The following is a 137,348-nucleotide window of genomic DNA, read 5'->3' on the forward strand; positions in this document are numbered from 1 at the left end:
GACCCCGCCTCCTCCTGCTTCACCTCACCTCACTACTTCGACTAGTGGATGGTACCACTATGACCCCGCCTCCTCCTGCTTCACCTCACCTCACTACTTCGACTAGTGGATGGTACCACTATGACCCCGCCTCCTCCTGCTTCACCTCACCTCACTACTTCGACTAGTGGATGGTACCACTATGACCCCGCCTCCTCCTGCTTCACCTCACCTCACTACTTCGACTAGTGGATGGTACCACTATGACCCCGCCTCCTCCTGCTTCACCTCACCTCACTACTTCGACTAGTGGATGGTACCACTATGACCCCGCCTCCGCCTGCTTCACCTCACCTCACTACTTCGACTAGTGGATGGTACCACTATGACCCCGCCTCCTCCTGCTTCACCTCACCTCACTACTTCGACTAGTGGATGGTACCACTATGACCCCGCCTCCTCCTGCTTCACCTCACCTCACTACTTCGACTAGTGGATGATACCACTATGACCCCGCCTCCACCTGCTTCACGTCACCTCACTACAGTATATAAGCCACGTCTACGGCCCTATGCTGTACATTCTACAAGATTGATGGACTGAACACATCGACTCCAGGTTGAGGGACTGATTACCTCATTCTCCTCCTCTCCTTACGCCTTCCTCTTTGTATTGGACTGATGAAGCCACTGTGTGGCGAAACGTTTCCTGAATAAAGATTCCCATATGCTGCATAAGTGTCTCAATCTTCAACTTGTCGGTTTTTCAAACCATTCATCACAACTGTCAGACACTGCAGCATCATGGGATCTTGTTACAAAGAATTCTTCAACACTTGTTCAACCTTTGGACGAAGACCTACTTCGACTAGTGGTTGGTACCACTATGACCCCGCCTCTACCTGCTTCACCTCACCTCACTACAGTATATAAGCCACGTCTACGGCCCTATGCTGTACATTCTACAAGATTGATGGACTGAACACATCGACTCCAGGTTGAGGGACTGATTACCTCATTCTCCTCCTCTCCTTACGCCTTCCTCTTTGTATTGGACTGATGAAGCCACTGTGTGGCGAAACGTTTCCTGAATAAAGATTCCTATATGCTGCATAAGTGTCTCAATCTTCAACAAATATTACTACTACCCACAACAATTAAACTTCGCACCTCACTCCTTACCTACACGTACCCTGAGCCCATGTATTGTTCATAACTGTTTGAAAATTCTTCTGGAGAGCGAAACGTTGCACATAATGTCGCGTTAGTTAGCTGTACTTGTGTCCTTTTATCTAACATGTAAGAATGACTGTAAGGGCAGGTGTAAGACTGGCTAAAGTCAGTTGCAAGAGTGGCTGAAGTCAGCTGTAAGAGTGGCTGAAGTCAGCTGTAAGAGTGGCTGAAGTCAGCTGTAAGAGTGGCTGAAGTCAGCTGCAAGAGTGGCTGAAGTCAGCTGTAAGAGTGGCTGAAGTCAGCTGTAAGAGTGGCTGAAGTCAGCTGTAAGAGTGGCTGAAGTCAGCTGAAAGAGTGGCTGAAGTCAGCTGCAAGAGTGGCTGAAGTCAGCTGTAAGAGTGGCTGAAGTCAGCTGTAAGAGTGGCTGAAGTCAGCTGTAAGAGTGGCTGAAGTCAGCTGAAAGAGTGGCTGAAGTCAGCTGCAAGAGTGGCTGAAGTCAGCTATAAGAGTCACTGTGAGGACCGCTGTGAAGACAGGTGTAAGAGTCGATGGAAATAAATGGTATAAAATACCGACACAATGGAAATATAAACACATATGCAGTATAATGTGACCCTTTATTGACTACGTTTCGCCCACACAGTGGGCTTTTTCAAATCACAAACAGATCTACCTGGGGTGGAAGGGACGCGAGTATTTATAGTCAGGTTCAGAATGTTGAGGTCAGGTGGAGGATGCTGCATCTGATAATCTACCGATGTACTCTATAACCCCACCCGGTAGATCATCAGATGCAGCATTCTCCACCTGACCTCAACATTCTGAACCTGACTATAAATACTCCCGTACCTTCCACTCCAGGTAGATCTGTGTGTGACTTGAAAAACCCCACTGTGTGGGCGAAACGTTGTCAATAAAGGATCACATTATACTGCATATGTGTTTATATTTCCAGGTGTAAGAGTCACTGTAAAGACTACTGTGAAGACAGGTGTAAGAGTCACTGTGAAGACTGCTGTGAAGACAGGTGTAAGAGTCACTGTGAAGACTGCTGTGAAGGCAGGTGTAAGAGCCACTGTGAAGACTACTGTGAAGGCAGGTGTAAGAGTGTGAGAACTACTGTGAAGGCAGGTGTAAGAGTGTGAGGACTACTGTGAAGGCAGGTGTAAGAGCCACTGCGAAGACTGCTGTGAAGGCAGGTGTAAGAGTGTGAGGACTACTGTGAAGGCAGGTGTAAGAGCCACTGCGAAGACTGCTGTGAAGGCAGGTGAAAGTGTGAGGACTACTGTGAAGGCAGGTGTAAGAGTGTGAGGACTACTGTGAAGGCAGGTGTAAGAGCCACTGCGAAGACTGCTGTGAAGGCAGGTGTAAGAGCCACTGTGAAGACTACTGTGAAGGCAGGTGTAAGTGTGAGGACTACTGTGAAGGCAGGTGTAAGAGTGTGAGGACTACTGTGAAGGCAGGTGTAAGAGTGACTGTGAGGACTACTGTGAAGGCAGGTGTAAGAGTGAGTGTGAGGACTACTGTGAAGGCAGGTGTAAGAGTGACTGTGAGGACTGCTGTGAAGGCAGGTGTAAGAGTGAGTGTGAGGACTACTGTGAAGGCAGGTGTAAGAGTGACTGTGAGGACTACTGTGAAGGCAGGTGTAAGAGTGACTGTGAGGACTACTATGAAGGCAGGTTTAAGAGTGAGTGTAAGGACTACTGTGAAGGCAGATGTAAGAGTGAGTGTGAGGACTGCTGTGAAGGCAGGTGTAAGAGTGAGTGTGAGGACTACTGTGAAGGCAGGTGTAAGAGTGACTGTGAGGACTACTGTGAAGGCAGGTGTAAGAGTGAGTGTGAGGACTACTGTGAAGGCAGGTGTAAGAGTGACTGTGAGAACTGCTGTGAAGGCAGGTGTAAGAGTGAGTGTGAGGACTACTGTGAAGGCAGGTGTAAGAGTGACTGTGATGACTGCTGTGAAGGCAGGTGTAAGAGTGACTGTGAGGACTACTGTGATGGCAGGTGTACGAGTGAGTGTGAGGACTACTGTGAAGGCAGGTGTAAGAGTGACTGTGAGGACTACTGTGAAGGCAGGTGTAAGAGTGAGTGTGAGGACTACTGTGAAGGCAGGTGTAAGAGTGACTGTGAGGACTACTGTGAAGGCAGGTGTAAGAGTGACTGTGAGGACTACTGTGAAGGCAGGTTTAAAAGTGAGTGTGAGCACTACTGTGAAGGCAGGTGTAAGAGTGACTGTGAGGACTACTGTGAAGGCAGGTGTAAGAGTGAGTGTGAGGACTACTGTGAAGGCAGGTGTAAGAGTGACTGTGAGGACTACTGTGAAGGCAGGTGTAAGAGTGTGAGGACTACTGTGAAGGCAGGTGTAAGAGTGAGTGTGAGGACTACTGTGAAGGCAGGTGTAAGAGTGACTGTGAGGACTACTGTGAAGGCAGGTGTAAGAGTGACTGTGAGGACTACTGTGAAGGCAGGTGTAAGAGTGACTGTGAGGACTGCTGTGAAGGCAGGTGTAAGAGTGAGTGTGAGGACTACTGTGAAGGCAGGTGTAAGAGTGACTGTGAGGACTACTGTGAAGGCAGGTGTAAGAGTGAGTGTGAGGACTACTGTGAAGGCAGGTGTAAGAGTGACTGTGAGGACTACTGTGAAGGCAGGTGTAAGAGTGAGTGTGAGGACTACTGTGAAGGCAGGTGTAAGAGTGACTGTGAGGACTACTGTGAAGGCAGGTGTAAGAGTGTGAGGACTACTGTGAAGGCAGGTGTAAGAGTGAGTGTGAGGACTACTGTGAAGGCAGGTGTAAGAGTGTGAGGACTACTGTGAAGGCAGGTGTAAGAGTGAGTGTGAGGACTACTGTGAAGGCAGGTGTAAGAGTGACTGTGAGGACTACTGTGAAGGCAGGTGTAAGAGTGACTGTGAGGACTACTGTGAAGGCAGGTGTAAGAGTGAGTGTGAGGACTACTGTGAAGGCAGGTGTAAGAGTGACTGAGGACTACTGTGAAGGCAGGTGTAAGAGTGACTGTGAGGACTACTGTGAAGGCAGGTGTAAGAGTGACTGTGAGGACTACTGTGAAGGCAGGTGTAAGAGTGTGAGGACTACTGTGAAGGCAGGTGTAAGAGTGACTGTGAGGACTACTGTGAAGGCAGGTGTAAGAGTGTGAGGACTACTGTGAAGGCAGGTGTAAGAGTGACTGTGAGGACTACTGTGAAGGCAGGTGTAAGAGTGAGTATGAGGACTACTGTGAAGGCAGGTGTAAGAGTGACTGTGAGGACTACTGTGAAGGCAGGTGTAAGAGTGACTGTGAGGACTACTGTGAAGGCAGGTGTAAGAGTGAGTGTGAGGACTACTGTGAAGGCAGGTGTAAGAGTGACTGTGAGGACTACTGTGAAGGCAGGTGTAAGAGTGACTGTGAGGACTACTGTGAAGGCAGGTGTAAGAGTGTGAGGACTACTGTGAAGGCAGGTGTAAGAGTGACTGTGAGGACTACTGTGAAGGCAGGTGTAAGAGTGTGAGGACTACTGTGAAGGCAGGTGTAAGAGTGAGTGTGAGGACTACTGTGAAGGCAGGTGTAAGAGTGACTGTGAGGACTACTGTGAAGGCAGGTGTAAGAGTGAGTGTGAGGACTACTGTGAAGGCAGGTGTAAGAGTGACTGTGAGGACTACTGTGAAGGCAGGTGTAAGAGTGAGTGTGAGGACTACTGTGAAGGCAGGTGTAAGAGTGACTGTGAGGACTACTGTGAAGGCAGGTGTAAGAGTGACTGTGAGGACTACTGTGAAGGTAGGTGTAAGAGTGTGAGGACTACTGTGAAGGCAGGTGTAAGAGTGAGTGTGAGGACTACTGTGAAGGCAGGTGTAAGAGTGACTGTGAGGACTACTGTGAAGGCAGGTGTAAGAGTGACTGTGAGGACTCCTGTGAAGGCAGGTGTAAGAGTGACTGTGAGGACTGCTGTGAAGGCAGGTGTAAGAGTGTGAGGACTACTGTGAAGGCAGTTGTAAGAGTGACTGTGAGGACTACTGTGAAGGCAGGTGTAAGAGTGACTGTGAGGACTACTGTGAAGGCAGGTGTAAGAGTGACTGCGAGGACTGCTGTGAAGGCAGGTGTAAGAGTGTGAGGACTACTGTGAAGGCAGGTGTAAGAGTGACTGTGAGGACTACTGTGAAGGCAGGTGTAAGAGTGTGAGGACTACTGTGAAGGCAGGTGTAAGAGTGACTGTGAGGACTACTGTGAAGGCAGGTGTAAGAGTGACTGTGAGGACTCCTGTGAAGGCAGGTGTAAGAGTGACTGTGAGGACTGCTGTGAAGGCAGGTGTAAGAGTGACTGTGAGGACTACTGTGAAGGCAGGTGTAAGAGTGACTGTGAGGACTACTGTGAAGGCAGGTGTAAGAGTGTGAGGACTACTGTGAAGGCAGGTGTAAGAGCCACTGTGAAGACTACTGTGAAGGCAGGTGTAAGAGTGTGAGGACTACTGTGAAGGCAGGTGTAAGAGTGAGTGTGAGGACTACTGTGAAGGCAATTGTAAGAGTGACTGTGAGGACTACTGTGAAGGCAGGTGTAAGAGTGACTGTGAGGACTACTGTGAAGGCAGGTGTAAGAGTGACTGTGAGGACTCCTGTGAAGGCAGGTGTAAGAGTGACTGTGAGGACTGCTGTGAAGGCAGGTGTAAGAGTGACTGTGAGGACTACTGTGAAGGCAGGTGTAAGAGTGACTGTGAGGACTACTGTGAAGGCAGGTGTAAGAGTGTGAGGACTACTGTGAAGGCAGGTGTAAGAGCCACTGTGAAGACTACTGTGAAGGCAGGTGTAAGAGTGTGAGGACTACTGTGAAGGCAGGTGTAAGAGTGAGTGTGAGGACTACTGTGAAGGCAATTGTAAGAGTGACTGTGAGGACTACTGTGAAGGCAGGTGTAAGAGTGACTGTGAGGACTACTGTGAAGGCAGGTGTAAGAGTGACTGTGAAGACTACTGTGAAGGCAGGTGTAAGAGTGACTGTGAGGACTCCTGTGAAGGCAGGTGTAAGAGTGACTGTGAGGACTACTGTGAAGGCAGGTGTAAGAGTGTGAGGACTGCTGTGAAGGCAGTTGTAAGAGTGACTGTGAGGACTACTGTGAAGGCAGGTGTAAGAGTGACTGTGAAGACTACTGTGAAGGCAGGTGTAAGAGTGACTGTGAGGACTCCTGTGAAGGCAGGTGTAAGAGTGACTGTGAGGACTACTGTGAAGGTAGGTGTAAGAGTGTGAGGACTACTGTGAAGGCAGGTGTAAGAGTGAGTGTGAGGACTGCTGTGAAGGCAGGTGTAAGAGTGTGAGGACTACTGTGAAGGCAGGTGTAAGAGTGTGAGGACTGCTGTGAAGGCAGTTGTAAGAGTGACTGTGAGGACTGCTGTGAAGGCAGGTGTAAGAGTGTGAGGACTACTGTGAAGGCAGGTGTAAGAGTGAGTGTGAGGACTCCTGTGAAGGCAGGTGTAAGAGTGACTGTGAGGACTACTGTGAAGGCAGGTGTAAGAGTGACTGTGAGGACTACTGTGAAGGCAGGTGTAAGAGCCATTGCGAAGACTGCTGTGAAGGCAGGTGTAAGAGCCACTGTGAAGACTACTGTGAAGGCAGGTGTAAGTGTGAGGACTACTGTGAAGGCAGGTGTAAGAGTGTGAGGACTACTGTGAAGGCAATTGTAAGAGTGACTGTGAGGACTGCTGTGAAGGCAGGTGTAAGACAGGTGATCGTAGGAACCGGAAATTACAGTCAGTGTGGTGTATAATACCGTGAGAACAGGCTAGAAATATACCCTCTGAATGTAGGTTAAAACTGTCGAAACCTGACTAAGGCCATTTTGTGTAAATTGTCGGTATTTTGAGCCGAAATGTTAATATATAATTCTTAACACATGATGAATATTATACTTACCAAATAATTACTCAATTATCTTTTTAGCTAATAAAGCATTAGAGGTTCAATTTTATTACAATTATCGTTATTACTGCACAAATAACCCGCACATGGGTGAAGATAGCTTACCACGACGTTTCGGTCCGACTTGGACCATTTACAAAGTCACACTGTGACTGCAAATGGTCCAAGTCGGACCGAAATGTCGTGGTAAGTTTCTCTCTTTTATGTGCGGGTTAGTTGTGTATTGCTCCAGTCACGGTATTGTTCCAGTCACGGTGTTGTTCCAGTCACGGTATTGTTCCAGTCACGGTATTGTTCCAGTCACGGTATTGTTCCAGTCACGGTATTGTTCCAGTCACGGTATTGTTCCAGTCACGGTATTGTTCCAGTCACGGTATTGTTCCAGTCACGGTATTGTTCCAGTCACGGTATTGTTCCAGTCACAGTATTGTTCCAGTCACGGTATTGTTCCAGTCACGGTATTGTTCCAGTCACGGTATTGTTCCAGTCACGGTATTGTTCCAGTCACGGTATTGTTCCAGTCACGGTATTGTTCCAGTCACGGTATTGTTCCAGTCACGGTATTGTTCCAGTCACGGTATTGTTCCAGTCACGGTATTGTTCCAGTCACGGTATTGTTCCAGTCACGGTATTGTTCCAGTCACGGTATTGTTCCAGTCACGGTATTGTTCCAGTCACGGTATTGTTCCAGTCACGGTATTGTTCCAGTCACGGTATTGTTCCAGTCACGGTATTGTTCCAGTCACGGCATTGTTCCAGTCACGGTATTGTTCCAGTCACGGTATTGTTCCAGTCACGGTATTGTTCCAGTCACGGTATTGTTCCAGTCACGGTATTGTTCCAGTCACGGTATTGTTCCAGTCACGGTGTTGTTCCAGTCACGGTATTGTTCCAGTCACGGTATTGTTCCAGTCACGGTATTGTTCCAGTCACGGTATTGTTCCAGTCACGGTATTGTTCCAGTCACGGTATTGTTCCAGTCACGGTGTTGTTCCAGTCACGGTATTGTTCCAGTCACGGTATTGTTCCAATCACGATATTGTTTCAGTCACGGTATTGTTCCAGTCACGGTATTGTTCCAGTCACGGTATTGTTCCAGTCACGGTATTGTTCCAGTCACGGTATTGTTCCAGTCACGGTATTGTTCCAGTCACGGTATTGTTCCAGTCACGGTATTGTTCCAGTCACGGTATTGTTCCAGTCACGGTATTGTTCCAGTCACAGTATTGTTCCAGTCACGGTATTGTTCCAGTCACGGTATTGTTCCAGTCACGGTATTGTTCCAGTCACGGTATTGTTCCAGTCACGGTATTGTTCCAGTCACGGTATTGTTCCAGTCACGGTATTGTTCCAGTCACGGTATTGTTCCAGTCACGGTATTGTTCCAGTCACGGTATTGTTCCAGTCACGGTATTGTTCCAGTCACGGTATTGTTCCAGTCACGGTATTGTTCCAGTCACGGTATTGTTCCAGTCACGGTATTGTTCCAGTCACGGTATTGTTCCAGTCACGGTATTGTTCCAGTCACGGTATTGTTCCAGTCACGGTATTGTTCCAGTCACGGTATTGTTCCAGTCACGGTATTGTTCCAGTCACGGTATTGTTCCAGTCACGGTATTGTTCCAGTCACGGTATTGTTCCAGTCACGGTATTGTTCCAGTCACGGTATTGTTCCAGTCACGGTATTGTTCCAGTCACGGCATTGTTCCAGTCACGGTATTGTTCCAGTCACGGTATTGTTCCAGTCACGGTATTGTTCCAGTCACGGTATTGTTCCAGTCACGGTATTGTTCCAGTCACGGTGTTGTTCCAGTCACGGTATTGTTCCAGTCACGGTATTGTTCCAGTCACGGTATTGTTCCAGTCACGGTATTGTTCCAGTCACGGTATTGTTCCAGTCATGGTATTGTTCCAGTCACGGTATTGTTCCAGTCACGGTATTGTTCCAGTCACGGTATTGTTCCAGTCACGGTATTGTTCCAGTCACGGTATTGTTCCAGTCACGGTATTGTTCCAGTCACGGTATTGTTCCAGTCACGGTATTGTTCCAGTCAGGGAACGGGTGGGGTTTGAGCTCATGGCAGTGAATCCCAAATCTCCAGGCCACGGGTTCAAACCCCACCAGTTCCGTGGTTTGTTGGCAGCCGTGAGACAGGTGAGGCGAAGACATTGCAGGTCTCCACCTACGGAAAAATCACCAAGTATATGGTTACGTATATGTTTAATTCCCTGCATCAGGATCCCAGGAAATTGCTGTGTCTGACATATTGTATAAATAACTTAGGAAACCGACAACCAGATTTTTCTTCAATTAGGTATGATTGGCTGTTAGCTAACCCCGATAAATTTGACTGACTGTACCTATACTGAGATAAAAGCCCCTCCATGTGAGGGTGAAAAAATCACAATACCATGACTGGACCAGTACGCGAATAATTCGCACGTAGGAGAAACTTCGACGTTTCGGTCGATTAAGTAGTCACACTAACACGAAGGTAAGGGAGCCACTGTATATATATATACGTGAGTATAAAATCTACTGTTTTGTGCATGCACACATCCAGAGAGGAATATACTCCGCGGGATATATACAGTGAATATTGGTTGCGTCCGGTGATTTAAACTCTTGACGTCACGACCAAAACAAACTCTTCCAGAGAGTCACTATTCTGTTTTGTACTTGTACATTAAAGTTAATACCTCGAAATTGACATTTCGCCCACCAGTGGCGACGTTTCGCCACTAGTGGGCGGAATGTCTTCTTTGTTCTTGTACTTTTGGCCTTATACTTTGGGGGAATTCACCCCTAACACGCAGACATTATTCTGATAATTAACATGGCTAAGCCGTCTACATGATGATTGGTAATGTTATGTGGAAGATCGTATCAAATACCTGTAAGTTGATGAATAAGACACATGTACGACAGTTGCGTAACTTCATTGTTGAAGAGTTTCGTCTACACTGGAGCTTTCTTCAGTCAGATACAGAGGCAGCAAGTGTAGTAGTGAAACGAAGTTGATGTAAACAGTCCATCAACCTTGGAGAAATATTTCTCAGTGACCTTCACCTCAAGGACCTTTACCTCAAGGACCTTCACCTCAGGGACCTTCACCTCAAGGACATTAACTTCAAGGACCTTCACCTCAGGGACCTTAACCTCAAGGACCTTCACCTCAAGGACCTCCTCAAGGACCTCCTCAAGGACCTCCTCAAGGACCTTCACCTCAGGGACCTTCACCTCAAGGACCTTCACCTCAAGGACCTCCTCAAGGACCTCCTCAAGGACCTCCACCTCAAGGACCTCCTCAAGGACCTTCACCTCAGGGACCTTCACCTCAAGGACCTTCACCTCAAGGACCTTCACCTCAAGGACCTTCACCTCAAGGACCTTCACCTCAGGGACCTTCACCTCAAGGACCTCCTCAGGGACCTTCACCTCAAGGACCTCCTCAAGGACCTTCACCTCAAGGACCTCCTCATGGACCTTCACCTCAAGGACCTTCTCCTCAAGGACTTTCACCTCAAGGACCTCCTCAAGGATCTTCACCTCAAGGACCTTCACCTCAAGGACCTTCACCTCAAGGACCTTCTCAGGGACCTTCACCTCAAGGACCTCCTCAAGGACCTTCACCTCAAGGACCTCCTCAAGGACCTCCTCAAGGACCTTCACCTCAAGGACCTCCTCAAGGACCTTCACCTCAAGGACCTCCTCAAGAACCTTCACCTCAAGGACCTTCACCTCAAGGACTTTCACCTCAAGGACCTCCTCAAGGATCTTCACCTCAAGGACCTTTACCTCAGGGACCTTCACCTCAAGGACCTTCACCTCAAGGACCTTCACCTCAGGGACCTTCACCTCAAGGACCTTCACCTCAGGGACCTTCACCTCAAGGACCTTCACCTCAGGGACCTTCATCTCAAGGACCTTCACCTCAGGGACCTTCACCTCAAGGACTTTCACCTCAAGGACCTCCTCAAGGACCTTCACCTCAAGGACCTCCTCAAGGACCTTCACCTCAAGGACCTCCTCAAGGACCTTCACCTCAAGGACCTCCTCAAGGACCTTCACCTCAAGGACCTCCTCAAGGACCTTCACCTCAAGGACCTTCACCTCAAGGACCTCCTCAAGGACCTTCACCTCAAGGACCTCCACCTCAGGGACCTTCACCTCAAGGACCTCCTCAAGGACCTTCACCTCAAGGACCTCCTCAAGGACCTTCACCTCAAGGACCTCCTCAAGGACCTTCACCTCAAGGACCTCCTCAAGGACCTTCACCTCAAGGACCTGCACCTCAAGGACCTTCACCTCAAGGACCTCCTCAAGGACCTTCACCTCAAGGACCTCCTCAAGGACCTTCACCTCAGGGACCTTCACCTCAAGGACCTCCTCAAGGACCTTCACCTCAAGGACCTCCACCTCAAGGACCTCCTCAAGGACCTTCACCTCAAGGACCTCCTCAAGGACCTTCACCTCAAGGACCTTCACCTCAAGGACCTCCTCAAGGACCTTCACCTCAGGGACCTTCACCTCAAGGACCTCCACCTCAAGGACCTCCTCAAGGACCTTCACATCAAGAACCTCCTCAGGGACCTTCACCTCAAGGACCTCCTCAAGGACCTTCACCTCAAGGACCTTCACCTCAAGGACCTCCTCAAGGACCTTCACCTCAAGGACCTTCACCTCAAGGACCTCCTCAAGGACCTTCACCTCAAGGACCTCCTCAAGGACCTTCACCTCAAGGACCTTCACCTCAAGGACCTCCTCAAGGACCTTCACCTCAAGGACCTCCTCAAGGACCTTCACCTCAGGGACCTTCACCTCAAGGACCTCCACCTCAAGGACCTCCTCAAGGACCTTCACCTCAAGGACCTCCTCAAGGACCTTCACCTCAAGGACCTCCTCAAGGACCTTCACCTCAAGGACCTTCACCTCAAGGACCTCCTCAAGGACCTTCACCTCAAGGACCTCCACCTCAAGGACCTCCTCAAGGACCTTCACCTCAAGGACCTCCTCAAGGACCTTCACCTCAAGGACCTTCACCTCAAGGACCTCCTCAAGGACCTTCACCTCAAGGACCTTCACCTCAAGGACCTTCACCTCAGGGACCTTCACCTCAAGGACCTCCACCTCAAGGACCTCCTCAAGGACCTTCACCTCAAGAACCTCCTCAGGGACCTTCACCTCAAGGACCTCCTCAAGGACCTTCACCTCAAGGACCTTCACCTCAAGGACCTCCTCAAGGACCTTCACCTCAAGGACCTTCACCTCAAGGACCTCCTCAAGGACCTTCACCTCAAGGACCTCCTCAAGGACCTTCACCTCAAGAAGAATGAAACTTGCAACATTTAGGAACGTTTCCACAATGATTCCCAGATGTTCCATTTTTAACCTGTTTTCCAAGCCAATTACATCACATATATTCTCCCTTGTCTGTGAAAAATTATACTTAATGGTATACTACACAACGTGATAAAAGATACGTGTGACGTAACACTTTGATATCTTTTCTGACGAAGTGTGTTTCGTCTCCATGACTCACGAAATCGTAATGACACGATTGCAAACAAACCATACCACGGACGGGACTTGAACCCGCGGTCAGAGAGTCATAAAACTCCAGACCGACGCCTTAGCCACTGGACCAGCTGGTTACAATAAGATTCATCCAACTAGGTATATTTCTACACCATAGGAAGGTTAGCCTGTGCTAACCTGGAGTTTCGTGACGAATCGCGGGTTCTAACCCCACCCGTGGTATGGTTAAGTGTGTGTTGTGTAGGTGAAACGTTTCGGAAATAAAGATTGCATGTCTGTACAAATTGATGGGCTAGAGTGGGCGAAACGCCTTCAAATAAAATGCCATAAATCCCGCTTTGTGGGTTATTTGCCAACATTTCGACAACGTTTCAAACAGCTACCAAGTCATTATCAAGTATCACTTGTCAGTATTGTTAAAAACAGTATTAAATAACGACAAGTTGAAGGTTTAATACCATTGTCATCACTTCGTTTTCCCATACCACCATATATGTCGTGCGGAATAGGTAAAACTTGCAATTTTTGCTTAAATATCACCGCTCGTCTTACTGAATAAGGCAACCGAAAATTAATTTGTGTATGCAATAATTTCCCTAAAATGATATATATATATATATATATATATATATATATATATATATATATATATATATATATATATATATATATATATATATATATATATATATATATATTTATTTAATATATATTATATATTTACGAAAACTGTTGTCCAGAGGGCTGAGGAAGGGTTGTTGAGGTGGTTTGGACATGTAGAGAGAATGGAGCGAAACAGAATGACTTCAAGAGTGTATCAGTCTGTAGTGGAAGGAAGGCGGGGTAGGGGTCGGCCTAGGAAAGGTTGGAGGGAGGGGGTAAAGGAGGTTTTGTGTGCGAGGGGCTTGGACTTCCAGCAGGCATGCGTGAGCGTGTTTGATAGGAGTGAATGGAGACAAATGGTTTTTAATACTTGACGTGCTGTTGGAGTGTGAGCAAAGTAACATTTATGAAGGGGTTCAGGGAAACCGGCAGGCCGGACTTGAGTCCTGGAGATGGGAAGTACAGTGCCTGCACTCTGAAGGAGGGGTGTTAATGTTCCAGTTTAAAAACTGTAGTGTAAAGCACCCTTCTGGCAAGACAGTGATGGAGTGAATGATGGTGAAAGTTTTTCTTTTTCGGGCCACCCTGCCATGGTGGACCACCCTGCCTTGGTGGGCCACCCTGCCTTGGTGGACCACCCTGCCTTGGTGGGTCACCCTGCCTTGGTGGGCCACCCTGCCTTGGTGGACTACCCTGCCTTGGTGGGTCACCCTGCCTTGGTGGGCCACCCTGCCTTGGTGGACCACCCTGCCTTGGTGGGCCACCCTGCCATGGTGGGCCACCCTGCCTTGGTGGGAATCGGCCAGTGTGATAAAAAAATTATATATATATATATATATATATATATATATATATATATATATATATATATATATATATATATATATATATATATATATATATATATATATATATATATATATATATATATATATATATATATATATATATATATATATATATATATATATATATATATATATATATATATATATATATATAAATAACGTAGGGAGATACTCCTCAGAATATATACAAAGCGCCCTGAGATATTTTTTTAGATTAAACTCTGCGTTTCCTTCGGGCACTTGCAAACTACCTCACTTATTCGACGTGTATGACCTACCCTCTGGTTACGACTGTTTACTAAGGCACTTTCCCTCTCCTCTATCCACGTCTTTTTTTTTTTTCATTCTTGTGATGGCACCCAGTCCAGTCTGTTATGTATTTTATGTAGTCTCTCGTTGTGATGACTGGGATTCTGATATAGTCTTGGGAGGTAAAGATTCTGATATAGTCTTGGGAGGTAAAGATTCTGACATAGTCTTGGGAGGTAAAGATTCTGACATAGTCTTGGGAGGTAAAGATTCTGACATAGTCTTGGGAGGTAAAGATTCTGACATAGTCTTGGGAGGTAAAGATTCTGACATAGTCTTGGGAGGTAAAGATTCTGACATAGTCTTGGGAGGTAAAGATTCTGACATAGTCTTGGGAGGTAAAGATTCTGACCTAGTCTTAGAGACTCGAAGATAGGAAGGGGGGGGGGAGTATTGCAGCAGGCCAACTGGCCCATGCTAGGCAGGTCTTTCTTAAATCCAAGCATTCCCATCCACGTATTTGTCCAGTCTAAACCCAAAACTAATTTTCCAAGAACTTCAGTTGATACCTCAGGTCCTAATCTGAGGAGGTGAAGATTCTGATCTTGTCTTAGGAAGTAAAGATTCCGCAATCGTCTTATTACGATTTGGCGAGTCACTGACCTAGTCTTACGAGGTAAAGATTCTGACTTATTACCGTAAATTATTATTGATGGGATACATTACCAACAAATGGAAGAATTTCGTATTAGGGTTGAAGGAAATTCTTTTGGTAACTTTAAGAGGAAGTTCGACAAATGTCTGGTTAAGAATGGTTGGATTTGAAAACGTGTGCAGGTATACAATACCGACAAGATGAAAGTTAAGACACTTGTGCAACGTCTTTATTGTAATAGTGTGTCTTAATCTTCTTTTGAAGACTTGCCAAGCATGGACCAGTAAGTCTGTTTCCGCGTTTCTCCATTCTTTTGTTCCTATAATGCTAGATACCTGGGTATCTTCATTGACTGACGTATCACTGGTACTGTTGGCTTATTCAGTCGAATACAGAATAACACACGTGAAGTAGCAGTGGATTTTGTCTTGATAGTCCGTCACTCTTAGTATTAAGTGACGGAAAATTTGCAGTTCTGTTGCTAATCAACTTGAGCATGATCTACTTCCACTAGTGGACCACGCTCACTTATAAGGTCAACTACAGCTGCTTCACCTCACCCGTACTCTAGCATATAAGGTCTGCCTGCTTGCCCATGCTCATGCCAGGTCACCACATGGAGACGACCCGGGCCATGACGTCCTGGCGAGCCTACCTGCACCCGCCTATGCTTACATTGTTTCGATAAGCATAGCGTCAGCCTACTGGTATATTCCCCGTGCTCCTGTGACCATGACCACCAAAGGACAAGCATAAAAACTTGTCTTGGAATACATTTTGGGCCAAGAGAAATCAAGCCTGGCGGGAATGTCCGCCAAGAAGGTCAGGTAACAAAGGGAGGTTTGTACTTCGCCCGTTAAACTGGAAGTACCCGAGGGACTGACCACCTCAAATACTGTTTCTGCAACGTTGATTGACTGATTATACTTTTATTTCACTACTTCACCTACTACCGCTATATTTGACTGAAGAAACCTGTTGTGTAGGGGAAACCCAACTGTTGCACATGTGTCTTAATCATCAACTTGTCAGTATTTTATACCATTGTCAACACACCTGTGCATTAGCAGGAAGACAGTGTTGCCATTGACCAGAAGCAGGAAGACAGTGTTGCCATTAAACAAGCAGGAAGACAGTGTTGCCATTGACTAGAAGCAGGAAGACAGTGTTGCCATTGACCAGAAGCAGGAAGACAGTGTTGCCATTGAACAGAAGCAGGAAGACAGTGTTGCCATTAAGCAGAAGCAGGAAGACAGTGTTGCCATTGACCAGAAGCAGGAAGACAGTGTTGCCATTAAACAAGCAGGAAGGCAGTGTTGCCATTGACCAGAAGCAGGAAGACAGTGTTGCCATTGACCAGAAGCAGGAAGACAGTGTTGCCATTAAACAAAAGCAGGAAGACAGTGTTGCCATTTAGCAGAAGCAGGAATACAGTGTTGCCATTAAACAGAAGCAGGAAGACAGTGTTGCCATTAAACAGAAGCAGGAAGACAGTGTTGCCATTGACCAGAAGCAGGAAGACAGTGTTGCCATTGACCAGAAGCAGGAAGACAGTGTTGCCATTAAACAGAAGCAGGAAGACAGTGTTGCCATTGACCAGAAGCAGGAAGACAGTGTTGCCATTAAACAAAAGCAGGAAGACAGTGTTGCCGTTGAACAGAAGCAGGAAGACAGTGTTGCCATTTAGCAGAAGCAGGAAGACAGTGTTGCCATTAAACAGAAGCAGGAAGACAGTGTTGCCATTAAACAGAAGCAGGAAGACAGTGTTGCCATTGACCAGAAGCAGGAAGACAGTGTTGCCATTGACCAGAAGCAGGAAGACAGTGTTGCCATTGACCAGAAGCAGAAAGACAGTGTTGCCATTGACCAGAAGCAGGAAGACAGTGTTGCCATTGACCAGAAGCAGGAAGACAGTGTTGCCATTGACCAGAAGCAGGAAGACAGTGTTGCCATTGACCAGAAGCAGGAAGACAGTGTTGCCATTGACCAGAAGCAGGATGACAGTGTTGCCATTGACCAGAAGCAGGAAGACAGTGTTGCCATTGACCAGAAGCAGGAAGACAGTGTTGCCATTGACCAGAAGCAGGAAGACAGTGTTGCCATTAAACAAGCAGGAAGACAGTGTTGCCATTGAACAGAAGCAGGAAGACAGTGTTGCCATTGACCAGAAGCAGGAAGACAGTGTTGCCATTGACCAGAAGCAGGAAGACAGTGTTGCCATTAAACAAGCAGGAAGACAGTGTTGCCATTAAACAAGCAGGAAGACAGTGTTGCCATTAAACAAGCAGGAAGACAGTGTTGCCATTAAACAAGCAGGAAGACAGTGTTGCCATTAAGCAGAAGCAGGAAGACAGTGTTGCCATTAAACAGAAGCAGGAAGACAGTGTTGCCATTAAGCAGAAGCAGGAAGACAGTGTTGCCATTAAACAGAAGCAGGAAGACAGTGTTGCCATTGACCAGAAGCAGGAAGACAGTGTTGCCATTGACCAGAAGCAGGAAGGCAGTGTTGCCATTGACAAGAAGCAGGAAGACAGTGTTGCCATTGACCAGAAGCAGGAAGGCAGTGTTGCCATTGACCAGAGGCAGGAAGACAGTGTTGCCATTGACTAGAAGCAGGAAGACAGTGTTGCCATTGAACAAAAGTAGGAAGACAGTGTTGCCATTGACCAGAAGCAGGAAGGCAGTGTTGCCATTGACCAGAAGCAGGAAGGCAGTGTTGCCATTGACCAGAAGCAGGAAGACAGTGTTGCCATTGACCAGAAGCAGGAAGACGGTGTTGCCATTGAACAGAAGTAGGAAGGCAGTGTTGCCATTGACCAGAAGCAGGAAGGCAGTGTTGCCATTGACCAGAAACAGGAAGACAGTGTTGCCATTGAACAGAAGTAGGAAGACAGTGTTGCCATTGACCAGAAGCAGGAAGACAGTGTTGCCATTGAACAGAAGTAGGAAGGCAGTGTTGCCATTGACCAGAAGCAGGAAGACAGTGTTGCCATTAAACAGAAGCAGGAAGACAGTGTTGCCATTGACCAGAAGCAGGAAGGCAGTGTTGCCATTGACCAGAAACAGGAAGACAGTGTTGCCATTGACCAGAAGCAGGAAGACAGTGCTGCCATTAAACAGAAGCAGGAAGACAGTGTTGCCATTAAACAGAAGCAGGAAGGCAGTGTTGCCATTAAACAGAAGCAGGAAGACAGTGTTGCCATTGAACAGAAGCAGGAAGACAGTGTTGCCATTGACCAGAAGCAGGAAGACAGTGTTACCATTGACCAGAAGCAGGAAGACAGTGTTGCCATTAAACAGAAGCAGGAAGACAGTGTTGCCATTGACCAGAAGCAGGAAGACAGTGTTGCCATTGAACAGAAGCAGGAAGACAGTGTTGCCATTGACCAGAAGCAGGAAGACAGTGTTGCCATTAACCAGAAGCAGGAAGGCAGTGTTGCCATTGACCAGAAGCAGGAAGACAGTGTTGCCATTGACCAGAAGCAGGAAGGCAGTGTTGCCATTGACCAGAAGCAGGAAGGCAGTGTTGCCATGGAACAGAAGGACGAAGACTCTGTTGCCATGGAACAGACCATGGCATCTGCAGTTGTGACACAAAGGAGGATGGGGGCCACCAGCTCCCAGGATGGACCCTGGCTGACAGTGACCCTGGCTGACAGTGACCCTGGCTGACAGTGACCCTGGCTGACAGTGACCACCAGGACAAACCACCACAACTCCCAGGCTCCAGCTCAGGGCTCCTTCAAGTTACCCACAAAATTCTGCCAGAGTTGAAGCAGCAACCTAACATCAAGTTCAGTGCCAAGATCTTCAACAGTGGGAGAGACATTCTGGTCAAGATCTTCAACAGTGGGAGAGACATTCTGGTCAAGATCTTCAACAGTGGGAGAGACATTCTGGTCAAGATCTTCAACAGTGGGAGAGATATTCTGGTCAAGATCTTCAACAGTGGGAGAGAGATTCTGGTTAAGATCTTCGACAGTGGGAGAGATATTCTGGTCAAGATCTTCAACAGTGGGAGAGAGATTCTGGTTAAGATCTTCGACAGTGGGAGAGATATTCTGGTCAAGATCTTCAACAGTGGGAGAGATATTCTGGTCAAGATCTTCAACAGTGGGAGAGAGATTCTGGTTAAGATCTTCGACAGTGGGAGAGATATTCTGGTCAAGATCTTCAGCAGTGGGAGAGATATTCTGGTCAAGTTCTTCAACAGTGGGAGAGAGATTTTGGTTAAGATCTTCAACAGTGGGAGAGATTTTCTGGTTGAGATCTTCAACAGTGGGAGAGATATTCTGGTCAAGATTTTCAACAGTGGGAGAGATATTCTGGTCAAGATCTTCAACAGTGGGAGAGATATTCTGGTCAAGATCTTCAACAGTGGGAGAGATATTCTGGTTAAGATCTTCAACAGTGGGAGAGATATTCTGGTCAAGATCTTCATCAGTGGGAGAGATATTCTGGTCAAGATCTTCGACAGTGGGAGATATATTCTGATTAAGATCTTTGACAGTGGGAGAGATATTCTGGTTAAGATCTTCAACAGTGGGAGAGATATTCTGGTTAAGATCTTCAACAGTGGGAGAGATATTCTGGTTAAGATCTTCAACAGTGGGAGAGATATTCTGGTCAAGATCTTCGACAGTGGGAGATATATTCTGATTAAGATCTTTGACAGTGGGAGAGATATTCTGGTTAAGATCTTCAACAGTGGGAGAGATATTCTGGTTAAGATCTTCAACAGTGGGAGAGATATTCTGGTCAAGATCTTCAACAGTGGGAGAGATATTCTGGTCAAGATCTTCGACAGTGGGAGAGATATTCTGGTTAAGATCTTCGACAGTGGGAGAGATATTCTGGTCAAGATCTTCGACAGTGGGAGAGATATTCTGGTTAAGATCTTCAACAGTGGGAGAGATATTCTGGTCAAGATCTTCAACAGTGGGAGAGATATTCTGGTCAAGATCTTCGGCAGTGGGAGAGATATTCTGGTTAAGATCTTCAACAGTGGGAGAGATATTCTGGTCAAGATCTTCAACAGTGGGAGAGATATTCTGGTCAAGATCTTCGACAGTGGGAGATATATTCTGATTAAGATCTCTGACAGTGGGAGAGATATTCTGGTTAAGATCTTCAACAGTGGGAGAGATATTCTGGTTAAGATCTTCAACAGTGGGAGAGATATTCTGGTTAAGATCTTTAACAGTGGGAGAGATATTCTGGTCAAGATCTTCATCAGTGGGAGAGATATTCTGGTCAAGATCTTCGACAGTGGGAGATATATTCTGATTAAGATCTTCGACAGTGGGAGAGATATTCTGGTTAAGATCTTCAACAGTGGGAGAGATATTCTGGTTAAGATCTTCAACAGTGGGAGAGATATTCTGGTCAAGATCTTCAACAGTGGGAGAGATATTCTGGTCAAAATCTTCAACAGTGGGAGAGATATTCTGGTCAAGATCTTCAACAGTGGGAGAGATATTCTAATCTGAACCGGTATTCCTACGAGTTAAAAGTGGTGTTAGTGATGCACTGATGATTTTCAGGGTTCTTTATCGTCAAGAACTGCAAGAGGAGTCCACTAAATCATCAATTCACCACGCACTTACACCACCACTTTAAACCAAGTCATCATCTTTCCCAACAGCAAAGTTGCCTTGAATGTCTCCCAAGTACTTGCACAAACCAACGCTAGATTCGACATTGCAACCAGCACATGCATGAAAGACCTGACAAGGACCAAAGTGAAGAACTTTGAACTGGTCAACGCAGGTGTTTACACAATCCCTTGCGGAGGCTGTAACAAGGTGTACGTCGGTGAAACGTACCTTATAAACACGTCTTGGTCAAGGCATCAGTACATGCAGAACGATGAGTGAACTCATCACTGTATGCAAAAACAAGTGAACACATCAGTGCATGCAGAAACCACAAGTGAACACATCAATGCATGCAGGAACCACAAGTGAACACATCAGTGCATGCAGAAACCATAAGTGAACACAATGCATGCAGAAACCACAAGTGAACACATCAGTGCATGCAGAAACCACAAGTGAACACAATGCATGCAGAAACCAAAAGTGAACACATCAGTGCATGCAGAAACCACAAGTGAACACAATGCTTGCAGAAACCACAAGTGAACACATCAGTGCATGCAGAAAACACAAGTGAACACAATGCATGCAGAAACCACAAGTGAACACATCAGTGCATGCAGAAACCACAAGTGAACACATCAGTGCATGCAGAAACCAAAAGTGAACACATCAGTGCATGCAGAAACCAAAAGTGAACACATCAGTGCATGCAGAAACCACAAGTGAACACATCAATGCATGCAGAAACCACAAGTGAACACATCAATGCATTCAGAAACCACAAGTGAACTCATCAGTGCATGCAGAAACCACAAGTGAACACAATGCATGCAGAAACCACAAGTGAACACATCACTGCATGCAGAAACCACAAGTGAACACATCACTGCATGCAGAAAGCACAAGTGAACACATCACTGCATGCAGAAAACACAAGTGAACACAATGCATGCAGAAACCACAAGTGAACACATCAGTGCATGCAGAAACCACAAGTGAACACATCAATGCATTTAGAAACCACAAATGAACACATTGCATGCAGAAACCACAAGTGAACACATCACTGCATCCAGAAACCACAAGTGAACACAATGCATGCAGAAACCACAAGTGAACACATCACTGCATCCAGAAACCACAAATGAACACATTGCATGCAGAAACCACAAGTGAACACATTGCATGCAGAAACCACAAGTGAACACATTGCATGCAGAAACCACAAGTGAACACATTGCATGCAGAAACCACAAGTGAACACATCAGTGCATGCAGAAACCACAAATGAACACATTGCATGCAGAAACCACAAGTGAACACATTGCATGCAGAAACCACAACTTGAACATGTGTACAGAACGGGAACTCCAACAACACATTCAGTAACGTCTTCCTAGAGATCAAGGAAGCGAATTTCCTCAGACGTAAATGAATTGAATCATCATTAATCATTATTTCTGAGGTATTACAACGAATTGTAATCAAAACATTGAACCCCTCAATCATATAACCAGGAGTTACCTTATTTTAAACTACCACTACTACTGTTACTACCACTACTACTGTTACTACCACTACTACTGTTACTACCACTACTACTGTTACTACCACTACTACTGTTACTACCACTACTACTGTTACTACCGCTACTACTGTTACTACCACTACTACTGTTACTACCACTACTACTGTTACTACCGCTACTACTGTTACTACCACTACTACTGTTACTACCGCTACTACTGTTACTACCACTACTACTGTTACTACCGCTACTACTGTTACTACCACTACTACTGTTACTACCACTACTACTGTTACTACCGCTACTACTGTTACTACCACTACTACTGTTACTACCACTACTACTGTTACTACCACTACTACTGTTACTACCACTACTGCTGTTACTACCACTACTACTGTTACTACCGCTACTACTGTTACTACCACTACTACTGTTACTACCGCTACTACTGTTACTACCGCTACTACTGTTACTACCACTACTACTGTTACTACCGCTACTACTGTTACTACCACTACTGCTGTTACTACCACTACTACTGTTACTACCGCTACTACTGTTACTACCGCTACTACTGTTACTACCGCTACTACTGTTACTACCGCTACTACTGTTACTACCACTACTACTGTTACTACCGCTACTACTGTTACTACCACTACTGCTGTTACTACCACTACTACTGTTACTACCACTACTACTGTTACTACCACTACTACTGTTACTACCGCTACTACTGTTACTACCACTACTGCTGTTACTACCACTACTACTGTTACTACCGCTACTACTGTTACTACCGCTACTACTGTTACTACCACTACTACTGTTACTACCACTACTACTGTTACTACCACTACTACTGTTACTACCACTACTACTGTTACTACCACTACTACTGTTACTACCGCTACTACTGTTACTACCACTACTGCTGTTACTACCACTACTACTGTTACTACCGCTACTACTGTTACTACCGCTACTACTGTTACTACCACTACTACTGTTACTACCACTACTACTGTTACTACCACTACTGCTGTTACTACCACTTCTACTGTTACTACCACTTCTACTGTTACTACCACTACTGCTGTTACTACCACTACTACTGTTACTACCACTACTACTGTTACTACCACTACTACTGTTACTACCACTACTACTGTTACTACCACTACTACTGTTACTACCACTACTACTGTTACTACCACTACTACTGTTACTACCACTACTACTGTTACTACCGCTACTACTGTTACTACCGCTACTACTGTTACTACCGCTACTACTGTTACTACCACTACTACTGTTACTACCACTACTACTGTTACTACCGCTACTACTGTTACTACCGCTACTACTGTTACTACCGCTACTACTGTTACTACCACTACTACTGTTACTACCACTACTACTGTTACTACCACTACTACTGTTACTACCACTACTACTGTTACTACCACTACTACTACCGTACTACTGTTACTACCTGTTACTACTACTACTGTACCGCTACCGCTACTACCGCTACTACTGTTACTACCACTACTACTGTTACTACCACTACTACTGTTACTACCACTACTACTGTTACTACCACTACTACTGTTACTACCACTACTACTGTTACTACCGCTACTACTGTTACTACCGCTACTACTGTTACTACCACTACTACTGTTACTACCACTACTACTGTTACTACCACTACTACTGTTACTACCGCTACTACTGTTACTACCACTACTACTGTTACTACCGCTACTACTGTTACTACCACTACTACTGTTACTACCACTACTACCTACAACATGGGCCAGTAGACCTACTGCAGTGCTATGCTCTTTCACCTCGTGTGGTTCTCATATCTGTACTTCGGTCCTGGAGAGCGAAACGTTGCCAAAGTATAAATGTCTCGTTAGTTGAACATGTGTCCTCTTGTCTAGCATTAGTATTTTTTAAACATAAGTTTGACATTAGCTACCCTGTATATACTGCTGCCTGGAGGTTGTTCCGGGGGTCAACGCCCCCGCGGCCCGTTCCATGACCAGGCCTCGCGGTGGATCAGTTCTTAAGATAAGATAAGATAAGATTTCGTTCGGATTTTTAACCCCGGAGGGTTAGCCACCCAGGATAACCCAAGAAAGTCAGTGAGTCATCGAGGACTGTCTAACTTATTTCCATTGGGGTCCTTAATCTTGTCCCCCAGGATGCGACCCACACCAGTCGACTAACACCCAGGTGAACAGGACAACAGGTGTAAGGAAACGTGTCAAATGTTTCCACCCGCCGGGAATCGAACCCGGGCCCTCCGTGTGTGAAGCGGGAGCTTTAGCCACCAGGCCACCGGGCCACAGGATGTTACTCCCGGCCGCCACATGCAATCCAACCTCCGAGCCACAACCCAGCTCGTCAGGTTTTACAAAGGAGTCTCACAAAGCCACTTAAAATTTACAAAAACAAGATATTTTGGGTCATTTAAAGGTAAACAATGGAGTATTTCGGTTACCCAAGTAACAGCTTGGGGACGCCAATGAAAGCTTAACAAACGACGCTGCAGTGAGTTAATTATTACTGATAACATCAAGTTTAAATTAGATAATTAGGCGATTTAGTTGCTGTTCTATTATGTGAAAGGTGAATGTTAAACGCTAGAGATGAAATGTAATTGAACTGCGTCGGAGAGTTATTTTCACTGCGTTGTTCCAGATAGTGGAGGTCTTATTATTCACTGTTTGTTCCACATAGTGGAGGTCTTATTATTCACTGTTTGTTCCACATAGTGGAGGTCTTATTATTCACTGTTTGTTCCACATAGTGGAGGTCTTATTATCCACTGTTTGTTCCACATAGTGGAGGTCTTATTATCCACTGTTTGTTCCACATAGTGGAGGTCTTATTATCCACTGTTTGTTCCAGATAGTGGAGGTCTTATTATCCACTGTTTGTTCCACGTAGTGAAGGTCTTATTATCCACTGTTTGTTCCACATAGTGGAGGTCTTATTATCCACTGTTTGTTCCACATAGTGGAGGTCTTATTATCCACTGTTTGTTCCACATAGTGGAGGTCTTATTATCCACTGTTTGTTCCACATAGTGGAGGTCTTATTATTCACTGTTTGTTCCACATAGTGGAGGTCTTATTATTCACTGTTTGTTCCACATAGTGGAGGTCTTTATTCCCCACAGTGTTCCACACAGTGGAGATCTTTATTCCCCACAGTGTTCCACACAGTGGAGATCTTTATTACCCACAGTGTCCCACACAGTGGAGATCTTTATTCCCCACAGTGTTCCACACAGTGGAGATCTTTATTACCCACAGTGTTCCACACAGTGGAGATCTTTACTCCCCACAGTGTTCCACACAGTGGAGATCTTTATTACCCACAGTGTTCCACACAGTGGAGATCTTTATTACCCACAGTGTTCCACACAGTGGAGATCTTTACTCCCCACAGTGTTCCACACAGTGGAGATCTTTATTACCCACAGTGTTCCACACAGTGGAGATCTTAATTACCCACAGTGTTCCACACAGTGGAGATCTTAATTACCCACAGTGTTCCACACAGTGGAGATCTTAATTACCCACAGTGTTCCACACAGTGGAGATCTTAATTACCTACAGTGTTCCACACAGTGGAGATCTTAATTACCCACAGTGTTCCACACAGTGGAGATCTTAATTACCTACAGTGTTCCACACAGTGGAGATCTTAATTACCCACAGTGTTCCACACAGTGGAGATCTTAATTACCCACAGTGTTCCACACAGTGGAGATCTTAATTACCCACAGTGTTCCACACAGTGGAGATCTTTATTACCCACAGTGTCCCACACAGTGGAGATCTTTATTACCCACAGTGTTCCACACAGTGGAGATCTTTATTCCCCACAGTGTTCCACACAGTGGAGATCTTTATTCCCCACAGTGTTCCACACAGTGGAGATCTTAATTACCCACAGTGTTCCACACAGTGGAGATCTTTATTCCCCACAGTGTCCCACACAGTGGAGATCTTTATTACCCACAGTGTCCCACACAGTGGAGATCTTTATTACCCACAGTGTTCCACACAGTGGAGATCTTTATTCCCCACAGTGTTCCACACAGTGGAGATCTTTATTACCCACAGTGTTCCACACAGTGGAGATCTTAATTACCCACAGTGTTCCACACAGTGGAGATCTTTATTACCCACAGTGTCCCACACAGTGGAGATCTTTATTACCCACAGTGTTCCACACAGTGGAGATCTTTATTCCCCACAGTGTTCCACACAGTGGAGATCTTTATTCCCCACAGTGTCCCACACAGTGGAGATCTTTATTACCCACAGTGTTCCACACAGTGGAGATCTTAATTACCCACAGTGTTCCACACAGTGGAGATCTTTATTCCCCACAGTGTTCCACACAGTGGAGATCTTTATTCCCCACAGTGTTCCACACAGTGGAGATCTTTATTCCCCACAGTGTTCCACACAGTGGAGATCTTAATTACCCACAGTGTTCCACACAGTGGAGATCTTTATTACCCACAGTGTTCCACACAGTGGAGATCTTAATTACCCACAGTGTTCCACACAGTGGAGATCTTTATTACCCACAGTGTTCCACACAGTGGAGATCTTAATTACCCACAGTGTTCCACACAGTGGAGATCTTTATTCCCCACAGTGTTCCACACAGTGGAGATCTTTATTCCCCACAGTGTTCCACACAGTGGAGATCTTTATTCCCCACAGTGTTCCACACAGTGGAGATCTTTATTCCCCACAGTGTTCCACACAGTGGAGATCTTTATTCCCCACAGTGTTCCACACAGTGGAGATCTTAATTACCCACAGTGTTCCACACAGTGGAGATCTTTATTACCCACAGTGTTCCACACAGTGGAGATCTTAATTACCCACAGTGTTCCACACAGTGGAGATCTTTATTACCCACAGTGTTCCACACAGTGGAGATCTTTATTACCCACAGTGTTCCACACAGTGGAGATCTTTATTCCCCACAGTGTTCCACACAGTGGAGATCTTTATTCCCCACAGTGTTCCACACAGTGGAGATCTTTATTACCCACAGTGTTCCACACAGTGGAGATCTTTATTACCCACAGTGTCCCACACAGTGGAGATCTTTATTACCCACAGTGTCCCACACAGTGGAGATCTTTATTACCCACAGTGTCCCACACAGTGGAGATCTTTATTCCCCACAGTGTTCCACACAGTGGAGATCTTTATTACCCACAGTGTCCCACACAGTGGAGATCTTTATTACCCACAGTGTTCCACACAGTGGAGATCTTAATTACCCACAGTGTTCCACACAGTGGAGATCTTTATTATCCACAGTGTTCCACACAGTGGAGATCTTTATTACCCACAGTGTCCCACACAGTGGAGATCTTTATTACCCACAGTGTCCCACACAGTGGAGATCTTTATTACCCACAGTGTTCCACACAGTGGAGATCTTTATTCCCCACAGTGTTCCACACAGTGGAGATCTTTATTACCCACAGTGTTCCACACAGTGGAGATCTTAATTACCCACAGTGTCCCACACAGTGGAGATCTTTATTACCCACAGTGTCCCACACAGTGGAGATCTTTATTCCCCACAGTGTTCCACACAGTGGAGATCTTTATTACCCACAGTGTTCCACACAGTGGAGATCTTTATTACCCACAGTGTTCCACACAGTGGAGATCTTTATTACCCACAGTGTCCCACACAGTGGAGATCTTTATTACCCACAGTGTTCCACACAGTGGAGATCTTAATTACCCACAGTGTTCCACACAGTGGAGATCTTTATTACCCACAGTGTCCCACACAGTGGAGATCTTTATTACCCACAGTGTCCCACACAGTGGAGATCTTTATTCCCCACAGTGTTCCAAACAGTGGAGATCTTTATTACCCACAGTGTTCCACACAGTGGAGATCTTTATTACCCACAGTGTTCCACACAGTGGAGATCTTTATTACCCACAGTGTTCCACACAGTGGAGATCTTAATTACCCACAGTGTCCCACACAGTGGAGATCTTTATTACCCACAGTGTTCCACACAGTGGAGATCTTTATTACCCACAGTGTTCCACACAGTGGAGATCTTAATTACCCACAGTGTCCCACACAGTGGAGATCTTAATTACCCACAGTGTTCCACACAGTGGAGATCTTTATTACCCACAGTGTTCCACACAGTGGAGATCTTAATTACCCACAGTGTCCCACACAGTGGAGATCTTAATTACCCACAGTGTTCCACACAGTGGAGATCTTAATTACCCACAGTGTCCCACACAGTGGAGATCTTTATTACCCACAGTGTTCCACACAGTGGAGATCTTAATTACCCACAGTGTTCCACACAGTGGAGATCTTAATTACCCACAGTGTTCCACACAGTGGAGATCTTAATTACCCACAGTGTTCCACACAGTGGAGATCTTTATTACCCACAGTGTTCCACACAGTGGAGATCTTAATTACCCACAGTGTTCCACACAGTGGAGATCTTAATTACCCACAGTGTTCCACACAGTGGAGATCTTAATTACCCACAGTGTTCCACACAGTGGAGATCTTAATTACCCACAGTGTTCCACACAGTGGAGATCTTTATTACCCACAGTGTTCCACACAGTGGAGATCTTTATTACCCACAGTGTTCCACACAGTGGAGATCTTAATTACCCACAGTGTTCCACACAGTGGAGATCTTAATTACCCACAGTGTTCCACACAGTGGAGATCTTAATTACCCACAGTGTTCCACACAGTGGAGATCTTTATTACCCACAGTGTTCCACACAGTGGAGATCTTTATTACCCACAGTGTTCCACACAGTGGAGATCTTTATTACCCACAGTGTTCCACACAGTGGAGATCTTAATTACCCACAGTGTTCCACACAGTGGAGATCTTTATTACCCACAGTGTTCCAAACAGTGGAGATCTTAATTACCCACAGTGTTCCACACAGTGGAGATCTTAATTACCCACAGTGTCCCACACAGTGGAGATCTTAATTACCCACAGTGTTCCACACAGTGGAGATCTTAATTACCCACAGTGTTCCACACAGTGGAGATCTTAATTACCCACAGTGTTCCACACAGTGGAGATCTTAATTACCCACAGTGTTCCACACAGTGGAGATCTTTATTACCCACAGTGTTCCAAACAGTGGAGATCTTTATTCCCCACAGTGTTCCACACAGTGGAGATCTTTATTACCCACAGTGTCCCACACAGTGGAGATCTTAATTACCCACAGTGTTCCACACAGTGGAGATCTTTATTACCCACAGTGTCCCACACAGTGGAGATCTTTATTACCCACAGTGTTCCACACAGTGGAGATCTTAATTACCCACAGTGTCCCACACAGTGGAGATCTTAATTACCCACAGTGTTACACACAGTGGAGATCTTTATTACCCACAGTGTCCCACACAGTGGAGATCTTAATTACCAACAGTGTTCCACACAGTGGAGATCTTAATTACCCACAGTGTCCCACACAGTGGAGATCTTAATTACCCACAGTGTTCCACACAGTGGAGATCTTAATTACCCACAGTGTCCCACACAGTGGAGATCTTAATTACCCACAGTGTCCCACACAGTGGAGATCTTAATTACCCACAGTGTTCCACACAGTGGAGATCTTAATTACCCACAGTGTTCCACACAGTGGAGATCTTAATTACCCACAGTGTTCCACACAGTGGAGATCTTAATTACCCACAGTGTCCCACACAGTGGAGATCTTAATTACCCACAGTGTCCCACACAGTGGAGATCTTAATTACCCACAGTGTCCCACACAGTGGAGATCTTAATTACCCACAGTGTCCCACACAGTGGAGATCTTAATTACCCACAGTGTTCCACACAGTGGAGATCTTAATTACCCACAGTGTTCCACACAGTGGAGATCTTAATTACCCACAGTGTCCCACACAGTGGAGATCTTAATTACCCACAGTGTCCCACACAGTGGAGATCTTAATTACCCACAGTGTCCCACACAGTGGAGATCTTAATTACCCACAGTGTCCCACACAGTGGAGATCTTAATTACCCACAGTGTCCCACACAGTGGAGATCTTAATTACCCACAGTGTCCCACACAGTGGAGATCTTAATTACCCACATGTCCCCACACTGGCTTTACCACTAATTTGGTAAAGCGTCTGTGTGTGACCAGAGTTGTGAGTAATAACCTCAGTGGGAGAGCAACTTAGATAACAGGTGTTCCAAACAGTGGTGAATAAAACACTTGTGCAACACTTGGGTATATTGTAGAAACGTGTCTCCAACAAGCGAGTTCATCAGTCCTTTTCCAGAGAGTAAACTCTAGATGTGAAGATGTAATTTGAGGTGATCAGTCCCCTCAAGAGACATACACTCCTCCGTGTATATACACTGAGAGACATACACTCCTCCGTGTATGTACACTGAGAGACATACACTCCTCCGTGTATATACACTGAGAGACATACACTCCTCCGTGTATGTATACTGAGAGACATACACTTCTCCGTGTATATACACTGAGAGACATACACTTCTCCGTGTATATACACTGAGAGACATACACTCCTCCGTGTATGTACACTGAGAGACATACACTCCTCCGTGTATATACACTGAGAGACATACACTCCTCCGTGTATATACACTGAGAGACATACACTCCTCCGTGTATATACACTGAGAGACATACACTCCTCCGTGTATGTACACTGAGAGACATACACTCCTCCGTGTATATACACTGAGAGACATACACTCCTCCGTGTATATACACTGAGAGACATACACTCCTCCGTGTATATACACTGAGAGACATACACTTCTCCGTGTATATACACTGAGAGACATACACTCCTCCGTGTATATACACTGAGAGACATACACTCCTCCGTGTATATACACTGAGAGACATACACTTCTCCGTGTATATACACTGAGAGACATACACTCCTCCGTGTATGTACACTGAGAGACATACACTCCTCCGTGTATATACACTGAGAGACATACACTCCTCGGTGTATATACACTGAGAGACATACACTCCTCCGTGTATGTACACTGAGAGACATACACTCCTCCGTGTACATACACTGAGAGACATACACTCCTCCGTGTATGTACACTGAGAGACATACACTCCTCCGTGTATGTACACTGAGAGACATACACTCCTCCGTGTACATACACTGAGAGACATACACTCCTCCGTGTATGTACACTGAGAGACATACACTCCTCCGTGTATGTACACTGAGAGACATACACTCCTCCGTGTATATACACTGAGAGACATACACTCCTCCGTGTATGTACACTGAGAGACATACACTCCTCCGTGTATATACACTGAGAGACATACACTCCTCCGTGTATATACACTGAGAGACATACACTCCTCCGTGTATATACACTGAGAGACATACACTCCTCCGTGTATATACACTGAGAGACATACACTCCTCCGTGTATATACACTGAGAGACATACACTCCTCCGTGTATATACACTGTGAGACATACACTTCTCTGTGTATATACACTGAGAGACATACACTCCTCCGTGTATGTACACTGAGAGACATACACTCCTCCGTGTACATACACTGAGAGACATACACTCCTCCGTGTATGTACACTGAGAGACATACACTCCTCCGTGTATGTACACTGAGAGACATACACTCCTCCGTGTATATACACTGAGAGACATACACTCCTCCGTGTATGTACACTGAGAGACATACACTCCTCCGTGTATATACACTGAGAGACATACACTCCTCCGTGTATATACACTGAGAGACATACACTCCGTGTATATACACTGAGAGACATACACTCCTCCGTGTATATACACTGAGAGACATACACTCCTCCGTGTATATACACTGAGAGACATACACTTCTCTGTGTATATACACTGAGAGACATACACTCCTCCGTGTATATACACTGAGAGACATACACTCCTCCGTGTATATACACTGTGAGACATACATTTCTCTGTGTATATACACTGAGAGACATACACTCCTCCGTGTACATACACTGAGAGACATACACTCCTCCGTGTATATACACTGAGAGACATACACTCCGTGTATATACACTGAGAGACATACACTCCTCCGTGTATATACACTGTGAGACATACACTCCTCCGTGTATATACACTGAGAGACATACACTCCTCCGTGTATATACACTGAGAGACATACACTCCTCCGTGTATATACACTGAGAGACATACACTCCTCCGTGTATATACACTGAGAGACATACACTCCTCCGTGTATATACACTGAGAGACATACACTCCTCCGTGTATATACACTGAGAGACATACACTCCTCCGTGTATATACACTGAGAGACATACACTCCTCCGTGTATATACACTGAGAGACATACACTCCTCCGTGTATATACACTGAGAGACATACACTTCGTGTATATACACTGAGAGACATACACTCCTCCGTGTATATACACTGAGAGACATACACTCCTCCGTGTATATACACTGAGAGACATACACTCCTCCGTGTATATACACTGAGAGACATACACTCCTCCGTGTATATACACTGAGAGACATACACTCCTCCGTGTATATACACTGAGAGACATACACTCCGTGTATATACACTGAGAGACATACACTCCTCCGTGTATATACACTGTGAGACATACACTCCTCCGTGTATATACACTGAGAGACATACACTCCTCCGTGTATATACACTGAGAGACATACACTCCTCCGTGTATATACACTGAGAGACATACACTCCTCCGTGTATATACACTGAGAGACATACACTCCTCCGTGTATATACACTGAGAGACATACACTTCGTGTATATACACTGAGAGACATACACTCCTCCGTGTATATACACTGAGAGACATACACTCCTCCGTGTACATACACTGAGAGACATACACTCCTCCGTTTATATACACTGAGAGACATACACTCCTCCGTGTATATACACAGAGACATACACTCCTCCGTGTATATACACTGAGAGACATACACTCCTCCGTGTATATACATTGAGAGACATACACTCCTCCGTGTATATACACTGAGAGACATACACTTCTCCGTGTATATACACTGAGAGACATACACTCCTCCGTGTATATACACTGAGAGACATACACTTCTCCGTGTATATACACTGAGAGACATACACTCCTCCGTGTATATACACTGAGAGACATACACTCCTCCGTGTATATACACTGAGAGACATACACTCCTCCGTGTATATACACTGAGAGACATACACTCCTCCGTGTATATACACTGAGAGACATACACTCCTCCGTGTATATACACTGAGAGACATACACTCCTCCGTTTATATACACTGAGAGACATACACTCCGTGTATATACACTGAGAGACATTCACTCCTCCGTTTATATACACTGAGAGACATACACTCCTCCGTGTATATACACTGAGAGACATACACTCCTCCGTTTATATACACCGATAGACACTCCTCTGTGTATATGTGCACACACACACACACACACACACACACACACACACACACACACACACATATATATATATATATATATATATATATATATATATATATATATATATATATATATATATATATATATATATATATATATATATATATATATATATATATATATATATATATATATATATATATATATATATATATATATACTGGTGTTTAGTGTTAACAATTAGATACGTAAGAAGACGTTTACTCATAACTGACCTATTACATGTTGGCGAGATAATGTAAATCACTGTTGAAATTGTTTGGTAATTGGGAGAAAACGCTCGTTAATCATTATGTCAAGAATAAGGCTGTCTGGTGTTTTTTTTATCGTTTTTTTCAGTGTTTGGGTGTGTTTAGTTTTTATTATGGGTGTGGTGTAGCGGTCAGATTTTTTTTTTTATTTTTACGATGATGTTTCGCCCTATGTTGTGTTTTCTCACATCTATACTCGACGTGTTTTAAATTTTCTTCTAAATTCTTCTCCAGACTTTTTCCAAGACTTTTTTCCAGACTTTTTTCCAGACTTTTTTCCAGACTTTTTTCCAGACTTTTTTCCAGACTTTTTTCCAGACTTTTTTCCAGACTTTTTTCCAGACTTTTTTCAGACTTTTTTCCAGACTTTTTTCCAGACTTTTTTCCAGACTTTTTTCCAGACTTTTTTCCAGACTTTTTTCCAGACTTTTTTCAGACTTTTTTCCAGACTTTTTTCCAGACTTTTTTCCAGACTTTTTTCCAGACTTTTTTCCAGACTTTTTTCCAGACTTTTTTCCAGACTTTTTTCAGACTTTTTTCCAGACTTTTTTCCAGACTTTTTTCAGACTTTTTTTCCAGGTGTATTTCTCTTAGTTTTTAAGACTTATTTTCTTTATTAGACTTTTTTTTTAGACTATTTCAGGCATATTTTTTTACCCAGACTTTCCATACTTTTTCCAGACTTTTTCCACTTTTTTCAAGATTTTTTTTTCGAGATTTTTTCCCTATTTTTTTCAAATTCAGATTTTTGTTTCTTTGAAATTTTAATTTTTTTTAGACTTTTCAAAAATTTACCTAACACCCAGGTACCTACTTACTGCTAGGTGAACACTGACAGCAGGTGTAAGGTGACTAACACCCAGGTACCTACTTACTGCTAGGTGAACAGGGACAGCAGGTGTAAGGTGACTAATACCCAAGTACCTACTTACTGCTAGGTGAACACTGACAGCAGGTGTAAGGTGACTAACACCCAGGTACCTACTTACTGCTAGGTGAACACTGACAGCAGGTGTAAGGTGACTAACACTCAGGTACCTACTTACTGCTAGGTGAACAGGGACAGCAGGTGTAAGGTGACTAATACCCAAGTACCTACTTACTGCTAGGTGAACACTGACAGCAGGTGTAAGGTGACTAACACCCAGGTACCTACTTACTGCTAGGTGAACACTGACAGCAGGTGTAAGGTGACTAACACCCAGGTACCTACTTACTGCTAGGTGAACAGGGACAGTAGGTGTAAGGTGACTAATACCCAGGTACCTACTTACTGCTAGGTGAACACTGACAGCAGGTGTAAGGTGACTAACACCCAGGTACCTACTTACTGCTAGGTGAACACTGACAGCAGGTGTAAGGTGACTAACACCCAGGTACCTACTTACTGCTAGGTGAACAGGGACAGTAGGTGTAAGGTGACAAATACCCAGGTACCTACTTACTGCTAGGTGAACAGGGACAGCAGGTGTAAGGTGGCTAACACCCAGGTACCTACTTACTGCTAGGTGAACACTGACAGCAGGTGTAAGGTGACTAACACCCAGGTACCTACTTACTGCTAGGTGAACAGGGACAGTAGGTGTAAGGTGACTAACACCCAGGTACCTACTTACTGCTAGGTGAACAGGGACAGCAGGTGTAAGGTGACTAACACCCAGGTACCTACTTACTGCTAGGTGAACACTGACAGCAGGTGTAAGGTGACTAACACCCAGGTACCTACTTACTGCTAGGTGAACAGGGACAGTAGGTGTAAGGTGACTAACACCCAGGTACCTACTTACTGCTAGGTGAACAGGGACAGCAGGTGTAAGGTGACTAACACCCAGGTACCTACTTACTGCTAGGTGAACACTGACAGTAGGTGTAAGGTGACTAACACCCAGGTACCTACTTACTGCTAGGTGAACAGGGACAGTAGGTGTAAGGTGACTAACACCCAGGTACCTACTTACTGCTAGGTGAACAGTGACAGTAGGTGTAAGGTGACTAGCACCAAGTTACCTACTTACTGCTAGGTGAGCAGGGACAGCAGGTGTAAGGTGACTAATACCCAGGTACCTACTTACTGCTAGGTGAACAGGGACAGTAGGTGTAAGGTGACTAACACCCAGGTACCTACTTACTGCTAGGTGAACAGGGACAGCAGGTGTAAGGTGACTAACACCCAGGTACCTACTTACTGCTAGGTGAACAGGGACAGTAGGTGTAAGGTGACTAACACCCAGGTACCTACTTACTGCTAGGTGAACTGGGACAGTAGGTGTAAGGTGACTAATACCCAGGTACCTACTTACTGCTAGGTGAACAGGGACAGCAGGTGTAAGGTGACTAACACCCAGGTACCTACTTACTGCTAGGTGAACACTGACAGCAGGTGTAAGGTGACTAACACCCAGGTACCTACTTACTGCTAGGTGAACAGGGACAGTAGGTGTAAGGTGACTAACACCCAGGTACCTACTTACTGCTAGGTGAACAGGGACAGCAGGTGTAAGGTGACTAACACCCAGGTACCTACTTACTGCTAGGTGAACAGGGACAGTAGGTGTAAGGTGACTAACACCCAGGTACCTACTTACTGCTAGGTGAACAGGGACAGTAGGTGTAAGGTGACTAACACCCAGGTACCTACTTACTGCTAGGTGAACAGGGACAGTAGGTGTAAGGTGACTAACACCCAGGTACCTACTTACTGCTAGGTGAACAGGGACAGCAGGTGTAAGGTGACTAACACCCAGGTACCTACTTACTGCTAGGTGAACACTGACAGTAGGTGTAAGGTGACTAATACCCAAGTACCTACTTACTGCTAGGTGAATAGGGACAGCAGGTATAAGGTGACTTAATGCCCAAGTGCATACTTACTGCTAGGTGAACAGGGACAGTAGGTGTCAGGTGACTAACACCAAGGTACCTACTTACTGCTAGGTGAACAGGGACAGCAGGTGTAAGGTAACTAACACCCAGGTACCTACTTACTGCTAGGTGAACAGGGACAGTAGGTGTAAGGTGACTAACACCCAGGTACCTACTTACTGCTAGGTGAACAGGGACAGTAGGTGTAAGGTGACTAACACCCAGGTACCTGCTTACTGCTAGGTGAACACTGACAGTAGGTGAAAGGTGACTAACACCCAGGTACCTACTTACTGCTAGGTGAACAGGGACAGCAGGTGTAAGGTGACTAACACCCAGGTACCTACTTACTGCTAGGTGAACAGTGACAGTAGGTGTAAGGTGACTAGCACCAAGTTACCTACTTACTGCTAGGTGAGCAGGGACAGCAGGTGTAAGGTGACTAATACCCAGGTACCTACTTACTGCTAGGTGAACAGGGACAGTAGGTGTAAGGTGACTAACACCCAGGTACCTACTTACTGCTAGGTGAACAGGGACAGCAGGTGTAAGGTGACTAACACCCAGGTACCTACTTACTGCTAGGTGAACAGGGACAGTAGGTGTAAGGTGACTAACACCCAGGTACCTACTTACTGCTAGGTGAACAGGGACAGTAGGTGTAAGGTGACTAACACCCAGGTACCTACTTACTGCTAGGTGAACAGGGACAGCAGGTGTAAGGTGACTAACACCCAGGTACCTACTTACTGCTAGGTGAACACTGACAGTAGGTGTAAGGTGACTAACACCCAGGTACCTACTTACTGCTAGGTGAACAGGGACAGTAGGTGTAAGGTGACTAACACCCAGGTACCTACTTACTGCTAGGTGAACAGTGACAGCAGGTGTAAGGTGACTAACACCCAGGTACCTACTTACTGCTAGGTGAACAGGGACAGTAGGTGTAAGGTGACTAACACCCAGGTACCTACTTACTGCTAGGTGAACAGGGACAGTAGGTGTAAGGTGACTAACACCCAGGTACCTGCTTACTGCTAGGTGAACACTGACAGTAGGTGAAAGGTGACTAACACCCAGGTACCTACTTACTGCTAGGTGAACAGGGACAGCAGGTGTAAGGTGACTAACACCCAGGTACCTACTTACTGCTAGGTGAACAGTGACAGTAGGTGTAAGGTGACTAGCACCAAGTTACCTACTTACTGCTAGGTGAGCAGGGACAGCAGGTGTAAGGTGACTAATACCCAGGTACCTACTTACTGCTAGGTGAACAGGGACAGTAGGTGTAAGGTGACTAACACCCAGGTACCTACTTACTGCTAGGTAAACAGGAACAGCAGGTGTAAGGTAACTAACACCCAGGTACCTACTTACTGCTAGGTGAACAGGGACAGTAGGTGTAAGGTGACTAACACCCAGGTACCTACTTACTGCTAGGTGAACAGGGACAGTAGGTGTAAGGTGACTAACACCCAGGTACCTACTTACTGCTAGGTGAACAGGGACAGTAGGTGTAAGGTGACTAACACCCAGGTACCTACTTACTGCTAGGTGAACAGGGACAGTAGGTGTAAGGTGACTAACACCCAGGTACCTACTTACTGCTAGGTGAACAGGGACAGCAGGTGTAAGGTGACTAACACCCAGGTACCTACTTACTGCTAGGTGAACACTGACAGTAGGTGTAAGGTGACTAACACCCAGTTACCTACTTACTGCTAGGTGAACACTGACAGTAGGTGTAAGGTGACTAGCACCCAGGTACCTACTTACTGCTAGGTGAACAGGGACAGTAGGTGTAAGGTGACTAACACCCAGGTACCTACTTACTGCTAGGTGAACAGGGACAGTAGGTGTAAGGTGACTAACACCCAGGTACCTACTTACTGCTAGGTGAACAGGGACAGTAGGTGTAAGGTGACTAACACACCCAGTTACCTACTTACTGCTAGGTGAACACTGACAGTAGGTGTAAGGTGACAGGTACCTACTTACTGCTAGGTGAACAGGGACAGTAGGTGTAAGGTGACTAACACCCATGGCTAGACAGTAGGTGTAAGGTGACTAACACCCAGGTACCTACTTACTGCTAGGTGAACAGGGACAGCAGGTGTAAGGTGACTAACACCCAGGTACCTACTTACTGCTAGGTGAACACTGACAGTAGGTGTAAGGTGACTAACACCCAGGTACCTACTTACTGCTAGGTGAACACTGACAGTAGGTGTAAGGTGACTAATACCCAAGTACCTACTTACTGCTAGGTGAACAGGGACAGCAGGTGTAAGGTGACTAATACCCAGGTACCTACTTACTGCTAGGTGAACAGTGACAGCAGGTGTAAGGTGACTAACACCCAGGTACCTACTTACTTCTGGGTGAAAAGGGACAGCAGGTGTAAGGTGACTAACACCCAGGTACCTACTTACTGCTAGGTGAACAGGGACAGCAGGTGTAAGGTGACTAACACTCAGGTACCTACTTACTGCTAGGTGAACAGTGACAGTAGGTGTAAGGTGACTAACACCCAGGTACCTGCATACTCCTAGGTGAACAGGGACAGCAGGTGTAAGGTGACTAACACCCAAGTACCTACTTACTGCTGGGTGAACACTGACAGCAGGTGTAAGGTGACTAACACCCAAGTACCTACTTACTGCTGGGTGAACAGGGACAGCAGGTGTAAGGTGACTAATACCCAGGTACCTACTTACTGCTAGGTGAACACTGGCAGCAGGTGTTAGGTGACTAACACCCAGGTACCTACTTACTGCTGGGTGAACACTGACAGCAGGTGTAAGGTGACTAACACCCAAGTACCTACTTACTGCTAGGTGAACAGGGACAACAGGTGTAAGGTGACTAATACCCAGGTACCTACTTACTGCTAGGTGAACAGTGACAGCAGGTGTAAGGTGACTAACACCCAGGCACCTACTTACCTCTAGGTGAACAGGGACAGCAGGTGTAAGGTGACTAACACCCAGGTACCTACTTACTGCTAGGTGAACAGTGACAGCAGGTGTAAGGTGACTAACACCCAGGTACCTACTTACTGCTAGGTGAACAGTGACAGCAGGTGTAAGGTGACTAACACCTAGGTTCCTACTTACTGCTAGTTGAACACTGGCAGGAGGTGTAAGGTGACTAACACCCAGGTACCTACTTACTGCTGGGTGAACACTGACAGCAGGTGTAAGGTGACTAACACCCAGGAACCTACTTACTGCTAGGTGAACACAGACAGCAGGTGTAAGGTAACTAACACCCAGGTACCTACTTACTGCTGGGTGAACACTGACAGCAGGTGTAAGGTGACTAACACCCAGGTACCTACTTACTGCTTGGTGAACACTGGCAGCAGGTGTAAGGTGACTAACACCCAGGTACCTACTTACTGTTAGGTGAACACTGCCAGCAGATATTAGATGACTAACACCCAGGTACCTACTTACTGCTAGGTGAACACTGGCAGCAGGTGTTAGGTGACTAACACCCAGGTACCTACTTACTGCTGGGTGAACACTGACAGCAGGTGTAAGGTGACTAACACCCAAGTACCTACTTACTGCTAGATGAACACTGGCAGCAGGTGTTAGGTGACTAACACCCAGGTACCTACTTACTGCTGGGTGAACACTGACAGCAGGTGTAAGGTGACTAACACCCAAGTACCTACTTACTGCTGGGTGAACACTGGCAGCAGGTGTTAGGTGACTAACACCCAGGAACCTACTTACTGCTGGGTGAACACTGACAGCAGGTGTAAGGTGACTAACACCCAAGTACCTACTTAGTGCTGGGTGAACACTGGCAGCAGGTGTTAGGTGACTAACACCCAGGTACCTACTTACTGCTGGGTGAACACTGACAGCAGGTGTAAGGTGACTAACACCCAAGTACCTACTTACTGCTGGGTGAACACTGGCAGCAGGTGTTAGGTGACTAACACCAAGGTACCTACTTACTGCTGGGTGAACACTGACAGCAGGGGTAAGGTGACTAACACCCAAGTACCTATTTACTACTGGGTGAACACTGGCAGCAGGTGTTAGGTGACTAACACCAAGGTACCTACTTACTGCTGGGTGAACACTGACAGCAGGGGTAAGGTGACTAACACCCAAGTACCTATTTACTACTGGGTGAACACTGGCAGCAGGTGTTAGGTGACTAACACCAAGGTACCTACTTACTGCTAGGTTAGGCCAGAGTGGCTTTATTGAGTTATACTGAGTTAATACTCTTAATGAAAATCAGGACCCAGTGGAAATAAGTCACTCTGACTGACTTTTTTGGGTTATCCCAGGTTCTCTACACATATGCTGCTATGTATGATAATTCTATGTAACTGTATTTGTGTATACCTGAATAAACTTACTTATTTGTGTATACCTGAATAAACTTACTTACTTATTTGTGTATACCTGAATAAACTTACTTACTTATTTGTGTATACCTGAATAAACTTACTTATTTGTGTATACCTGAATAAACTTACTTACTTACTTGTGTATACCTGAATAAACTTACTTATTTGTGTATACCTGAATAAACTTACTTATTTGTGTATACCGGAATAAACTTACTTATTTGTGTATACCTGAATAAACTTACTTATTTGTGTATACCTGAATAAACTTACTTATTTGTGTATACCTGAATAAACTTACTTATTTGTGTATACCTGAATAAACTTACTTATTTGTGTATACCTGAATAAACTTACTTATTTGTGTATACCTGAATAAACTTACTTATTTGCGTATACCTGAATAAACTTTCTTACTTATTTGTGTATACCTGAATAAACTTACTTATTTGTGTATACCTGAATAAACTTACTTATTTGTGTATACCTGAATAAACTTTCTTACTTATTTGTGTATACCTGAATAAACTTATTTATTTGTGTATACCTGAATATACTTTCTTACTTATTTGTGTATACCTGAATAAACTTACTTATTTGTGTATACATGAATAAACTTACTTATTTGTGTATACCTGAAAAAACTTTCTTACTTATTTGTGTACAACTGAATAAACTTACTTATTTGTGTATACCTGAATAAACTTACTTATTTGTGTATACCTGAATAAACTTACTTATTTGTGTATACCTGAATAAACTTTCTTACTTATTTGTGTATACCTGAATAAACTTACTTATTTGTGTAAACCTGAATAAACTTTCTTACTTATTTGTGTATACCTGAATAAACTTACTTATTTATGTATACCTGAATAAACTTACTTATTTGTGTATACCTGAATAAACTCATTTATTTGTGTATACCTGAATAAACTTACTTATTTGTGTATACCTGAATAAACTTATTTATTTGTGTATACCTGAATAAACTTTCTTACTTATTTGTGTATACCTGAATAAACTTTCTTACTTATTTGTGTATACCTGAATAAACTAACTTATTGGTGTATACCTGAATAAACTTACTTATTTGTGTATACCTGAATAAACTCATTTATTTGTGTATACCTGAATAAACTTACTTACTTGTGTATACCTGAATAAACTTACTTACTTGTGTATACCTGAATAAACTTATTTATTTGTGTATACCTGAATAAACTTATTTATTTGTGTATACCTGAATAAATTACTTATTTGTGTATACCTGAATAAACTTACTTATTTGTGTATACCTGAATAAACTTACTTATTTATGTATACCTGAATAAACTTACTTAGCTACTGTGTTCCTGCTGCTCCTTCGTCTTCCTGTCTTCCTAGTAGCCTGGTGGCTAAAACTCTCGCTTCACGGTGAGGCGTCCGGGTTCGATTCCCGGCAAGAGTGGAAACATCGTGATTCTTTACACCGGTTGACCATGTTCACCCATCAGTTATAATGGGTATCTGGGTGTTAGTGGACTGGTGTGAGTCGCATCCTGGGTGTTAGTGGACTGGTGTGGGTCGCATCCTGGGTGTTAGTGGACTGGTGTGGGTCACATCCTGGGTGTTAGTGGACTGGTGTGGGTCGCATCCTGGGTGTTAGTGGACTGGTGTGGGTCACATCCTGGGAGTTAGTGGACTGGTGTGGGTCACATCCTGGGTGTTAGTGGACTGGTGTGGGTCACATCCTGGGTGTTAGTGGACTGGTGTGGGTCACATCCTGGGTGTTAGTGGACTGGTGTGGGTCACATCCTGGGTGTTAGTGGACTGGTGTGGGTCACATCCTGGGTGTTAGTGGACTGGTGTGGGTCGCATCCTGGGTGTTAGTGGACTGGTGTGGGTGGCATCCTGGGTGTTAGTGGACTGGTGTGGGTCGCATCCTGGGTGTTAGTGGACTGGTGTGGGTCACATCCTGGGTGTTAGTGGACTGGTGTGGGTCACATCCTGGGTGTTAGTGGACTGGTGTGGGTCGCATCCTGGGTGTTAGTGGACTGGTGTGGGTGGCATCCTGGGTGTTAGTGGACTGGTATGGGTCGCATCCTGGGTGTTAGTGGACTGGTGTGGGTCGCATCCTGGGTGTTAGTGGACTGGTGTGGGCCACATCCTGGGTGTTAGTGGACTGGTGTGGGTCGCATCCTGGGTGTTAGTGGACTGGTGTGGGTCACATCCTGGGTGTTAGTGGACTGGTGTGGGTCACATCCTGGCTGGTGCGGGTCACATCCTGGGTGTTAGTGGACTGGTGTGGGTCGCATCCTGGGTGTTAGTGGACTGGTGTGGGTGGCATCCTGGGTGTTAGTGGACTGGTGTGGGTCGCATCCTGGGTGTTAGTGGACTGGTGTGGGTCACATCCTGGGTGTTAGTGGACTGGTGTGGGTCACATCCTGGGTGTTAGTGGACTGGTGTGGGTCACATCCTGGGTGTTAGTGGACTGGTGTGGGTCGCATCCTGGGTGTTAGTGGACTGGTGTGGGTCACATCCTGGGTGTTAGTGGACTGGTGTGGGTCGCATCCTGGGTGTTAGTGGACTGGTGTGGGTCACATCCTGGGTGTTAGTGGACTGGTGTGGGCCACATCCTGGGTGTTAGTGGACTGGTGTGGGTCACATCCTGGGTGTTAGTGGACTGGTGTGGGTCACATCCTGGGTGTTAGTGGACTGGTGTGGGTCACATCCTGGGTGTTAGTGGACTGGTGTGGGTCACATCCTGGGTGTTAGTGGACTGGTGTGGGTCACATCCTGGGTGTTAGTGGACTGGTGTGGGTCACATCCTGGGTGTTAGTGGACTGGTGTGGGTCACATCCTGGGTGTTAGTGGACTGGTGTGGGTCACATCCTGGGTGTTAGTGGACTGGTGTGGGTCACATCCTGGGTGTTAGTGGACTGGTGTGGGTCACATCCTGGGTGTTAGTGGACTGGTGTGGGTCACATCCTGGGTGTTAGTGGACTGGTGTGGGTCGCATCCTGGGTGTTAGTGGACTGGTGTGGGTCGCATCCTGGGTGTTAGTGGACTGGTGTGGGTCACATCCTGGGTGTTAGTGGACTGGTGTGGGTCACATCCTGGGTGTTAGTGGACTGGTGCGGGTCACATCCTGGGTGTTAGTGGACTGGTGTGGGTCGCATCCTGGGTGTTAGTGGACTGGTGTGGGTCACATCCTGGGTGTTAGTGGACTGGTGTGGGTCACATCCTGGGTGTTAGTGGACTGGTGTGGGTCACATCCTGGGAGTTAGTGGACTGGTGTGGGTCACATCCTGGGTGTTAGTGGACTGGTGTGGGTCACATCCTGGGTGTTAGTGGACTGGTGTGGGTCACATTCTGGGTGTTAGTGGACTGGTGTGGGTCACATCCTGGGTGTTAGTGGACTGGTGTGGGTCATATCCTGGGAGTTAGTGGACTGGTGTGGGTTACATCCTGGGTGTTAGTGGACTGGTGTGGGTCACATCCTGGGAGTTAGTGGACTGGTGGGGGTCACATCCTGGGTGTTAGTGGACTGGTGTGGGTCACATCCTGGGTGTTAGTGGACTGGTGTGGGTCACATCCTGGGTGTTAGTGGACTGGTGTGGGTCACATCCTGGGTGTTAGTGGACTGGTGTGGGTCACATCCTGGGTGTTAGTGGACTGGTGTGGGTCACATCCTGGGTGTTAGTGGACTGGTGTGGGTCACATCCTGGGTGTTAGTGGACTGGTGTGGGTCACATCCTGGGTGTTAGTGGACTGGTGTGGGTCACATCCTGGGTGTTAGTGGACTGGTGTGGGTCACATCCTGGGTGTTAGTGGACTGGTGTGGGTCACATCCTGGGTGTTAGTGGACTGGTGTGGGTCACATCCTGGGTGTTAGTGGACTGGTGTGGGTCACATCCTGGGTGTTAGTGGACTGGTGTGGGTCACATCCTGGGTGTTAGTGGACTGGTGTGGGTCACATCCTGGGTGTTAGTTAGTGGACTGGTGTGGGTCACATCCTGGGTGTTAGTGGACTGGTGTGGGTCACATCCTGGGTGTTAGTGGACTGGTGTGGGTCGCATCCTGGGTGTTAGTGGACTGGTGTGGGTCGCCTCCTGGGTGTTAGTGGACTGGTGTGGGTCACATCCTGGGTGTTAGTGGACTGGTGTGGGTCGCATCCTGGGTGTTAGTGGACTGGTGTGGGTCGCATCCTGGGTGTTAGTGGACTGGTGTGGGTCACATCCTGGGTGTTAGTGGACTGGTGTGGGTCACATCCTGGGAGTTAGTGGACTGGTGTGGGTCACATCCTGGGTGTTAGTGGACTGGTGTGGGTCACATCCTGGGTGTTAGTGGACTGGTGTGGGTCACATCCTGGGTGTTAGTGGACTGGTGTGGGTCACATCCTGGGTGTTAGTGGACTGGTGTGGGTCGCATCCTGGGTGTTAGTGGACTGGTGTGGGTCACATCCTGGGTGTTAGTGGACTGGTGTGGGTCACATCCTGGCTGTTAGTGGACTGGTGTGGGTCACATCCTGGGTGTTAGTGGACTGGTGTGGGTCACATCCTGGCTGTTAGTGGACTGGTGTGGGTCACATCCTGGGTGTTAGTGGACTGGTGTGGGTCACATCCTGGGTGTTAGTGGACTGGTGTGGGTCACATCCTGGGTGTTAGTGGACTGGTGTGGGTCACATCCTGGGTGTTAGTGGACTGGTGTGGGTCACATCCTGGGTGTTAGTGGACTGGTGTGGGTCACATCCTGGGTGTTAGTGGACTGGTGTGGGTCACATCCTGGGTGTTAGTGGACTGGTGTGGGTCGGGAGTTAGTGGACATCCTGGGTGTTAGTGGACTGGTGTGGGTCACATCCTGGGTGTTAGTGGACTGGTGTGGGTCACATCCTGGGTGTTAGTGGACTGGTGTGGGTCACATCCTGGGTGTTAGTGGACTGGTGTGGGTCACATCCTGGGTGTTAGTGGACTGGTGTGGGTCACATCCTGGGTGTTAGTGGACTGGTGTGGGTCACATCCTGGGTGTTAGTGGACTGGTGTGGGTCGCCTCCTCACTACAGTCAAAACACTCCTGCCTCTCCCATGCCCTGACTCGACATGTCTCCCCCGCACATCCACGCAGGCGCAGAGCGAATCTTACAAATTATATTTCTTGACAGCCCATGTTGAGATGGTTTCGACAGCTTCTAGACCTCGTCTGCAGGGGCGGCTGTGCAGGCGATGAGTTGTTTACCTGGAGTTTACCTGGAGAGAGTTTTGTCCTTTTAAGTTAAGAATAAGTCTTTAAACTTAACTGGTAATGCCATTTCTCAACATCGAACCCGGTTGGTTCTGTTCAAAATACAATTTAGAACTACAGTAATGCATTAATCATGTATATCTACATTATAAAAATATATACAGTATAATTATGGGAATTTATTTTCCACACATGTACTTGTATACCTTGTACATGTACTTGTATACCTTGTACATGTACTTGTATACCTTGTACATGTACTTGTATACCTTGTACATGTACTTGTATACCTTGTACGTGTACTTGTATACCTTGTACATGTACTTGTATACCTTGTACATGTACTTGTATACCTTGTACATGTACTTGTATACCTTGTACATGTACTTGTATACCTTGTACATGTACTTGTATACCTTGTACATGTACTTGTATACCTTGTACATGTACTTGTATACCTTGTACATGTACTTGTATACCTTGTACATGTACTGGTATACCTTGTACATGTACTTGTATACCTTGTACGTGTACTTGTATACCTTGTACATGTACTTGTATACCTTGTACATGAACTTGTATACCTTGTACATGTACTTGTATACCTTGTACATGTACTTGTATACCTTGTACATGTACTTGTATACCTTGTACATGTACTTGTATACCTTGTACATGTACTTGTATACCTTGTACATGTACTTGAATACCTTGTACATGTACTTGTATACCTTGTACATGTACTTGTATACCTTGTACATATACTAGTATACCTTGTACATGTACTTGTATATCTTGTACATGTACTTGTATACCTTGTACATGTACTAGTATACCTTGTACATGTACTTGTATATCTTGTACATGTACTTGTATACCTTGTACATGTACTAGTACACCTTGTACATGTACTTGTATACCTTGTACATGTACTTGTATACCTTGTACATGTACTTGTATACTTTGTACATATACTAGTATACCTTGTACATGTACTTGTATATCTTGTACATGTACTTGTATACCTTGTACATGTACTTGTATACCTTGTACATGTACTTGTATATCTTGTACATGTACTTGTATACCTTGTACATGTACTTGTATACCTTGTACATGTACTTGTAGAAATAATGCTCTGCATACAAGGGGCTTTTGGCATGCACACCCAATCACTATATTTCTTTGTACACATATGTATCAAGTCCAAATAAAAAATAACCAAATGAACAAATTATTCCTGTTTTTTCTCCGTTTGTTCAGCTTATTTTCTTAAGTTAGCGTTTAACCTTTTCTCTAGTTGTTAAAGAAAACGGAGGACGTCTGTTTACGGTAACTACACTCATTAAAACTAATAATAATAGTAACACTAATAATCTACAAGTACGTCATCATGGGCCGGATTAAGAAGTCTCCGGGCCCTAGGCTATTCAGATTGGCGGGGCCCCTTTGAGTTACGGGTAAGCGAAGCGACCCCTTCCAGCTTGGGGGTGGGGGCGTCGGTGTGAGCCTGTTTAAGGTCTAATTAAATACATTCTGGCTATTTAGATTAAATTTAATAGGGAAAGTACATCAAGACAACCAAAACCATTTACCAACAGCCATTATAACTATCTTGTTAAATCATACATTTTAAAGAGAATAAACTCAAGACAGCATAGTATTACTAGATTAGGCTATTAAAGTAGTGACATCATGTACCTATTATATTCAGCATAACCACTACAGCACTATTATTCCCTTTATAAATCACTGACCATTATTGTTATCATTGCATCATGCATAAGACTATCAAATCATATAACTCAAGAAAGTAAAGAATTGTTTATATTCACAGGCACTTCTTAAATAAACTTTTTTCTGGGTTTCATATTGGCAAAATCATCAATTATATTCTGAAAATCAATATTTCTTGTTAGATCAGACTCAATGGTCAACAAGGCTAGGTTACACAACTTGTCTTGGCTCATTGTAACAGAAAATGAACGTTCTCCTTCACAGTTAGTAGCTGGAAGTGTTAGGTAAAGGCGATACACTATGTCAACATTATGGAAGGTTTCTGATACACTATGTCAACATTATGGAAGGTTTCTGATACACTATGTCAACATTATGGAAGGTTTCTGATACACTATGTCAACATTATGGAAGGTTTCTGATACACTATGTCAACATTATGGAAGGTTTCTGATACACTATGTCAACATTAGGGAAGGTTTCTGATACACTATGTCAACATTATGGAAGGTTTCTGATACACTATGTCAACATTATGGAAGGTTACTGATACACTATGTCAACATTATGGAAGGTTTCTGATACACTATGTCAACATTATGGAAGGTTTCTGATACACTATGTCAACATTATGGAAGGTTTCTGATACACTATGTCAACATTATGGAAGGTTTCTGATACACTATGTCAACATTATGGAAGGTTTCTGATACACTATGTCAACATTATGGAAGGTTTCTGATACACTATGTCAACATTAGGGAAGGTTACTGATACACTATGTCAACATTATGGAAGGTTACTGATACACTATGTCAACATTAGGGAAGGTTTCTGATACACTATGTCAACATTAAGTAAGGTTTCTGAGACACTATGTCAACATTATGGAAGGTTTCTGAGATACCTGCATTTCTTAAATGTTTCAAAGCAGCTGAGGGCGCACATTTTTCAGGTGGAGCTTTAATCTGATTCATATACCCAGAAAAATGAACTATTTCTTCAACAAATGTGTCCTGAACATCTGCTGAAAGGTGTTGTTGCAACTTTAATGCAGCTTCTCTCAATTCTGCATCTGGCACAGTAGTAATTTTGAACAGAAATCCAAACTTGTCATTGAGATTCTGCTAGATTTCTTTTCTTTTCACCAATTCTGTAATCAGTGAATCCAGAATGACGAAGTATGTAGCTGTCTTACATTTCTGCCTTGGTAGCAACACAATTTCATTGTCTGGGTCTTCAAAATTGCGTTTCCTCTTCCTTGACCGCTGATGATCAGCCCGGTAACTGTAGTCTTTCACCAGCAGTTTAGCTTTCTCTTCAAACATTTCAAAAGCTTCATCATTGCGAAGTGAGCTTACAAATTCCACTAAGCCTGCATAGAGGTTAGCACAAGTAGGCATTTCAATTTCAATTTTCTGAAGTGTCTTGTTCGTGGCATTTAACCGTTCCAGTATACAGTCCCAAAGCACACAGAGTAAGGCCAATTCTAAATCTTCCAATTTTGATGCTAAGTTGGCTGCTTCGCTTCTTGTAGTTGCTGTCTGGTCTTCATCCTCTGCTATTTGGATCAAAGCAGAACGTATTTCAGCAAAGCTGTCTTTCAAAGCATGTGTTGCATCATGCTGCGCTGACCACCTTCTTGTTGATAATTATTTGATGACATCTCCATGAATGGTTGACTTGAGTATACTCCACCGATGCGTTGAAGCAGAGAAAAAATTAAAGAGTGCTTGTAAAAGTCCAAAAAATGAAACTGCAGCGACACAACACTCCGCAGCACATGACCCAACAAGATTAAGAGAATGTGCTGAGCAGGGCACATATTCAGCAAGTGGGTTGATTTGCTTGATACGGGCTTGCAATCCATTATATTTACCCGACATGTTACTTGCATTGTCGTAGCTCTGGCCCCGGCAATCCATAATAGAGAGATCAAGTTCAAGCAGAGTATCCAGTACTACATTCATCATTGTTTCTCCATCATGGCCTGAAAGAGGAATGAATTTTATAAAGCGCTCTACAGGCTTACCACTGGAGTCGACAAAGCGAACAATGAATGTCAATTGATCTGTATGTGAAATATCTGGTGTTGAATCTACACTTATTGCAAAGTATTTAGCAGTTTTCACAGCTGCTATGATGTTATTGAGGACCTTCTTAGTCATCAGTTCAATAAATTCATTGCATATAGTAGATGACATGTAAGATACAGTGCCTCTTCCTGCATTCCCAAGGCGTGACACATGATTTGCTAAGAATGGATCGAATTGTGCTAACAGTTCTATGATCCCTAGGAAACTGCCATTGTTTTCCGAACCAAAAACCTCATTTTCTCCACGGAAAGCAAGTCCTCTTAGAGCTAAGAATTTTACAACAGCAACAACTTTCTAGAACTTTTCTCCAATAAGTGCGCTCTTTTTCCGTTTGATTTTCCAAATGAGAATCCAATAAGCCTTTTTTCTGTGCACGAAATACACTGGCTAAAATGCAGCTCCTGTGAGTGGTGCTGTTTTCATGTTCCTCGAAACGCTTGGAATTTTTCCAGTCATTAAACCCCTGTGTGAAGGTATTTTCTTTGGTAGAAAATAGCTTGCATGCTGAACAGTACACTTTTCCTGAGCTTTCAGAGTATACCATCCATGATCTTTTCACAGTTTCTGAATTTGCAAGCTTCCTATAAAACATAGATGACTTTAAACAACGACGACTTCCATCGTCATAAATCCTTGCTGATTTCCTAAAGTCAATGTTCAGAGTTTGACTGAAGTTTTCTGCAATGAAAGCATTACGTAGAGAATCTGGGATTACATTTGGCCATGAGGCAGGATCTTTTAAGACAAATCCTGTGGATGAAATGTCCGTTGAGACATAGAGAGGAGACAGAAAAGAAGTAGACGCTGGCTGAGAAATAATGGAGGGAGGGTTTCCTGTATGATCTGACGTGTTGATAAATTAGACACATGTGCAACTCTTGGGTGATAAATTAGACACATATGCAACTCTTGGGTATCTTTATTGAGGAAACGTTTCGCCACACAGTGGCTTCATCAGTCCATACAAAGGAGAATCTTGAAGAACAGGAGGAGAATGAGGTAATCAGTCCCTCAACCTTGAGTCGATGTGGTCAGTCCATCAATCTTGAATAGAATACGGCATACATGCTGAGAAGGAGCTTATAAACCGTTGGCAGGAGAGGTGCAGAAGTCATAGGTCGTGTAACATTTGTTCAATGTTGAAGTAGGTCGTGCCCAAGAATTAGGCAAGCGAAGAATTCCCAAGTATTAAGATCCCAAGAAGTTGCAGTGTCTGACAGGTTTGTAGATGAATGGTTCAGAGAACCGACATGTTGATAAATTAGACACATATGCAACTCTTGGGTATCTTTATTGAGGAAACGTAAAGATTGATGGACTGACCACATCGACTCAAGGTTGAGGGACTGATTACCTCATTCTTCTCCTGTTCTTCAAGTTTCTCCTACGTATGGACTGATGAAGCCACTGTGTGGCGAAACGTTTCCTCAATAATGATACCCAAGAGTTGCACATGTGTCTAATTTATCAACATGTCGGTTCTCTGAACCATTCATCTACAAATGATCTGACGTATCTGCAGATTCAACTGTACTGGTAACATCAGAAACTGTTTTCGTGAGCATGTCTGTGATCTTTCTGCAGCTTCCTACATCTTTCTTCTTCTGTTCTTCTTCTTAAATTTTCTTCTTTCTTTTCTGTGACCCACTCGCATAAGAACGTCCAACATCACGTTCACGAGATGCCATAATGAGGATGTACCACTGTCTGTAATCATGCAAATACAAACTTTTCAATATCGATTATCATTAATTGTTTAATTATTATTAATTTTTTAATTATTATTATTTTTTTAATTATTATTAATTTTTTAATTATTATTATTTTTTTTTGTCAATTGGGGGGATATCAGCTGTTCTGATGTAAACAAAGGCGTGAACACAGCTGTTCTGATGTAAACAAAGGCGTGAACACAGCTGTTCTGATGTAAACAAAGGCGTGAACACAGCTGTTCTGATGTAAACAAAGGCGTGAACACAGCTGTTCTGATGTAAACGAAGGCGTGAACACAGCTGTTCTGATGTAAACAAAGGCGTGAACACAGCTGTTCTGATGTAAACAAAGGCGCGAACACAGCTGTTCTGATGTAAACAAAGGCGTGAACACAGCTGTTCTGATGTAAACAAAGGCGTGAACACAGCTGTTCTGATGTAAACAAAGGCGTGAACACAGCTGTTCTGATGTAAACAAAGGCGTGAACACAGCTGTTCTGATGTAAACAAAGGCGTGAACACAGCTGTTCTGATGTAAACAAAGGCGTGAACACAGCTGTTCTGATGTAAACAAAGGCGTGAACACAGCTGTTCTGATGTAAACAAAGGCGTGAACACAGCTGTTCTGATGTAAACAAAGGCGTGAACACAGCTGTTCTGATGTAAACAAAGGCGTGAACACAGCTGTTCCGATGTAAACAAAGGCGTGAACACAGCTGTTCTGATGTAAACAAAGGCGTGAACACAGCTGTTCTGATGTAAACAAAGGCGTGAACACAGCTGTTCTGATGTAAACAAAGGCGTGAACACAGCTGTTCTGATGTAAACAAAGGCGTGAACACAGCTGTTCTGATGTAAACAAAGGCGTGAACACAGCTGTTCTGATGTAAACAAAGGCGTGAACACAGCTGTTCTGATGTAAACAAAGGCGTGAACACAGCTGTTCTGATGTAAACAAAGGCGTGAACACAGCTGTTCTGATGTAAACAAAGGCGTGAACACAGCTGTTCTGATGTAAACAAAGGCGTGAACACAGCTGTTCTGATGTAAACAAAGGCGTGAACACAGCTGTTCTGATGTAAACAAAGGCGTGAACACAGCTGTTCTGATGTAAACAAAGGCGTGAACACAGCTGTTCTGATGTAAACAAAGGCGTGAACACAGCTGTTCTGATGTAAACAAAGGCGTGAACACAGCTGTTCTGATGTAAACAAAGGCGTGAACACAGCTGTTCTGATGTAAACAAAGGCGCGAACACAGCTGTTCTGATGTAAACAAAGGCGTGAACACAGCTGTTCTGATGTAAACAAAGGCGTGAACACAGCTGTTCTGATGTAAACAAAGGCGTGAACACAGCTGTTCTGATGTAAACAAAGGCGTGAACACAGCTGTTCTGATGTAAACAAAGGCGTGAACACAGCTGTTCTGATGTAAACAAAGGCGTGAACACAGCTGTTCTGATGTAAACAAAGGCGTGAACACAGCTGTTCCGATGTAAACAAAGGCGTGAACACAGCTGTTCTGATGTAAACAAAGGCGTGAACACAGCTGTTCCGATGTAAACAAAGGCGTGAACACAGCTGTTCTGATGTAAACAAAGGCGTGAACACAGCTGTTCTGATGTAAACAAAGGCGTGAACACAGCTGTTCTGATGTAAACAAAGGCGTGAACACAGCTGTTCTGATGTAAACAAAGGCGTGAACACAGCTGTTCTGATGTAAACAAAGGCGTGAACACAGCTGTTCTGATGTAAACGAAGGCGTGAACACAGCTGTTCTGATGTAAACGAAGGCGTGAACACAGCTGTTCTGATGTAAACGAAGGCGTGAACACAGCTGTTCTGATGTAAACGAAGGCGTGAACACAGCTGTTCTGATGTAAACGAAGGCGTGAACACAGCTGTTCTGATGTAAACGAAGGCGTGAACACAGCTGTTCTGATGTAAACGAAGGCGTGAACACAGCTGTTCTGATGTAAACGAAGGCCTGAACACAGCTGTTCTGATGTAAACGAAGGCGTGAACACAGCTGTTCTGATGTAAACGAAGGCGTGAACACAGCTGTTCTGAAGTAAACGAAGGCGTGAACACAGCTGTTCTGATGTAAACAAAGGCGTGAACACAGCTGTTCTGATGTAAACGAAGGCGTGAACACAGCTGTTCTGATGTAAACAAAGGCGTGAACACAGCTGTTCTGATGTAAACAAAGGCGTGAACACAGCTGTTCTGATGTAAACAAAGGCGTGAACACAGCTGTTCTGATGTAAACAAAGACGTGAACACAGCTGTTCTGATGTAAACAAAGGCGTGAACACAGCTGTTCTGATGTAAACAAAGGCGTGAACACAGCTGTTCTGATGTAAACAAAGGCGTGAACACAGCTGTTCTGATGTAAACAAAGGCGTGAACACAGCTGTTCTGATGTAAACAAAGGCGTGAACACAGCTGTTCTGATGTAAACAAAGGCGTGAACACAGCTGTTCTGATGTAAACAAAGGCGTGAACACAGCTGTTCTGATGTAAACGAAGGCGTGAACACAGCTGTTCTGATGTAAACAAAGGCGTGAACACAGCTGTTCTGATGTAAACGAAGGCGTGAACACAGCTGTTCTGATGTAAACAAAGGCGTGAACACAGCTGTTCTGATGTAAACAAAGGCGTGAACACAGCTGTTCTGATGTAAACAAAGGCGTGAACACAGCTGTTCTGATGTAAACAAAGGCGTGAACACAGCTGTTCTGATGTAAACAAAGGCGTGAACACAGCTGTTCTGATGTAAACAAAGGCGTGAACACAGCTGTTCTGATGTAAACAAAGGCGTGAACACAGCTGTTCTGATGTAAACAAAGGCGTGAACACAGCTGTTCTGATGTAAACAAAGGCGTGAACACAGCTGTTCTGATGTAAACAAAGGCGTGAACACAGCTGTTCTGATGTAAACAAAGGCGTGAACACAGCTGTTCTGATGTAAACAAAGGCGTGAACACAGCTGTCCTGATGTAAACAAAGGCGTGAACACAGCTGTTCTGATGTAAACAAAGGCGTGAACACAGCTGTTCTGATGTAAACAAAGGCGTGAAGACAGCTGTTCTGATGTAACCAAAGGCGTGAACACAGCTGTTCTGATGTAAACAAAGGCGTGAACACAGCTGTTCTGATGTAAACAAAGGCGTGTTGAGTGTTGCCATCTATGGTTCGGTTTATTTATTTTTATTTTATTTTATTTCATTGTTTATTTTTGTTTTGATTAATTTTTAAAAATCAATTTTACTCTCCTCCATTCTTATGTTCTTATGACATTCCTCAGGTCACGTGCGTCACACCTCACTCTCCGCCTATATATAATGTCTTTCTACCTCTGTATGTTAGAAGTGATCAAGGTCCCAGGACCGAAACGTTTTCTAATAAATATGTTATAGTGTTTGCTTACGTGTCTTTCTAAACCAACTTGTCGGTATTTATTACCAAGGTTTATACCACTCTCCAAACACTTGAACTTTTTAGGTAGGGACCCCTTTGCACTTGCACCATGTGCACAGTCTTGGATGAGCCCCTGAACCCCTTGGACCGCGGGGCCCCCAAATGCGCGGGGCCCTAGGCAAATGCCTGGTTTGCCTATGCGGTAATCCGGCCCTGAGTACATATACAAGTTATATAGGCCTACCTGACATCAAGAATAAATCATAATTATGAGTATTTCCCCTCGCTTTTATCGTCTTAGAACATAAGAATGGAGGAACACTGCAGAAGGCCTACTGGCCCATACAAGGCAGGTCCTTATCATAACGACCTCTACGCAAAATTACCCAAGAAATAAGATAAATCTTCTTGTTCTCTCTAAGGAGCTGTACTGCTTACCCCTCTTAGAAGGTTCCTTGATGCTGGGGAGGGGCTCTTGATCTAGCTAATTGGATCTGCGCTCCAGTTCCCTGAATTAAGCCTGAATCCGTTCCACATCCCCCCCCACAGGCGCTGTATAATCCTACGGGTTTAGCGCTTCCCCTTGATTATGTTGCACTTAACATAAGAACATAAGAAAGGAGGAACACTGCAGCAGGCCTGTTGGCCCATACTAGGCAGGTCCTTTAGCATACTAGGCAGGTCCTTTATTGTATTCCTTTGTACTTCCCTGTATCATGTTCAAATTAATAAATTTATAAATAAGTAAATAATATACCTGGAGTTTACCTGGAGAGAGTTCCGGGGATCAACGCCCCCGCGGCCCGGTCTGTGACCAGGCCTCCTCCTGTCAACTTCACCGATATCTCATGGATTTTTACCATGATAAAGTTATAATATCTATGGTAAACAATTAGACACATGCGCAACAGGTAAGACACATATGCAACAGTTAGGTATCTTTATTATGAAACGTTTCGCCTACACAGTAGGCTTCTTCAGTCGAGTACAGACTGAGGGACTGACCACCTCAAAACTTTAAGGGTGATGGACTGATTACATCGTCTTCAAGTATCTTCTGCTTCTATCAACTTTTCTGTACTCGACTGAAGAAGCCTACTGTGTAGGCGAAACGTTTCGAAATAAAGATACCAAACTGTTGCATATGTGTCTTACCTAACAACATAGGTAATCAGTCCCCCAGTCTAGCAGAGCTGGTGTACAGTACTGATGTAACTGAAATAGCTTATGCGTAACAGCTAAGCATGAGCTTCCGCTGGTGGACCCCTCCTACCAATGACAGTACCTCCAGCTGCTGCACGTCATCTGACTCCAGTATATAAGCCCACTTCTTCCTGCCTGTGCTTCAGGTTTATCAAGACTACGGTACTAAAAACGGTGCTGTGAATATCCCAGTAGATAATCATCCCAGTAAATGAATAAACAGAGTGGACGAGGCCTTCGAACCGCGGTCCATAAATTGGCACTCCGACGTTCTACCGTTTAGGCTAATCTAGGCATCAATTTACGGACCACGGTTCGAGCCCCTCGTCCACTTTTATGTTTATTCTTCGACACTTATTTATTGCAACTTAATTTGAGCTCATCCCATTAGATAAATATCTCACAAGATAATCATCCCAGCAGATAATCATCCCAGTGGATTATCATCCCAGCAGATAATCATCCCAGTGGATTATCTCAGTAGACAATTATCCCATTAGAGTATCATCCCAGCAGATAATCATCCCAGTGGATTATCTCAGTAGATAATCATCCCATTAGAGTATCATCCCAGCAGATAATCATCCCAGTGGATTATCTCAGTAGATAATCATCCCATTAGAGTATCATCCCAGCAGATAATCATCCCAGTGGATTATCTCAGTAGATAATCATCCCATTAGAGTATCATCCCAGCAGATAATCATCCCAGTGGATTATCTCAGTAGATAATCATCCCATTAGAGTATCCCAGCAGATAATCATCCCAGTGGATTATCTCAGTAGATAATCTTCATATAGACCCTAATTACTAAGATGATATATTCATCATTCTTCACCTTAGGAGAAATAAATTCAGTAAACTGTTTAAATTTTATTTGTTAAGAACATTGAGACGCTTCAGGTATGGGTTTACGTATACATGTATCACTGGCTGGTTCGGCAAGGTCCGGTTCCTGAAGCCCGGTTCCGAAGGTCTGGTTGGTATGGGCCGGTTCTTGAGGCTCGGTTCGAAAGGTCGGTTGGGTAGTCCGGTTTTGTAAGGCCGACTTAGTTAGGCCCTATTTCATTAACCCCGGCTTCGTTAGGCCCAATTTCATTAACCCCGGCTTCGTTAGGCCCAATTTCATTAACCCCGGCTTCGTTAGGCCCGGTTTCATTAACCCTGGCTTCGTCAGACCCGGTTTCATTAACCCCGGCTTCGTTAGACCCGGTTTCATTAACCCTGGCTTCGTCAGGCCCGGTTTCATTAACCCTGGCTTCGTCAGACCCGGTTTCATTAACCCCGGCTTCGTTAGACCCGGTTTCATTAACCCTGGCTTCGTCAGACCCGGTTTCATTAACCCTGGCTTCGTCAGACCCGGTTTCATTAACCCCGGCTTCGTTAGACCCGGTTTCATTAACCCTGGCTTCGTCAGGCCCGGTTTCATTAACCCTGGCTTCGTCAGACCCGGTTTCATTAACCCCGGCTTCGTTAGACCCGGTTTCATTAACCCTGGCTTCGTCAGACCCGGTTTCATTAACCCTGGCTTCGTCAGACCCGGTTTCATTAACCCCGGCTTCGTTAGACCCGGTTTCATTAACCCTGGCTTCGTTAGACCCGGTTTCATTAACCCTGGCTTCGTCAGACCCGGTTTCATTAACCCCGGCTTCGTTAGGTCCGGACTTGCCTAGAGATCCATTAAGTTACATAGCTTCCGCTCGGTCAAGAGCATAATATATCACAAAGCAGTAAGTCTGCGATGCTGTATGGAACACTGTCCTAAGCATCATTGCCACATGTATAAAAGAATTGCGATGCGTTATTTTTATATATTATTTACATTATTTGTCTGGAAAGAAGTATGTGAATTCAAGAGGTGCTTGTCTGTTGGCTTTAAAATGAATGGGAAAACGTCGCTGGTTGACCCAAGAGGCGTCTGCTTGCTGTCATTCCCAAGAGGAGGCTCTTGGCCTGTTTGTGGATTCCTTTTATGCCAAACGGGAGCTTTTTTGGTATGTTTACAGGCTCCTCTTTACCATGTCGGGAGCAGTGACTTCTAGTGAATTACTGTTAAGCCACTGAATGTTTACCAGACGTCTTGGAGAGCAGCTGGTAGAGTATCACACCTAGCAGAATCTTCCGAGTGCACACTCGAGAGTGGTGGTGCACCCTGCACAGTACCCACACACACAGTACATGCCCTCACCACAGATGCCGTTCTCATCCCACCAGCCACCGCACGTCTCTGCAGGACCCTGAAAAGTAACGTAAATTCATTAAAACTCTTGGCAAACATAAACGCTTGTTCAACCTTTGGACAAAGACCTACTTCGACTAGTGGATGGTACCACTATGATCCCGCCTCCGTCTGCTTCAAGTCACCTCACTACAGTATATAAGCCACGTCTACGGCCCTATGCTGTACATTCTACAAGATTGATGGACTGAACACATCGACTCCAGGTTGAGGGACTGATTACCTCATACTCCTCCTCTCCTTACGCCTTCCTCTTTGTATTGGACTGATGAAGCCACTGTGTGGCGAAACGTTTCCTGAATAAAGATTCCCATATGCTGCATAAGTGTCTCAATCTTCAAACATAAATAAGTCTGGATTAGATTTGATAAAGACTTGTGTATAAGCTAGTAGAGTGCTGGAGTGTTCCTTCGATCTTATATTAAAATGAGGAATTAGATACGTGTGCAACATCTGGGTATCGTTATTTGTACACGTTTCACAAGCCACTGGTTTTATCAGTGTACAAGACAAGGACATAATGTGAAGAAATATCTCCAGAAGATGAGGTAATCAGTCCCTCAGCCTTGGAGTTGTTAGGGCTTTGAACTACTTCTTCAAGGATGGACTGATTACATCGTCTTCACATCTCTACTGCTTCTGCCAACTTTTCTGTACTCAACTGAAGAAACCTGCTGTGTAGGCGAAACGTTTCGGAGTAAAGCTGCTTAACTGTTACACATGTGTCTTACCAAATATAAGTAACAGGAGTCGAAAAGTTATTTTGCAGCTCTATGCATCACTAGTAAGGCCTCACTTTGACTCACGAAATCGTAATGACACGAATGCAAAGAAACCATACCACGGGCGGGGATAGAACCAGTTTTTTATTTCCTCGCTTCGATTATGTTGCTCGGTTTCGATCTCATTACTACAGGATGGATATAAATTCATTGGAGAAAATACAAAGAAGGATGACAGAGATGATTCACTGTATAAGAAATCTCCCATGGTGTTATTCAGGATTCATGAAACTGGCAGGATTGAAACCCACGGCCAGTAAACCTAAAAATAGCAGACTAGTTGGTATAAACCTTGGTAATAAATACCGACAAGTTGGTTTAGAAAGACACGTAAGCAAACACTATGACATATTTATTGTCTACGAATGGTATACAATACCGACAAGATGAGATTAAGACACATGTGCAACATCTGGGTATCTTTATTGTAGACGTTTTGAACATTAAAATGGTATAAAATACCGACAGGTTGTTAGGTAAGACACATATGCAACAGTTAGGTATCTTTATTATGAAACGTTTCGCCTACACAGTAGGCTTCTTCAGTCAAGTACAGAAAAGTTGAAGATACTTGAAGACGATGTAATCAGTCCATCACCCTTAAAGTTTTGAGGTGGTCAGTCCCTCAGTCTGGAGAAGAGCATTGTTCCATAGTATGAAACAATATGGAGATGAAGTGACAGAATGGAGCTTTTTATAGCGCCAAGAGGTGAGACGTAGGCCACTAGGAGAGGTAAGAACTCAGATGTTGAAAGGTCAGGTCCCTCTCAAATCCAGCCGCTCTCACTAGTGGAAGTTGTCGAAGTTGATTGCAGGTCTGTACCAAGATACCCTTGTGTAGACGTTTTGCCATCCAGTGGCTTTATCAATACAAATTCTAGGACATAACTTGAAGACAGTAGAACTATGTACAGAAGATGAGGTAATCAGTCCCTCAACCTAGAAGTAGGTGCGAACAGCACCATAGTCGTGGAGATTCTGAAGCAGAAGAAAGGATCCTGGCGCTTATATAGTAACGTCAGGTGTAGCAGACGAGGGCATAGTCACTGGTAGGCGGGATTCCCCAGTGGAAGTAGGTCCTTCCCAAAGAGATGGGTTAGTTGTAGTAGTAGTTGTCGTAGCGCCAGGATCCTTTCTTCAGCTTCAGAATCTCCACGACTATGGTGCTCTTCGCACCTACTCCTAGGTTGAGGGACTGATTACCTCATCTTCTGTACATAGTTCTACTGTCTTCAAGTTATGTCCTAGAATTTGTATTGATAAAGCCACTGGATGGCGAAACGTCTACAATAAAGATACCCAGATGTTGCACATGTGTCTTAATCTCACCGACAAGTTGGTTTGTAATAAAGTTGGTAGAATTACCGACAATATGTAAAGTAAAAGGACACAAGTGCAACTAATGTGACATTTATTGTGGCAACGTTTCGCTCTCCAGGAGCTTTATCAAGCCATTACAAACAATACATGGACACAGAGGGTATATAAAGGCTCAGAGTGAGGTGAATACTAGTGAGGTACCATTTCGATGTTCACTAGTGGTGGTAGTAGTAGTAGTAGTAGTAGTAGTAGTAGTAGTAGTAGTAGTAGTAGTAGTAGTAGTAGTAGTAGTAGTAGTAGTAGTAGTAGTAGTAGTAGTAGTGGTAGTGACAAAAGTAATACAATATGGTAGAGCAATTAATTCGTACATGAGTAAAAGGATATAAAAGCCCATTGTGTGGGCGAAACGTTGTCAATAAAGGATCACATTATATTGCATATGTTGTCAGGTAAGCCGCATATGCAACAGTTAGGTATCTTTATTTCGAAACGTTTCGCCTACACAGTAGGCTTCTTCAGTCGAGTACAGAAAAGTTGATAGAAGCAGAAGATACTTGAAGACGATGTAATCAGTCCATCACCCTTAAAGTTTTGAGGTGGTCAGTCCCTCAGTCTGGAGAAGAGCATTGTTCTATAGTCTGACTATAACTAACTGTTGCATATGTGTCTTACCTGACAACCTGTCGGTATTATATACCATTTTAATGTACATACTGCATATGTGTTTATATTTCCATTCTTATATTTACTAAATACAGTGTGAATCAAAACGACTGAGATACTTAACCAGCTTTTATTCGTACAGAGCAACATATAGAGTAGCTGCATAGTGCTGGCGTACCCATGTGAAATAAAAGGTTAGTAACAAGACGTAGGTGACATTAAAGTAAGATAAGGATTCCATGATGGAATCTTGGTTCAGAGGACATCTACAAGACCTTCTTCACGGCTGCTGCAACTAACCCATCTCTTTGGGAAGGACCTACTTCCACTGGGGAATCCCGCCTACCAGTGACTGCCCTCGTCTGCTGCCCGTCCCTATCCACTGACACCTATATAACCGCCAGTCTTCTTGCCTTTGCTCCAGATTCTCCTCCACCACGATGCTGTGAACACTAACTCCAAGGCCGAGGGACTGATTACCTCATCTTTTGTATATAGTTCTACTGTCTTCCTATTATGTCCTAGAATCTGTATTGATAAAGCCACTGGATGGCGAAACGTCTACAATAAAGATATCCAGATGTTGCACATGTGTCTTAACTTTCAAGATAAGGATGCTGGGTGCATTAGATCACTGACCTTGCCGCACACAGCATTACCGCACCATCCCAGCACGACGCCGTACTTGCACTTGTTGAGGTCTTCTTCAGTTATTTCATTGCGCTCTGGGCAGATGGGAGAGGCCACTGTGTTCCTGTTAAGAAGACAACTGTACGTGAATGGTATGGAAATAAATGGTATCAAATACCGACACAGTGGAAATATAAACACATATGCAGTATAATGTGATCCTTTATTGACAACGTTTCACCCACACAGAAGAATACACAGGAGAATACACTAGACCTCATATTCACTAACAATGATGATCTGATAAGAAATGTCACCATATCAAAAACAATATACTCAGATCACAACATAATTGAGGTTCAGACATGTATACGAGGAGCCCCAGACCGACAAAATGAGACTAGTCACGAGGGAGCATTCACCAAATTCAACTTCAATAACAAAAACATAAAGTGGGACCAAGTAAACCAAGTCCTAACCGATATAAGCTGGGAAGATATACTAAGCAACACAGACCCAAACTTATGCCTAGAACAGATTAACTCGGTGGCACTCGATGTATGCACAAGGCTTATTCCTCTAAGAAAAAGGAGGAGTAGATGTAAAATAGAAAGAGACAGGCGCTCCCTTTACAGGCGACGGAAAAGAATAAGAGAGCGGCTAAAAGAGGTCAATATATCTGAAATGCGCAGGGAGACACTGGTCAGAGAAATTGCAAGCATCGAACTTAAGCTAAAAGAATCCTTTAGGAGTCAGGAATCGCGGGAAGAACTAAAAGCCATAAATGAAATCGAAAGAAACCCAAAGTATTTCTTCTCCTATGCCAAATCAAAATCGAGAACAACGCCCAGTATTGGGCCCCTACTTAAACAAGATGGGTCCTACACAGATGACAGCAAGGAAATGAGTGAGCTACTCAAGTCCCAATATGACTCAGTTTTTAGCAAGCCGCTAACCAGACTGAGAGTCGAAGATCAAAATGAATTTTTTATGAGAGAGCCACAAAATTTGATTAACACAAGCCTATCCGATGTTATCCTGACGCCAAATGACTTCGAACAGGCGATAAATGACATGCCCATGCACTCTGCCCCAGGGCCAGACTCATGGAACTCTGTGTTCATCAAGAACTGCAAGAAGCCCCTATCACGAGCCTTTTCCATCCTATGGAGAGGGAGCATGGACACGGGGGTCGTCCCTCAGTTACTAAAAACAACAGACATAGCCCCACTCCACAAAGGGGGCAGTAAAGCAACAGCAAAGAACTACAGACCAATAGCACTAACATCCCATATCATAAAAATCTTTGAAAGGGTCCTAAGAAGCAAGATCACCACCCATCTAGAAACCCATCAGTTACACAACCCAGGGCAACATGGGTTTAGAACAGGTCGCTCCTGTCTGTCTCAACTACTGGATCACTACGACAAGGTCCTAAATGCACTAGAAGACAAAAAGAATGCAGATGTAATATATACAGACTTTGCAAAAGCCTTCGACAAGTGTGACCATGGCGTAATAGCGCACAAAATGCGCGCTAAAGGAATAACAGGAAAAGTCGGTCGATGGATCTATAATTTCCTCACTAACAGAACACAGAGAGTAGTCGTCAACAGAGTAAAGTCCGAGGCAGCTACGGTAAAAAGCTCTGTTCCACAAGGCACAGTACTAGCTCCCATCTTGTTCCTCATCCTCATATCCGACATAGACAAGGATGTCAGCCACAGCACCGTGTCTTCCTTTGCAGATGACACCCGAATCTGCATGACAGTGTCTTCCATTGCAGACACTGCAAGGCTCCAGGCGGACATCAACCAAATCTTTCAGTGGGCTGCAGAAAACAATATGAAGTTCAACGATGAGAAATTTCAATTACTCAGATATGGTAAACATGAGGAAATTAAATCTTCATCAGAGTACAAAACAAATTCTGGCCACAAAATAGAGCGAAACACCAACGTCAAAGACCTGGGAGTGATTATGTCGGAGGATCTCACCTTCAAGGACCACAACATTGTATCAATCGCATCTGCTAGAAAAATGACAGGATGGATAATGAGAACCTTCAAAACTAGGGAGGCCAAGCCCATGATGACACTCTTCAGGTCACTTGTTCTATCTAGGCTGGAATATTGCTGCACTCTAACAGCACCTTTCAAGGCAGGTGAAATTGCCGACCTAGAAAATGTACAGAGAACTTTCACGGCGCGCATAACGGAGATAAAACACCTCAATTACTGGGAGCGCTTGAGGTTTCTAAACCTGTATTCCCTGGAACGCAGGAGGGAGAGATACATGATTATATACACCTGGAAAATCCTAGAGGGACTAGTACCGAACTTGCACACGAAAATCACTCACTACGAAAGCAAAAGACTTGGCAGACGATGCACCATCCCCCCAATGAAAAGCAGGGGTGTCACTAGCACGTTAAGAGACCATACAATAAGTGTCAGGGGCCCGAGACTGTTCAACTGCCTCCCAGCACACATAAGGGGGATTACCAACAGACCCCTGGCAGTCTTCAAGCTGGCACTGGACAAGCACCTAAAGTCAGTTCCTGATCAGCCGGGCTGTGGCTCGTACGTTGGTTTGCGTGCAGCCAGCAGCAACAGCCTGGTTGATCAGGCGCTGATCCACCAGGAGGCCTGGTCACAGACCGGGCCGCGGGGGCATTGACCCCCGAAACTCTCTCCAGGTAAACTCTCCAGGTAACACAGTGGGCGAAACGTTGTCAATAAAGGATCACATTATACTGCAATAATACAAGGGTATTACCTAACAACCTGTCGGCATTTTATACCATTTTAATGTTCATATTTAAGAACATAAGAACGAAGGAACACTGCAGCAGGCCCACTGGCCCATGCGAGGCAGGTCCAAGTCTCCTACCGGCTTAAGCCAATGCACCCAACCTAGTCAGGTCGGGTCACATTGACTTAAGGGAGGAACACGGCAACCGACCTGGTAGCACAAGCTATTAGGTCCAACTCACACCCACCCACATCCACTCATGTATTTATCCAACCTATTTTTAAAGCTACACAACGTTCTGGCCTCTATAACGGTACTTGGGAGTTTGTTCCACTCATCCACAACTCTATTACCAAACCAGTACTTTCCTATATCCTTCCTGAATCTGAATTTTTCCAACTTAAAACCATTGCTGCGAGTCCTGTCCCTTTAGCCACCAGGCCACGGGGTGGCTAAAGCTCTCGCTTCACACAGCGAGGATCCAGGTTCGATTCCCGGTAGGGGTAGAAACATTGGGCGTGTTTCTTTACACCGGTTGTCTATGCTCACCAAACAGTAAAATGGGTACCTGGGTGTTAGTGGACTGGTGTGGGTCGCATCCTGGGTGTTAGTGGACTGGTGTGGGTCACATCCTGGGTGTTAGTGGACTGGTGTGGGTCGCATCCTGGGTGTTAGTGGACTGGTGTGGGTCACATCCTGGGTGTTAGTGGACTGGTGTGGGTCACATCCTGGGTGTTAGTGGACTGGTGTGGGTCGCATCCTGGGTGTTAGCGGACTGGTGTGGGTCACATTCTGGGTGTTAGTGGACTGGTGTGGGTCGCATCCTGGGTGTTAGTGGACTGGTGTGGGTCACATCCTGGGTGTTAGTGGACTGGTGTGGGTCACATCCTGGGTGTTAGTGGACTGGTGTGGGTCGCATCCTGGGTGTTAGTGGACTGGTGTGGGTCGCATCCTGGGTGTTAGTGGACTGGTGTGGGTCACATCCTGGGTGTTAGTGGACTGGTGTGGGTCACATCCTGGGTGTTAGTGGACTGGTGTGGGTCGCATCCTGGGACAAAACTGACCTAATTTGCGGGAAATGCTCAGCATAACAAGGGACTTTCTATATAGTAGTATGTCACTGATGTCAGCTATGATCTGTATACCTTGTACATGTACTTGTATACCTTGTACATGTACTTGTATACCTTGTACATGTACTTGTATACCTTGTACATGTACTTGTATACCTTGTACATGTACTTGTATACCTTGTACATGTACTTGTATACCTTGTACATGTACTTGTATACCTTGTACATGTACTAGTATACCTGGTACATGTACTTGTATACCTTGTACATGTACTTGTAGAAATATATAAATATATATATAATGTAGGTCATACAACGGATATTAATAATAACTGACTCGTATCCAGATAATATACAGTAGCACTTGAGAGAAGATAGTTTTTCCTCAGCAAATAGCCTATATGTAGACTTTCAAGCCCTGTTGTAGCTTTCTCTTGTACACCAGTGTACAAGTAGATAGCTTTTCTCAGCGGATAGCTGCTCAAAGCTATCTTCTGATAGCTTTGAAGATAGCAGAGGACTTAACAGTCTAGTGCTCTCTCTTTTTCTCTTGTTACGGTGGAGATTCGATCCTCTACCCAAAGCAACCAGAGAGACCAGACCAGAGCCAGATTACGACCAGAACATAACTAGATGCATTAGACTCGAGCCAGATGCATCTAGCTACAGCCAGATGCACAGTACCAAAGGCACATGCACCAGACTGCAGCCAGATGCACAGTACCAAAGGCACATGCACCAGACTGCAGCCAGATGCACAAGACCAAAGGCACATGCACCAGACTGCAGCCAGATACACAGTACCAAAGGCACATGCACCAGACTGCAGCCAGATACACAGTACCAAAGGCACATGCACCAGACTGCAGCCAGATACACAGTACCAAAGGCACATGCACCAGACTGCAGCCAGATACACAGTACCAAAGTCACATGCACCAGACTGCAGCCAGATACACAGTACCAAAGGCACATGCACCAGACTGCAGCCAGATACACAGTACCAAAGGCACATGCACCAGACTGCAGCCAGATACACAGTACCAAAGGCACATGCACCAGACTGCAGCCAGATACACAGTACCAAAGGCACATGCACCAGACTGCAGCCAGATACACAGTACCAAAGGCACATGCACCAGACTGCAGCCAGATGCACAGTACCAAAGGCACATGCACCAGACTGCAGCCAGATGCACAAGACCAAAGCTAAATGCACCAGACTGGGTTGACAGGACCAACTATTGTATTTATGAGTCAGCTGTGATGGTGCGGTGACGCTGGTTGAATCCGTCCGTACAGTTTCTACGATAATTTTACCCCTGCTATCTTTTTTCCTGTTTCAATGATATCAGACTTATTAAGCAGATATTCTAAATTTGTTTGCCACAGACGAGACAAATTGTAAATATAGATCCAGATGTACTTCTGTTAAATTTTAGGGGCTTAGTTACCAGGTCTTCTGTGTATCCCGTGGCGTGGCTGGCGAAGCTATCGCTTCTCACACGGAGGGTCAGAGTTCGATTCTCGGCGGGGTGAAAATATTTCAACGCGTTTCCTAACACTTGTCCTGTTCACCTAGCAGCAAGTAGGTACCTGGGTGTTAGTCGACTGGTGTGGGTCGCATCCTGGGGGACAAGATTAAGGACCCCAATGGAAATAAGTTAGACAGTCCTCGATGACGCACTGACTTTCTTGGGTTATCCTGGGTGGCTAACCCTCCGGGGTTAAAAATCCGAACGAAATCTCTTAAATCTTCTTGACTTATCCTGGGTGGCTAACCCTGCGGGGTTAAAAATCCGAACGAAATCTTATCCCTTATCTTGTGCTATCCTCCACAGGATCTATATGGGGTGCACAATTGACTAGCCACTACCATCCGCAGGATGGATATGAGGTACACAATAAACTAGCCACTACCATCCACAGGATGGATATGAGGTACACAATAAACTAGCCACTACCATCCACAGCATGGATATGAGGTACACAATAACTAGCTACTACCATCCACAGGATGAATATGAGGTACACAATAAACTAGCCACTACCATCCACAGGATGGATATGAGGTACACAATAAACTAGCCACTACCATCCACAGGATGGATATGAGGTACACAATAAACTAGCCACTACCATCCACAGGATGGATATGAGGTACACAATAAACTAGCCACTACCATCCACAGGATGGATATGAGGTACACAATAAACTAGCCACTACCATCCACAGGATGGATATGAGGTACACAATAAACTAGCCACTACCATCCACAGGATGGATATGAGGTACACAATAAACTAGCCACTACCATCCACAGGATGGATATGAGGTACACAATAAACTAGCCACTACCATCCACAGCATGGATATGAGGTACACAATAAACTAGCCACTACCATCCACAGGATGGATATGAGGTACACAATAAACTAGCCACTACCATCCACAGGATGGATATGAGGTACACAATAAACTAGCCACTACCATCCACAGGATGGATATGAGGTACACAATAAACTAACCGCTTCACCAGCAAAGTCTGAAAAAAAAATCTAATATCTTTCGTTAGTTGACAGAATTTTAAAGCAGCAGTGTCTTCGACAGCTGGAAGAATAATCAAAGTTACGTGGCTGGAACAGTTCCTAGCATAACACGCATTTCGATGCCTCCCGGATCATTATCAAGAAGAAATTTAATTGAAAATATTGATAAAAACAATGGAAAAACAGCGCTAGTATAAATAACGAGCATAAAATACTGCAGTTTATAGGAGGAACTGGTGTTGACACCTTGCCTAAATATTAAACAGTGAGGAGTATTTGATTCGATTGCTAGCGCACTCACCTCACATACTGAGGTCCGTGGTTCGATCCAGGGTATGGGTGGAAACATTAGGACGTTTTTTTATTATTTTTATTATCACACTGGCCGATTCCCACCAAGGCAGGGTGGCCCGAAAAAGAAAAACTTTCACCATCATTCACTCCATCACTGTCTTGCCAGAAGGGTGCTTTGCACTACAGTTTTTAAACTGCAACATTAGGACGTGTTTCCTTAATATTCTTGATGTCCCTATTCACCTAGCAGTAAAATGGGTACCTGGGTGCTAGTCGACTGGTGTGGGTCGCATCCTGGAGATAAAATTGACTTAATTTGCCTAAAATACTCTGAAAAACAAGGAACTTTCTATATAGTATGTCATTGATGTCACCTATGGTCTGTGTACATGTACTTTTAAAGTAATAATTATTATAAATAGAGTCACGACCTAGCTAAGCATAGATGCAGCCAGAGAGGATAACGAGGGTACAATAAGCTCTTCAGTCAGTGCTCTGGAGGTCGTCTACCGTCCAGCTAGTACCACACAGCCACAGACGTCCTTTAACGAACAACCTTGCTGGTCAGAGCTGCCGGCTCGTCACCAGTGATATAACCCATCACGCCAGATTGAAGGCGACGGCAGCTGCACCAGTGACCATCATCCTCTGCAACCAAACTTACACAGTTAGCTCTTCCCTGTGTCTCTGATGATTCATCATAACTATGCTATGATGAGCTATGGTGTGACTAGTTAATGGTCCAAGGCGGACCGAAACGTCGTCATAAGTTTTAGTCTTCTATGTTCTGGTTATATGTGCATTGCTCTCCTTACCTCCTGTGTTAGTGTGACTTGTAAATGTGTACTAATGTTGGTAGAATTACCGATAATATGTTAGGTAAAAGGACACAAATGCAACTAATGCCACATTTTATTGTGGCAACGTTTCGCTCTCCAGGAGCGAAATGTTGCCACAGTATTGAACTTGTGTCCTTTTAGCTGACATGCAGTGGAACACTGCCACAATTCTCTGCAAGACCCACGGTATTGTATATCAGTTTTCCCCCCAAAAAAATCAGCAGCGGCCAAAGGAGTACATCTGATGGAGAGTTGATGCGTGTGCGTCGCCGGAGTCTTTACCGTCAATAGGATAATGAGGAGGCTGGGCTACCCGGTGCCCGCATAGGATGCTTCTTGCCCTTACTGGTGCTTGGCGCCGTTACTTCTGTCTGGGCCTCTCCCAGCCTTCCCTGACACACTTAACATTGGCAACGCAGTGGCTTTCTTTGGGCTACTCTGCTTAGCACCTACGCGCAAAAAAAAAATAGGACACTAACCACATTATCAGTGATAACTACTCATGAGAAGAAAGTAGGGGTGAATTCTTACGCAAGACCACGGCTAAAAATACCAGACGTCCTTGACGAGGAGTATGCACTTAGATATTCTACGGACCCTAGAGATTAACTTGGGGACATTTTGTGAACGCCAGACATTCTGTGGATCCCAGAGATAGTCGGGGAAGTTCTCTGAGCCCCAGAGATGAACCTGGGGACGTTCTCTGAGCCCCAAAGATGAACTAGAGGACATTCTCTAAGCCCCAGAGATGAACTTGAGGACGTTCTCTGATCTCCAGAGATGAACTTGGGGACGTTCTCTGAGCCCCAGAGATGAACTTGAGGACGTTCTCTGAGCCCAAGAGATGAACTTGAGGACGTTCTCTGAGCCCCAGAGATGAACTTGGGGACGTTCTCTGAGCCCCAGAGATGAACCTGGGGATGTTCTCTGAGCCCCAGAGATGAACTTGGGGACGTTCTCCGATCCGTAGCCTAATCCTGGTTACTACATCACACTGCTAGAAGTAATTGTAACCAAGCCTAGGCCAGACCGCACAACATTAAGTCTGTTTACATTGCAAGTTGCTCCTTAGCCGTATTTATATACGTTCATGTTATCATAGTGGGTTATATATCTACTTAGACTTCTAACTGGTGTTCACCTTCATTATTTACTTCTCTAAATACTCCTAATGGTAGATACAGATATGCAAAACTCAACAGATGATAAGTGTTCTATTAAGCCTATTGTAATCTGCTAAGCGAATATCTGGGACTGTTAGTAAGTTATCCCTACTGTCATACTTCCATTCAATGCTAAAGGTAATTGATTTGTGATCGCTTGTGCTGAGTTCCTCTGTAATTTCTAAATTACTAACAAGGGTTTCCTTGTTTGCCAGAACCAAGTCAAGCAGGTTATTTCCCCCTTGTAGGTTCTGTCACAAACTGCTTCAAAAAACAATCCTGAACTACTTCTAAAAAGTCGTTAGATTCTAAATTCCCATTCAAATAATTCCAATCAATGACTTAAGAAATCGTAATGACACGATTGCAAATAAACCATACCCCCGGCCGGGATTGAACCCGCGGTCACAGAGTCTCAAAACTCCAGCCCGTCGCGTTAGCCACTAGACCAGCTAGCCACAATAAGATTCATCCAACTAGGTATATTTCTACACCATTTGTGGTCACAGAGGTGCCTGTGCTAACTTTCCTATGGTGTAGAAATATACCTAGTTGGATGAATCTTATTGTGGCTAGCTGGTCTAGTGGCTAACGCGACGAGCTGGAGTTTTGAGACTATGACCGCGGGTTCAATCCCGGCCGGGGGTATGGTTTAATTCCAATCAATCTAGCATTTTTCTTCAAGGTTCTTTTCTTGGCTAACAAATCAAGAGTAATTTAACGAGTGATGGAATTCATAAATACTGCGTATTAATTTATTTTCCCAGATTTTCAAGTATTTATATAAGAACATAAGAATGGAGGAACACTGCAGAAGGCCTACTGGGCCATAAGTTTTGTCGTAAGTTTAGTGCAATTAGGATGACAATTCAGTTTACAGTATAGACGCCTAGCTGTTAATTCTTATTCCTGACTCGTAGTTTCTATCGCTCTAGACTAGACATAGAAGGTGACAACAAGAGTAGACGCAGCCCTACCAGTAGACTCCTACTTAGAGCCATCTCTGTATATAACATGTGATAGCTTAGATATATATTAGGAAACGTTTCGGTCCTGGGACCTTAATCACGGTTCCAGAACCGAAACTTTTAACATAAGAACATAAGAACATAAGAAAGGAGGAACACTGCAGCAGGCCTGTTGGCCCATACTAGGCAGGTCCTTTACAGTGGGTAAGACACATATGCAACAGTTAGGCATCCCTACTTCGAAACGCCTCGCCCACACAGCAGGCCTCCTCAGTCGAGCACAGAAAAGCTGACAGAAGCAGAAGACACCCGAAGACGATGCAATCAGTCCACCACCCTCAAAGCCCTAGTGTTTCTTACGTATCTTTGTAAAGCAACTTGTTTGGGTCTATTAACAAGATTTATAACATGTAATAAATTATTACTAAATACTAGGAATAAGAATATATTAAATCTTAACCGCATGACACAAAATACATTTAAGTGTCCTTTATAAACGACTATTTTCCTTTAAACTGTGAAACACGTTTTGCAAAGTATCGAAAAAGTAAACTTTTGGGTAAATTCTTCAACAAAACAGCACACAAGGCAACGTTTCGGTCCATTTCGAACAAGAGGTTGGTTTTAGGAAGAAACGTCAACAAACACTAGGATACATTTATTAAAATATTTTTGATTCTGGGACCTTGATTCCCCTCAAGGAAGGTTCCTTGATGTTGGTGAGGGGCTCTTGATTTAGGGAATTGGATCTGTGCTCCAGTTCCCCGAATTAAGCCTGAATGCCTTCCACATATCCCCCCCCCAGGCGCTGTATAATCCTCCGGGTTTATCGCTTCCCCCTTGATTATAATAATGGGACCTTGATTACTTCTAACACAAGAAAGTTCATGTTGAGGTAGGTTCGTCAGGACGGGTCCTGGCCCGGGTCACATGGAGAAGACCTGGGTCAGGATCCGTCCTGGCTCGGGTCACATGGAGAAGACCTGGGTCAGGATCCGTCCTGGCTCGGGTCACCACATGGAGAAGACCTGAGTCAGGACCCGTCCTGGTCCAGGTCACATGGAGAAAACCTGGGTCAGGACCCGTCCTGGCCTGGGTCACATGGAGAAGACCTGGGTCAGGATCCGTCCTGGCTCGGGTCACCACATGGAGAAGACCTGAGTCAGGACCCGTCCTGGTCCAGGTCACATGGAGAAAACCTGGGTCAGGACCCGTCCTGGCCTGGGTCACATGGAGAAGACCTGAGTCAGGACCCGTCCTGGTCCAGGTCACATGGAGAAAACCTGGGTCAGGACCCGTCCTGGTCCAGGTCACATGGAGAAAACCTGGGTCAGGACCCGTCCTGGCCTGGGTCACATGGAGAAGACTTGGGTCAGGATCCGTCCTGGCCTGGGTCACATGGAGAAGACCTGAGTCAGGACCCGTCCTGGTCCAGGTCACATGGAGAAAACCTGGGTCAGGACCCGTCCTGGCCTGGGTCACATGGAGAAGACCTGAGTCAGGACCCGTCCTGGTCCAGGTCACATGGAGAAAACCTGGGTCAGGACCCGTCCTGGCCTGGGTCACATGGAGAAGACCTGAGTCAGGACCCGTCCTGGTCCAGGTCACATGGAGAAAACCTGGGTCAGGACCCGTCCTGGCCCGGGTCACATGGAGAAGACCTGGGTCAGGACAGGTCCTGGCCCGGGTCACATGGAGAAGACCTGGGTCAGGACGGGTCCTGGCTCGGGTCACATGGAGAAGACCTGGGTCAGGACCCGTCCTGGCCCAGATCACACGGAGAAGACCTGGGTCAGGATCCGTCCTGGCCCGGGTCACCACATGGAGAAGACCTGAGTCAGGACCCGTCCTGGTCCAGGTCACATGGAGAAAACCTGGGTCAGGACCCGTCCTGGCCTGGGTCACATGGAGAAGACCTGGGTCAGGATCCGTCCTGGCTCGGGTCACCACATGGAGAAGACCTGAGTCAGATCCTGGTCCAGGTCACATGGAGAAAACCTGGGTCACCCGTCCTGGCCTGGGTCACATGGATGGGTCAGGATCCGTCATGGAGAAGACCTGAGTCAGGGTCCTGGTCCAGGTCACATGGAGAAAACCTGGGTCAGGACCCGTCCTGGCCTGGGTCACATGGAGAAGACCTGAGTCAGGACCCGTCCTGGTCCAGGTCACATTGAGAAAACCTGGGTCAGGACCCGTCCTGGTCCAGGTCACATGGAGAAAACCTGGGTCAGGACCCGTCCTGGCCTGGGTCACATGGAGAAGACTTGGGTCAGGATCCGTCCTGGCTCGGGTCACCACATGGAGAAGACCTGAGTCAGGACCCGTCCTGGTCCAGGTCACATGGAGAAAACCTGGGTCAGGACCCGTCCTGGCCTGGGTCACATGGAGAAGACCTGAGTCAGGACCCGTCCTGGTCCAGGTCACATGGAGAAAACCTGGGTCAGGACCCGTCCTGGCCTGGGTCACATGGAGAAGACCTGTGTCAGGACCCGTCCTGGTCCTCACATGGACCTGGGTCAGGTCTGGCCTGGGTCACATGGAGAAGACCTGAGTCAGTCCTGGTCCAGGTCACATGGAGAAAACCTGGGTCAGGACCCGTCCTGGCCTGGGTCACATGGAGAAGACCTGAGTCAGGACCCGTCCTGGTCCAGGTCACATGGAGAAAACCTGGGTCAGGACCCGTCCTGGCCTGGGTCACATGGAGAAGACCTGGGTCAGGATCCGTCCTGGCCCAGATCACACGGAGAAGACCTGGGTCAGGATCCGTCCTGGCCCGGGTCACCAAATGGAGAAGACCTGGGCAAGGACGGGTCCTGACCCAGGTCTTCTCCATGTAACCTGGACCAGGACGGGTCCTGACCCAGGTCTTCTCCATGTAACCTGGACCAGGACGGGTCCTGACCCAGGTCTTCTCCATGTAACCTGGACCAGGACGGGTCCTGACCCAGGTCTTCTCCATGTAACCTGGACCAGGACGGGTCCTGACCCAGGTCTTCTCCATGTAACCTGGACCAGGACGGGTCCTGACCCAGGTCTTCTCCATGTAACCTGGACCAGGACGGGTCCTGACCCAGGTCTTCTCCGTGTGATCTGGGCCAGGACGGGTCCTGACCCAGGTCTTCTCCATGTGACCCAGGCCAGGACGGGTCCTGATCCAGGTCTTATCCATGTGACCCGGGCCAGGACGGGTCCTGACCCTGAACCTTCTCCATGTGGTGACCCGACAGTCGCTCCCGAAGGAGTGTCAGTTGATACCAGTGATGTAGAGTTTACAACCCTGTGACGGGGCACGGTGAGCATCCATGTCGTACAGGCAAAGAGGGGTGAGAGTGATACAGAGTGACCTGGAGAATGCTATACTGGGATGAGCACTAGTAACCAGTGAGGCCATGTGACTCCTGTGTTGTAATAAAGTTGGTAGAATTACTTGTGTTGTTTTCTAGGAGGTAACTATTACCAAACTGACTCACGAAATCGTAATGACACGATTGCAAACAAACCATACCACGGGCGGGATTTGAACCTGCGGTCAGAGAGTCTCAAAACTCCAGACCGTCGCGTTAGCCACTGGACCAGCTAGCCACAGTGGTGGCCTATGCTAACCTTCCTATGGTGTAGAAATATACCTAGTTGGATGAATCTTATTGTGGCTAGCTGGCCCAGTGGCTAACGCGACGGTCTGGAGTTTTGAGACTCTGACCGCGGGTTCAAATCCCGCCCGTGGTATGATCTATTACCAAAGTTTATATAACGAGACAGATCTCTCTTCTAAGTGCGGATTTTAGGTGAAACAGTTCCACTCACGTTATTATCAGACAAATGGCTACTAGTATTTCACTAAAATTAATTAAAAGTAATGCTATTCAGAGATATAGCAATTGTAAATTGTAAATTGATCAGAAAAGAGGCTTAGAAAAATGAGGCTTATCTTGATACAGAATAATAACAGCAAGGTTTAACTGGAAGCAATCTAACAGAAGCAAGAGAAGCAAGTAACAGCAAGAAGAAGCAAGTAACAGCAAGTAAAGCAAGTAACAGCAAGGAGAAGCAAGTAACAGGAAGGAGAAGCAAGTAACAGGAAGGAGAAGCAAGTAACAGCAAGGAGAAGCAAGTAACAGCAAGGAGAAGCAAGTAACAGGAAGGAGAAGCAAGTAACAGGAAGGAGAAGCAAGTAACAGGAAGGAGAAGCAAGTAACAGGAAGGAGAAGCAAGTAACAGGAAGGAGAAGCAAGTAACAGGAAGGAGAAGCAAGTAACAGGAAGGAGAAGCAAGTAACAGGAAGGAGAAGCAAGTAACAGGAAGGAGAAGCAAGTAACAGCAAGGTGAAGCAAGTAACAGCAAGAAGAAGCAAGTAACAGCAAGGAGAAGCAAGTAACAGCAAGGAGAAGCAAGTAACAGCAAGGTGAAGCAAGTAACAGCAAGGAGAAGCAAGTAACAGGAAGGAGAAGCAAGTAACAGGAAGGAGAAGCAAGTAACAGGAAGGAGAAGCAAGTAACAGCAAGGTGAAGCAAGTAACAGGAAGGAGAAGCAAGTAACAGCAAGGTGAAGCAAGTAACAGGAAGGAGAAGCAAGTAACAGGAAGGAGAAGCAAGTAACAGCAAGGTGAAGCAAGTAACAGCAAGGAGAAGCAAGTAACAGCAAGGAGAAGCAAGTAACAGCAAGGTGAAGCAAGTAACAGCAAGGAGAAGCAAGTAACAGCAAGGAGAAGCAAGTAACAGCAAGGAGAAGCAAGTAACAGCAAGGTGAAGCAAGTAACAGCAAGGAGAAGCAAGTAACAGCAAGGAGAAGCAAGTAACAGCAAGGAGAAGCAAGTAACAGCAAGGAGAAGCAAGTAACAGGAAGGAGAAGCAAGTAACAGGAAGGAGAAGCAAGTAACAGGAAGGAGAAGCAAGTAACAGCAAGGTGAAGCAAGTAACAGGAAGGAGAAGCAAGTAACAGCAAGGAGAAGCAAGTAACAGGAAGGAGAAGCAAGTAACAGCAAGAAGAAGCAAGTAACAGCAAGTAACAGGAAGGAGAAGCAAGGAGAAGCAAGTAACAGCAAGGAGAAGCAAGTAACAGCAAGGTGAAGCAAGTAACAGGAAGGAGAAGCAAGTAACAGCAAGGTGAAGCAAGTAACAGGAAGGAGAAGCAAGTAACAGCAAGGAGAAGCAAGTAACAGCAAGAAGAAGCAAGTAACAGCAAGGTGAAGCAAGTAACAGCAAGGAGAAGCAAGTAACAGCAAGGAGAAGCAAGTAACAGCAAGGAGAAGCAAGTAACAGGAAGGAGAAGCAAGTAACAGGAAGGAGAAGCAAGTAACAGGAAGGAGAAGCAAGTAACAGGAAGGAGAAGCAAGTAACAGGAAGGAGAAGCAAGTAACAGGAAGGAGAAGCAAGTAACAGCAAGGTGAAGCAAGTAACAGCAAGAAGAAGCAAGTAACAGCAAGGAGAAGCAAGTAACAGCAAGGAGAAGCAAGTAACAGCAAGGTGAAGCAAGTAACAGCAAGGTGAAGCAAGTAACAGCAAGGAGAAGCAAGTAACAGCAAGGAGAAGCAAGTAACAGCAAGGAGAAGCAAGTAACAGCAAGGTGAAGCAAGTAACAGTAAGGTGAAGCAAGTAACAGCAAGGAGAAGCAAGTAACAGCAAGGTGAAGCAAGTAACAGCAAGGAGAAGCAAGTAACAGGAAGGAGAAGCAAGTAACAGCAAGGAGAAGCAAGTAACAGGAAGGAGAAGCAAGTAACAGCAAGGAGAAGCAAGTAACAGGAAGGAGAAGCAAGTAACAGCAAGGAGAAGCAAGTAACAGGAAGGAGAAGCAAGTAACAGCAAGAAGAAGCAAGTAACAGCAAGGAGAAGCAAGTAACAGCAAGGAGAAGCAAGTAACAACAAGGAGAAGCAAGTAACAGGAAGGAGAAGCAAGTAACAGCAAGGAGAAGCAAGTAACAGCAAGGTGAAGCAAGTAACAGCAAGGAGAAGCAAGTAACAGGAAGGAGAAGCAAGTAACAGGAAGGAGAAGCAAGTAACAGCAAGGAGAAGCAAGTAACAGGAAGGAGAAGCAAGTAACAGCAAGGAGAAGCAAGTAACAGCAAGGAGAAGCAAGTAACAGCAAGGAGAAGCAAGTAACAACAAGGAGAAGCAAGTAACAGCAAGGAGAAGCAAGTAACAGCAAGGTGAAGCAAGTAACAGTAAGGTGAAGCAAGTAACAGCAAGGAGAAGCAAGTAACAGCAAGGAGAAGCAAGTAACAGGAAGGAGAAGCAAGTAACAGCAAGGAGAAGCAAGTAACAGCAAGGAGAAGCAAGTAACAGCAAGGAGAAGCAAGTAACAGCAAGGAGAAGCAAGTAACAGCAAGGTGAAGCAAGTAACAGCAAGGAGAAGCAAGTAACAGCAAGGTGAAGCAAGTAAAGGAACAGTATTAGAAGCGAAAGGTGATAATTCGAGTCTGAGAGAAGATCAGATATTTACAAACCTTTACATGCCATAGGACAGGTTAGGACTTGGAAAATGTGATATACCTGGAGTATACCTGGAGAGGGTTTCGGGGGTCAGCGCCCCCGCGGCCCGGTCTGTGACCAGGCCTCATGGTGGATCAGGGACTGATAGGCAAAGACTCTTCACTTCTCATTACAGTAATGGGATGCAAGACCGAGTAATTAATAAGTCACATGTGCAACACCTGGTTATGTTTATTGTGAAGACGATTGCCAACTATTGGTTATATCAACTCGTTATTTATGTGGAAATATAAACACAAATGCAGTATAATGTGATCCTTTATTGACAACGTTTCGCCCACACAGTGGGCTTTCTCAAGTCACACACAGATCTACCTGGGGTTGGAAGGTACGGGAGTATTTATAGTCAGGTTCAGAATGTTGAGGTCAGGTGGAGAATGCTGCATCTGATGATCTACCGGGTGGGGTTATAGAGTCTTGGGTTGCTTGGCAAGACTCTATAACTCCACCCGGTAGATCATCAGATGCAGCATTCTCCACCTGACCTCAACATTCTGAACCTGACTATAAATACTCTCGTACCTTCCACCCCAGGTAGATCTGTTTGTGACTTGAAAAAGCCCACTGTGTGGGCGAAACGTTGTCAATAAAGGATCACATTATACTGCATTTGTGTTTATATTTCCATTGTGTCGGTATTTTATACCATTTATTTCCATCGTTATTTATGTACTGGAGACAGTAGAAGATGAGGCTCGGGGACTGAGCACCCCTTTCCAAGATTGAGGGACTGAACACCTTTTTATCAAGACTGAGGGACTGGTTTCCTCCTCTTCCACTGTCTCCAGACTGTAATCTCTGCACTGAATTGTTAAAGTCACTGGTTAGCGTCTCCACAATAAAAGTACCCAGTTGTTGTGTGAAGGTTGGTACTCACAGCTAGCCAGAGAGCCTAGCTGAACAGGGAGCCTATATATAAGATGAGATTTCGTTCGGATTTTTAACCCCGGGGGGTTAGCCACCCAGGATAACCCAAGAAAGTCAGTGCGTCATCGAGGACTGTCTAACTTATTTCCATTGGGGTCCTTAATCTTGTTCCCCAGGATGCGACCCACACCAGTCCACTAACACCCAGGTACCTATTTGCTGCTAGGTGAACAGGACAACAGGTGTAAGGAAACGTGTCGAAATGTTTCCACCCGCCGGGAAATCGAACCCGGGCCCTCCGTGTGTGAAGCGGGAGCTTTACCCACCAGGCCACCGGGCCCTATAAGTGATACAAACTACGATAAACTACACAAGTATATTACATAAATAATTCAGTAAAATTACTGACTGTTGCATATGTATCTTAGTCATTAAGAATCATAAATACTTACTGGAGGAGCAGCAGGAGGAGGAGGGAGCAGTAGGCCAGGAAGATATATACATTGCTGCTACAGGAGATCTTCATGGTGCTGGTGGGTGGTAGGTAGTACTGGTGAGTTTTGATGGGTGGTAGTGGTTGGTGGTGGCAGTAGTAGTAGTAGTGCTACTCGGTGGTGGTAGTGGTTGGTGGTGGCAGTAGTAGTAGTGCTGATCGGTGGTGGTAGTGGGTGGTAGGTGAGCCGCTGTAAGGGAACGATCAGGGAAAAATATTTATCTTGGGAACTATCAGGGAAAAAGTGTTAATCTTGAGATTACAAACTGCCGTTACTGCTGCTGTTCTACTGCTTCTGCTTCTGCTGATTCCCCCGCTATTGCTCATGCAGCATCGGCTATATCTGGAAACATAAACACATATGCAGTTTAATGTGATCCTTTATTGACAACGTTTCGCCCACACAGTGGGCTTTTTCAAGTCACAAACAGATCTACCTGGGGTGGAAGGTACGGGAGTATTTATAGTCAGGTTCAGAATGTTGAGGTCAGGTGGAGAATGCTGCATCTGATGATCTACCGAGTGGGGTTATAGAGTGGAAATATAAACACATATGCAGTTTAATGTGATCCTTTATTGACAACGTTTCGCCCACACAATGGGCTTTTTTCAAGTCACAAACAGATCTACCTTCTATATCCTCTCAGTAACAGTCAAGATACCATGCTCCTATCTTCCTTCTATATCCTCTCAGTAAGTCAAGATACCATGCTCCTATCTTCCTTCTATATCCTCTCAGTAACAGTCAAGATACCATGCTCCTATCTTCCCTCTATATCCTCTCAGTAACAGTCAAGATACCATGCTCCTATCTTCCTTCTATATCCTCTCAGTAAGTCAAGATACCATGCTCCTATCTTCCCTCTATATCCTCTCAGTAACAGTCAAGATACCATGCTCCTATCTTCCTTCTATATCCTCTCAGTAACAGTCAAGATACCATGCTCCTATCTTCCTTCAATATCCTCTCAGTAACAGTCAAGATACCATGCTCCTATCTTCCTTCTATATCCTCTCAGTAACAGTCAAGATACCATGCTCCTATCTTCCCTCTATATCCTCTCAGTAACAGTCAAGATACCATGCTCCTATCTTCCCTCTATATCCTCTCAGTAAGTCAAGATACCATGCTCCTATCTTCTCTCTGTATCCTCTCAGTCAAGATACCATGCTCCTATCTTCCCTCTATATCCTCTCAGTAAGTCAAGATACCATGCTCCTATCTTCCCTCTATATCCTCTCAGTAACAGTCAAGATACCATGCTCCTATCTTCCCTCTATATCCTCTCAGTAACAGTCAAGATACCATGCTCCTATCTTCCCTCTATATCCTCTCAGTAAGTCAAGATACCATGCTCCTATCTTCCTTCTATATCCTCTCAGTAACAGTCAAGATACCATGCTCCTATCTTCCCTCTATATCCTCTCAGTAAGTCAAGATACCATGCTCCTATCTTCCTTCTGTATCCTCTCAGTAACAGTCAAGATACCATGCTCCTATCTTCCTTCTATATCCTCTCAGTAACAGTCAAGATACCATGCTCCTATCTTCCTTCTATATCCTCTCAGTAACAGTCAAGATACCATGCTCCTATCTTCCTTCTATATCCTCTCAGTAACAGTCAAGATACCATGCTCCTATCTTCCTTCTATATCCTCTCAGTAACAGTCAAGATACCATGCTCCTATCTTCCCTTTATATCCTCTCAGTAAGTCAAGATACCATGCTCCTATCTTCTCTCTGCATCCTCTCAGTCAAGATACCATGCTCCTATCTTCTCTCTGCATCCTCTCAGTCAAGATACCATGCTCCTATCTTCCTTCTATATCCTCAGTAACAGTCAAGATACCATGCTCCTATCTTCCCTTTATATCCTCTCAGTAAGTCAAGATACCATGCTCCTATCTTCTCTCTGCATCCTCTCAGTCAAGATACCATGCTCCTATCTTCCTTCTATATCCTCTCAGTAACAGTCAAGGTACCATGCTCCTATCTTCCCTCTATATCCCCTCAGTAACAGTCAAGATACCATGCTCCTATCTTCCCTCTATATCCTCTCAGTAACAGTCAAGATACCATGCTCCTATCTTCCCTCTATATCCTCTCAGTAAGTCAAGATACCATGCTCCTATCTTCCCTCTATATCCTCTCAGTAAGTCAAGATACCATGCTCCTATCTTCCTTCTATATCCTCTCAGTAACAGTCAAGGTACCATGCTCCTATCTTCCCTCTATATCCTCTCAGTAACAGTCAAGATACCATGCTCCTATCTTCCCTCTATATCCTCTCAGTAACAGTCAAGGTACCATGCTCCTATCTTCCCTCTATATCCTCTCAGTAACAGTCAAGATACCATGCTCCTATCTTCCCTCTATATCCTCTCAGTAACAGTCAAGATACCATGCTCCTATCTTCCCTCTATATCCTCTCAGTAACAGTCAAGGTACCATGCTCCTATCTTCCCTCTATATCCTCTCAGTAACAGTCAAGATACCATGCTCCTATCTTCCTTCTATATCCTCTCAGTAACAGTCAAGATACCATGCTCCTATCTTCCTTTTATATCCTCTCAGTAACAGTCAAGATACCATGCTCCTATCTTCCCTCTATATCCTCTCAGTAACAGTCAAGATACCATGCTCCTATCTTCCCTCTATATCCTCTCAGTAACAGTCAAGATACCATGCTCCTATCTTCCTTCTATATCCTCTCAGTAACAGTCAAGATACCATGCTCCTATCTTCCTTTTATATCCTCTCAGTAACAGTCAAGATACCATGCTCCTATCTTCCCTCTATATCCTCTCAGTAACAGTCAAGATACCATGCTCCTATCTTCCCTCTATATCCTCTCAGTAACAGTCAAGATACCATGCTCCTATCTTCCTTCTATATCCTCTCAGTAACAGTCAAGATACCATGCTCCTATCTTCCCTCTATATCCTCTCAGTAAGTCAAGATACCATGCTCCTATCTTCCCTCTATATCCCCTCAGTAACATCTAACATACCATGTATGTTTCTGTTATACAACACCACTGTTTACCAACAGTGTTAGGTGAGATGATGTGTTGAGGTTGGTGACGCCTTTTACAGTGTCTCTTGTTGAAACCTTACCCACTGTGAACATCAAAATGGTATACAACCCACTGTGTATGTGGGTTGACGAAGCCTTTTGCAGTGTGTGGATTGATAAAATCTTAACCACTGTAAGTGAGGATCAGTGAAACCTTGAACAATGAGATTCGGGATTAGTGGAACCTTAATCGGTGTCTGTTCATTAGATGTAAATAAACCAAAATGTAAACGTTTAAGCTTCTTTTTAAGCTCTAGTTCCTCTGTTTTTGTGTCCATGTGTGTTCTTGTGTTTCATTATCCATTGGATAGCTATGGTGCGCACAATTAATAGCTTCCAGCCACAGAATGGATAAGGAGGGTACTGTGTGTTGCTTCCACCTTCCGCGGGATGGATCCGGGATGCGCAATTACCTGGAGTTTACCTAGAGAGAGTTCCGGGGGTCAACGCCCCCGCGGCCCGGTCTGTGACCAGGCCTCCTGGTGGATCAGAGCCTGATCAACCAGGCTGTTGCTGCTGGCTGCACGCAAACCAACGTACGAGCCACAGCCCGGCTGGTCAGGAACTGACTTTAGGTGCTTGTCCAGTGCCAGCTTGAAGACTGCCAGGGGTCTGTTGGTAATCCCCCTTATGTGTGCTGGGAGGCAGTTGAACAGTCTCGGGCCCCTGACACTTGAAGACTGCCAGGGGTCTGTTGGTAATCCCCCTTATGTATGCTGGGAGGCAGTTGAACAGTCTCGGGTCCCTGACACTTATTGTATGGTCTCTTAACGTGCTAGTGACTGCTTTTCATTGGGGGGATGTTGCATCGTCTGCCAAGTCTTTTGCCAAGTCTTCAGCCACTACCATCCACAGGATGGACACAGGGTGTACAAAGTAGATTTTAGAATTTCGCGTTTTAGATAATTTAGAGAAATGCCGCGTTTAGTGTCAGAAATGGTGTATCAGGTAATATCTTCAGATCTGCTGGAAGGAAATTCTTGAGCTGCCATGGCTGATGAACCTAATGTCTCACGAAATCGTAATGACACGACTGGGGGGTTAGAACCCGCGATCAGAGAGTCTCAAAACTCCAGACCGTCACTGGCCCAGTGGCTAACGCGACGGTCTGGAGTTTTGAGGCTCTGATCGCGGGTTCTAACTCCACCCGTGGTATGGTTTATGAACCTAATACTTAACGATATCACAGCCCTGTTTACCAGCGTTCATACTGAGGCTGCAGTAAACATTCTGAGACAGAGACTCTCTGATAACCACGGCCTGCCATTACCTCTTATAGATTTCGTCGGTCTAGTGGATCTCTCTGTTAATTTTAGCCTCTTCAAGTATCAGGACAACTGTTAGAAACGAAGCTTTGGGATGGCAATAGGCAGCCCACTCAGTGCTTGCCAACTTCATCAGGGAGAACTTAGAGACAGAGAAATTCAGCACCTTCATTCCCAGCACCGTTACCTGGCTAAGATACGTTGATGATATATTTGTTTTCTGTCCGAAATGTTTCAGTATCCAGACCCTGAATAACATCAATGCTGCCGAGCCATCAATAAAGTTTATACTTGAACTCGAAAAAGGTGACAAAGTACATTTCCTCGACGTCATCTTGTGCAGGTCTCCCGACAGTGACAAACTTCTCTTCAAAGTGTATAGAAAACCTACCAACAAGGACGATCTTATACACTTTAGTTCGCAACAAGACACCCGCACTAAGAGAGGTGTCCTCATTGGCTTCTTCTTGAGAGCTGTTAGGTAAGACACATATGCAACAGTTAGGTATCTTTATTTCGAAACGTTTCGCCTACACAGTAGGCTTCTTCAGTCGAGTACAGAAAAGTTGATAGAAGCAGAAGATACTTGAAGACGATGTAATCAGTCCATCACCCTTAAAGTTTTGAGGTGGTCAGTCCCTCAGTCTGGAGAAGAGCATTGTTCCATAGAATGAAACAATATGGAGATGAAGTGACAGGATGGAGCTTTATATAGCGCCAACAGGTGAGACGTAGGTCACTAGAAGAGGTAAGAACTCAGATGTTGGGAGGTCAGGTCCCTCTCAAATCCAGCCGTTCTCACTAGTGGAAGTTGTCGAAGTTGATTGTAGGTCTGTACCAAGATACCCTTCTGTACTCGACTGAAGAAGCCTACTGTGTAGGCGAAACGTTTCGAAATAAAGATACCTAACTGTTGCATATGTGTCTTACCTAACAACCTGTCGGTATTTTATACCATTTTAATGTTCTTGAGAGCTCTTCGCTTCTCCAGCCCTTGTTTTCTCGAAGAAGAATGCACTTACATAACACAAGCCTTTACACGTCTTCAGTTCCCATCTTTCTTCATCCGAGATTGCAGACTCAAGACACAAACTATCTTCAATAACCCCACCTCCCCATGGAACAGCCCTCTAAACAGTTCATACTGCTCTCATGTGGTGTTGTTGCCACGAATACTCGCCGGGTACTTGGTAAGAGTGGTAGGTAAGACACATAGGCAACAGTTAGGCAACTTTATTCCGAAACGTTTCGCCTACACAGTAGGCTTCTTCAGTCGAATACAAAAAGTAGGCAGGAACAGTAGAGATGTGAAGACGATGTAATCAGTCCATCACCCTTGAAGTCGTAGATTTGAGGTTGTCAGTCCCTCAGCCTGGAGAAGTTCAGTTCCATAGTCAGAAACTATCTCAGATAGTTTCTGACTATGGAACTATCCCAGATAGTTTCTGACTATGGAACTGAACTTCTCCAGGCTGAGGGACTGACAACCTCAAATCTACGACTTCAAGGGTGATGGACTGATTACATCGTCTTCACATCTCCATAGTGGGAAAATTTATGGAATCAGTAATTGCCGAGGCAGTTCGTAGCCACCTTGAAAAGCATAAATTAATCAACGAATCTCAGCATGGTTTTACAAAGGGGCGTTCCTGCCTTACGAATTTATTAACTTTTTTCACTAAGGTATTTGAGGAGGTAGATCATGGTAATGAATATGATATTGTGTATATGGACTTCAGTAAGGCTTTTGACAGGGTCCCACATCAGAGACTATTGAGGAAAATTAAAGCACGTGGAATAGGAGGAGAGATTTTTTCCTGGATAGAGGCATGGTTGACAAATAGGCAGCAGAGAGTTTGCATAAATGGGGAGAAATCAGAGTGGGGAAGCGTCACGAGCGGTGTTCCACAGGGGTCAGTGTTGGGCCCCCTGCTGTTCACAATCTACATAAACGACATAGATGAGGGCATAAAGAGCGACATCAGCAAGTTTGCCGATGACACCAAAATAGGCCGTCGAATTCATTCTGACGAGGACATTCGAGCACTCCAGGGAGATTTGAATAGACTGATGCAGTGGTCGGAGAAGTGGCAGATGCAGTTTAATATAGACAAATGCAAAGTTCTAAATGTTGGACAGGACAATAACCATGCCACATATAAACTAAATAATGTAGATCTTAATATTACGGATTGCGAAAAAGATTTAGGAGTTCTGGTTAGCAGTAATCTGAAACCAAGACAACAGTGCATAAGTGTTCGCAATAAAGCTAATAGAATCCTTGGCTTCATATCAAGAAGCATAAATAATAGGAGTCCTCAGGTTGTTCTTCAACTCTATACATCCTTGGTTAGGCCTCATTTAGATTATGCTGCACAGTTTTGGTCACCGTATTACAGAATGGATATAAATTCTCTGGAAAATGTACAAAGGAGGATGACAAAGTTGATCCCATGTATCAGAAACCTTTCCTATGAGGATAGACTAAGGGCCCTGAAACTGCACTCTCTAGAAAGACGTAGAATTAGGGGGGATATGATTGAGGTGTATAAATGGAAGACAGGTATAAATAAAGGGGATGTAAATAGTGTGCTGAAAATATCTAGCCTAGACAGGACTCGCAGAAATGGTTTTAAGTTGGAAAAATTCAGATTCAGGAAGGATATAGGAAAGTACTGGTTTGGTAATAGAGTTGTGGATGAGTGGAACAAACTCCCGAGTACAGTTATAGAGGCCAGAACGTTGTGTAGCTTTAAAAATAGGTTGGATAAATACATGAGTAGATGTGGGTGGGTGTGAGTTAGACCTGATAGCTTGTGCTATCAGGTCGGTTGCCGTGTTCCTCCCTTAAGTCAATGTGACCTGACCTGACTAGGTTGGGTGCATTGGCTTAAGCCGGTAGGAGACTTGGACTTGCCTCGCATGGGCCAGTAGGCCTTCTGCAGTGTTCCATCGTTCTTATGTTCTTATGTTCCTGCCTACTTTTTGTATTCGACTGAAGAAGCCTACTGTGTAGGCGAAACGTTTCGGAATAATGTTGCCTAACTGTTGCCTATGTGTCTTACCTACAACCTGTCGGTATTGTGTACCATTTGATATTCACTTGGTAAGAGTAACGTGTTTCCACCATAAACACATCATCTATCAAAGCCCTCACTATGAAATGCAGCCCCACACCACTAACTTCCACAGTGGGCGTCTGCACCATCCCCTGTGGATACTGTTCCAAGAAATATGTAGGCGAGACAGGCAGAGATCTTGCGGTCTGCCTGAACGAGCATCGAAATGCTAGTAACAGACGACTTAAGGTACGTCTGTGTCCTCCACAGGGACTCCACAGGGCATTTCATGAATTGGTATGAGGCATGATTCGTCCTCACCGAACAAGACCTTAGACGAACATCAAAATGGTATACAATACCGACAGGTTGTTAGGTAAGACACATATGCACACATATTCCGCAACAGTAGGCTAGTCGAATACAGAAAGTAGGCAGGAACAGTTTGAAGACGATTCAGTCGTCGTAAATTTGAGGTTGTCGTTTCGCCTACACTAGTAGGCAGTTCTTCAGTCGAATACAGAAAGTAGGCAGGAACAGTAGAGATGTGAAGACGATGTAATCAGTCCATCACCCTTAAAGTCGTAGAATTTGAGGTTGTCAGTCCCTCGGCCTGGAGAAGTTCAGTTCCATAGTCAGGAACTATCTGAAGATCAAGCGACAGTGCGGAGACTTAAATACTGTCGGAAGGAGAGGTGCAGGGTAGTAGTAGTAGTAGTAGTGAGAGGCAACTGAGAGGTCATGTCCCTCTCAGATCCAACCCTTCTCACTTGAAAAGCTTGTCCAAGGTGTTTTCTGTACCAAGATGCCACGTGTTGCAGTGTCTGACAAGATGAACATCAAAATGGTATACAATACCGACAGGTTGTTAGGTAAGACACATATGCAACAGTTAGACAACTTTATTCCGAAACGTTTCGCCTACACAGTAGGCTTCTTCAGTCGAATACAGAAAGTAGGCAGGAACAGTAGAGATGTGAAGACGATGTAATCAGTCCATCACCCTTAAAGTCGTAGAATTTGAGGTTGTCAGTCCCTCGGCCTGGAGAAGTTCAGTTCCATAGTCAGGAACTATCTGAAGATCAAGCGACAGTGCGGAGACTTAAATACTGTCGGAAGGAGAGGTGCAGGGTAGTAGTAGTAGTAGTAGTGAGAGGCAACTGAGAGGTCATGTCCCTCTCAGATCCAACCCTTCTCACTTGAAAAGCTTGTCCAAGGTGTTTTCTGTACCAAGATGCCACGTGTTGCAGTGTCTGACAAGATGAACATCAAAATGGTATACAATACCGACAGGTTGTTAGGTAAGACACATATGCAACAGTTAGACAACTTTATTCCGAAACGTTTCGCCTACACAGTAGGCTTCTTCAGTCGAATACAGAAAGTAGGCAGGAACAGTAGAGATGTGAAGACGATGTAATCAGTCCATCACCCTTAAAGTCGTAGAATTTGAGGTTGTCAGTCCCTCGGCCTGGAGAAGTTCAGTTCCATAGTCAGGAACTATCTGAAGATCAAGCGACAGTGCGGAGACTTAAATACTGTCGGAAGGAGAGGTGCAGGGTAGTAGTAGTAGTAGTAGTGAGAGGCAACTGAGAGGTCATGTCCCTCTCAGATCCAACCCTTCTCACTTGAAAAGCTTGTCCAAGGTGTTTTCTGTACACGTGGCATCTTGGTACAGAAAACACCTTGGACAAGCTTTTCAAGTGAGAAGGGTTGGATCTGAGAGGGACATGACCTCTCAGTTGCCTCTCACTACTACTACTACTACTACCCTGCACCTCTCCTTCCGACAGTATTTAAGTCTCCGCACTGTCGCTTGATCTTCAGATAGTTCCTGACTATGGAACTGAACTTCTCCAGGCCGAGGGACTGACAACCTCAAATTCTACGACTTTAAGGGTGATGGACTGATTACATCGTCTTCACATCTCTACTGTTCCTGCCTACTTTCTGTATTCGACTGAAGAAGCCTACTGTGTAGGCGAAACGTTTCGGAATAAAGTTGTCTAACTGTTGCATATGTGTCTTACCTAACAACCTGTCGGTATTGTATACCATTTTGATGTTCATCTTGTCAGACACTGCAACACGTGGCATCTTGGTACAGAAAACACCTTGGACAAGCTTTTCAAGTGAGAAGGGTTGGATCTGAGAGGGACATGACCTCTCAGTTGCCTCTCACTACTACTACTACTACTACCCTGCACCTCTCCTTCCGACAGTATTTAAGTCTCCGCACTGTCGCTTGATCTTCAGATAGTTCCTGACTATGGAACTGAACTTCTCCAGGCCGAGGGACTGACAACCTCAAATTCTACGACTTTAAGGGTGATGGACTGATTACATCGTCTTCACATCTCTACTGTTCCTGCCTACTTTCTGTATTCGACTGAAGAAGCCTACTGTGTAGGCGAAACGTTTCGGAATAAAGTTGTCTAACTGTTGCATATGTGTCTTACCTAACAAGACCTTAGACGCCGACGATATCTGGAAGCCTCGCTAATCGCCATCACCGACACCATAGAACGTAATACTGAAAACTACAAAAATTCTAAAACATTACATACGTGATACTTAACCAGGCAAAGCACCACCTACCCAACAACACAGGAGTCACAGGATCACATTGTCTACCCGTCCTCATCCCACGATGTCATTCTTCAGGTCACTATGTGTCACCCACACCTCACTCTCCGCCTACATACACTCTCCCAGGACCCAAAAGTTTTTTAATATATCTTAATGTTTGCTTACGTGTTTTTATAAACCAACTTGTCGATATCTGTTACCAAGGTTTATGCCAGTTTTAATGTTAAACCGTCATTTCTTTTCAAACATCTTAACTTTCCTCCGACATATCTCTACAGCAGCATCTTTCCCATCCTTCCTGTCTCCATGATGAGTAAGGCTCCTGAAGAGGGTCTCATTTGTGGCCGAAATATTCAGTACTTTTCTTACCTCCTGTTCATTCTGTGTTGGTTTGTTTGTACCAGTCATCACTGTTAATTGTACCCGAGTGTTCAGTGATTCCTTCAAGGTTGTGGTAGACAGAGTGAGTGAGCCTTCAAGGTTGTGGTAGACAGAGTGAGTGAGCCTTCAGGGTTGTGGTAGACAGAGTGAGTGAGCCTTCAAGGTTGTGGTAGACAGAGTGAGTGAGCCTTCAGGGTTGTGGTAGACAGAGTGATTGAGCCTTCAGGGTTGTGGTAGACAGAGTGAGTGAGCCTTCAGGGTTGTGGTAGACAGAGTGAGTGAGCCTTCAAGGTTGTGGTAGACAGAGTGAGTGAGCCTTCAGGGTTGTGGTAGACAGAGTGATTGAGCCTTCAGGGTTGTGGTAGACAGAGTGAGTGAGCCTTCAGGGTTGTGGTAGACAGAGTGAGTGAGCCTTCAGGGTTGTGGTAGACAGAGTGAGTGAGCCTTCAGGGTTGTGGTAGACAGAGTGATTGAGCCTTCAGGGTTGTGGTAGACAGAGTGATTGAGCCTTCAGGGTTGTGGTAGACAGAGTGAGTGAGCCTTCAGGGTTGTGGTAGACAGAGTGAGTGAGCCTTCAGGGTTGTGGTAGACAGAGTGAGTGAGCCTTCAGGGTTGTGGTAGACAGAGTGATTGAGCCTTCAGGGTTGTGGTAGACAGAGTGATTGAGCCTTCAGGGTTGTGGTAGACAGAGTGAGTGAGCCTTCAGGGTTGTGGTAGACAGAGTGATTGAGCCTTCAGGGTTGTGGTAGACAGCGTAATTGAGCCTTCAGGGTTGTGGTAGACAGAGTGATTGAGCCTTCAGGATTGTGGTAGACAGAGTAATTGAGCCTTCAGGATTGTGGTAGACAGAGTAATTGAGCCTTCAGGATTGTGATAGACAGCGTAATTGAGCCTTCAGGATTGTGGTAGACAGAGTAATTGAGCCTTCAGGGTTGTGGTAGACAGCGTAATTGAGCCTTCAGGATTGTGGTAGACAGAGTAATTGAGCCTTCAGGATTGTGGTAGACAGAGTAATTGAGCCTTCAGGATTGTGGTAGACAGCGTAATTGAGCCTTCTGGATTGTGGTAGACAGAGTAATTGAGCCTTCAGGATTGTGGTAGACAGCGTAATTGAGCCTTCAGGATTGTGGTAGACAGAGTAATTGAGCCTTCAGGGTTGTGGTAGACAGAGTAATTGAGCCTTCAGGGTTGTGGTAGACAGAGTAATTGAGCCTTCAGGGTTGTGGTAGACAGAGTAATTGAGCCTTCAGGGTTGTGGTAGACAGAGTAATTGAGCCTTCAGGATTGTGGTAGACAGAGTAATTGAGCCTTCAGGATTGTGGTAGACAGCGTAATTGAGCCTTCAGGGTTGTGGTAGACAGTGATTGAGCCTTCAGGGTTGTGGTAGACAGTGATTGAGCCTTCAGGGTTGTGGTAGACAGTGATTGAGCCTTCAGGATTGTGGTCGACAGTGATTGAGCCTTCAGGGTTGTGGTAGACAGAGTGATTGAGCCTTCAGGGTTGTGGTAGACAGAGTAATTGAGCCTTCAGGGTTGTGGTAGACAGAGTAATTGAGCCTTCAGGGTTGTGGTAGACAGAGTAACTGAGCCTTCAGGATTGTGGTAGACAGAGTGATTGAGCCTTCAGGGTTGTGGTAGACAGTAATTGAGCATTCATATTATTAATAGTGTACAATACCGATAAGTTGGCGAGTAAGACACATGTTCAACTCTGAAGTGATCAGCCCCTTAGCTGAGAGACTAATTACCTCAAAATGGCCTTTCTACTTTTTATGTCTCCAGTTTTATAATCGCCTACATTTGACTGAAGACGCTTGCTGTATAGGCGAAACGTTTCGATACTAAAAATACCGAAATGTTGCACATTTTTCTTATTAGCTGAAAAACGTACAAACAAATACGTTACCATTAGAGCGTTTCTCGTAATGGAACCTTTAAAAATAGGAGGAAATTGTGATAATTGCTTAAAAGAGGGAAAAAAGTCAATGTAGAATGGTAGGGGTCATGGCACATTAACCTTAATACGTAGTAAGCAACAAGTACCAGCATAGTGCTCCAGAGGACTGACTTCCCGAGGTGCCACGTTGGTGCCACGTTGGTGCCACGCTGGGGCGTATATTCTGGGTGTAAGTGACCGCTGCACACCAACCAAAGATGGTAAATTCATCACAAATATTAAACTCACTCAGTAATGTAATATTGGATCACGAGGAAGCTAATATTTCTGTCCCCCTGTTGTGAAATATTGCTGTACCTACTACCAGGGTAGTAGGTACGGCACTTTAGGACCCCAGTGGAAATAAGTCACTTTGTCTGACCTTTTTTTTGGGTTATCCCAGGTTCTCTACACATATGTTGCTATGTATGATAATATATGTAACTATATTTGTGTATACCGGAATAAACTTACACAGTGCACACCTTGTGACAACCACAATACGTCACTGGTGCCACTTTTCACCTCCCTAGTGCCACTTGATACATTAACACCCTCTGGGGCCTCTTTCGCCGAAACGTCTAGCGTGCACAGCAACCTACTACTATTACTACTACTACTGCTGCTACTACCACTACTACTACTACTACTACCACCACTACCTCTTCCTGCCTAAATATAGCCGTCCTGCTCCACTTCTGGTTAGTGTGACTTTGTAAATGGTCCAAATCGGACCGAAACGTCGTCGTAAGCTCCTCTCTTATATGTGTGGGTTATTTGTGTATGGAACACAACACTGGTAACAGTAGGAGAATTAATGACGTGATTAGCTTTGTTACCGTTGGTTTGAGGTGGTCCCACTGACGAACTGGTCACGTCAATATTCAACTGTATTCGACTGATACAGATATAGGTAGGTTCGCTAGGGCGGGTCCTGGCCCGGGTCTGCTCCGTGTAATAACCCAGCTGCTCGAAATGAAACGTTTCGGCATTAAAGAGACCCCAAGTTTTGCTTATGTGTTTTATTCATCATCTCGAGACTGAGGGACTGATTACCTCAAAGTCCCTTAACACGTCTTCCACCGTTTCGTCTCTATATTGGACCGACAAGGTCAGGTTTCTTAATCACTTACATAATAATTATCTAGAGGGAAACAGTTGCAGGGGTCGATTCATAGCTCCTGGCTCCGCCTCATCGATGGTTGCTACTAGGCCCACTCTCTCCCTCCTCCATGAGCTTTATCATACCTCTTCTTAAAGCTGTGTGTGGATCCTGCCTCCACTACATCACTCTCCAGATTGTTCCACTACCTGACAACTCTATGACTGAAGAAATTCTTCGTAACATCTTTGTGACTAATCTGAGTTCAACTTCCAATTGTGACCCCTTGTTGCTGTGTCCCATCTCTGAAACACAGTGTGTGTGTGTGTGTGTGTGTGTGTGTGTGTGTGTGTGTGTGTGTGTGAGTGTGTATGTACTCACCTAATTGTGGTTGCAGGGGTCAAGACTCAGCTCCTGGCCCCGCCTCTTCACCGAACGCTACTGGGCCCTCTCTCCCTGCTCCGTGTGTGTGTGTGTGTGTGTGTGTGTGTGTGTGTGTGTGTGTGTGTGTGTGTGTGTGTGTGTGTGTGTGTGTGTGTGTGTGTGTGTGTGTGTGTGTGTGTGTGTGTGTGTGTGTGTGTGTGTGTGTGTGTGTGTGTGTGTGTGTGTGTGTGTGCGTGCATTCTAGTCTCTGAACCTTAGAAACTAGTATTAACGTACATCTTCACTAGGGTGTTATACACACATAACCCGCACATAGAAGAGAGGAACTTACGACGACGTTTCGGTCCGTCTTGGTCCATTATGTATTGTTCCAGTCACTGTAGTATTGTGCCTTTTATTATTATTTACTAGGGTGTTCCCAGATACTGTACTGGTCCATCATGCCAGGAAGAAGGGATGCTAGCAGAACATAAGAACATAAGAACATAAGAATGTAGGAACACTGCAGAAGGCCTACTGGCCCATACGAGGCAAGTCCTCATCAAAACGACATCTACCTAAAGCTACTCAAGAAATAACTCCCGTACCCCACGACACCAATCAAACCCAGCCCCTCCCACTCATATATTTGTCCAGTCTCTTCTAAGATTACATCCGCTATGAGTTCTCCATACATCGTGAATGTTAGCACGGAACTACCTCAGAGAGTAATGTGTCATAATGTCCTACCAAGTGATTCCATGAAATCATTTCAACTACACCATTATCTCGAAAGGTTTCACAATCCATTGGATTTCTTAATCAGAAATCCGATGGTTTGAGGAAACTTGAGGCTGGATGGCAGTGAATTCACCCAGTCTTGTAAGACTGTAGTGTGTCTTGTAAGACTGTAGTGTGTCTTGTAAGACTGTAGTGTGTCTTGTAAGACCGTAGTGTGTATTGCAAGACGGTAGTGTGCCTTGTAAGACTGAAGTGTGTCTTGTAAGACTATAGTGTGTCTTCAAAGGTTACCAAACACACACAGTATGTAATTGATCTGTATACAGCCAAGGATGAGAAGGCTTGCGCAGATACTCGAATCCTGATCAAGCAATATTTATCCCTGATAGTGAAAAAGTTATCCTCAACGATCACGACATTGCAGATCAAGTAAGCCAACTTAGTCATCAAACCACACCACTGGCGGGGTTTGAACCCGCGATCAGAGTCTCGAAACTCCAGACTCTAGACTCTCTGATCGCGGGTTCAAACTCCGCTCGTGGTATGGTTTGTTTGCAATCGTGTCATTACGATTTCGTGAGTCGTAGTCATCAAAGTACTTCGTCATTTAATCAAATAGTCAGCTAACATAGCAAATCTTTCTCAGCTTCTCAGTTTTGTCCGATACATTGATAATCACGACATTAAAGAGAACTTACGTTTTGTCGTTCATTGACCACGACAAGAAAAGAGAATGTCGTGGAAGTAAACTTCAACTTCCTCCGATGAAGGACTGCAAGGGAGGATTACAATCGGAGTGTATACAAATGTTGCCACAGCAGTATTGGGGTCCTGTTATGTATTTTTTTTCCGTGGCTTTTGTCAAATGTATGAGTCGTACAGTGGCTAGGATACATTGTAAGATTTACAGTTAAACTCCTGCTTCCAAGACCAGTAGCCCTGGTTGCTCCGTAAGACCATCAAAACGATCAACTTCTGAGGGGGAGCCCTGGACACCACTTTTCCGTAAATTATGTTAAACCATAGATTCTGAACACCAAGATCTGTTCTTCCATATGCAAATCCGCTGGTTACCAGCGAACAGTATGCTGTATTAACGTTGGTAGAATTACCTACACAAGTGGCAATGGTTCGCTCTCCAGGAGAGTGGTATGGATTGTCCTGGAAAAGTTTGGAAATTTCTAAAAAAAAAATGGGAATGTCCAGGAAAGGTTGAAAATCCAGGTTCTGAAGTTAATTTGTCTGCACATGCCTATGTGACTGTCCTGTAGCTGCTAGCGCACTCAGCTCACACACTGAGGTCCGGGGCTCGGATCCCCAGTACGGCTGGAAAACATTGGGACGTGTTACCATAAGACACCTGCTGTCCATGTTCACCCATCAGTTTAAAATAGGTACCTGGGTGTTAGTGGACTGGTGTGGGTCACATCTTGGGTGTTAGTGGACTGGTGTGGATCACATCCTGGGTGTTAGTGGACTGGTGTGGGTGGCATCCTGGGTGTTAGTGGACTGGTGTGGGTCACATCCTGGGTGTTAGTGGACTGGTGTGGGTCACATCCTGGGCGTTAGTGGACTGGTGTGGGTCACATCCTGGGTGTTAGTGGACTGGTGTGGGTCACATCCTGGGTGTTAGTGGACTGGTGTGGGTCACATTCTGGGTGTTAGTGGACTGGTGTGGGTCACATCCTGGGTGTTAGTGGACTGGTGTGGGTCACATCCTGGGTGTTAGTGAACTGGTGTGGGTCACATCCTGGGACAAAACTGACCTAATTTGCTGGAAATGCTCAGTATAACAAGCGGCGTTCTATATAGTAGTATGTCACTGATGTCAGCTATGATCTGTATACCTTGTACATGTACTTGTATACCTTGTACATAAGAACATAAGAACATAAGAAAGGAGGAACACTGCAGCAGGCCTGTTGGCCCATACTAGGCAGGTCCTTTACAATTCATCCCACTAACAAGCATTTGACCAACCCAATTTTCAATGCCACCCAAGAAACAAGCTCCAATGTGCAAGTCCCTCTCAAATCCAACCCCTCCCACTCATTGAACATTGAACATGTACTTGTATACCTTGTACATGTACTTGTATACCTTGTACATGTACTTGTATACCTTGTACATGTACTTGTATACCTTGTACATGTACTTTTATACCTTGTACATGTACTTGTATACCTTGTTCATGTACTTGTATACCTGTGCAAGGACAGATGTTGAAGGATATTTCAGGGATTTTATCTGTCAGAGAACAGCTGTCCAACTGACAGCTGTCAGCATGATTTAACAGGTGAGATTATTTAAAATTACAGTCATCTGTCAGTTTGGCAGTTTTGAATCTGACGGCTTAAAATTTGACAGGTTTCGATGAGACAGGTGTCAATGAGACAGGTGTCAATGCGACAGGTGTCGATGAGACAGGTGTCAGTGAGACAGGTGTCGATGAGACAGGTGTCAATGAGACAGGTGTCAATGCGACAGGTGTCGATGAGACAGGTGTCAATGCGACAGGTGTCGATGAGACAGGTGTCAGTGAGACAGGTGTCGATGAGACAGGTGTCAATGAGACAGGTGTCAATGAGACAGGTGTCAATGCGACAGGTGTCGATGAGACAGGTGTCAGTGAGACAGGTGTCGATGAGACAGGTGTCAGTGAGACAGGTGTCAATGAGACAGGTGTCAATGAGACAGGTGTCGATGAGACAGGTGTCAGTGAGACAGGTGTCATTGAGACAGGTGTCAATGCGACAGGTGTCGATGAGACAGGTGTCAGTGAGACAGGTGTCGATGAGACAGGTGTCAATGAGACAGGTGTCAATGCGACAGGTGTCGATGAGACAGGTGTCAATGCGACAGGTGTCGATGAGACAGGTGTCAGTGAGACAGGTGTCGATGAGACAGGTGTCAATGAGACAGGTGTCAATGAGACAGGTGTCAATGCGACAGGTGTCGATGAGACAGGTGTCAATGCGACAGGTGTCGATGAGACAGGTGTCAGTGAGACAGGTGTCGATGAGACAGGTGTCAATGAGACAGGTGTCAATGCGACAGGTGTCGAAGAGACAGGTGTCGATGAGACAGGTGTCAGTGAGACAGGTGTCAATGAGACAGGTGTCAATGAGACAGATGTCAATGAGACATGTGTCAATGAGACAGGTGTCAATGAGACAGGTGTCAATGAGACAGGTGTCAATGAGACAGGTGTCAATGCAACAGGTGTCAATGAGACAGGTGTCAATGAGAGGTGTCGATGCGACAGGTGTCGATGAGACAGGTCTCAATGAGACAGGTGTCGATGAGACAGGTGTCAATGCAACAGGTGTCAATGAGACAAGTGTCAGTGAGACAAGTGTCAATGAGACAGGTGTCATTGAGACAGGTGTCAATGAGACAGGTGTCAATGAGACAGGTGTCAGTGAGACAGGTGTCAGTGAGACAGGTGTCAATGAGACAAGTGTCAATGAGACAAGTGCCAATGAGACAGGTGTCAATGAGACAGGTGTCAGTGAGACAGGTGTCAATGAGACAAGTGTCAATGAGACAGGTGTCAGTGACACAGGTGTCAATGAGACAGGTGTCAATGAGACAGGTGTCAGTGAGACAGGTGTCAATGAGACAGGTGTCAGTGAGACAGGTGTCAGTGAGACTCTCAGTAGTAGTAACCAGTTACCAGTCTAGTAACCAGTTACCGTAACCGTCCGTTGATTCAACTCATATTGTGCTGAGCTGGCACTATTTCAAAACACCCACTGCGGGGTACTGGCCAGCCGCCTAGCCAGTGTTACGAGTGGAAGCAAGGAGATAGGCACGGCTGGCAAGGGCTCTGTCCACATAACAGTAATTACACGTATAACAGCCTACGTGAGTATTTCTACCCTAATCCACGTATCGAACTCCCACATGATAAATGGTGTACAGCGGTGTGGAGCGTGGATTTACGTTTTTAAGGGTAATTCAAGGCGTTTGAAGACTGTTGTGAGTAGCCGGCAGGGTCAACGGTGAATGCCCTCCCCTCACACCCACCAGCCACTACCCATCCGCACCACCTCGAGCCAGCAGCTTATACCCTCACAGCTTCAGCCTGCAAGCCTGTTGCAGCCGTTTCAAGCTTCCTGGCTTAGTTCGTGTGCTAATTGCTTCAATCTCCGAGGGGTTGACCCGGATTTTGCAATTAAGCCAGTCAGTAAGCCAGACTGTGGAAGTGAACGCCAGTCAGCCTATCATCCAGCCTGTCTCCTGTCATCCAACTGCTCCTCCGTGCTTTGTGCATCGTTACACGTCTTCCAGTCATCCATTCTCGTGGGGTAAGCCAGCCAGCCAACCCAGCTTCTAACCCAGCTGAGAGAGAGAAGTAAGCCACGCAGTAAGAAGTAAGCCAAGTTCCTCTGAAGTATTGTGTATCTCGCTTTGTGCTTCCTGTTGGATGCTAAGAGTGGTTTTTACCATTCCTGTGGCATAGAGTGGGTTAAGACATCTTCGTGGGTGAGTGGGGTACGCGGCAGCCTCACCGTCCCCCCCCCACCACACTCTCCCACCACCCGGGGTGCGCGGCAGAAGCATCCACCCACCACCACCACCAGCCATCCACTCATCTACCTGTGGTTGTTTGCACCCTTGTACCGGGTCCTAGTACTGTTTTGGCTCACATAATTGGTCAAGAGATTGTAGCTGGTGCCAACGAGATAAAGCCAGTTATGTGAGTTCGTCTAGAGCGCACATTTCTTCACGACAACAGTGAATGTAGGTGACGTCAGCCATCACCGCGCGGGACACCAGACACCCGCCCCCCCAACAGTACTCACCGTCCGTCTTCTACTCCCGACTTCAGTGATAATTTTCTTGAAACAATTTTTCTTGCATTTAAAGACATTTGCGTGTGTGAGATATTTATAGTAAATTGTTTGTGTACTCTAAACCTTGTGTTTTCAGTGTAAACGCAGTATTTTCTTTGACTCAGTATTTTTAGAATATTTTTTCAGTGTTTTCACTTATCTTATATTATTCTGCTGTGTTTTTCTTTATGCTACTCCTGTCTGTAGTAAGTATTATTGTGTAGTGTACCAGTCAGTCACCTGTGTGAAGTGATTCAATTTTTTTTTATTGTATTCTTTCAGCGTTGTATTCTGCAGTGATATTTACCCCAGTATACCAAATTTTCCATTTATTTCTATGTGTGTCATTTTTTTTTCGTATGCCAACAGTGTCTCATTTCTCTAATTTTTTCGCAGACTGTGTACCATTATTTTTGCCAGCAAAATTTTTGTTGTATCAGTCACAGCAAGACTTTGTTGTATCAGTCACAGCAAGACTTTGTTGTATCAGTCACAGCAAGACTTTGTTGTATCAGTCACAGCAGGATGTTGTTGTAAGAATTTGTTATAGTGAAGTGTGCCACGCAACTGTAAGTGTTATATTACCTGTTTGTACCTGTGTTTTATTTTTTCATATTTTTATATTCTTGAACAAATTCACTCTTGATGTAATTTCAATTACTTTTAACGTAAAGTGTTTTCCTTACTCTGTTTGAGTAAATTGTTTTGTCTAATTTACAATTAAGAGTTAAAGTGTTCAATCAGTTTATATTTTTTTGATCTTCATATTTTAATTCATTATTTTACCTGAGTTTTCCCAGTGACACTTTATTACTGCAGTGATTGTTTCTACACCTTATTTTGTTGCACTTGTTCTGAAGTGAATTATTTTGTTGAACTGTTCTGCAGTGAATTATTTTCTTTTATTGATATCTTATGAATTATATTTTAATTTTGTCTATGCATTCTTAGAAAATATTTAAAATTTCCCAGTTAACAATTTAATAATTTTATTTTGACACTTTCACATTGATTTAAAAATTTAATTAATTAATTTCTTTATTAGCAAGAGTAAAGACAGCTCATTTTGAATTTAATTCAGTCTCCAGTAATATTTTTACTTGTATATTTCAATATAAATTTTTTTCCCTTGGTCAATAGTCCTTTAAATTGAGTTTTCTTTCTTCTTGCAGTGTATTTAGAAATTATTCTGCAGAATTGTTAAGCATTTTCTTCCACTTAAGCTTACTGTGTCATTTCTCTATTTTTTTTGCCTTATGCCCTTGAGTAAGTTCACTGAGATCATGTCCCAGTCACTTTTGAATGTTCACTTAGTGTATCATGCCAGTCAAAGTCAATATGAATCAGTCCACAGTACCAACATTCCCTTACTGACTGAAAGACAATACCTAGCCCTTGAGCAATGTGTTTGTTCTCACAGCTTGTATCTGAGATTTGTTAAAGTGCTGCGAAATGTGAAGTTCAGATTAAGTTCCTATAGATCCGTGAATTACTTATTAACGTAGCCGAGCGGTCAGGCACTAGTAATACTGTCACTCCTGTCTGGACTCCAGCCACAATATCATGCACGCAGGATAGTGCGACTATCCTTGCGATGGCGACTTGTTCAAGTATTCGTTCCTTCCCAGGGGACGCTTTGAGAAGAACTTTACTTGCAACGAGTTATGCCATCTCTTGCTGATGCCACAAGCCGTGCAGAAAGACGTTTCTGTGGTTAGTGTGCTCACTTGAGTGTTGTTGTTGTCCCTTGTGTTTCAGATTGTGATCCCATCCTAGTTGACAGTAGTCAGTGCATTGTAAGAAGTTATTTCTCGAGTAACTTCCACGTTGTTAAAGTTTGTAAGTGTAGTTTCTTTATTGCTGATACCTCATGTCACTGTGTGCGACTCATTGAATATCAGCATTGTTCACCATGTTCATTTCTTTTCTCCTGTGCTTGCAGTTTGAGATAGTAGATTCGTTCTCCTTGCTCATATTGCGTGTTATAGCGTTAATTTTTTTCAACCGGGGGGAGTCATCCACTCCTCCGAGTTTGTTCATTCCTTCCAGTAAGAAAGAACCGATCCCATGTGGTCTGGTGTGATTCGATTCCTGCTCCAGGAAGATCATTCTGACTGTGAAGCCACCAGCACCATCAGTGACTTTCTCATGAACCACGAATTACTGTATCGAACAGCCGAGTTGGGTACTCCTAGCAGAAGAGTATACCAGTTAGTAATTCCACAGTCACTAGTGAATGTAGCCTTACAGCTAGTTCACGATGTACCAGGTGTTGCACACCCTGGTATGGATCGTTCAGTAAAACAAGCCAGATTGAAATACTTTTGGCCTCGTATGGCAACTGATATTTCTGAGTATGTTAGGAAATGTAGTGTCTGCATGCAACATAAAGGCAATGCTAATGGTCCTAATCCAATCCAAGTGTATCCAACTACTAGCGAACCTTGGGAAAGAGTTGCGCTAGATTTGTTAACTAATTTCCGATGTTCCCTCCAAGGTAACAAACATCTGTGTGTTATGGTAGACCATTTCACCAGATATTGCGAGTTAGTTCCTATTGCAGACAAGACTGCCGAGACAGTAGCTAAAGCGTTTAAAGAACGCATTATCTGCAGGCATACCACCCCTAAGTCCCTAGTAACAGATAATGGAGGTGAATTCTGTAATGAAATTCTTGAAAATTTGTGTACCTTGTACAAGATCTCTAAATCCACCATTGTTCCTCATCATCCTGCCAGCAATGGGTTAGCGGAACGAACCAATAAGAAAGTACTTGATGTCTTGAGAGCCACTATCAATCCCAATAGTGAAACTTGGGATGAAGTTATACCTGATGTGCAGTGTGCTATAAATTCTGCTTACAATGTTTCTATAGGTGACACTCCACATTATGCATTGTATGGTGTAGATAAACGTTTGCCTTATGAGTTGTTATATTCTAATCCGAAACCAAATTATAACCCTGATGATTTCGTAGCAACTCGTACCAGCTTAGCTCAAAGTGTTTTTAGAAGAATCCGTGAAACACTTCATAAATCAACAGCAGAATTTACAAGAGTCGCAAATACTCGAGTAAAGCCATCCAAAATCAAAGTAGGTTCGAGAGTTATGCTGACTAATTTTAACAAAACGTCTGCTATGCCAAAGCTTGATCAAAGGTTTGTTGGTCCTTATCGAGTAGTTGAACATATCACTGAAAATAAGTATAAGGTTAGAGAGATTAGTACTGGTCAGTATAAAGAATCGCATTTGGATCATATGAAGTTAGTATGTGATGATAATGATGTTCCAACCCAGACTAATGTGACAGACTCTGACAATCCTCCTGATCCTGTACTCTCTTCCTCTGATACTCAGTCAGATGATCAACCTGAATGTCGTTATTCCCTGCGTACACGACAGGTATTGAGAAATCCTCAAGTATCATTTGTAACTTCCAATTCAGATTTGCCTCAAATGCAGCATGAGTTAGCCAATGCTACAGAGTTTGATCCTCCCAGAGATGATACCCATTCTGCATATGCCAATCTTACCCTAGCAGAGTTGGGGTTAAATGTAAATAACCTGTATAGATGAATAATTACAGTATCAACTTATCAGTATTCAAGAATTTTTTTTTTGTGTTCATGTTCTCTCCGCATTCTGAGAGTTAACAGTCTAGATTTGCGTGCACCGAATCTGCCTTTCTGTTAAACACTCTTTCTTTGTATATATTCCTTCCTCAGAATCCGTAGATCACACGAATACAGATCGATCGATCAAAATTTTTGTTTTTATCACTTGTAATCTCAATGTTGAGTTCGTTGTTCATTTGTTGAGTTTTAAGTTGTACTATAGTATACCTTGTATTGCATTACAGTTTCAGTTACGTAAGCTTTCATTCCAATGTTCTACTTATGTATCTATAATGTTTCATGTTGTGTACTTTGACATTGTATAGAATCAGCCCAAGCCGTATACCTGCCATCTCTAGTTTGTATTAGTTGTATGTCGAGACGACATACATTAGCGTCGCCGAGCTCTCAGTAGTAGTAACCAGTTACCAGTCTAGTAACCAGTTACCGTAACCGTCCGTTGATTCAACTCATATTGTGCTGAGCTGGCACTATTTCAAAACACCCACTGCGGGGTACTGGCCAGCCGCCTAGCCAGTGTTACGAGTGGAAGCAAGGAGATAGGCACGGCTGGCAAGGGCTCTGTCCACATAACAGTAATTACACGTATAACAGCCTACGTGAGTATTTCTACCCTAATCCACGTATCGAACTCCCACATGATAAGACAGGTGTCATTGAGACAGGTGTCATTGAGACAGGTGTCAATGAGACAGGTGTCATTGAGACAGGTGTCATTGAGACAGGTGTCAATGAGACAGATGTCAGTTAGGCAGGTGTCAGTGAGACAGGTGTCAATGAGACATGTGTCAATGAGAGGTGTCGATGAGACAGGTCTCAATGAGACAGGTGTCGATGAGACAGGTGTCAATGAGACAGGTATCGATTAGACAGGTGTCAGTGCGACATGTGTCAATGCGACAGGTGTCAATGAGACAAGTGTCAATGAGACAGGTGTCAATGCAACAGGTGTCAATGAGACAAGTGTCAGTGAGAGAAGTGTCAACGAGACAGGTGTCGATGAGACAGTGTCGATGAGACAGGTGTCAGTTAGACAGGTGTCAATGAGACAGGTGTCGATGAGACAGGTGTCAATGAGACAGATGTCAATGAGGCAGGTGTCAATGAGACAGGTGTCAGTGAGACAGATGTCAATGAGACAGGTGTCAATGAGACAGGTGTCGATGAGACAGGTGTCAGTGAGACAGGTGTCAGTGAGACAGGTGTCAATGAGATAGGTATCATTGAGACAGGTGTCAATGAGACAGGTGTCGATGAGACAGGTGTCGATGGTACAGGTGTCGATGAGACAGATGTCGATCCGAGGAATTGTAGCTACCCTTCCGTATCGCCCTGGCGCTGTACAGCACGTACGGGTTTAGCGCGTCCCCCAATACTACAACTGTGACAACAAACAAAAATGTATTCTGAGAAAAGTGGATTATATTTTTAACGGCGAAGCGCTAAATCCGCACGGATCGCCTAGCACCTGTAAGGCACTAGGACTTGATCCGAGGAAGTGGAGGTAACTCTAGTACCATGGATCAGGAACTCAATAAGTGATATTAATTCGCTATTTTGTCAATATTGTAAAAAATCGAGGGAAATGAAGGAGAGTGATGCGGGTAGTGACCTTGAAGGTGATGCGGGTAGTGACCTTGAAGGTGATGCCTGTAGTGACCTTGAAGGTGATGCGGGTTGTGACCTTGAAGGTGATGCGGGTAGTGACCTTGAAGGTGATGCGGGTAGTGACCTTGAAGGTGATGCGGGTAGTGACCTTGAAGGTGATGCGGGTTGTGACCTTGAAGGTGATGCGGGTAGTGACCTTGAAGGTGATGCGGGTAGTGACCTTGAAGGTGATGCGGGTAGTGACCTTGAAGGTGATGCGGGTTGTGACCTTGAAGGTGATGTGGGTAGTGACCTTGAAGGTGATGCGGGTAGTGACCTTGAAGGTGATGCGGGTAGTGACCTTGAAGGTGATGCGGGTTGTGACCTTGAAGGTGATGCGGGTAGTGACCTTGAAGGTGATGCGGGTAGTGACCTTGAAGGTGATGCGGGTTGTGACCTTGAAGGTGATGCGGGTAGTGACCTTGAAGGTGATGCGGGTTGTGACCTTGAAGGTGATGCGGGTAGTGACCTTGAAGGTGATGCGGGTTGTGACCTTGAAGGTGATGCGGGTAGTGACCTTGAAGGTAATGCGGGTAGTGACCTTGAAGGTAATGCGGGTAGTTACCTTGAAGGTGATGCGGGTAGTGACCTTGAAGGTGATGCGGGTAGTGACCTTGAAGGTGATGCGGGTAGTGACCTTGAAGGTGATGCGGGTAGTGACCTTGAAGGTGATGCGGGTAGTGACCTTGAAGGTGATGCGGGTAGTGACCTTGAAGGTGATGCGGGTAGTGACCTTGAAGGTGATGCGGGTAGTGACCTTGAAGGTGATGCGGGTAGTGACCTTGAAGGTGATGCGGGTAGTGACCTTGAAGGTGATGCGGGTAGTGACCTTGAAGGTGATGCGGGTTGTGACCTTGAAGGTGATGCGGGTAGTGACCTTGAAGGTGATGCGGGTAGTGACCTTGAAGGTGATGCAGGTAGTGACCTTGAAGGTGATGCGGGTAGTGACTTTGAAGGTGATGCGGGTAGTGACCTTGAAGGTGATGCGGGTAGTGACCTTGAAGGTAATGCGGGTAGTGACCTTGAAGGTGATGCGGGTAGTGACCTTGAAGGTGATGCGGGTAGTGACCTTGAAGGTGATGCGGGTAGTGACTTTGAAGGTGACGCGGGTAGTGACCTTGAAGGTGATGCGGGTAGTGACTTTGAAGGTGATGCGGGTAGTGACCTTGGAGGTGATGCGGGTAGTGACCTTGAAAGTGATGCGGGCAGTGACCTTGAAGGTGATGCGGGTAGTGACCTTGAAGGTGATGCGGGTAGTGACCTTGAAGGTGATGCGGGTAGTGACCTTGAAGGTGATGCACGTAGTGACTTTGAAGGTGATGCGGGTAGTGACCTTGGAGGTGATGCGGGTAGTGACTTTGAAGGTGATGCGGGTAGTGACCTTGAAGGTGATGCGGGTAGTGACCTTGAAGGTGATGCGGGTAGTAACCTTGAAGGCGATGCGGGTAGTGACCTTGAAGGTGATGCGGGTAGTAGCCTTGAAGGTGATGCGGGTAGTGACCTTGAAGGTGATGCGGGTAGTGACTTTGAAGGTGATGCGGGTAGTGACCTTGAAGGTGATGCGGGTAGTGACCTTGAAGGTGATGCGGGTAGTGACCTTGAAGGTGATGCGGGTAGTGACATTGAAGGTGATGCGGGTAGTGACCTTGAAGGTGATGCGGGTAGTGACCTTGAAAGTGATGCGGGTAGTGACCTTGATGATGCGAGTAGTGACCTTGAAGGTGATGCGGGTAGTGACCTTGAAGGTGATGCGGGTAGTAGTCTTGAAGGTGATGCGGGTAGTGATCTTGAAGGTGATGCGGGTAGTGACATTGAAGGTGATGCGGGTAGCGACCTTGAAGGTGATGCGGGTAGTGACCTTGAAAGTGATGCGGGTAGTGACCTTGATGATGCGAGTAGTGACCTTGAAGGTGATGCGGGTAGTGACCTTGAAGGTGATGCGGGTAGTGGCTTTGAAGGTGATGCGGGTAGTGACCTTGAAGGTGATGCGGGTAGTGACCTTGAAGGTGATGCGGGTAGTGACCTTGAAGGTGATGCAGGTAGTGGCCTTGAAGGTGATGCGGGTAGTGACCTTGAAGGTGATGCGGGTAGTAGTCTTGAAGGTGATGCGGGTAGTGATCTTGAAGGTGATGCGGGTAGTGACATTGAAGGTGATGCGGGTAGCGACCTTGAAGGTGATGCGGGTAGTGACCTTGAAAGTGATGCGGGTAGTGACCTTGATGATGCGAGTAGTGACCTTGAAGGTGATGCGGGTAGTGACCTTGAAGGTGATGCGGGTAGTGGCTTTGAAGGTGATGCGGGTAGTGACCTTGAAGGTGATGTGGGTAGTGACCTTGAAGGTGATGCGGGTAGTGACCTTGAAGGTGATGCAGGTAGTGGCCTTGAAGGTGATGCGGGTAGTGACCTTGAAGGTGATGCGGGTAGTGACCTTGAAGGTGATGCGGGTAGTGACCTTGAAGGTGATGCGGGTAGTGACCTTGAACGAGTGATGCAGATAGTGACCTTGAACGAGTGATACAGATAGTGACCTTGAACTAGTGATGCAGATAGTGACCTTGAACGAGTGATGCAGATAGTGACCTTGAACTAGTGATGCAGATAGTGACCTTGAACTAGTGATGCAGATAGTGACCTTGAACTAGTGATGCAGATAGTGACCTTGAACTAGTGATGCAGATAGTGACCTTGAACTAGTGATACAGTGAATCGGTCGCTTTATATACATCTCTGTGACTCCCTCTCTCCAGCTGTGACTCCCTCTCTCCAGCTCTGTGACTCCCTCTCTCCAGCTGTGACTCCCTCTCTCCAGCTCTGTGACTCCCTCTCTCCAGCTGTGACTCCCTCTCTCCAGCTCTGTGACTCCCTCTCTCCAGCTGTGACTCCCTCTCTCCAGCTGTGACTCCCTCTCTCCAGCTGTGACTCCCTCTCTCCAGCTGTGACTCCCTCTCTCCAGCTGTGACTCCCTCTCTCCAGCTGTGACTCCCTCTCTCCAGCTGTGACTCCCTCTCTCCAGCTGTGACTCCCTCTCTCCAGCTCTGTGACTCCCTCTCTCCAGCTGTGACTCCCTCTCTCCAGCTGTGACTCCCTCTCTCCAGCTGTGACTCCCTCTCTCCAGCTGTGACTCCCTCTCACCAGCTGTGACTCCCTCTCTCCAGCTGTGACTCCCTATCTCCAGCTCTGTGACTCCCTCTCTCCAGCTGTGACTCCCTCTCTCCAGCTCTGTGACTCCCTCTCTCCAGCTCTGTGACTCCCTCTCTCTAGCTCTGTGACTCCCTCTCTCCAGCTCTGTGACTCGCTCTCTCCAGCTCTGTGACTCGCTCTCTCCAGCTGTGACTCCCTCTCTCCAGCTCTGTGACTCCCTCTCTCCAGCTGTGACTCCCTCTCTCCAGCTCTGTGACTCCCTCTCTCCAGCTCTGTGACTCCCTCTCTCCAGCTCTGTGACTCCCTCACTCCAGCTCTGTGACTCGCTCTCTCCAGCTCTGTGACTCGCTCTCTCCAGCTGTGACTCCCTCTCTCCAGCTCTGTGACTCCCTCTCTCCAGCTCTGTGACTCCCTCTATCCAGCTCTGTGACTCCCTCTCTCCAGCTCTGTGACTCGCTCTCTCCAGCTGTGACTCCCTCTCTCCAGCTCTGTGACTCCCTCTCTCCAGCTCTGTGACTCCCTCTCTCCAGCTGTGACTCCCTCTCTCCAGCTCTGTGACTCCCTCTCTCCAGCTCTGTGACTCCCTCTCTCCAGCTCTGTGACTCCCTCTCTCCAGCTCTATGACTCGCTCTCTCCAGCTCTGTGACTCCCTCTCTCCAGCTCTGTGACTCCCTCTCTCCAGCTGTGACTCCCTCTCTCCAGCTGTGACTCCCTCTCTCCAGCTCTGTGACTCCCTCTCTCCAGCTGTGACTCCCTCTCTCCAGCTCTGTGACTCCCTCTCTCCAGCTCTGTGACTCCCTCTCTCCAGCTCTGTGACTCCCTCTCTCCAGCTCTGTGACTCCCTCTCTCCAGCTCTGTGACTCCCTCTCTCCAGCTCTGTGACTCCCTCTATCCAGCTCTGTGACTCCCTCTCTCCAGCTCTGTGACTCGCTCTCTCCAGCTGTGACTCCCTCTCTCCAGCTCTGTGACTCCCTCTCTCCAGCTCTGTGACTCCCTCTCTCCAGCTGTGACTCCCTCTCTCCAGCTCTGTGACTCCCTCTCTCCAGCTCTGTGACTCCCTCTCTCCAGCTCTGTGACTCCCTCTCTCCAGCTCTATGACTCGCTCTCTCCAGCTCTGTGACTCCCTCTCTCCAGCTCTGTGACTCCCTCTCTCCAGCTGTGACTCCCTCTCTCCAGCTGTGACTCCCTCTCTCCAGCTCTGTGACTCCCTCTCTCCAGCTGTGACTCCCTCTCTCCAGCTCTGTGACTCCCTCTCTCCAGCTCTGTGACTCCCTCTCTCCAGCTCTGTGACTCCCTCTCTCCAGCTCTGTGACTCCCTCTCTCCAGCTCTGTGACTCCCTCTCTCCAGCTCTGTGACTCGCTCTCTCCAGCTCTGTGACTCCCTCTCTCCAGCTGTGACTCCCTCTCTCCAGCTCTGTGACTCCCTCTCTCCAGCTCTGTGACTCCCTCTCTCCAGCTCTGTGACTCCCTCTCTCCAGCTCTGTGACTCCCTCTCTCCAGCTCTGTGACTCCCTCTCTCCAGCTCTGTGACTCGCTCTCTCCAGCTGTGACTCCCTCTCTCCAGCTCTGTGACTCCCTCTCTCCAGCTCTGTGACTCCCTCTATCCAGCTCTGTGACTCCCTCTCTCCAGCTCTGTGACTCGCTCTCTCCAGCTGTGACTCCCTCTCTCCAGCTCTGTGACTCCCTCTCTCCAGCTCTGTGACTCCCTCTCTCCAGCTGTGACTCCCTCTCTCCAGCTCTGTGACTCCCTCTCTCCAGCTCTGTGACTCCCTCTCTCCAGCTCTGTGACTCCCTCTCTCCAGCTCTATGACTCGCTCTCTCCAGCTCTGTGACTCCCTCTCTCCAGCTCTGTGACTCCCTCTCTCCAGCTGTGACTCCCTCTCTCCAGCTGTGACTCCCTCTCTCCAGCTCTGTGACTCCCTCTCTCCAGCTGTGACTCCCTCTCTCCAGCTCTGTGACTCCCTCTCTCCAGCTCTGTGACTCCCTCTCTCCAGCTCTGTGACTCCCTCTCTCCAGCTCTGTGACTCCCTCTCTCCAGCTCTGTGACTCCCTCTCTCCAGCTCTGTGACTCGCTCTCTCCAGCTCTGTGACTCCCTCTCTCCAGCTCTGTGACTCGCTCTCTCCAGCTCTGTGACTCCCTCTCTCCAGCTCTGTGACTCGCTCTCTCCAGCTCTGTGACTCCCTCTCTCCAGCTCTGTGACTCCCTCTCTCCAGCTCTGTGACTCCCTCTCTCCAGCTCTGTGACTCCCTCTCTCCAGCTCTGTGACTCGCTCTCTCCAGCTCTGTGACTCCCTCTCTCCAGCTCTGTGACTCCCTCTCTCCAGCTCTGTGACTCCCTCTCTCCAGCTCTGTGACTCCCTCTCTCCAGCTCTGTGACTCCCTCTCTCCAGCTCTGTGACTCGCTCTCTCCAGCTCTGTGACTCCCTCTCTCCAGCTCTGTGACTCCCTCTCTCCAGCTCTGTGACTCCCTCTCTCCAGCTCTGTGACTCCCTCTCTCCAGCTGTGACTCCCTCTCTCCAGCTCTGTGACTCCCTCTCTCCAGCTCTGTGACTCCCTCTCTCCAGCTCTGTGACTCCCTCTCTCCAGCTCTGTGACTCCCTCTCTCCAGCTCTGTGACTCCCTCTCTCCAGCTCTGTGACTCGCTCTCTCCAGCTCTGTGACTCCCTCTCTCCAGCTCTGTGACTCGCTCTCTCCAGCTCTGTGACTCCCTCTCTCCAGCTCTGTGACTCGCTCTCTCCAGCTCTGTGACTCCCTCTCTCCAGCTCTGTGACTCCCTCTCTCCAGCTTTGTGACTCCCTCTCTCCAGCTCTGTGACTCCCTCTCTCCAGCTCTGTGACTCGCTCTCTCCAGCTCTGTGACTCCCTCTCTCCAGCTCTGTGACTCCCTCTCTCCAGCTCTGTGACTCCCTCTCTCCAGCTCTGTGACTCCCTCTCTCCAGCTCTGTGACTCCCTCTCTCCAGCTCTGTGACTCGCTCTCTCCAGCTCTGTGACTCCCTCTCTCCAGCTCTGTGACTCCCTCTCTCCAGCTCTGTGACTCCCTCTCTCCAGCTCTGTGACTCCCTCTCTCCAGCTGTGACTCCCTCTCTCCAGCTCTGTGACTCCCTCTCTCCAGCTCTGTGACTCGCTCTCTCCAGCTCTGTGACTCGCTCTCTCCAGCTCTGTGACTCTCTCTCTCCAGCTCTGTGACTCGCTCTCTCCAGCTCTGTGACTCCCTCTCTCCAGCTCTGTGACTCGCTCTCTCCAGCTCTGTGACTCCCTCTCTCCAGCTCTGTGACTCCCTCTCTCCAGCTCTGTGACTCCCTCTCTCCAGCTCTGTGACTCCCTCTCTCCAGCTGTGACTCCCTCTCTCCAGCTCTGTGACTCCCTCTCTCCAGCTCTGTGACTCCCTCTCTCCAGCTCTGTGACTCCCTCTCTCCAGCTCTGTGACTCGCTCTCTCCAGCTGTGACTCCCTCTCTCCAGCTCTGTGACTCCCTCTCTCCAGCTCTGTGACTCCCTCTCTCCAGCTCTGTGACTCCCTCTCTCCAGCTCTGTGACTCCCTCTCTCCAGCTCTGTGACTCGCTCTCTCCAGCTGTGACTCGCTCTCTCCAGCTCTGTGACTCCCTCTCTCCAGCTCTGTGACTCCCTCTCTCCAGCTCTGTGACTCCCTCTCTCCAGCTGTGACTCCCTCTCTCCAGCTCTGTGACTCCCTCTCTCCAGCTCTGTGACTCCCTCTCTCCAGCTCTGTGACTCGCTCTCTCCAGCTCTGTGACTCCCTCTCTCCAGCTCTGTGACTCGCTCTCTCCAGCTCTGTGACTCCCTCTCTCCAGCTCTGTGACTCGCTCTCTCCAGCTCTGTGACTCCCTCTCTCCAGCTCTGTGACTCCCTCTCTTCAGCTCTGTGACTCTCTCTCTCCAGCTCTGTGACTCCCTCTCTCCAGCTCTGTGACTCTCTCTCTCCAGCTCTGTGACTCCCTCTCTCCAGCTCTGTGACTCCCTCTCTCCAGCTCTGTGACTCCCTCTCTCCAGCTCTGTGACTCTCTCTCTCCAGCTCTGTGACTCCCTCTCTCCAGCTCTGTGACTCTCTCTCTCCAGCTCTGTGACTCTCTCTCTCCAGCTCTGTGACTCTCTCCAGCTGTTGTAAATACTTTATTGATTGATCTAGCCTCACCGAATTTTGGACACTGGCTTCTACCCTCGTCACGTTATAATAATAATAATAATAATAATAATAATAATAATAATAATATCTTTATTTCTACCAGTACATGTACAAGGTATACAAGTACATGTACAAGGTATACAAGTACATGTACAAGGTATACAAGTACATGTACAAGGTATACAAGTACATGTACAGGGTATACAAGTACATGTACAAGGTATACAAGTACACGTACAAGGTATATAAGTACATGTACAAGGTATACAAGTACATGTACAAGGTATACAAGTACATGTACAAGGTATACAGACCATAGCTGACATCAGTGACATACTACTATATAGAAAGTCCCTTGTTATGCTGAGCATTTCCCGCAAATTAGGTCAGTTTTGTCCCAGGATGCGACCCACACCAGTCCACTAACACCCAGGATGTGACCCACACCAGTCCACTAACACCCAGGATGTGACCCACACCAGTCCACTAACACCCAGGGTGCGACCCACACCAGTCCACTAACACCATCACTCACGAAATCGTAATGACACGATTGCAAACAAACCATACCACGGGCGGGATTTGAACCCGCGGTCAAAGAGTCCGTCGTATGATTTCACTAACACCCTGGTACCTATATTGCTGATGGGTGTACACAGAACATAGGCCAGCGTTTCTGTGTTCCCTGATCCTAATATCCAGTATATGTAGGAGAAACAGCCATACCTCTGGATATTAGGATCACGGAATACGAAAACACTTGCAACAGTGATGACCGCAGCAACACTAGTGTGCAACACAAATACATAGGCAACAAGTGCTGTCTATGTATTTGACTAAAGAAGCCTACTGTGTAGGCGATACCTTTCATCAATAAACATACCCAACTGTTCCACACGTGTCTTAATCATCAATTGGCGTCAGTTCCAGAGACATTTAGCGAGGAAGAAGTGAGGCACATCCCCCGTGTTGAAACGCAACTTATGTGACCTGTTGTGTAAGTAGTAGTAGTAGTAGTAGTAGTAGTAGTAGTAGTAGTAGTAGTAGTAGTAGTAGTAGTAGTAGTAGTAGTAGTAGTAGTAGTAGTAGTAGTAGTAGTAGTAGTAATAATAATAATAATAATAATAATAATAATAATAATAATAATAATAATAATAATAATCTGTGTTTCTACCGACAGCTTGATAAATTAGACACATATGAAGCATCTGGGTATCTATATTGAATGGTGAGGACCAGAAGGACAGATGAAGTCACTGTGTGGCGAAACGTTCTTAAAAGTTGCATATTTGCCTAATTTATCAGTATGATATACTATAAAGTCCCTGGTTATGCAGAGAATTTCCCGCAACTTAGGTTAATTTTGTCCCCAGGATGCCACCCACACCAGTCCACTAACACCCAGGTACCTGTTTTACTGCTAGGTGAACGGGGATAGCAGGTGTCAGAATATAGTATTCTAACTGCTGTACATGTGGCTAGCTGGTCCAGTGGCTAACGCGACGGTCTGGAGTTTTGAGATTCTCTGACCGCGAGTTCTACTCCCACCCGTGGTATGATTTACTGTTAGGCAAGACACATATGCAACAGTTAGACAACTTTATTCTTAAACGTTTCGCCTACACAGTAGGCTTCTTCAGTCGAATACAGAAAGTAGGCAGGAACAGTAGAGATGTGAAGACGATGTAATCAGTCCATCACCCTTAAAGTCGTAGAATTTGAGGTTGTCAGTCCCTCGGCCTGGAGAAGTTCAGTTCCATAGTCAGGAACTATCTGAAGATCAAGCGACAGTGCGGAGACTTAAATACTGTCGGAAGGAGAGGTGAAGGGTAGTAGTAGTAGTAGTAGTAGTAGTAGTAGTAGTAGTGAGAGGCAATTGAGAGGTCATGTCCCTCTCAGATCCAACCCTTCTCACTTGAAAAGCTTGTCCAAGGTGTTTTCTGTACCAAGATGCCACGTGTTGCAGTGTCTGACAAGATGAACATCAAAATGGTATACAATACCGACAGGTTGTTAGGCAAGACACATATGCAACAGTTAGACAACTGTTGCATATGTGTCTTGCCTAACAACCTGTCGGTATTGTATACCATTTTGATGTTCATCTTGTCAGACACTGCAACACGTGGCATCTTGGTACAGAAAACACCTTGGACAAGCTTTTCAAGTGAGAAGGGTTGGATCTGAGAGGGACATGACCTCTCAATTGCCTCTCACTACTACTACTACTACTACTACTACTACTACTACTACCCTTCACCTCTCCTTCCGACAGTATTTAAGTCTCCGCACTGTCGCTTGATCTTCAGATAGTTCCTGACTATGGAACTGAACTTCTCCAGGCCGAGGGACTGACAACCTCAAATTCTACGACTTTAAGGGTGATGGACTGATTACATCGTCTTCACATCTCTACTGTTCCTGCCTACTTTCTGTATTCGACTGAAGAAGCCTACTGTGTAGGCGAAACGTTTCGGAATAAAGTTGTCTAACTGTTGCATATGTGTCTTGCCTAACAACCTGTCGGTATTGTATACCATTTTGATGTTCATGATTTACTGTACATGTCTTGCTTATCAACTTGCCGGTAACTTTAAATATAGGTAAAATACTTAAATGAGAAGGGTTGGATTTGAGGGTTCAGTAGCGCATGAGTTAGTTATCAGACCTTATTCCTTGGGTAGCAGAGAAAACGTGTTGGGCAGATATGTTTGTTAGTGGGTTCGTAACAAAGTTGGTAGAATTACCGACAATATGTAAAGTAAAAGGACACAAGTGCAACTAATGTGACATTTTATTGTGGCAACGTTTCGCTCTTCAGGAGCTTTGTCAGCCTTTGTCAAGCTTTGTCATCGGCTTGATAAAGCTCCTGGAGAGCGAAACGTTGCCACAATAAAATGTCACATTGGTTGCACTTGTGTCCTTTTAATCTACTTAGTGGGTTTGTGCTTGAGAGGGACCTGCCTAGCATGGGCCAGTAGGACTGCCCATACTAGGCCATGGAGCTGAACTCTTCTCCAGTCAGAGGGACTGACTACCTCAAATACGTTTTTCTCCAAGGTCGATGGACTGATTGCATCTTTATTTCGTCACTGCTGATCACTTTGTATTTGACTGAGGAAGTCTACTGTGCAGGCGAAACGTTTCATCAACAAAGTTACCCAAATGTTGCACATGTGTCTTAATCTTCAACTTATCAGTATTTCGTACCATTTCTAAAAGTACTCTTTCTCTTGTGTTCATGTATACCATTATCAGATTCACAAATACTGGGGTTATTAGGGTCAGGAGTGTTAGGGAAACGTAACCCTAACATACGTGATACCGCGATCCCCAGTGGTGACTTGTACTTAGCTCAGTAGCAACGTTACTATTGGTTTAGAAAGACACGAAGTCGTAATGACACGATTGTAAACAAACCATACCACGGGTGGGATTTGAACCCGTGGTCAGAGTCTCAAAACTCCAGACTGTAGCTTTGGCTAGCTGGTCCAGTGGCTAACGCGACGGTCTGGAGTTTTGAGACTCTGACCGCGGGTTCAAATCCCGCCCGTGGTATGGTTTAAAAAGACACATAAGCAAACACTAGGAGACATATTAGGAAACGTTTCGGTCCTGGGACCTTGATCACTTCTAACATAGAGGTAGAAAGACATTATATATAGGCGGAGAGTCTTTCTACCTCTGTATGTTAGAAGTGATCAAGGTCCCAGGACCGAAACGTTTCCTAATATGTCTCCTAGTGTTTGCTTACGTGTCTTTCTGAACCAACTTGTCGGTATTTATTACCAAGGTTTATACCAACGTTGCTACTAACGTTTCAAAAGTGTTCGACAGAAAACTAGCTAAAATTTCTACCAGCTCACTAACTACTATTAGTATATAAGCTCCAGCCTCCTTTCCTCTGCTCCAGAGCCTCCACGACTACGGTGCTCTTCGCACCAACTACAAGGCTGAGGGACTGATTACCTCATCTTCTGTATATAGTTTTACTGTCATCAAATTATGTCCAGGAATTTGTATTGATGAAGCCACTGGATGGCGAAACGTATACAGTAAAGATACCCAGATGTTGTTGTAGGAACCTGATACAAAAACCCAAACATGAGTCTGGTACTTTGTCACACACCCATGTGGGGGATGTGACAAAGTATATGTGGGGGAAACAGTCAGATCTCTGGACATAAGGATCACAGAACACAAAAATGCTTGCAGTAATGATGACTAAAAACGCTTGTGTTCAACATAGGGACGATGTTGGACACCTCGTGAAATTCATTGAGGCTAAACTAGTGATTAAAGAAGACGATTTAAGACGGAGAAAATGCATAGAAGCTGCACTAATTACTGTCAGTAACACTACAAAGCAAAAGTCTGGTAGTTACAGTATCTCAAAATTGTTAATTAACAAGATATTACCCATTCTGGAAACTGCTGTTACATGATGTCAACAGGTCCCTCTGTAACCATCCGTCTCACCACCTTAGTTCCACTACTACTGCTACTACTACTACTACTAACGCGACGGTCTGGAGTTTTGAGATTCTGACCGCGGGTTCAAACCCCACCCGTGTTATGGTTTGTTTGCAATAGTGTCATTACGATTTCGTGAGTTACTACTACCACCACTACCACCTCTATCCACGCGACTCTTCACCTGACTCCTGCCACTGATTACATCGTCTTCAAGTATCTTCTGCTTCTATCAACTTTTCTGTACTCGACTGAAGAAACCTACTGTGTAGGCGAAACGTTTCGTAATAAAGATACCTAACTGTTGCATATGTGTCTTACCTAACAACATGGGCCAGTAGGCCTGCCTCAGTGCTCTTCCTTGATGTTCGTGTGTAAGACTGCATTGTGTTGGTGTCGTGGTCTTTAGGTCCTCAACCTTCAAGTGACGCGACGTTGCTAACATTAACCCAAGTCCACAAACTGACCTTTGGCCTTCAGTCCCCACAGGTACACGGACCTTGGTGGTAAATAAGACACATGTGCGACACTTGGGTATCTTTATTGTGGGAACATTTCGCCACACAGTGGCTTCATCAGTCCAAAAAAAAAGAATAGTGAAAATCAGAAGAAGATTGAAGTAATCAGTCCCTCAGCCTAGAGACTGATGAAGCCACTGTGTGGCGAAACGTTTCCACAATAAAGATTCCCGAATGTTGCACAATTTTCTCATTTATCAACTTCTCGGTTTTCTAAACTGTTTATTGAAACACACCTTGGTGTCCACACCTTGGTGTCCACACCTTGGTGTCCACACCTTGGTGTCCACACCTTGGTGTCCACACCTTGGTGTCCACACCTTGGTGTCCACACCTTGGTGTCCACACCTTGGTGTCCACACCTTGGTGTCCACACCTTGGTGTACACACCTTGGTGTCCACACCTTGGTGTCCACACCTTGGTGTCCACACCTTGGTGTCCACACCTTGGTGTCCACACCTTGGTGTCCACACCTTGGTGTCCACACCTTGGTGTCCACACCTTGGTGTCCACACCTTGGTGTCCACACCTTGGTGTACACACCTTGGTGTCCACACCTTGGTGTCCACACCTTGGTGTCCACACCTTGGTGTCCACACCTTGGTGTCCACACCTTGGTGTACACACCTTGGTGTCCACACCTTGGTGTCCACACCTTGGTGTACACACCTTGGTGTCCACACCTTGGTGTACACACCTTGGTGTCCACACCTTGGTGTCCACACCTTGGTGTACACACCTTGGTGTCCACACCTTGGTGTCCACACCTTGGTGTCCACACCTTGGTGTCCACACCTTGGTGTCCACACCTTGGTGTCCACACCTTGGTGTCCACACCTTGGTGTACACACCTTGGTGTCCACACCTTGGTGTCCACACCTTGGTGTCCACACCTTGGTGTCCACACCTTGGTGTACACACCTTGGTGTCCACACCTTGGTGTCCACACCTTGGTGTCCACACCTTGGTGTACACACCTTGGTGTCCACACCTTGGTGTCCACACCTTGGTGTCCACACCTTGGTGTCCACACCTTGGTGTCCACACCTTGGTGTCCACACCTTGGAATACACACCTTGGTGTACACACCTTGGTGTCCACACCTTGGTGTCCACACCTTGGTGTCCACACCTTGGTGTACACACCTTGGTGTACACACCTTGGTGTCCACACCTTGGTGTCCACACCTTGGTGTCCACACCTTGGTGTCCACACCTTGGTGTCCACACCTTGGTGTACACACCTTGGTGTCCACACCTTGGCGTCCACACCTTGGCGTCCACACCTTGGTGTCCACACCTTGGTGTACACACCTTGGTGTCCACACCTTGGCGTCCACACCTTGGCGTCCACACCTTGGTGTCCACACCTTGGTGTCCACACCTTGGTGTCCACACCTTGGTGTCCACACCTTGGTGTACACACCTTGGTGTCCACACCTTGGTGTCCACACCTTGGTGTACACACCTTGGTGTCCACACCTTGGTGTACACACCTTGGTGTCCACACCTTGGTGTACACACCTTGGTGTCCACACCTTGGTGTACACACCTTGGTGTACACACCTTGGTGTCCACACCTTGGTGTACACACCTTGGTGTCCACACCTTGGTGTCCACACCTTGGTGTCCACACCTTGGTGTCCACACCTTGGTGTCCACACCTTGGTGTCCACACCTTGGTGTCCACACCTTGGTGTCCACACCTTGGTGTACACACCTTGGTGTCCACACCTTGGTGTCCACACACCTTGGTGTCCACACCTTGGTGTACACACCTTGGTGTCCACACACCTTGGTGTACACACCTTGGTGTCCACCTTGGTGTCCACACCTTGGTGTACACACCTTGGTGTACACACCTTGGTGTCCACACCTTGGTGTCCACACCTTGGTGTACACACCTTGGTGTCCACACCTTGGTGTCCACACCTTGGTGTCCACACCGTGGTGTACACACCTGGGTGTACACACACACTTGGTGTACACACCTTGGTGTACACACCTTGGTGTCCACGCCTTGGTGTACACACCTTGGTGTCCACACCTTGGTGTACACACCTTGGTGTCCACGCCTTGGTGTACACACCTTGGTGTCCACACCTTGGTGTACACACCTTGGTGTCCACACCTTGGTGTACACACCTTGGTGTACACACCTTGGTGTCCACGCCTTGGTGTACACACCTTGGTGTCCACGCCTTGGTGTACACACCTTGGTGTCCACGCCTTGGTGTCCACACCTTGGTGTACACACCTTGGTGTACACACCTTGGTGTCCACACCTTGGTGTACACACCTTGGTGTCCACGCCTTGGTGTACACACCTTGGTGTACACACCTTGGTGTCCACGCCTTGGTGTCCACACCTTGGTGTCCACACCTTGGTGTCCACACCTTGGTGTACACACCTTGGTGTACACACCTTGGTGTCCACGCCTTGGTGTCCACACCTTGGTGTACACACCTTGGTGTCCACACCTTGGTGTACACACCTTGGTGTACACACCTTGGTGTCCACACCTTGGTGTACACACCTTGGTGTCCACGCCTTGGTGTCCACACCTTGGTGTACACACCTTGGTGTCCACACCTTGGTGTACACACCTTGGTGTACACACCTTGGTGTCCACACCTTGGTGTCCACACCTTGGTGTCCACGCCTTGGTGTACACACCTTGGTGTACACACCTTGGTGTCCACACCTTGGTGTCCACACCTTGGTGTACACACCTTGGTGTCCACACCTTGGTGTACACACCTTGGTGTACACACCTTGGTGTCCACACCTTGGTGTACACACCTTGGTGTCCACACCTTGGTGTCCACACCTTGGTGTCCACACCTTGGTGTACACACCTTGGTGTCCACACCTTGGTGTACACACCTTGGTGTACACACCTTGGTATCCACGCCTTGGTGTACACGCCTTGGTGTACACACCTTGGTGTCCACGCCTTGGTGTACACACCTTGGTGTACACACCTTGGTGTACACACCTTGGTGTACACACCTTGGTGTACACACCTTGGTGTACACACCTTGGTGTACACGCCTTGGTGTACACACCTTGGTGTCCACACCTTGGTGTACACACCTTGGTGTACACACCTTGGTGTACACACCTTGGTGTACACACCTTGGTGTACACACCTTGGTGTACACACCTTGGTGTACACACCTTGGTGTACACACCTTGGTGTACACACCTTGGTGTCCACACCTTGGTGTACACACCTTGGTGTACACACCTTGGTGTCCACGCCTTGGTGTACACACCTTGGTGTCCACGCCTTGGTGTCCACACCTTGGTGTCCACACCTTGGTGTACACACCTTGGTGTACACACCTTGGTGTCCACACCTTGGTGTCCACACCTTGGTGTACACACCTTGGTGTACACATCGTAATAGTTTGCTTGGTAATTGTGGTTGTCATGGTTGTCTTGTTGGTTGTTTCTGTTGCAGAGGTGATTGTTGCTGCTATTATGAATTTAGGGTGGTTGTAGTAATTGTGGTTGCTCGTGTAGTGGTTGTACTTCTACTGGCTTTGGTGGTTGTAGCTATTGTCTTGTGATTATTCGAAGATGTGATGGTAATAGCGATTGTGGTTGTTTGGATAGTTGTGATTGTGAAAATGGTAAATGTCAGGTTATAAGAATTTTGTGATATTTTGTTTGTAATAATGGTTGTATTGGTGGTTGTGGTTGTTGGGAGGGTAGTTGCGATAAGCATTGTGAAATTGTGATTGTAAATGTCCTGATTTATTGTAATGATTGTGTAATTTCCAGTCTTAGGTAGACGTGAGTATAATTATCATTCTAAGTGTAAATTACTTAGAATAACCCAAAACAAAGTCAGACTTATTTCTATTGGAGTTATTAACACTTCTCCTGTGGTGATTGTGGTAGTGGTTTAATTGTTGGATGTTGTAGTTGTGGTAGTTTAGTGTGGTGAAGATTGTGGTAGTTTAGTGTGGTTGAAGATGTGGTAGTTTAATGTGGTGAAGATTGTGGTAGTTTAGTGTGGTTGAAGATGTGGTAGTTTAATGTGGTGAAGATTGTGGTAGTTTAGTATGATTGGAGATTGTGGTGGTTTAGCATGGTTGAAGATTGTGGTAGTTTAGTATGGTTGAAGATTGTGGTAGTTTAATATGATTGGAGATTGTGGTAGTTTAGTATGGTTGAAGATTGTGGTAGTTTAATATGACTGAAGATTGTGGTAGTTTAATATGATTGGAGATTGTGGTAGTTTAGCATGGTTGAAGATTGTGGTAGTTTAGTGTGGTGAAGATTGTGGTAGTTTAGTGTGGTTGAAGATGTGGTAGTTTAATGTGGTGAAGATTGTGGTAGTTTAGTATGGTTGAAGATTGTGGTAGTTTAATATGATTGGAGATTGTGGTAGTTTAGCATGGTTGAAGATTGTGGTAGTTTATTGTGATTGGAGATTGTGGTAGTTTAGCATGGTTGAAGATTGTGGTAGTTTAATGTGATTGGAGATTGTGGTAGTTTAATATGATTGGAGATTGTGGTAGTTTAATATGACTGAAGATTGTGGTAGTTTAGCATGGTTGAAGATGTGGTAGTTTAATGTGGTGAAGATTGTGGTAGTTTAGCATGGTTGAAGATTGTGGTAGTTTAGCATGGTTGAAGATGTGGTAGTTTAATGTGGTGAAGATTGTGGTAGTTTAGCATGGTTGAAGATTGTGGTAGTTTAGCATGGTTGAAGATTGTGGTAGTTTAGCATGGTTGAAGATGTGGTAGTTTAATGTGGTGAAGATTGTGGTATTTTAGCATGGTTGAAGGTGGTGGTTGTAGATGATTGTGAACGTTGCTGTTATGATTGTGGCTTTGTTAGATAAAGTACAGATGGACTTACTTGTTGGAGGGATTAGTAGTAGTGGTGGTGGTGGTGGTGGTGACAGCGGCGATGGTGGTGGTGATTGGTGGTGATGGTGGAGAGGAGGGGGTGGTGGTGGTGGTGGTGAGGGAGTGGGAGAGGCGGTAGCATCAACCAGACCCCAGATGCTGAAGCAAAATACTCAGACCCGACCTCACTGAACCGCCACTTTTATTGTGAGGCATCACGTGACCGCTCAACCCCCCCCCAGCCCCTCCTCCTCATGGACCCCCCCCCCCTTCCTCATGAACTTCTCCCCAACATATACTTCCCCATGGCACCAAATGGTTTTTCCCCTCCCACACTCCACCTCAGCACTAGCTACCACCCCGGTGGCCGGGTGGGTAAAGCTCCCGCTTCACACACGGAGGGCCCGGGTTCGATTCCCGGCGGGTGAAAACATTTCGACACGTTTCCTTACACCTGTTGTCCTGTTCACCTAGCAGCAAATAGGTACCTGGGTGTTAGTCGACTGGTGTGGGTGGCATCCTGGGTGTTAGTCGACTGGTGTGGGTCGCATCCTGGGTGTTAGTCGACTGGTGTGGGTCGCATCCTGGGTGTTAGTCGACTGGTGTGGGTCGCATCCTGGGTGTTAGTCGACTGGTGTGGGTCGCATCCTGGGTGTTAGTGGACTGGTGTGGGTCGCATCCTGGGTGTTAGTGGACTGGTGTGGGTCGCATCCTGGGTGTTAGTCGACTGGTGTGGGTGGCATCCTGGGGGACAAGATTAAGGACCACAATGGAAATAAGTTAGACAGTCCTCGATGACGCACTGACTTTCTTGGGTTATCCTGGGTGGCTAACCCTCCGGGGTTAAAAATCCGAACGAAATCTTATCTTATCTTATCACCCCAATGGAAGTAAGTCTGACTTTTTTGGGTTATCCCAGGTTCTCTACACATATACTTCTATGTATGATAATCTATGTAACTGTATTTAAGGACTGATTACCTCATTCTCCTCCTGTTCTTCAAGATTCTCCTTTGTATGGACTGATGAAGCCACTGTGTGGCGAAACGTTTCCTCAATAAAGATACCCAAGAGTTGCACATGTGTCTAATTTGTCAACTGTATTTGTGTATACCTGGATCAATTTAACAGTCCTCCATCTACGTTTGTCACAATAGTAACTGGAAAAGAAATACCCGACTGGTCCAGGTCGGACCGAAACGTCGTTGTAAATTTCACTCCTGTGTGCGGGTTGTGTATTGTACATACAATACCGACAAGATAAAGAATTAGACACATGTGAAACATCTGGGTATCTTTATTGTAGACGTTTCGCCAACCATTTGATTCAAGACTACGGTGGTCTTCACCACCTGCAAGGCTCAGGGACTGATTACCTCATCTTTTGTAGGTAATTCTTCACATTAAGTCCTTGTATCGATAAAGCCACTGGTTGGCGAAACGTCTACAATTAAAAGATAGCCAGATGTTGCACATGTATCTAATTACTTGTGTACTGTTCCATGACTCACGAAATCGTAATGACAATTGCAAGCAAACCATGGTACGGGGGGGGGATCGAACCCGCGGCAAGTGAGTTGTAAAACTCCTGGCTCAGTGGCTTACGCACTGGCCTGGAGTTTTAAGATTCACTTGCCATGAGTTCGATCCTCACTCGTACTGTGGTTTGTATTGCTCCAGTCAGTTAAAGGAGTTACAGTGTTCGGCTTCATGTGTACAAGAACCATGGTTCGAGTCCCCGCTCGGTATTCTGTTTATTAAAAAAAGTACGTTTGGCTCAAATGAACCTATCAAAGTGAGAGTTAAACTTGTTTCGCTCTTATCACGTAACCATAGCCTCTTGACTCTCATCCCACGCAGCAGGCCTGATGGCTGAAGCCAAGAACCTCAAGAGACCCAGGTGTTTATAACGAGATTAATTGGTAGGGCTGAAAGCGGGTGGTTAATGATAGACGTCTTCGGAGGCTTCTTAGTTTATTGTTTAATAGTGGTGGGTACACAGGCTTATGTGTTGTGCCCATGGCCCAGGAGGGCCATGCCCACGAGAGGAGCTAGGAGTAGGCCTTGTGTCTTCCTGCTAGGCCGCTGTGTGAGTGAGAGTGAGGCAAGGGCAGGCAGGCTGGCGTGCCCACCGAGAGGCCTGGCTGCAGAGGGCAGCACCTTAGTGGCGCAAAATATGAACTAAGCTGGCAGACAGCGTGGGCTGTCTGTGCAGACAGTACAGGCTGTCTACACAGCAGCTATATATCAACACCCACAAGAGGCCCAGGAACTATATTTCAGCACGCAGAAGAGGCCCAGGAACAAGTGCTGGAGATGCGAAGAGCTCTCAAGAAGAAGCCAATGAGGACTCCTCTCTTAGTGCGGGTGTCTTGCTGTGAATAAAAGTGTGACAAACTTCTCTTCAAAGTGTATAGAAAACCTACCAACAAGGACGATATTATACACTTTTATTCACACCAAGACACCCGCACTAAGAGAGGAGTCCTCATTGGCTTCTTCTTGAGAGCTCTTCGCATCTCCAGCCCTTGTTTTCTAGAAGAAGAATGTACTTATATAAAACAAGCCTTTACACGTCTTCAGTTCCCATCTTTCTTCATCCGAGATTGCAGACTCAAGGCACAAGCTATCCTCAACAAACCGCCCTAGGGATCATAGAACTGTTAGCACAATTCGATCCATTCTTAGCAAATCATGTGTCACGCCTTGGGAATGCAGGAAGAGGCACTGTATCTTACATGTCATCTACTATATGCAATGAATTTATTGAACTGATGACTAAGAAGGTCCTCAATAACATCATAGCAGCTGTGAAAACTGCTAAATACTCTGCAATAAGTGTAGATTCAACACCAGATATTTCACAACAGATCAATTGACATTCATTGTTCGCTTTGTCGACTCCAGTGGTAAGCCTGTAGAGCTCTTTATAAAATTTATTCCTCTTTCAGGCCATGATGGAGAAACAATGATGAATGTAGTACTGGATACTCTGCTTGAACATGATCTCTCTATTATGGATTGCCGTGGCCAGAGCTACGACAATGCAAGTAACATGTCGGGTAAATATAATGGATTGCAAGCCCGTATCAAGCAAATCAACCCACTTGCTGAATATGTGCCCTGCTCAGCACATTCTCTTAATCTTGTTGGGTCATGTGCTGCGGAGTGTTGTGTCGCTGCAGTTTCATTTTTTGGACTTTTACAAGCACTCTTTAATTTTTTCTCTGCTTCAACGCATCGGTGGAGTATACTCAAGTCAACCATTCATGGAGATGTCATCAAATCATTATCAACAACAAGGTGGTCAGCGCAGCATGATGCAACACATGCTTTGAAAGACAGCTTTGCTGAAATACGTTCTGCTTTGATCCAAATAGCAGAGGATGAAGACCAGACAGCAACTACAAGAAGCGAAGCAGCCAGCTTAGCATCAAAATTGGAAGATTTTGAATTAGCCTTACTCTGTGTGCTTTGGGACTGTATACTGGAACGGTTAAATGCCACGAACAAGACACTTCAGAAAATTGAAATTGAAATGGCTACTTGTGCTAACCTCTATGCAGGCTTAGTGGAATTTGTAAGCTCACTTCGCAATGATGAAGATTTTGAAATGTTTGAAGAGAAAGCTAAACTGCTGGTGAAAGACTACAGTTACCGGGCTGATCATCAGCGGTCAAGGAAGAGGAAACGCAATTTTGAAGAGCCAGACAATGAAATTGTGTTGCTACCAAGGCAGAAATGTAAGACAGCTACATACTTCGTCATTCTGGATTCACTGATTACAGAATTAGTGAAAAGAAAAGAAATCTACCAGAATCTCAATGACAAGCTGCTTCTCCGCTCATATGCCGTATTCTATTCAAGATTGATGGACTGACCACATCGACTCAAGGTTGAGGGACTGATTACCTCATTCTCCTCCTGTTCTTCAAGATTCTCCTTTGTATGGACTGATGAAGCCACTGTGTGGCGAAACGTTTCCTCAATAAAGATACCCAAGAGTTGCTCATGTGTCTAATTTAGTAACCTAGCCTTGTTGACCATTGAGTCTGATCTAACAAGAAATATTGATTTTCAGAATATAATTGATGATTTTGCCAATATGAAATCCAGAAAAAAGTTTATTTAAGAATTGCCTGTGAATATAAACAATTCTTTACTTTCTTGAGTTTATATGATTTGATAGTCTTATGCATGATGCAATGATAACAATAATTGTCAGTGATTTATAAAGGGAATAATAGTGCTGTAGTGGTTATGCTGAATATAATAGGTACATGATGTCACTACTTTAATAGCCTAATCTAGTAATACTATGCTGTCTTGAGTTTATTCTCTTTAAAATGCATGATTTAACAAGATAGTTATAATGGCTGTTGGTAAATGGTTTTGGTTGTCTTGATGTACTTTCCCTATTAAATTTAATCTAAATAGCCAGAATGTATTTAATTAGACCTTAAACAGGCTCACACCGACCCCCACCCCACCCCCAAGCTGGAAGGGGTCGCTTCGCTTACCCGTAACTCAAAGGGGCCCCGCCAATCTGAATAGCCTAGGGCCCGGAGACTTCTTAGCCCTGTCTCCATCGGGCTGCTAACCGAATCACTGGCTTCTTGGACCTCTTGGGGAGGGTCGATGGTGCTCGTGCAAGCAGCAGATCCCTGGGCAACTTGCTGCTGTTTGCAATGGCTGTCTGCCGAGGAGAGACAGTCACCTAGCAACATCTGTTGTTGGGGCAATGGATGAATTCCCTGCTATGTTTGTTAACTGCTCATTACTCTGTAATTTGTCTATGATTATAATCATGTCATAACGTGTTTATCATTCATTACCTTTGAAACTTGTCATGATTGTGACCAGCTCTACCTGGAGCTCATTACCTTTGTAAATTCTCATAATTAATGTGTTTGATTCATTACCTTTGTAACTTGCTCAGCTATCAAAACTTTGGAGTCCAGTCCCTGGACCCATTATGTACCTCTGTAATCTTTTGACTACCGCCCACAGGATGGGTATGGGGTGACTACCGCCCACAGGATGGGTATGGGGAGCATAATAAACATGTTAAACTAAAAAACTAGCTTCTAATAACATGTTCGTTTTTCCACTATACTCTACCTTGACCATAATTGCTATCACATTTGTTTGTTTCGTAAGTTGAAGTCCAGGATCTTTCCTTAATTCATGGTATAATTTAACAAATCTTTGATGTCAGTTGTGTTGCAGAGGTCTGAGATCTTTCCTTAATTCATGGTATAATTTAACAAATCTTTGATGTCAGTTGTGTTGCAGAGGTCTGAGATCTTTCCTTAATTCATGGTATAATTTAACAAATCTTTGATGTCAGTTGTGTTGCAGAGGTCTGAGATCTTTCCTTAATTCATGGTATAATTTAACAAATCTTTGAGGTCAGTTGTGTTGCAGAGGTCTGAGATCTTTCATTAATTCATGGTATAATTTAACAAATCTTTGATGTCAGTTGTGTTGCAGAGGTCTGAGATCTTTCCTTAATTCATGGTATAATTTAACAAATCTTTGATGTCAGTTGTGTTGCAGAGCTTTTGCTCAGACTTCTGTAACACAAGGTAGATTATAGTGGAAAAATGAACATGATATTAGAAGTCGGGGGAACTTACGTATCCCTTAAAGCTTATTGAACATTCCGTGCTGGTATGCTGTAACAAGGGCACATCATGAAACTATTGGCATGTTCAAATACCCTGCCCAAAACTCAGGGAAGACGTCCTAAACACTGAGAGCCCACCATGCACAATGCACATCCTAACATGAGGTCCTAAACACCTAAGTTCCTCTGCTACTGAGAGTCCACCATGCACAATGCACATCCTAACATGAGGTCCTGAACACCTAAGTTCCTCTGCTACTGAGAGTCCACCATGCACAATGCACATCCTAACATGAGGTCCTGAACACCTAAGTTCCTCTGCTACTGAGAGCCCACCATGCACAATGCACATCCTCACAGGACACCCATCATCTCATTACTCAGAGCACAGGTCAGTTCACTACTCCATGCGGGCCAACTCACTACTTACACGAATCGACTCACTTCTTACACAGGCCAACTCACTACTTACACATGTCAACTCACTGCTTACACAGGTCAACTCACTACTTACACAAATCGACTCACTACTTACACAGGTCAACTCACTACTTACACAGGTCAACTCACTACTTACACAGGTCAACTCACTACTTACACAGGTCAACTCACTACTTACACAGGTCAACTCACTACTTACACAGGTCAACTCACTACTTACACAGGTCAACTCACTACTTACACAGGTCAACTCACTAATAATGTCCAACAAAGATGAAATATACAACAAATGATTAGAACAAATTTTAAGCAAAAATTTTTTAGATAGAAAACTGTAGCCGGAATTTAATGTACTATTTGCCCGACATTGACACATACAGTGGACACCTCCAGTAATGAACACGTTTTGTCAGCTGTATAACATGTTTACCCGGGGTTTTATCTAGTAAGTGATTTAATAATGTTCCTGTGTGGGCAAAACAGCGTGGTTAATAAAGGTATCTACTGAACCTATGTAGGTTGGGTAATAGATATCTACTGAACCTATGTAGGTTGGGTAATAAAGGTATCTACTGAACCTATGTAGGTTGGGTAATAAAGGTATCTACTGAACCTATGTAGGTTGGGTAATAAAGGTATCTACTGAACCTATGTAGGTTGGGTAATAAAGGTATCTACTGAACCTATGTAGGTTGGGTAATAAAGGTATCTACTGAACCTATGTAGGTTGGGTAATAAAGGTATCTACTGAACCTATGTTGGTTGGGTAATAAAGGTAATTACTGAACCTATGTTGGTTGGGTAATAAAGGTATCTACTGAACCTATGTTGGTTGGGTAATAAAGGTAATTACTGAACCTATGTTGGTTGGGTAATAAAGGTATCTACTGAACCTATGTAGGTTGGGTAATAAAGGTATCTACTGAACCTATGTAGGTTGGATAATAAAGGTATCTACTGAACCTATGTAGGTTGGGTAATAAAGGTATCTACTGAACCTATGTAGGTTGGATAATAAAGGTATCTACTGAACCTATGTAGGTTGGGTAATAAAGGTATCTACTGAACCTATGTAGGTTGGGTAATAAAGGTATCTACTGAACCTATGTAGGTTGGGTAATAAAGGTATCTACTGAACCTATGTTGGTTGGGTAATAAAGGTAATTACTGAACCTATGTTGGTTGGGTAATAAAGGTATCCACTGAACCTATGTAGGTTGGGTAATAAAGGTATCTACTGAACCTATGTAGGTTGGATAATAAAGGTATCTACTGAACCTATGTAGGTTGGGTAATAAAGGTATCTACTGAACCTATGTAGGTTGGATAATAAAGGTATCTACTGAACCTATGTAGGTTGGGTAATAAAGGTATCTACTGAACCTATGTAGGTTGGGTAATAAAGGTATCTACTGAACCTATGTAGGTTGGGTAATAAAGGTATCTACTGAACCTATGTAGGTTGGGTAATAAAGGTATCTACTGAACCTATGTAGGTTGGGTAATAAAGGTATCTACTGAACCTATGTAGGTTGGGTAATAAAGGTATCTACTGAACCTATGTTGGTTGGGTAATAAAGGTAATTACTGAACCTATGTAGGTTGGGTAATAAAGGTATCTACTGAACCTATGTAGGTTGGGTAATAAAGGTATCTACTGAACCTATGTAGGTTGGATAATAAAGGTATCTACTGAACCTATGTAGGTTGGGTAATAAAGGTATCTACTGAACCTATGTTGGTTGGGTAATAAAGGTATCTACTGAACCTATGTAGGTTGGGTAATAAAGGTATCTACTGAACCTATGTAGGTTGGGTAATAAAGGTATCTACTGAACCTATGTAGGTTGGGTAATAAATGTATCTACTGAACCTATGTAGGTTGGGTAATAAAGGTATCTACTGAACCTATGTAGGTTGGGTAATAAAGGTATCTACTGAACCTATGTAGGTTGGGTAATAAAGGTATCTACTAAACCTATGTAGGTTGGGTAATAAAGGTATCTACTGAACCTATGTAGGTTGGATAATAAAGGTATCTACTGAACCTATGTAGGTTGGGTAATAAAGGTATCTACTGAACCTATGTAGGTTGGGTAATAAAGGTATCTACTGAACCTATGTAGGTTGGATAATAAAGATATCTACTGAACCTATGTAGGTTGGGTAATAAAGGTATCTACTGAGCCTATGTTGGTTGGGTAATAAAGGTATCTACTGAACCTATGTAGGTTGGGTAATAAAGGTATCTACTGAACCTATGTAGGTTGGGTAATAAAGGTATCTACTGAAGCTATGTTGGTTGGGTAATAAAGGTATCTACTGAACCTATGTAGGTTGGGTAATAAAGGTATCTACTGAACCTATGTAGGTTGGGTAATAAAGGTATCTACTGAACCTGTGTTGGTTGGGTAATAAAGGTATCTACTGAACCTATGTAGGTTGGGTAATAAAGGTATCTACTGAACCTATGTAGGTTGGGTAATAAAGGTATCTACTGAACCTATGTAGGTTGGGTAATAAAGGTATCTACTGAACCTATGTAGGTTGGGTAATAAAGGTATCTACTGAACCTATGTAGGTTGGATAATAAAGGTATCTACTGAACCTATGTAGGTTGGGTAATAAAGGTATCTACTGAACCTATGTTGGTTGGGTAATAAAGGTATCTACTGAACCTATGTAGGTTGGGTAATAAAGGTATCTACTGAACCTATGTAGGTTGGGTAATAAAGGTATCTACTGAACCTATGTAGGTTGGGTAATAAAGGTATCTACTGAACCTATGTAGGTTGGGTAATAAAGGTATCTACTGAACCTATGTAGGTTGGATAATAAAGGTATCTACTGAACCTATGTAGGTTGGGTAATAAAGGTATCTACTGAACCTATGTAGGTTGGGTAATAAAGGTATCTACTGAACCTATGTAGGTTGGGTAATAAAGGTATCTACTGAACCTATGTAGGTTGGATAATAAAGATATCTACTGAACCTATGTAGGTTGGGTAATAAAGGTATCTACTGAGCCTATGTTGGTTGGGTAATAAAGGTATCTACTGAACCTATGTAGGTTGGGTAATAAAGGTATCTACTGAACCTATGTAGGTTGGGTAATAAAGGTATCTACTGAAGCTATGTTGGTTGGGTAATAAAGGTATCTACTGAACCTATGTAGGTTGGGTAATAAAGGTATCTACTGAACCTATGTAGGTTGGGTAATAAAGGTATCTACTGAACCTGTGTTGGTTGGGTAATAAAGGTATCTACTGAACCTATGTAGGTTGGGTAATAAAGGTATCTACTGAACCTATGTAGGTTGGGTAATAAAGGTATCTACTGAACCTATGTAGGTTGGGTAATAAAGGTATCTACTGAACCTATGTAGGTTGGGTAATAAAGGTATCTACTGAACCTATGTAGGTTGGATAATAAAGGTATCTACTGAACCTATGTAGGTTGGGTAATAAAGGTATCTACTGAACCTATGTTGGTTGGGTAATAAAGGTATCTACTGAACCTATGTAGGTTGGGTAATAAAGGTATCTACTGAACCTATGTAGGTTGGGTAATAAAGGTATCTACTGAACCTATGTAGGTTGGGTAATAAAGGTATCTACTGAACCTATGTAGGTTGGGTAATAAAGGTATCTACTGAACCTATGTAGGTTGGATAATAAAGGTATCTACTGAACCTATGTAGGTTGGGTAATAAAGGTATCTACTGAACCTATGTAGGTTGGGTAATAAAGGTATCTACTGAACCTATGTAGGTTGGATAATAAAGGTATCTACTGAACCTATGTAGGTTGGATAATAAAGGTATCTACTGAACCTATGTTGGTTGGATAATAAAGGTATCTACTGAACCTATGTAGGTTGGATAATAAAGGTATCTACTGAACCTATGTAGGTTGGATAATAAAGGTATCTACTGAACCTATGTTGGTTGGGTAATAAAGGTAATTACTGAACCTATGTAGGTTGGGTAATAAAGGTATCTACTGAACCTATGTAGGTTGGATAATAAAGGTATCTACTGAACCTATGTAGGTTACTCATAAGCTGAACAAAAATACTGGAAACATAATGTTTAAAAGTATCACAAATGTTGTACGTTTCTGTGTTTAAAATAATATTCCAAAGCTAGAAAACAGAGAGGATAAACATGTTTAACCAAAGAGAGAGGAGTAACGTTTTTGGTTTAACTAAAAAACATTTTGGTTTAATAAAAATGAAACCATGAAATTGGGTTAAGAATAAAGAATGCATTCGAACTTGAGATTAAGTTAGAGAGAGAGAGAGAGAGAGAGAGAGAGAGAGAGGAGAGAGAGAGAGAGAGAGAGAGAGAGAGAGAGAGAGAGAGAGAGAGAGAGAGAGAGAGAGAGAGAGAGAGAGAGAGAGAGAGAGAGAGAGAGAGAGAGAGAGCAGAGAGAGTTATATATATATATATATATATATATGGAGAGAGGAGGGAGAGAGAGAGAGGGAGAGAGAGAGAGAGAGATGAGAGAGAGATTAGGAGAGAGAGAGAGAGAGAGAGAGAGAGAGAGAGAGAGAGAGAGAGAGAGAGAGAGAGAGAGATGAGAGAGAGAGAGAGAGAGAGAGAGAGAGAGAGGAGAGGGAGAGAGAGAGAGAGAGGAGAGAGAGAGGAGGGAGAGAGAGGGAGAGAGGGAGGGAGAGGAGGGAGGAGAGAGGAGAGGAGAGAGAGAGATAGAGAGAGAGAGAGAGAGAGAGAGAGAGAGAGAGAGAGAGAGAGAGAGAGGAGAGAGAGAGAGAGAGAGGAGAGAGAGAGAGAGAGAGAGAGGAGAGAGAGAGAGAGAGAGAGAGAGAGAGAGAGGGAGGGAGAGGAGGAGGGAGAGGGAGAGGGAGAGGGGAGAGGAGGAGAGAGGGAGGAGAGACAGAGGGAGAGAGGGAGAGAGAGAGGAGAGGGGAGAGAGAGAGAGAGAGAGAGAGAGAGAGAGAGAGAGAGAGAGAGAGAGAGAGAGAGAGAGAGAGAGGGAGAGAGAGAAGAGAGAGAGAGCGAGAGAGAGAGAGAGAGAGAGAGAGAGAGAGAGAGAGAGAGAGAGAGAGAGAGAGGTCACTCCCAGGTCAATCACTGGTAAGATCCTTGAGACAATAATCTCAAGACAAATGACAGAGTTTTTGACTACCACTCACTACTTTGTGATCGTCAATATGGCTTCAGGAAAGGTTACTCTGCTGCTGACCTGTTGTTAAACCTCCACTAAGTGGCACCAGTCACTGGATGAATCCAAAGTCAGCTGTGTGGTAGCACTGGACATTGCTGGCGCTTTCGACCGGGTGTGGCACCAGGGCCTCTTAGCAAAACTTCAAGCACTGGGAATTGCAGGCTCTACGCTATGTCTCCTCAGTGATTACCTTCATGGTAGATCTCTAAGTGTAGTCCTCAATGGAACAGAATCAGCAAGGCATCCTATTGGGGCAAGCGTTCCACAAGGGAGTGTGCTGGGTCCACTGTTATGGAATGTCTACTTCAACGACCTTCTTCATCTCATCCCAGAATCACATGCACATGCAGACGACTGTACACTGACATTCACTTATCCAAGAGAAGAAATGCCAGCTGCTCTAAGCTACATCAATCACCAGCTGAGAGCTATATCAGCTTGGGGAAATAGATGGCGCTAACATTTGCACCTGAGAAAACGCAAATGATGATCGTCTCTAGGCACCATGATGGTAATGCTGGTGCAGTAGTAAGGATGAATGGGAGGATGTTGGCACCTGGAGAAGAAGTTGATATCCTTGGGGTGAAATTTGACTCCAAATCTAACCATGAAGAACCATGTTGTAAATCTTGCAAACAAGGCAGCCAGGAAGCTTACAGCACTTCGCCGTATCTCGCATCTGCTTGACAGTAGGGGTTGCAAGATCCTGTACGAGGCACAAGTACGCCTACACCTTGAGTATGCTCCACTTTCTGGTTTGCCTGTCCCCCCTCTCATCTGCGACTGCTTGACAGAGTAGAGAACAGAGCAAGACGTCTCATCTCTCGCCTGGACCCATCCTGGATAGATCTGTCATTTCTCAGCAGAGCCTTCAACATAGGAGGGATGTGGGTGGCCTTACTGTTATGTACAAGGCCAATATTGTCAAAATACCACACTTGGATCCACTTCGAGGACAGCGTGAAACAAGCTTTATGCCACAAGACGGGCAGAAAGCAGCAACTTCACTCTGGCTGTACCCTTCTCCAGAACATCACTCCATCTGAGATCATACATACCCAGGATGACTCGAGTATGGAACACATTCGTACAGCATAATGATGTCAACGAGATAACGTCAGTTGATCAAATGAAAATGCTGGCCCACAGATGGCTGCAACTTCATCCCTGTTCCCTACTTGTATGTCTCATAACAATAAAAATGCTTTCAAATGAGCTGATGTAGGTAATAGCCTCGCTTAGCCAATAAAGTTAGGAATCCTTAACCTGTAAATAGCTCGTCAATGCTTAGGATCCTTAACCTTGTCAAACCCTGTGTAGAGAGAGAGAGAGAGAGAGAGAGAGAGAGAGAGAGAGAGAGAGAGAGAGAGAGAGAGAGAGAGAGAGAGAGAGAGAGAGAGGAATAGAAATACTGATCTATTCAAAAAATTTTTCTGTAGTAAAATAAAGTTTTCACTGGGGCAGCGTTTCCAGTGGGGTGCCACAAGGATCAGTGCACCATAGAACAGAATCATCAGTAAATTTTCACAAGAATAAGTGTCATTATGGGAGAATCATAAATGGGGTACCATAAGGGTCAGTTCCACCATAGAACAGGATTATCAGGGAGGTTCCACAAAGATCAGTATTATCAGGGGAGAATCATAAATGGGATACCATAAGGGTCAGTTCCATTGTGACAACAGATGACATATTTTGGATCTTCAATCAGGGATTAACCTTGATCTCTCTTGTAAATCTCAAGGCCGATGTTCTGAGGATGCTGGACTTTTTCCAGGGTCATCTCTCCCTTGTACCTGAGGATGGATCAGTGGACGATACTCGGCATGTATGCTGCCTTGTGTCATTCCAGGATGGAGTATGGATGTTAGATCTACTACTCGGATAATCCTTACCTGCTGCGCTTGCTAAATCCTGTCAGTCACATATGGATGCAAACTTTGTATGGGCGCATTGTGCATTTTACCTGTTGAGTGTGTCTGTATCAACTCTGATGAACTTTGGTCTTCTGCTGTGAGACGCAAGATTTGTGCTTCCTGTTCCGGGTTCGGCATAAACCTAACCACCCGGTTTATGCTGTAGCCCTTGGATGAAGGAATAAGGAAAACCTGTGATTGTTGGGTAAGTCTTCCTGTGCATTCGGACGTAGGGCCCCTCTCATGAATTTTGGCAGCGATGTATGTGGTCAGAGAATGTTGGCTTCTCTCCTTGCTCTGCTTGGACAGTGCTTGAGGTTCGTCATTGTAAGCAGTGAATGGGGACTTCTAGGTGTTTATCCTAGATTATCTTGGCTAATTTCCTGGAGCATGATTTTCTTCATGCTGCTAGTAAAAAGGTGTTTGCCGATGGGTCAAAGAGCAAAGATGGTCTTTGCTTTCCTCTGATTCCTGGTGAGGACTTACTGTACACAGCTGCTAACCGAGTCCTCTGTGTTGACCATGAAGGTCAACTGCTCTTGTCTTGATGGTTTCGATAGTTCTCGGTTTACTGTGTATTCAGATTCCGAATGTGCTCCGTCTGCTCTGGTCCGGTGGGCTTGTGTTCACCCTTTGGTCTAGAAGATCCAAAAGTGGTTAGCTTGCCTCCGTGGCTGGCACAAGGGTTCAGTTGTGTTTGTGTACCGTGAAATGAATGGGATGCTGCCAGTGCAAAGGCTTCTAAAATGCTCTTGGTAAATAGTCGACTTTTGTCTTACGGTGACTTCATGAGCAATTTACACACATGTCCTTGGAAAGTGGTGGACCTGGTGAGCCTTACAGACAAGAAGGAAGTCATAAAGTTTGGTAGGACGTGGGTATTCGGCGTTCTTCCTTCAACAGGAATAGCCACTTTGAGACGATTCTTTGGCCACTGAAAATCGAGCACACGCATTTCGTACACAGCCAACTGTTTGCAGTTGCTCCTGCACCCTCTGTGAACCTTGTAGCATGCCACTGTGAAACATATTTAAACATATTTGCCATTGGCTTAGAGTTTTCTACCTTCTCCATGGCTTTTATAATTACTTGGGTGCCTGTAGGGATCTCGGGAAAAGTTTAGCAGAAGTTCAATATGACTTTTAGCTATTGCTAAATCATAGCACTTATTAAATCATAGCACTTGGGGGGGGGCACAAAGATCAGTACCATGTGGCAGGATCACCAGTAGGGGGCCACAAGGGTAAGTGCTATCATGGGGCAGGATCACTAGTAGGGGGCCACAAGGGTAAGTGCTATCATGGGGCAGGATCACCAGTAGGGGACCACAAAGATCAGTACCATGGGGCAGGATCACCAGTAAGGGGCCACAAGGGTAAGTGCTATCATGGGGCAGGATCACCAATAAGGGGCCACGAAGATCAGTACCATGGGGCAGGATCACCAGTAAGGGGCCTCAAAGATCAGTACCATGGGGCAGGATCACCAGTAAGGGGCCACAAGGGTAAGTGCTATCATGGGGCAGGATCACCAGTAGGGGGCCACAAAGATCAGTACCATGGGGCAGGATCACCAGTAGGGGGCCATAAGTGTAAGTACTATCATGGGGCAGGATCACCAGTAGGGGGCCACAAAGATCAGTACCATGGGGCAGGATCACCAGTAAGGGGCCACAAAGGTCAGTACCATAGAGCAGGGTCACCTAAGTTAAACTGCAACAAACTTTAGAGCAGTATCCAGGATCACCATTCAGAGTACTCAGCACCAACGTGGGGCCCACATCTGATCACATACACCTTGTACTAGAGAAAGTACAGTACAGAAGTTGTACAAGATACCTTCCCCAGAGCTGCTGGGGAAAATAATCTATGAGAATCTAAGGGAAACTAATAAGAACATAAGAACGAAGGAACACTGCAGAAGGCCTACTGGCCCATGCGAGGCAGGTCCAAGTCTCCTACCGGCTTAAGCCAATGCACCCAACCTAGTCAGGTCAGGTCACATTGACTTAAGGGAGGAACACGGCAACCGACCTGTTAGCACAAGCTATCAGGTCTAACTCACACCCACCCACATCCACTCATGTATTTATCCAACCTATTTTTAAAGCTACACAACGTTCTGGCCTCTATAACTGTACTTGGGAGTTTGTTCCACTCATCCACAACTCTATTACCAAACCAGTACTTTCCTATATCCTTCCTGAATCTGAATTTTTCCAACTTAAAACCATTGCTGCGAGTCCTGTCTAGGCTAGATATTTTCAGCACTGGCTCCCTCTCCAGGGAGTGTCTGAGACCTAAGTCTGCCATGGGAGGAGGTACAAGTACCCGCTCATCTTTGGGACCTGTCCCCAGGCCTAGCCACATTCTCCGCCCTCACGGGGCTCGTAGGGAGAAGCTAGGCCTCTCTGGTCTGCTATCCCCGCCCCAAATGGGCTAATGGGAGTCTTGTGAGCTGAAAGCTCTGGCGCAGGCACCTACCCTGCCCAATAAGGGCTGGGCATGGTGTCGATAACAGTACTCATTTCCTATCAATCTCATACCCTTCCCAACTTAACTCCCTCACCCTTACCGCCCACTCCCACCTCCCTCTCACCTCCCACTCTCTCACTCACCTCTTTACAACACTGATGGGCCGCTTATTGAACAATATAGAGATGGACACTATAATACGGTATATCTAGGTTCTTATTA

At 45.3% G+C, this 137,348-nt stretch overlaps 1 protein-coding gene across 1 annotated transcript; it reads right to left on the reverse strand.

Annotated features, from left to right (window-relative positions):
- Window positions 1-57,447: 57,447 nt before the first annotated feature.
- Window positions 57,448-121,647, reverse strand: LOC128704637 (neuroparsin-A). Its single transcript, XM_053799736.2, has 4 exons — window positions 121,487-121,647; window positions 79,667-79,897; window positions 62,231-62,345; window positions 57,448-58,824 (listed from the first exon to the last, which is right to left on the reverse strand). Exons 2-4 carry the CDS (start codon window positions 79,738-79,740, stop codon window positions 58,696-58,698), a joined length of 318 nt encoding a protein of 105 aa, XP_053655711.1. The 5' UTR covers window positions 79,741-79,897; window positions 121,487-121,647; the 3' UTR covers window positions 57,448-58,695.
- Between the last annotated feature and the right edge of the window lie 15,701 nt (window positions 121,648-137,348).

The sequence above is a fragment of the Cherax quadricarinatus genome, chromosome 100 (genome assembly GCF_038502225.1).
Source record: "Cherax quadricarinatus isolate ZL_2023a chromosome 100, ASM3850222v1, whole genome shotgun sequence".
NCBI classification, from domain to species: domain Eukaryota; kingdom Metazoa; phylum Arthropoda; class Malacostraca; order Decapoda; family Parastacidae; genus Cherax; species Cherax quadricarinatus.

Bases quoted from the DNA above. Each gene is read 5' to 3' on its own strand.
- LOC128704637 (XM_053799736.2), bottom strand. From the start codon at position 79,740: ATGAAGATCTCCTGTAGCAGCAATGTATATATCTTCCTGGCCTACTGC. The intron at 62,346-79,666 runs GTAAGTATTTAT...TCTTCTTAACAG, and splicing joins CTCCTCCTGCTGCTCCTCCA to GAACACAGTGGCCTCTCCCA. The intron at 58,825-62,230 runs GTCAGTGATCTA...GTTACTTTTCAG, and splicing joins GTAATGCTGTGTGCGGCAAG to GGTCCTGCAGAGACGTGCGG.